Source organism: Coptis chinensis, chromosome 9 (genome assembly GCF_015680905.1).
Source record: "Coptis chinensis isolate HL-2020 chromosome 9, ASM1568090v1, whole genome shotgun sequence".
NCBI lineage: Eukaryota > Viridiplantae > Streptophyta > Magnoliopsida > Ranunculales > Ranunculaceae > Coptis > Coptis chinensis.
In genome coordinates, this window is record NC_141464.1 from 50,856,909 (window position 1) to 50,959,898 (window position 102,990).

Below are 102,990 nucleotides of genomic sequence, written 5' to 3' on the forward strand. Positions count from 1 at the left end.
ACCACACAACCAGAAACCGTTGAAAGCTTGTTCCTTTTACGTCTTATCTGATCCATCAACTTTGCATGGATTACTTTCGGCCATGAGATTCTTCTCATCCCATTCAAATCTTCGATATGTGGAACAAAGGACCAATTGATTCTTGTTGGGTTCGGGAAGAAGATTGTCGTAGTAAAGTATAGGGACATCAACCTCACAAAATCGTCTTCCATCCCAATCTTCTTTACAATACTTGTAATCTCATTCTTTACTCCTAACAATTTGATTTCATTCAATTCTCTCTTCCAAAGTAGATCTTCATAAACTCTAACTTGTTACTCTTTCATATACTTTTTGGATACAACACGATAGTTTTCCCTTTCAAAGGCAACCCAAAAATCAATGCAACGTCTTCCGGGGTAAATCTAACAATCTACCCCGAACACAAAACCCATCATCTACTCCCGAGTATGTCTCCAAAACTGAACAAACATCAATGTTTGCTTTTATTTTAGTCTTAACATTCAACCTATTATCAATAAAGACACTAAAAAGACTTGCAAGCCGTGTATCCATCATTTTTTCCTTATGCACTTCCGTTATGTCGCCTCTAATCAAATCCACAATCTCAACTATTGACTTCAAACTGGGCTTATAACTCAACAACTCACTTTTCACCAAATTTTGTTTACCCTCTCCTCTACCTTTTCTTTGCCTTTTGTTTTTGGGTTTACACTTGTTGAGGTAGTTGTATCCTTACTTCGTTTAGGAAGGCCCAATTTAGATTTAGATTTTCCAACAACATCGACCTTCCCTTGCAGCATAACCTGAAAGAAAATTAATGATTTAGTAGCTTGTTTCAACAAATTCCCACTGCAACATTCATGTTGTAGTGTTTTTTTGACTGTAACATGGATGTTTCAGTGGAAAACATGCCTCAAAACTCAAACAAACATCACCAATTTAAACCTCAAACTACACTCATGTTACATTCGATCCAAACACTCATGTTGAAGTCAGATTTGACATTGCAGTATCCATGTTGCATTGGTAAGTGATAGTGCAAATCAACCCTGGTATATTCGATGCAACACTCATGTTGCAATGAATACATTCAACATGTTTTAACTAATTTATTTCCAATTTTTCATAAAATGAAAATCCTAGTATATCAAAATGGTGAAACTATCAATGAAATTTGGGTTCTAACATTTTTGTCGTTTGGTTGTCCTTTTTTTTGGAGTTGATTTTGTGTTTGCTTGCACATGATCACTTGAATCATTGCTTTGTTCTTCATTACGGTTCTTTATTTTGAAATTTGGGGGAACTAGGGTTTTTTTATCTATTTGTCTAATTTTGATTTCTGTTTAGGGGACAAATTTGTAATATTACATGCAAATGGACCAGGTGGGCTTTTGACACAATTAGAAAAGTCTATCTCTTTTTTCCGTAATTAAATTGGAATATTGGGCTTCAAGCCCATTCTCTGTAAAAAAATATTGAAAGAAATAATATAAAAACTCAAAACATTCATTTATATATGAGTAAATCTACTGTGCGCTGGAGAGAGACTGAGAAATTGAATGTGGGCCACTAGATTAGGCAAAGAGTACTGGTGTATTGCTCCAAAAAGCAACTTCCAAGGGCTCTCATGCCTGCGCATGGGTACACCCTACGCACCCTAGAAGTCATTTTTTTTTTTTTGTTTGGTAAACCTGTTTTAAATGAGATCGAGAACTCTTTGATCTTTGGATTCGAGCCCACTTCTCCGTGGTATCATCACCCAAAGGTTTTACCAACTTTGCTAGTCGACACCTGCGAAGTCCTCTTTATATATTACTAAATTTTATTTATTAGTATAATACTATAATATGTAGTTTTTATAGTATTTAATGTTATAAATAATATAAAAATATAATTTACAACTTAAAATATATGGTTTTATTTAACTTATTATTGAATGACATCATTATTTATATCAATATTTAAAAAGTGACTCGTTCGTGCAGTATTTTTGTATTTTTAATACACTTTTTTTTAATAACACCAATAAAAAATGTGTGTAAATAATGAATTTTTTAAGAACCAAAATGAAAAACCGGAACCGGAAATATCCGTTAGGAACCGATGATTATGGATATGGTTCCACAATTTTAAGAACCGGAACCAAAACAGAAACCGTAACATTAAACAAGAAATGAGGCTCAGCCCCTTGGTTCTTACTCGGTTGAGTATAAACTCCCTCCCATCGACCCATATCACATAACCTCCCTATTATTTAGGTATCGTTAAACAACCTCCCTGTTTTCCAAAAAAGAGATAAAATCTGGTCTATTTTTATTTCCCATTTTATCTTATTTCATTTTTTACCCTTTTGGGATTGAAAATTTCCCGACTATATGTAAATGTATTTTTACATAGTCATATATATATGTAAAACTATATTTGCATAGTCATTGGAATTATAAAAACTTAAATTTACATAATAACTTTTGGGATTGAAAATTTCCTACACCCATTTATATGTAAAATATATGTAAATGTATTTTTATATATATATTATATATATATATATATATATATATATATATATATATATATATATATATATATATATATATATATATATATATAGTTATTGAAAAACTTAAATTTACATAGTAATTTTTGGGATTGAAAATTTTCTGACGACACCAGACAAAATATAAATTTAAATTTTCCTATGAAAAAAAATTTCATATGAAAATTTAAATTTAAATAAATTAAGAAGACTGTGTAATTTTATATTGTCATATGTAAATACAAATTTTACATAGGATGACGTCAGCCCGATTTGTCCTTAATCCAAAATTATAAGTAAAGATTGATGACGTCAGCCGGATTTTCACAGGGATATTTTGGTATGTTTTGGCTTTAATGTTATGTTTTAAATAATAGGGAAGTTTTATGCATTTATTTGCTTGCAGGAGATTTTTGTGCAATTATTTAAGTACTAGGGAGATTAAACCCATTGTTTGTAAAATTAAATGGTTCTTAATTCTTACAACACTAAGAACCGGACCGTTGACACCCCCGTATACAATTATATACAAGAACATAACGTACATTTTGTACAAAAAGTATATCGCCTAATTGACGCTTGGAGGTTATCTTCGTTGCTGAAGTACAGGGAAACACACATGCTGGAGATGCTAAGGCTCAGCTGCTGCACCTAAGCTTTTATTTACTGTTATGTTTTATTAGCAACGGGGAGAGCTGAACCTTACAACTATACAAGAGATATCATCCTCGCTTTTTCTAGAGATGGCTTCCTCTGCCAAATACTTGGCAGCAGATTGAGCATCCATTTTATTTCTGATAGAGTCCACTGCTTCCTGGTTAGACATGACCTAGATAAAAATGAGCAAGAGAGAGCATGAATTCAAGGCTCATTCAGAATACAAAGAGGAGAGAAATAGGAGGATCAAGCAACATAAACGTTATGATCCAATGCAAAAACCAACCTTCCATAACCCGTCACTTGCCATTATTAAAAACTCTGTATCATCTATCATCTCCACTGCTACATCTGGTTCTGAACTTAGATGCATCTTTAAGCCTTTATAACCAAATGCTCTTGCCACTGCCAGCAGTCCATCAACTCTTGGGACATCCCCTGAAAACACAACAATTAATGAAATTACATGATAGAAGTTCAAGTTAGATAGTGTTATTATATATGCCCCTTGAACATTTAGTTGCTTATGCATAATTCCTCTCCACTTCTTTCTGGCTTCCTTTTCATTTATCGGGTAAAATGGTAGGCTTTTATCCCTGATTGCCTAAAACAATTCCTATGTATTCTATTTATTAGAGAAAAACATGTATTTCGTTAGATTGTTCACTCGTTTACAGCTAAAAAGACTCAGCATGAAACCTCGTTGCTGCATATGCAACACTAAGCTAGATGAGGAGCATAACTTATTTTGTTGCTTTTGTGTTTTGATCTTATATGCTTCAGGGATGGATTATTTTAATTCTCTTGCATTGTTCTCTACTTAAACAAACTTCTCAAGAATTTGGGTGATATAGGGTAGACTATTAGTTACCTGGAATGTTTGACACAAAACCACCTCTGCTCTCAATGTTCTGCTGCTCTTTGCTTGGTTCATGATCAACTGATAATTGTTTTGCCATACCATTCTTGCATATAACAGCTCGAGCATCTCCAACATTTGCCACAACCAGTTTTTGACCATCTATCAGTATTGCCGTAACGGCAGTTGAACCTCCTCTTCCCAAATGAACTGCTTTGTCCAGTATTTCTTTATCAGTTGCACGATAAGCTCTCTTGATTGCAGTCTCTGTTTCAGTCCAGAAGTCAGGCTGGTTTGAGCAAGAAAATCAACAGTGAGATCAACTCAGGCATATACTTGAGATTGAGGTCGCCTAACTTATAAATTTGAAGAAAGAAGAAACCAAGAGTAGAATAAAATAACACAAAGCTGCACACAAACAATGATTACCTCAATCAAAATATTATTAAACAGATGCGATTGTAAGTAGTCTGGAACACCATGGCCTAAATGGCCATCAAATATTGCGAATAACCCCAAGTTATACTTATATACTTGCTTAAATCGTGCAACAAGATAATCTTCCATTGGAAAAATTGATTTCCCTTTGATCAAGTGAAAACCATGTGTTACATGCGTGCCTGACATCTTGGACTTGACTCTGCCAGTATTTGATGCAGATGAACCAAAACCAGCTTTTACCTGCGACAAAGGTGTCGAGTCTTTCAACATACTAAATTTAGAGTTTATGACAAACATGAAGTCAGACAGCCAAATTAACAAACAACTGAAGCCAAATTAACAAACATGAAGAGGTAAGAGCATGCCAACCTTTTCACTAGATAGCTTCTTATATTCTTGAAATAGATGCCTAAACTTATACACAATAAAGTAAAACTGAAGGAAAAAGACATGATTCGAAAGGTTGCTCATTTCTGTCGTATTTGGCTCTTCAAAATGATGGTCTGTAGGACAGTGGAACTATAACAAGATGGACAAACCCCATATGATGATACATCTGACAGACAGACAGACAGACAGGTTTTGGTATATAGCTGAAGTTAGGTTACATAGTGTATATACTATTAAGGCTCTAATGGATGGAAGGATAAGCCAACATTATCCAGAAGGACAAAAATCAGATGATGGTACACTCAAATTTCATCTGTTCATTAATAAGTTCTCTAATTATTACAAGAAGCATAAACTTCAATATTCTACTTTTCCAAACCAAGACATTGTATCGTCTCAAAAGTTTGACCAGTTTCACAGGTTATAAAAATGTAAGCAGCCTTATATAATGAAAACATATAAGACCTATATAGCAATGTTGCAATTTTCAGCTGATGATAGGTTATGAGATACTTAGTGTTAGAAATTCAAATGAGGGCCATATATATGAAGAACCTCGGCCTTTGGTATAGTGGCATTCATGTTGAACATGGTTATGAAAATCGTGGTCTTCAAACGTGAGATAAATTGTGGCCAGGCTAGGACAGCATTTAGTTGTGTTTGACACACATCAAAAATAGCAGTTGGTCCATGCACCAAAAACTACAATGACAAAATTGTCTATTTGAATCTTGAGTTGCCCACGAGAAGGAAGTGTATATAATAGGGAATGTTGCCCAAGTTTAAAGATAGTCATTGTCTTCTGAGTGACAGATTATAACTCATAATGCCTCGAAGATTGCATCATTCAAATCACAAGATACCTTCTTCCACGCTATGCTTTCACACTCAAATTAGCTAATCACACCCTGTCCCATAATGAAGAAGAAGAAGAGGAAAGGGAACTCAGTAATTGCCCTTCCATTAAATGAATATCTCTTCAGATATCGTCATTCATATATATACGGTGTTCCAATCAGTACAAAGTGAATACTAAATGTGAGACTACAAACCACCCAAAGTCCTATAGAAACTGTAGCTTCAACTAACAGCAGAGTTACCAAGTGGAGAAATTACCGCAGTACTTTGTAGAACAAAATGGAAGTAACTTTGGGCCAGCCATTACGACTAAAGGGACTGTAATAGGATGTTGACACAATAGTAATCCCTAAGCATGTTGGTTAAGCTCTTTAGTAAGCAAGTGAACTTGTAAATAAACTCTGACACTAGGTTATACTCTTACAGATATAGTTGGCAATATAGGGTTCCTTCATATCCAAACTGTTTATTCTGCAAGTGAACACATTTTCACAAACATGTGTTAGACGCAATTTCCTTTTACCTTCATCATGTTAAAGTCCAGCCTTCTTCTTTCTTTCTAGAGCTGTCTCTACCACTGTTTTCCGAACAACTGCAGTTGATATCCATCTTTGTAAGTGTTGGAACAATCTGAAATGATGTTACTTTAGCTCATCTACACTCTGGAGGTAAATTCTATTCCCAGACATCCTTAAAATACTCGATTCTTCTAGTCTCTCCGATACCAATTCTACTTCCATTGATTCCAAATTCCTCAATACAATATTCACCACCCCCTTCTCCATTTTACCAAAAACAATGGTTTGGGAATTCAGCCATTAAGTATGAGACAAAACCTCAAATGATTAAGAAATAAAGCAGACCCAATTCCTAAAATGGCCAAAAACCAACAGACTAAAAAGACTAAAAGCAAACACACAAAGCACAAACAAGCAGCTCAATTAACCATAGATAGACCAAAGTCTGGACAAAGTAGTTAATTTAAATCATATATAATAATTTAGACAAAAAAAAAGTATGGTACCTTCATCTTATGAAGCATTTCTCTTCTCATGGTGACTAAATTTCCACCTTCACTCTTAGAACCTGGAGGTCACAGAATAACATCACATCCAAAAATCTAAATAAATAAAAGAAAAAAAGCAGCAACACCATCTTACGGATAATCAAAGTGTCATCATGAACTAGTTCGGTAGGTGGTCTAGTGCAAGCCAAACACGCGTTACCAATAGCGGAATGCACCGATGAAGATACTATATATGCTTCTGCTGCCGCTTGGACTACGGTAGGCTGTTGCTGTTGCTGCTGCTGCGATACTTCGTTGTCAGTTGAGGTGGTAGAAACAGAGTCATCGTCTCGAACAGCACTGTAGAAGTAGGTTGTATTTGTCATTCTTCTCAACCTGATTTGGAGCTGAAGATGCAAAGGTCAAACTTCAGGTCTGGGCTGTCTGGGTAAAGTAGAAAATCTTTCTTTCGTTAAACATACTCTGGGTTAAACACACGCATCTGAAATCACTGAAATTTAATATTCAATTCAATAGAGGGAAGAAGATCAGGGCAAAATAGTCATTATTTTGGGTGGATTAAAAGGCACTGGCAAACAGTCAAACACTATTCTCAATTTGCCGGCAAATGAATTTTTTTTCCCACTAGTCGAAATTGCTCTCAGCCTCTCATTCACAGCTGCTCTCAACTCTATCAAGCTCGCTCTCTATCTCTCCCTCACAATTTTTTTCTTTATTTTCAGTTTATATATAGCTGATTTTGGAGGATTTGCTGGAAATCGATATGTTTTTTGTTTAATTTTGTTGATTGCCTGAGGCAAATTATCAGATAAATGCCATTAGGCAATCTTAATTTAACTCAAGCAAAACATGGAAATCTCTTGACTTTGAAGTTGTTTGTTCTGAAAAGTGGTTTGCATGAAGGAGTTCCAATCGGGCAGCCTCATTTCACATAACCAGCCTTAGGAATAACCTTTTTTGCTCGACAACAGAAGACAACAACCACCTCAGAACGGTTGCCTATCCTTCCATTGGTTCTGTGTTTCCTGTTTTTTTTTTCTATTTAGCTAGTGAATCTGTGAGACTGACTTATTGGATATATGGAGAGAATATTATAATGAGATTATTACTATTTAAAAGGTTTTACTGCTAGGGCTTATTTATTTGACAGTTCACAAGAAGCTAAAATGATTGCTAATTAACTTGTACTATTGCACCCTGTTTGCGCCATGCATCAACAAAATAGAAGTTGGAACACTAATGCACTATGCCATTCCCTTTAGCTTGTTCTTGATAGTATGTTCATATATCATGTCACTACGTATCTTCACTGTTGTTGAATTGTTTTGATAATGAGGATGTGCCCAATGTACGTTGAGTGATTAGTAATGCGGTATTATAGTAATTGTTTCGACTGAAAAGGTGGGTTGGTTGTGTTTGGTGAACTGATTCAATTTGATTTTTGAAATTCTTCTTGAGTTCTTGTGTTTGGTTCATTAGTAATGGTTAGTTTTCTTGTTTTCATGTTCCATGTTGTTTGTTTAACTTGTATGACATTGGGTATCTTCATTTTTCTCGATTTCCTATGATAATGAGGCTGTGTTTAGCTTTCTTTGATTAATAATGCTGCATTTTGCACTTTGTTTCAAAAGAAAAGGTGAAGTTGGTTGTGTGTTTAGTTTACTAATTCAAGATATTTTGATTCTTGTGTTGAACCAAAACATTGAGTATCAAGCTAACAAAAACAGGATAACTAACAAAACACTAGTTATAGAATGTAAATTTTACAAGTAAATTAGCTATTTTCTTATTTCCAATATAACTCAACTTTTGAGGCGTTTTAGTTTGGGTGCTGAACAATTGGAATGAAACTGTTTATGATTTATAATTTTGAGGGGTTTCAATGCAAACTATTTTGAGGTTCTAGGAATTATATGGTTTATTATTGTTGAACAATTTATAAATTATCTCTCTCTCTCTCATTATTTTAGGAACTTTGATATATGATTTTGGATATGTGGATATTGGACACACAATTAATAATTCTAGCTTGAGAAGATAAACTCTAGATGTATTGTAGCATTATACATGTGATGTGCGCATGATAATCTATTGTGTCCTTGCATCAATCCCCCCAGCTTGAGAAGAGCTTGTTCTTGAGATTAATTCTTTGTACTTCTGGTATAAAGTAGGATCCATGAGTTGAAATGCAACATTAGAAATCCATGAATTTTCGCAATTACATCCGGCTACTAGAAAACCTGGTTTCACTGGTGGTGGGCGTGGATGAGAAGGTAGGCGGAATAGAGTCAATGGTGCCAAAACAATTTTCTCGCCACCAGAAGTGAAGGTATAAGTGTTCTCACACCCATTATGAGTAACAAGGAGATCATACTGTCAGGGACGACCAAGTAACAAGTGTCATGCATCCATGGGTGCAACAGTACACCAAATATCATCCTTGTATTTAGGACCAATGGAGAAAGAAACTAGACAACGACGAGTAACCTTGACTGTGCACCATCCTGTAACCAAGAAATGGTGTAAGGTTCAGGATGTGGCTCATCCTTGAGTTTCAGCTTGTCCACCATATCTTTAGAAACAATATTATCACTGGAACCGCTGTCAATGATAACATTACACAACATGCCATTCGAAGTGCAGCGTGTACGGAAGATATTATGGTGTAGCCATGACATAGGATCATGCTTAACAACTGGAGTAACTAAAGAACGATGAACAATCAATTGGGGACAACTGGAATCTGCATAAGTCAAAAGCCATCAATCTCAGTGACTTCTTCTTCCGGATGGGTGAGATTTTATTCATCCTGTGTTAAACCCAGGCGTTTGCACTTAGGACATTTATTACAAACGTGTCCAATTTCCTTACACTCATAGCATGTGGTTGGATCCACTCTGGTAGGAGGAGGTTTGGATGACGAAGTAACATGGGTAGAAGTGACACTAGCAGTAGCTGAAGCCTGAATGGGATGAGCGAAGCAAGAGATATCACATATCATAAACATCTTTGAAAGCTCTTCAGCTTTGAGAGCATATTAATGGCATCAGATTTATCATAAACATCTTTGAAAGCTAATGCCTCTCAAAGTGGTTTTTGCAAACCATTCAAATAACGCCCAACTTTTTGATGGACAGATTCAGACAAATAAGCCCGTGTGCACAACAAAAGGAACTTCTCAGTATACTCAGTCACACTTTGAAGCCATTGTTTCAAGTTTTGGAGGCGCATGAATAAATCCTTTCATAGTCATGAGGAATAAATTATTTTTTCAACTCTCGGCGCATCTTATCCCATGTAGTAATCTGGCGGTAGTGTGATTGTGCATGGGTTTGTTGCAATTCATCCCACCAAATGAGTGCATAACTCTTGAGTTTGGTGGCCACCAATTTAACGCACTTAGGATCTTTCATATTCTTATAATCAAAAAAATTCTCAATTTTGTTCAACCAATCCACAAAAGCATCGGGCTTCAATTGTCCATCAAATTCTGGCACATCTAACCATATATCACCCATCTGATTTTTTTTTTCTAAAATTTGCAATAAACGGTTAATGTAAAAATTACAAACGGTATCTTGTAAATTTTGTGGAAGCTCGCGCCTTTGGTTGCGACCATTGTGGTTATCGCACCGCAGTGGATAAGGGCTAGAGGAAGAGTCAAAAGGATCTGGTGGGTCAGGTGCTAACCGAAGGGGTTGTCGACGATTTCCACGTAGTGACATAGGCAGGGAGTCAATGTACTGATCAAGGTCGTATGGTGCACCATTGGTAGCAGAAGGCCCATTCTGTTGGTGGCTATCACGACCATGCCTATTAGTTTGGTGTTCCTTGACTTTATGAACAGGCCCATATGGACGGGTTGGGGTACCTTGGGCCTGAGAAGTAAAAGCCCGTGGTGGGATATCCAATTGAGCATGATGGTTGTGTAACTCCTTCACGAGGAGCTTGCTAGTAATGAACCTGATTTCCAGCAGTGGTGCGAACATTGTCTTCATATCCAAGATCATCTTCATCTCGAACTTTGTGTCTTCTTAGAGTCTGTTGTGAATTTAGATCTGTCGTGCGAAAAGTCGCACCAGGATGGTGGTAAAGTCTCAAAATTTTGAATTGGTTGTTGTTGGAGAAGTCAGGTCTGGTTTCTCCTTGGTGCACTTACAATGGTGGCTGTGATTGTGTGCTTTTGTGGTCTGGATAGCAAGGTTGTCAATAAGGTGAGGCAGATTGCTGTTAGTTTTGATTGGGGGTAACTTCGGCAGGGGTTGTGGGTCACACATCCATGCGTCAATGCGATGGTGGTGTACTCAGGTAAAGAAAAGGCAATAGGAAGGTATGGTGACGAGCTTTGTCGCGAAGAAGTGAGGCTGTCTACATCATAGTTTCGCTCCGATTCAAGAAGGATGGGAGTATGCTGATGATGATGCGGGGTTGACACCTTCAATAGAATTTCGTCTTGTTTTTCTTCAATGTGGGTAACACGAGTCGTCAAAGTAGGTGGTTTCTCCTTGCTCTTTTTGTGATTTACCATTGTGAAAAACCTAAAATCTTAAAGAATCTGATACCAATTTGATGTAAACTTGAAGGCGGAAGCAATCTTCGATGATAAACACCTACGAAAGTTTATGGAAATACCTAAAAACTAGGGTTTGAATAGAAAAATGAATTCTCTTAATTCAATAATAATAATCAAGTCTGAAAATCTTACGGTTTACATCTGCTTATAAAGAGAGCTAGTTGCTAAAAAGAACAAATCCTAATCATAATAGAACCTGGGAAACTAAAATAGAAGCTAGTCTAATTCTAATTAGCTAAGGATTCAAAATAGAAATAGAATGAAAGATAAACTCTAGGTGTAGCATTATGCATGTGTTGTGCACATGATAATATATTGCGTCCTCGCATCAAACCCGAAAGGTGACTAGATTATTACACCAATTGGGAAAGGATTCCTCTTTATCCGTTTCTCAAATGCAGAAGACCTTAACAAGGTTTGGTCTGGAGGATCTCACTTCTTTGATGACACTCCACTTAGGCTTTGCAATGGACTCCACCCTTTAATCCCAAGCAGCATAAACAAACACACTTGATGGGGAAAATGATACTAATCGATCTCCACTAAGACAACTTGAATATGAACACTCTAAACTCTTATGAAAAATCTAAGCTTTCACTACAACCAACAACCACAAACCTAAGCTATCGAATTAACTATCACAAACAAGCAATAATAATTTAAAATAAAACTTACCATAATGAGACACATGATATATATATCGTGGTTCGGCCAATGATGCCTACTTCCTCAAGAGCAAATCCTTTATAAGTGTGGGAATGAAGATTACAATCACTCCTCTTCTCTCCAAACTTACTAGGACTCGGGCCACTGTCACCAAGTACGGTACGGGTTTAAAACGGTGTATTTGAAAAATACTTAGTTCATGTTTTAAATGGAACGACTCGGCAAAAAAATGGAAAAAAAAGCGTAAAAAGACGCAGGGAATAAAAAACGGGTTTAAAACAATAAAACGGGTTTCAAACGTATAATACATAAAAAAAACGGTAAGAAACGATAAAAAAAATTCCATAGATAAGGAGATTGATTTTATATAGGAGTGGAAAAAAGAATAAGCAAAAATAATAATAAGGAATTAAGAAGTTGATCATTTTTGTAAACTTTTTCTTTTAGCCATTTTTTACCATTTGATTTTGATTTTTCCTCTACATATATTTTTTGAAATCCTTGTAAATCCTGTATCGACTTTTTCTTGGTTTATTTGAGAAATTTGTTGTAGAGAATGCAGATTGGTTTCTCGCATATTGTAATCAGCCTTGGTTTTGCTTGATGTATTATTTTCTTGTGTTATCAGGATTTAGGAACCTTCCTGTACTTACTGCCATTGTGGTAGATGTTAAAGATTGGAGTATAATTATGAACTGAGAAGTGAAAAATCTGATGCTAATTTATATCAAGTAGGGATCTGTCGAACAAGTTGCAAGCTCTATATACTCATTTTTACTTGATTTGTAGTAGTAGCAGTTTTGACAAGAAACTTGGCCTGCGAGATATTAACTGCACGATGCTGCAAGGCCATTATATATTTCTATTACTACTTTAACAAAAGTACAAAACACTTCCGATATATCTTAGCATTCCCTAGGATCATATTATGGTAATGTTCAAGTCCTCCAGTCAAACAGGGGTACTACCTCAATCTATGAAACAGGGGTACTAAAGATTCATTAAGAGCATCTTCAACGCAATTACTTGATTCGGAGTGCAAAGTTGAAGTATGAAATTTTTTGCACCAACGCACCACACTCCAAATTATTGTTTTATAATGAAATATATCCTATAGACACAATTCACTTACGGTAAAATGTTATGACTCCTCTTTCCTTGCCACCACCCCATATCTCGTCCATATACCTTACCACTCTTTACCTTTACATCTTTCTACAGATAAAAAAAGAAGCTTATTTCCACTCATTTCTAATCCCAATTTTAGCACAATGATTTTTGGTGTAAATTCATCTCTTCATGAAATTGAAATGGATGAGTCAAATCAAGATCAAACATTACTTGCTCATTTCATTCAAACAAATCACATGATAATTGGGAATTTGAGGTTAATGAAAATGATGAAGGAAGGTTCCAACGGTTCCTTGGTCAGCATCGCAAAATTCGTTGTAGGCAGACTCATATAGTTTTTCAGGCTGCTTTGATAGATCATTTGTGGGAATTGCGTGGGCAAAATTAATTCAGCAATGGTTGCTATGTGCTGCTCTATGCCACTTTCTTATTTTGGTGCAAGTTTGTTTCACTTATTATTTTGTTGTAAGTTATTTTGAACTAAATGTGAAATGGTTTTTTCAACTGAATGTGAAGTATTGCTTTGTTCAGGCTTTCTCTTTAACGGACATGCTTGAAGGCAACTTATATATAGTGTCTTGAACAACCTGTTCCTAGGCAGTTTATATACGACAATGTATAAGATGTGCACGACACTATATAACAGAGAAAGTTTATATACGACAATGTATAAGCTTATATACGACAATGTATAAGTTGTGCACGAAACTATATAACAGAGAAAGTTTATATACGACAATATATACGACAATGTATAAGCTGTGCACGACATTGTATAAGTCTGTCCACAATTGAAGCACACACTTGTAGAGAGTTGAGACCTGAAATTGAAGCTTGAGCATGTGTTTCCTTCTTTGGAGTTACTCCCTCTAGCTTTCTTGTTAACACGAGGCCTGTCCTCTATTTCGGTTACGACATTGAGTGCCAGCTCCATCACTTCATCAGTCACAGCAGTGCAATGACTAACATCATGCCCAATCATTTTCTCCCAGTGATACTTCAGCCTACTTATTCCCCCAGATATCTCAAGTTGACAAAATTTGCATTTGTTCTTCTTTTGTGTTGTTGCTCCCATAATGGATCTCTCTAACCCTTGGCATATCTAAAAATACATTAGAAAAGAATCAAAAGATTACAAATTTGAAAATGTAGTTCCATAAATAACAACAACAACAATTATTGAATGAAGGACTAACAGAAATTTAATGCTTCAATCACTTATTGCAAGGCTATTTCGGGTTATTAATGGGGGCGCAACTGTGCAAGTATATTACTTGATTTACTTTTTGCAATTCATGAGAGAGATAGACAGAATCAGTAAGCAAGGAGCAAGAGAGAGATCTAACCTTGTACTTTGGTAGTTGGCGACTTGGTGGTGAATTGGTGAAAGAGCTCTTCTCGATCGGGTTCTTTTTTTTGGGGCAAAGTTCTCGGGGTTTTTTTTTTGTTTTTTTGTTTTTTTTTCCTGCTGTGCAACTCTATGACTCTGTGAGTAAGTGACCAAACAAAACCAAAGAGAAGAAAGTTTAAAACGCGATCTTTTTGAAATCTCGCGATATATACGGTTTTTACGTTTAAATCGCGTTTCAAACGTTTTAAACACGATATTTTGAAAAACACAGGTTCTAAACGTATACAAGGCGCCTTGGCAATTTAACGGGGTTTAAACGTGTTTTATTCAAAAAAAAATTGTATACCCACTTAGTGACAATTCAAAAAAAAATTGTATACAAAGGCGCCTTGGTGATAGTGACTAAGGCTAAGCAAAAGTGATACCCGAAAGGTGACTGGACTATTACACCAATTGGGAAAGGATTCCTCTTTATCCGCTTCTCCAATGCGGAAGACCTTAACAAGGTTTGGTTTGGAGGATCTCACTTCTTTGATGACACTCCACTTAGGCTTTGCAATGGACTCTAAACTTTAATCCCGAGCACACTCTCTTGTTTGGGTTTGCCTCCCTGGGCTGGGGCAAGAATTCTGGGATCCTGAAATACTAATGTCGATCGCTCGTGGAGTAGGCAAACCCATGCTCATTGATGAGAAGACCCTGAAAAGATAACTTGGCTATTTCGCTAACGTCCTCGTTCATGTTGACCTCTCGAACCCCATCCCTGACCAAGTGTATGTTAGAACTCCTAAGAAAGAATTCTTGCAGGAAGTGGAAGTCGTCAATTTGCCGAAAATGTGCAACCACTGTAAAGTGTAAAGTGGTAGGGCACATCGTTACGGAATGTAGGAAGCTGAGAGGGGTCATGGCAAAGAACGATAAAGGAAAGGCAGTACTAGTGGACACAACTCTAAGAGATCCAGAACTGCATGCACAAGCTAGGAAAAGGAAAAAGAAGACAGCCATTGGGTTCCTAAACATGTGGCAAGTGGAGGAGTGAATTCAGGCAAGGATGCATGATCTATACTGTACATGAGGTAATCACAGAGGAACAAATTGATATCATTAATCAGGTGGCTGTTGAAGCCAATAACCAAGTAGTAGAGATTAATGAACCTTTTGCTAGTTTAGAAATGAACGAGAATGTTGATTCTGATGCTGAGACAAGTGACAACAACGCAAACAATGAAGAGAAATCTGTTAAAGAAACCCAAGTGGAGAGCGAGATCGAGCCCTTAAATGGTATTGAAGGCGAACGAGCTGGGGATGGGTTGACCCCAATGAAGACGTAAAGGCTGAATTTCACAATGCAGATGAGGGTCTCGAAGCCAATAATAATTCTAATGATATTGGTATCGCAGAAAGTGGCAATTTGGTGGTGGATACTGCACAAATGCCTAATCTGGCCAACAATCATTTCTCTGCTCTTAGAACTGAAGAGGAGGAAAACTCTACACCAATCTCAAACATTTTCTAATTTGTCCCAAGCCCATGTTGAAGCTAATATGGTAATTGAGCTTCTTGACAAGTAGAAAACCCCATAAAATCTTTCAAGTTGGGTTGATGCCACTGAACTGGAAGAAGGAGCTTCTGAGCCTGAAGAAGGGCAATGGATACAACAAAAGAGAAAAGGAAGACCAAGACTTACAAAGCATGACAAGCAAGAGAGGCAGAGCAGAACAACCCCGCAACATGTAAAGAGAAGCCCAAATACTGTCATGACCAGGTCAAGGTCTGCAATAAGGCCAACAAGATAGGAACCAAGTTCTATGAATAATAAAAACCACCTTTCTCAATGAGGTGTTTTTTTTGGAATATCAGAGGCATTGTGTAGTGGTAGAATCTGCGATAAAAAAGATCCGATGTAGTGTGACCCGATGCAAACTGTGGTAGTGAAAACCGTGGAGTAGGGGATCAGCAGGGGGATGGGCCCGAGGCAGGATATGCGGATAACTCGTGAGCATAGTATCAGGCCGCGGTCATGCAGGTACACGACAGAAACCCTACACGTGGAAGAAGGGGGAGCGAGGGATGAAACGACCGGTGGACGATTGAGATGGAAGAGAAGTGTGTATAAATAGAATAGTGAGAGAGAGAGAGAAAGGGGGGGGGGGGTGGGGGAAAGAAAAGAAAGAAAGAGGGGCGAGACCTAGGGAAAAAAGGAGATAGAGAGAGAGTGGAAGAAAAGGGATCCAACATTTGGCGCCGTCTGTGGGGAGAGATATAAACAGCTGGAGAAATAGCAACAAGAGTGAAGAGAGGAGTAGGAAGGCCAAGGAAGATGGCGGTTGCAGAAGAGGAGGTGGAGTCAGTGAGGAGTGATAGGGGAGAGCAAGGCGGAGAAGAGACCACCGCGTCGGTTTCAGAGGGAACGAGACTGTTACGAGAGGAAATAGCGAGATTGAGGGAAGAGAATGATGGACTTCGAAGGGAGAAGGAGACCACAGAGGAGTCTGAGAGAGAGGCGACCGAGTCGGAGAAGGAGGAGGAGAGGAGGCCCAACTTGGTGGACAATGTGGGGCTTGGACTCACGAGGGAGCAAGTGAGGGAAATGATTGCCAGTGACCTGAAAGCGAATCTGGGCAAGCTAAGGATATAAGTGGAGCGGCGAACCAGGTGGTGGCGGGGCTGAACTGCAACCCATTGGCTGATGCCATTTGGAAGTCGGAGGTTCCAAAGTGGTTCAACCAGCCTAGATTTGAGAGGTACAACGGGACGGGAGATCCGGCAGATCACATTCACCACTTCCAACAACAGATGCCACTATGGCAAGAACCTCGGTATGATGGGTTGCGATGCATGATGTTCCCCGCAAGCTTAAATGGGGGAGCCTCTGACTGGTATTACCGGTTGTCGTCGAAGAGTATAAACAACTTTCAAGAGTTAGAGCAAGCTTTCGTGGACCACTTCATACACCAGAAAAAGAGGGTAGTAGATATCACGGCTCTGTTCAACGTAAGACAGAGATCTGCGGAGTCAGTGAGAGATTTCTTATGCAGATTCAAGGCGGAGACATTGAAGGTGGAAAACTTGGACGAAAGAACCGCAGTGATCGCGTTTGAAAGGGGTTGCGTCCGGGAACCAGGGTACATGAGTCCGTGGCCAAGAACGAGATCGCGACACTATAAGACTTGTACCCGAGGGTGGAGAAATATATAAGGTACGAGGACACTATGCAGAAAGAGATGAAAAGGCCGGGGAATGTTGTATTGTCATTAGAGAGAAGCAAGGATCGCGGAAGATACGAGGCATCAGACAGGGGAAGCAGTGGGTACCGAGGCTATTCTTCGCGGCCCGAAAGGGGGAGAAACGAAGTTAGGAGGGAGAATAGAGAGAGGAAATCCTACCGGGAAATGGAACATACACTGGTAAACCGGCCGCTGAGTGAAATACTGCCGCCGATTCAGAATTTGCAGGGCTATGAGGGAATACCAGGTAAGCCTTATTGTGCCTACCATCAGATACAGAACCATTAAACGAATGAATGCTACGCGCTTAAGTAGTTAGTACAAAGGATGATAGGAAAGGGGTTGCTGAAGGAGTTTACAGAGGGGAAAGGGAAAAAGGAGCAGGTACCAAACCAGGGAAGGATACTGGGGACAATCAACGTTATTTTCAGTGGAGAGATATTGAGTCACAACGCCCACCGAGATAAGGTAAGACGAACTGCAAGTATACAACAAGTCAATGAAATATCAGGACACTCGCGGCCCATCGCATGGTCCGCGCCTGACAGGGGAAGCATAGTGTTTACTGACGCGGACTTGAAGGCGGACGACTCCCCGCACGAGGACACATTGGTAATCACGGTGGCAATGGGTAATTACATGGTGAAAATGGTACTAATTGATTGTGGCAGCGCTGTGGATTTGTTGTTTAGAGGGACAATGGAGGAGATGAAGATCGATAGGAAACAATTGAGACTATCATAGACAAATCTGTACGGGTTCAACGAAAGCATGACTGAGCCTTTAGGAGAGCTCTTGCTCCCTGTGACAACGGGACCGGTGGTAGTGTTCTCTTGATTAAAGGTGGTGGACGCCAATTTGCAGTACAATGCCATTCTGGGGAGGCGGTGGATTCACGAGATGAAGGCGGTACCATCCACTTACTACCAGGTGATCATATTTTCCACCCCAACAGGGATGTATAAGGTTCGCGGCGATCAGGTGATGGCGAATAATAGTCATCAGGGGACAGTGAAGAGGTTGATCCAAGGAGATGAAGGAGAGACATCGAGTCATAGGAAGAGGCGGGCATAGCAATTACATTGTGCCTCTGCGGAGGGGCAGACAGAGTTGTCAGCGGTACCGAAGACTCTTGATGAGATTGAGCTAGTGAATTTGGGGACAAGGGAGGAAGAGAAGTTTACGTTAATAGGGTCCAGCTTACCTGAAGAGTGGAAGAACAAACTGATATAGTTCCTCTCTGAGAATAAGGATGTATTTGCTTGGACAATTAAGGACATCACTGGATTAGACCCGGGTTTTGCATGTCACCATTTGCACATGAGGGAAGATGTTAAGCCGGTGAGGCAAAAGATGTGAAGTATTAGGCCAAAGTATGCAGAGGGAATTCGCGAGGAGGTCGCAAGGTTAAAAGGAGCTGAAATAATACAAGAAGTGGAGTTCACGGACTGGTTGTCCAACATCATCCCGGTACCGAAAAAGAATGGCAAGGTGCATATGTGCATCGATTTCACAGATGTCAACTCAAAGTGCCCCAAAGATAGTTACCCCATGTCGCAAGTGGATGAGCTAGTGGACCGAACGGCGGGATTCAAAATATTTTCGTTCATGGACGCATCGATGGGGTATAACCAGGTCGTGATGTATGGACCGGATAAGGAGAAACATCCTTCATAGTGGAAGGGGATACATATTGTTATACGAGGATGCCGTTCGGTTTGAAGAATGCCGAGGCCACTTTCCAGCGGCTGGGAGAGAAAATGTTCGAGAGCAAGATCTTAAAGGGAATCAAAATATATATAGATGACATGGTGGAAAAGAGCATGTTAGAGGAAGAACACCTAGAGGGCCTGAGAGAGACATTTAGCATACTGCGGACACACAATTTGAAGCTCAACCCAGAGAAGTGCACATTTAGGGTGACCACAAAGAAGTTTCTGGGATACATTGTGACTCATCGAGGAATAGAGGCCAATCCCGAGCAAATACGAGCACTGGTAGAGATGCCTTCACCGTAGAATATTAAAGAAGTATAGCGGCTAGCTGGAAAAGTCGCGGCATTGAACCGGTTTATTTCTAAGTAGTCAGTACTCCAGACTTCGTTTGGATGACCGAATGTGAGAAAGCGTTTCAAGAACTGAAGGGTTACTTGGGCAAGGCACCTTTGCTGTCGCAGCCAGAATAGGGAGAGAGGTTGTACCTATACCTGGGAGTTACAGAGTACACAGTAAGTTCAGACCTCGTCCGATTGGTTGATAAGGTGGAGAAACCGGTGTACTTCTAGAGTAAAACCTTGTTGGATGCGAAGACTAGATATAGTAGAGTGGAGAAGTACGCTTTGGCATTAATATTCTCGGCATTAAAGTTGAAACCTTACTTTGAAGCACATTCGGTAGTGGTGGTAACATCTGCCCCTCAAGCAAGCGTTGAAGACGGAGAGGTCTGGAAGAATGCTAAAATGGGAGTTGATGCTGAGTTCTTATGAAGTTCAATATTAAATTAAATAAGGACTATGAAAAAAGCACAGGTAGTGGCGGAGTTTTTGGCAGAGTTCCCAGCGGAGGATCCCACTTGGGGGGAGGAGATGATCATGGAGCCTAAACATGAGGGGGAACTGGACTTGTTAGATCCATGGGATAAGAGGAATGGATGGAGAGTGTTTGTGGATGAGTCCACCTTGGACACGTGCAGTGGGATAGGTGTCGTAGTGGTTACTCCAGATAATGACCGAATAGAGTTATCTATGAAGTTGGGGTTCGCGGAAACCAACAATGAATCATAATATGATGCTGTGATAGTAGGATTAGGGATGGCAGAGGATTTGGAAACAGTGTACTCAGACTCAAATTTGGTGGTGTGCTAGGTAAACGGAGGTTTTGTTGCTAGATGTGCACGAATGTTGAGATATTTGGAGATTGTACGCAACAGAGCAGCGAAGTTCAGAAAGATCAGGTTCATACATTTGGGTCGCGGTGAGAACAGACATGCTGACGCCTTGGCTTACGTGGTGGCTGCAATACCGGGGTCAGAAAAAAGAACCATAAGAGTAAGGAGGTTGGAGAAATCGAGTATCGAGAGGGTAGAGAAAATATGCCAGACCGCGGAAGGGGTAGGAGGATGGATGGACCCAACCAAGCACTTTCTGTCCGGAGGGGAGGTGGTTGATAAGAAAGAGAGGAGAAGGTTGGAACAGACTTTGCGGAGGTACACGCTGATAGAAGGGGAGATGTACTGAAAGAATTTTGATGGACAGCTGTTGAGATGCCTAGGGCCGGACCTGGCATAGGAAGTACTGGCAAAATTGCATGCGGGAGATTGTAGGAGTCATTCTGCTGGGAGAACTACATCGCATCAGCTGTTGACGCAAGGTTACTTTTGGGCTCATATGAAAAGGGACGCAGTAGAGTTTGCTAAGAAATGTGAAAAATGTCATATGTTTTCTCAGTTAATATTTGCACCATCAGAGCCGCTGCACAATGTATCAAGTCTATGGTCATTCGCTATGTGGGCCATGAATATTATGGGTCCACTGCCTATGGCCAACGGTAAGAGGAGATTCATGCTAGCCACTACAGATTACTTTACTAAATGGATAGAGGTCGTGGCCTTGCAACAGGTGAAGGAGGAGCAAGTGATTAAGTTTTTATGGGAAAACATTATATGCGTGTTTGGGTTACCCCATTCCATCATAACGGACAATGGAACACAGTTCACGGGGTCAAAGGTGAAAGAGTTTCTGCATGGTTATAATGTGAAACAGGGATTCTCAGCTCCCTACAATCCCGAGGGTAATGGACAGGTCGAGTCCGATCTTCTAACAAGACCATAATGAACAACCTCAAGGGAAAGTTGGAAAATAGGAAAGGGGCATGGGCCGATGAACTGAGTCACGTGCTCTGGGCTTACCACACTACACCGCGAACCTCCACTAGAGAGCCTCTTTTTCATTAGCATATGGCATAAAGGCAGTGATCCCGTCTGAGATGGTGGCATCCACAATGCGCACTAAGGCTGTTGAAGGGGGTTTGAACTAGGGCATACTGTCTAGAGACTTGAACTTGGCTGAGGAAAGGAGGGACGCTGCGCGGGTCAGACTAGAGGAGTACCACAGGCGCCTGCAAAGGCATTATAACAAGAGGTTGAAACTGTGGCAATTCCAAGTAGGAGACTTTGTGCTCCGCAGAGTGACTCCAAGTAGTAAGAAAGTAAATGACGGGAAGCTGGAACCAAATTAGGAGGGATCTTACACGGTAGTGGAGGTCGGAGGGGCTAGCACATACAAGCTGCAGACTGTGGAAGGAAAGTTGATAGAGAGACCTTGGAATGTAAGATTGTTGAAGAGGTTTTATGTTTAAATGTAACACCAGTCTAGAGCAAGAGACTTGGGCCATTTGTACATATATAATACAATGGCACTTTTGAGAAATTGACATGGCTAATTCATAGAGGCGGATCAACCTCGGAGACAAATGGGTGTGGGGGGAGCCCTTCGTGGACTTCACGTCCAAATCAAACTTAAGCAAAGAGAGTTGCCCCAACAGGCTCGTCAACCTTAGGGAGACAGCAGGGGGGGGGAGCCTTTCGCGGACAACACGACCGAATCAAACTTAGAGGCAAGGTGTTGCCCCAACAGGCTCATCAGCCTCATAGAGACAATGGGGGTTCGCAGACAAAGACGTCCGATCAAACTTAGGGGCAAGGTGTTGCCTCCAGCAGGCTCATCAACCTCATAGAGATAGGCTGGGGGGGGGGGGGGACCCTTCGCGGACATCACGTCCGAATCAAACTAGGGGCAAGTTGTTGCCCGGCCAAGCGTCGACCTCAGAGAGCAGCCGAGGGGGAGGAGCCCTTTGCGGACATCACGTCTGAATCAAACTTAGGGGCAAAGTGTTGCCCCAGCAGGCTCATCAAATTCAGGGAGGCAGCGGGTGGGGGAGCCCTTTGCAGACCGAAGGTCCGAATCAAACTTGATGCTAGGTGAGTTGTCACCTACCGGTTCTTCAGCCACCGAGAGGAGGGACCACCGATAATCCCGAGTAGAAGATAAGAAGGGGGTTCTTGCATTATTCATTGGGTTGCATGGGTTGTTGTGTAAGTAAAATACGAGGGCATGAGCAAATAGATTTCAAAGAGCATCAATACTTGATTAATAAAGAAGGCAGTGAAAGAGGTAACAATAGTAATTGAAAGAAAACATCCACAAGGTAAGAGTAATTGAAAGGAGTACAGAAGTTGCACAGATTAACATACATAGTCAGATTAACATAAATGGAATACACAAAAAGTCAAGACAAGAAATTTTCGATCTGATTCTCAAAGTGTTTTTGGGAGCGGCTCCATAGAGGGGGGGGGGGGGACCGCAGCAGAGATCTCATCATTGGTGGGGATGGCTTATGTGGTGTTATTTTCCATGGCGGGTCCCAGCAGTTTGGTTCCACTTGCAGCGTCAGGATTCTCTTCCGTGGACTCTTTAACAGGGGCAGACGACTTCTTGGGCAGGAGGCGACCCTCCTTGAGAAGCCGGTCATGCTCTTCTTGAATCTTCTTGGCCAGCCTCTTATCTGCCAGAGCATTGAAGCGGTTTTGGAGAGTGACCATATCCGCCTTGTGCTGCTCTAAAAGTGCCGCAATACTTTCTTGATGCTGTAGAGCAAGAGCATTTAGAGCAGATTGGTGCCGTTGGAGGAGTGTTGTACGCTGATGACTCAAGCGTTCATTGACCGTATCCATGTATAGCTGGTGGTTGGCTTCCGCAGTCTTCAATTCATCCTGGGCCTGGGTTTTGGCTAGGTCCGCGGCTTCTAGCTCCAGCTGGAGTTGGGCACAAGTGGCTCTTAGGCCATTAGGACCGTTGGATTCCTTCTCTAGAGAATCCACTTTGGCTCAAGCGCTGAAGAGACCGTGGATCATGTAGGAAATGTCAAGGCTCACCTTAAAATAAGAAGGACAACCAGTCAGAAATGAAAGATGAGGGAACAAGGGTGGAGATAAGAGAGGGTACCTTCTCCTAGTTAGTGTATATGGAAGTACAATGAAGATCAAAGGTACCACCTTCTACGTAGGCCATGTCTTTCGGCAGATGGGAACCGTAGAAGAGAGAGGAGACCACAATAGGATTCTCGAGAGCCGAGTCCGTGACATTCACTTTACAGTTGCACACCTTAAAAGTTGGGGCGAACACTACAGGGGCGATATCTCGGTCAGAGGGAAGGGCTGTCTCCTTACCTGGCTGGTGGGTAAGCTCAGAAGAGGCCCCGGGTTCAGCAGCCCGAACTATGGGAGCAGGTTCCTCGAACACAGTGGTCCTCGGTCGCTTACTTGGCGGCCCATCACTTACCGCGGTGGGAGAGACTTCCATCACTTCATCATCATCCTCATCACTGTCAAACAGCTTCATTTTGGTGACATCCATGTCTGCGGAGGAAGAGAGTGGAGGAGTGTATTGATCCTCCCAGGTAGAAATATATCTGTAAGAAGAAAAGGGTTTTGGAGCGGATGAAGGAAGGGGGTCACTGGGTACAAGAGCGGAAGAAGAATGTGAGGAATCGCGGATAGGGCGGCGGCGAGGAGTGTAGAGACGGGAACGTTTCTTGTGAGGAGGTGATGCTCTAGGTCTCCTTTGTTTGGAGGGGGGGGGGGGTGGGACAATAAAAGGGCTCGGAGAAGCCCGCGATGTTGTGAAGGTCAGGCACTTCTAACAATGGGATACCTGTGGATGGGTGGAGATTCAGAAAGGCAGCTTGGGCCGATCCTAGATCGCGGAGCCTTTCAAAGACGAGAGTGGTGACTCCTGAGTATATGCTAGATTTGGAATCCGGCCACCAACCTGCATGAGAGAACATCAACAAAACCGGTAAGGACGTGAGTTAATTGCAATAACAAAATGAGGCTACAACTAGACTCACCACTAGATTGGAAAGCAAGGTGATTAAGTGTCAGTCCGGAGGGGAGGTCCGCGGGCAAGAAATTCCCCGATACATACAGCGGGTAGTGATGCCATAGTTTGTCAGAAGTAGTGATACGAAAGACAAGTAGTGATACGAAGGACAAATAATTTCTTTTTGGGGTGGACACAGAAGGATTAGTATCCCACATTGACGTCCTTGATGCTGGTCTTTATGAAATAGTTGGAGACAATTTTGCGGCATAACAGTGGGGGATCCCCAGATTTATTATAATAGTTCGCGGCATACATCACCCTTCAGAAGTTTCCAATGCATTGGCAAGGAGGGATGTTGAAGTGGTTGCATACTTCGATATCCAACAGGGTGAGGGGAAGCCGCAGCCCGGCGACAATCTAACCGACAGTGACTACAAATGAGTGTAGTGAGTGACAGATGGCACGTGCTCTATGGTGATGTAAGCAGGGATTCCATAGGCTGCCCTAATCACATTCAAATTAGGTTTGCGACTTCGGGGAAGGGGCGGCAGTGGGAGAAGGAGTCGTCCAGACGTGGATGGGACCGCATCAGCAACCATCGGAGGAGGAGAGGCCACCTCCGTAGATTGGGAAGAAGAGGAGTCCTCTGAGTCAGACACCGACATCGAGCGAAGAAGAGGAACTGTTTTGAAAAAAAAGGGGAAGATGCAAACAATTGCTAAAAGAGAGGGATGGATGTAAAGATAAACACTAAATCAAAAGGCAAAGGGAAATGACAAACCTGAATCTGAGTTCCAGCAGAGAAAAGACGAGTCGGAGCAATCACCAAGGGTCTCAGTGGATCGGAAGGTGAGTGAAGGGGAGGAGACGCTGAAGAAGAAGAGAAGAAAAATGAAAGAAAAGCGAAGTGAAATAAGTGAGGAAGAAGGAATGAGCGGGACTTTAAATAGGGGAAGGGTAAAAGGGTAAAATCCTTAGGGTGAGGAAACCGAGGAGTCAATAGGTGATCCAGCGGATGGACGACATGTGGAGGCTCAGAGTTCGAAGGGTCAGTGAAAAAACGCACGTGATGAGTGTTCCTTTCAGCGCACACATACCGATGATTGGTCAGAAAAGGGCGGCTGGGTGCCGCGACGAAGAAGTAGATAGTATTCTCTACCCGGCCTATATAGGGCCGCGAAGTCGAGAAGGGGCATCTGTAGTGGTAGAATCTGCGATAAAAAGGATCTGATGTAGTGTGACTCAATGCAAGCTGTGGTAGTGAAAATCGTGGAGTAGGGGATCGGCATGGGGATGGGACGAGGCAGGATATGCGGAGAACTCGTGAGCACAGTATCAGGCTGCGGTCACGCAGGTACACGGTAGAAACCCTACACGTGGAAGAAAGGGGAGCGAGGGATGACACGACAGGTGGACGATCGAGATGGAAGAGAAGTGTGTATAAATAGAACAGTGAGAGAGAGAGAAGGGGGGGGGGGGGGAGGGACGAAAAAGAAAAGAAAGAGAGAGGGGCGAGACCTAGGGAAAAAAGGAGATAGAGAGAGAGTGGAAGAGAAGGGATCTAACACATTGCTAATGCCAAAAGCCAGAATATGCTCTCCAGCATTCTAAAGAAATGGGATCCCGACTTGGTTGGAATTGCAAAACCCAAAACCAATTCCGTCCCTACAAGTTTTTTTTCAAAACCTTGGGTTTAGTTCAAGTTTCTTAAGCAATAATAATGGAACTGACACTCCCAATCTTTGTGTATTTTGGAAAAATTGTTTTGCAGCCCTTCATCTTATTGGCAGTTCTAAGCAGCAGATTACAATAAAAGTGCAAGGCTGTATCATCTGATTTGTGCATGCAAGCTCGCTTTACATACACAGAAGAAATCTTTGGGCTGAATTAAGCATCATTTTGGGTAACAACCTTCCTATTCTTAAGCTGGAAACGTTTTGTTATCTATCCTGACATCTATCCATTTCAAAAAGCGCCATTGATTTTGTAGCATTCGAAGTTGGTTTTTGTAGGGGAGCAGTATCCTTATTAAGGAATATAGCGCACGCGCGAAGCATAAGCGAACTCAAGACATCGACCTACAAGACCGATCTGTGAGCAGCTCCTTTCATGTAGGTGGTATGCCTAAGCTCGTTCAAGGATGTCTTAGGACGAACAAACTGCTGGAGACAGAACGCCTCAGAGAAAGTCACCACCAGGTGCAATCATTACAAAAATCTTACTCGTACTTCCCACCCCCGGGAAATAGGGACTACCGCACCAACTTCCAATCAGCCCATGACTCATACTAAAACCAGCCCAACACACATTCATAATCTCCACCCTACAAATGTGCAAGAGATACACGTGTCTCTAGGATCAACACTCCCTTAGGCCTATAAATACGACCTGCTTGAACTACGTGAGACCTGATTCTTCTCTCCCCTGAAAAACCAAGAGAAGATACGTAGGCAGCTCGCTCCACAGCGAACTCGGTCTCTCCAAAAAACTTCAACCCATTTCCCTCTTTTAATCACATCTAAAGAAAAACCTAAAAACCCCCTTTACATTGGCGTCGTCTGTGGTCTCGATTACTTGAGAATCCACTTTAACATAACTCAAAAATCAACAATTCTCAAGCCCACGAAGCATGGCAAGCCTCGAAGGTCAAGTTCAAAACCTCGCAAACTAGCTGGGTTTAACAAACGAGAGCATTTCCTTGCTTAGGCAGGAAAATGTTGCTTTACGAGCACAAGTAGATGCTTACCAACATCAACCAGTCGGTAATGTCGCTGAGAACGGCATCAACGAAGTTAATCAACAGATTAATGAATTATCGCAAAGGATCGGCCAGAGTGCGGTAAGAAAGGATGCGACCCAGATTGTTCAAAAAATGCTCAGGACATACCGTGCGTCTCCATTCAGTGCTGAGGTCCTCAATAAACCCTCTCCTCAAGATTTTATCCAGCCACGCTTCCCAATGTATGATGGTAGCACATGCCCCGGTCAGCATGTGGCTCGCTACATCCAAAGTCTGGCGCTTTACAGTTCCCCTGAGTTTGATCACCTTCACTGTCGATTATTTCCAGCCAGCCTCAAGGATGGCGCACTTGATTGGTTCTTCTCACTTGAGCCTGATTCTATCAAAACCTTCGAACAACTTACTGATCTGTTTGCCAGTCAATATGTGCATAACAGATGAAAGAAAGCAGATATTGACTCACTGTTCCAGCTATCATTCCGGGAAGACGAAACCATTCGCCAATTCTTAGGACGGTTCAAGGCCGAGCTGTTATGTATGGAAAGCGGCCTGAAAGAGTCTTTTGCCACACTGGCATTTTCTAACGCCTGTCGAGTGTGTAATACCGACCTCTCCAGATCATTGATGAAAGAACGCCCAGAAACGCTGTCTGAACTGTATGCTCGGGTCGACAAGTATATTAAGTTGCAAGAAAGTTTGAAGTCCAGTGGTTTAGCCGAAGACCAGGAGGTGGCAGCGATCTCTGATCATACCCCGCGTGCCAAAAAGCGATCCAGGTCGCTTGCACCAAAGGCAGCTATCCGACCAGACAACAGCAGAGCGTTCGCTGTCTTGACACGCTCCCCTAGTTACATACTGGACAATATCCAGCGCGCCTCATACTTCCGACTAGATGTGAGGCAACCAATAGATCGACCTGACAAGCCCTACTGCGCATTCCACAAAGCAAAATGCCATGAAACCAATGCGTGCTGGGGGATTAAGCACTATCGTCAGGACTTTGTGGAAGCGGGTCATAATAGTACACTAATATTCCTGACAGAGATTTGCACCATAAACTTATGGCCCGCCGAGTACGCAGTCGATCTTCGCCTTGCCGTCACCACCAAGAGTTTCAAGCTCGCCCTCAAAGCGGAGGGGCGTCCCCAGAGACCGTTTCTGCCACGGCGGCGAAGACAACACTCGTCCGATCGTGACAATGCTAGAACCATTCATATGATTACTTTCCCCGATGATTCTGTGACCTCCTCCAGAGAAAAAAGACATCATGTCGGCGCTCTTCAGGAAGTGTATCATTTCACTTCCCAAGCAGCACATGCTCCGCCGGCTTCAGTCGCGAACTCAGGAGATATTATTTTCACAGAGGCTGACCTCAACAAGGTCTGCCTCCCTCACAACGACGCACTTGTCGTCCACATTAAGATTAGCGACTGGACAGTAAAGCGCATCCTGATCGACCCCGGGAGCTCGTGCGACATTTTATTCTATCACACCGTTCAAGAGATGAGTTTACCCAAATCAGTCCTCATAGATCCGATTGCCCCCCTTTATGGATTCAATGGCTCCAGGGCCGACCCCGTCGATGACATCATACTCCCAGTATCAGTAGGGTCCAAGGAAGACAAAGTCAGCTGCAATACACGCTTCAACGTTCTGGACATCAAGTCGTCTTATAACGCCATACTAGGTCGGCGGTGGATCCATCAAATGCAAGCTGTACCGTCAACATTGCATAAAGTTTTCCGTTTTCCAGGCCCTAGGGGAATGATGGAACTGCGTAGCAATCAGCTGGAAGCATATCATTGTAACCAAATCCTATCAGCAAGTAAGACCGATAGTGTACCAGTCCACATAAGGAACGAACCCACCAGTTATATAATGGCCAAAGACCTGGTTGCCGAGGTTAGAGCCAAAGCATCAAAACAGCACGCTGGGGGGTCCAGCAAAAAGGTTCAGTCGTCTGTTTTAACTCCAGAAGTCACTCCAACCATTGTCGATCCATCAGATCGAAACCCAGAAGTCACATCAGTTGCTGTCAATCTAGTAGTCAAGACCCCATAAGTCACCTCCGTTGTTGTTGTTCCACCAGTTAGCACCTCAAAAGTCGAGCCATCATGTTTCGCGCAACAAATATCAATTCCGGCGGTCACTTCGGATTCTGTTGTCATAACCACAGAGGCCATTCCAGCCCTTGTTGTCGTCGCCACAGATATCGATCCAGCTCCTACGGCCAATTCCACTCTCCCGCAGGCCGATAAAGTATTACCATCTGAGGGAGCATCAACGCCAAAGACAACACCTTAACATGCAGACAAAAAGCGAGTGAACCTAGGAATTGACGATGATCCCAAGTTCGTATATGTAGGGGCTAACCTTGACCCCACACTCAAGGCCCAACTTGTAAACTTTTTGGCCATGAATAAAGATGTTTTCGCTTGGTCGTATATAGATGTACCTGACATAGATCCTAATGTAGCATGTCACAGATTAAATGTAAATCCCAATGCTAAACCAGTTCGCCAACGACCTCGCCGATTATCCCTGCGATTTCAGAAAGCTATCAACGACGAGGTCAACAAACTCAAGCAAGTCGGTTTCATCAGAAAGGTAGACTATCCAGACTGGATCGCCAACATCGTTGCGGTCCCCAAAAAGAATGGAACAGTTCGCCTATGTGTCGATTTCATGAATGTCAATCAAGAAACACCGAAAGATAGTTTTCCCCTACCTCGCATTGACCGACTTGTCGACCAAATCTGTGGTCATGAACTTCTCTCATTCATGGACGCCTACAGCGGATACAACCAAATTCCACTCGCTGAGGAGGATCAAGAGAAGACCTCGTTCATCATCGAGCAAGGAATTTATTGCTACAACGTTCTCCCGTTCGGCCTTAAGAACGCTGGAGCGACATATCAACGTCTGGTAACTGACATGTTCCAAGACATGTTAGGAGATACCATGGAGGTTTACATCGACGACATGGTCGTCAAAAGCAAGAAAGCAGGCGACCACCTCACTTACCTCGAGCAAGCGTTCTCCAGATTACGCCGAACTCGAATGAGGCTGAACCCAGAGAAATGCCTCTTTGGAGCGTCCGGAATGTTTCTAGGATATTAGGTGTCACAACGAGGGATCGAAGCAAATCCAGATCAAATTCGAGCGTTCTTAGACATGCCCGATCCACAGACAAAGAAACAAATACAGAAGCTATCAGGCATGGTCGCTGCACTCAATCGATTCATATCCAGGGAGTCAGACAAGTGCCGACTGTTCTTACAACTCCTCAAAAAAGGCGAGCAGTTCTCATGGAACGATCAATGCCACCAACCATTCACCACTCTCAAAGAGTACCTCACCACGCCTCCATTCTTAGCCAAACCAACAGATGGAGAAACACTGGGGCTCTATCTTGCGGTATCAGACTTCGCCATCAGCTCAGTTCTCTTCAAAGAGGAGAACAACTCAGAAAAACCGATCTATTTTACAAGCAAGGCGCTCACGCCAACGGAAAGGAATTATTCTTTCCTCGAAAGAGCCGTACTTGCTTTGTTGTATTCGGCAAGAAAATTCCGGCCATACTTTCAAGCACATCCGATCAAAGTGCTTACCGACCTCCCCTTGAAGAAAATCTTCCACAAAGAAAACAAGACTACTCGTATGGCAGTATGGGCCGAAGAACTCGGGGAACACCATATGGAGTTTGTACCTCGAACTTCTCAGAAAGGTTAAGTCGTCGCAGATTTCCTAGCAGATTTCCCTGTCGATGACCCAAATTGGGAACCAGAAACGGAGCTCGCAGACACAAAGGAACGTATCAAATCAGTCTGGTCTCTCTTTGTAGATGGCTCTAACAACCTGAGAGGGAGTGGCATCGGGGTCGTCTTAGTGTCACCCGATAGAACTGTGATCGAGAAGTCAGCTCGAATCGACTTCGCAACTTCCAACAACGAGGCGGAGTACGAAGCATTGATCATGGGACCGTGTAAATGGCGCCATTTCGGTGTCACGGGAAACTCAAGTCTTTAGTGACTCGCGAACCGGTCGCTAAGCCGATTGCAAAAGAGTACACTACCCATGAAGGTAATCTTTCGAAATATCTGCAAGTCGTACATCATTTACTGCCTTCTTTTAAGAAAGCTACCATACATCGTTTTTTGCGTGACGAGAACCGTCACGCAGACAGTTTAGCTTACTTGGCCACTCAAACACCGAATTGCGTCCCAAGACAACTACTCATTGAAGTAGTCGACCGACCTGCGTACCAAGTCGAGCACGCCTTAGCAATTAGCGATATATTCCCTCTCTCTGCTAATCAGTTGAGTCAGACATGGATGCAGCCTATCATAGACTACATCCAGCATGGCACGCTCCCTGTAGAACGTACCAAGGCTAAGCAAATCCCACATCAAGCTCGTCGCTATTGTCTATTTCATAACAAGTTATTCAGGAAATCTGCTGGTGGCCCACACTTGCGGTGCATTACTCCAGAGCAGGGTCAATTGATTTTTGCGGAAATCCATGAAGGAGAATGTGGAAACCATGCCGGAGGTCGCTCTTTAGCCCACAAAGCAATTTCACAAGGATACTTTTGGCCCCGTATGCAGATCGATGCCAAAGCATACGTCCTCAAGTGTATCAAATGCCAAACATTCGGCCACAACATCATCCAGCCCGCTCATGAGCTAATCAGTATAGCGAGCCCATGGCCATTTCACATGTGGGGCATGGACAATATGGACCATTCATTCCACAGAAAAGTACTTGTTTTCGATTCGTCTTAGCTGCAACCGACTATTTCACTAAGTGGGTCGAAGCCATTCCTTTAGCGCATGTCAAAGAATCACATGTCAGAAACTTCATCTGGACTCACATCATCACCAGATTTGGTTTACCACATACACTAGTGATGGGCAACGGTCCCCAATTCAAAGGCAGAACAGTTAAAGAATTTCTAGCAAAGTGGAAGATCGTTCATGCATTTTCTACTCCACAATACGCTCAGAGTAATGGTTAAGCAGAAGCCAGCAACAAAGCAATTTTAGAAAATCTGAAGAAAAAGATTGAAAATAACAAGAGCCAATGTCCAAACCAGTTGGAGAACATCTTGTGGGCTCATCGCACCACAGCTCGGTCCAGTACAGGCGAATCTCCATTCTCCTTGTGTTATAGCACAAAAGCCGTAATTCCCACCGAGTTAACAGTCACCATGACTCGGTCAGAGCTCGTAGAGACGGGACACAATGACTCCGTTTTAGCACGAGAGGTCGACATGCTAGATGAACTGCGTGACTTAGCCGCCATCAGAGTCGCTTCTTATCAGTAAACTCTGAAGAACTCTTATAATAAACACGTGCATCCTAGATCTTTCCACCCTTGCGATCTAGTGCTAAAGAAGACACAAGACGACTCCAAATTAGCACCTACATGGGAAGGCCCATACATCGTGGAACGCGTTGTAGGCAATGGAGCATACTGGATAAAAACCCAAGAGGGGAAATTGTTGCCTCGCCCTTGGAATACTTATCTGCTGAAAAAGTTTTATCAGTAAAACCACTGATGTTGTATGTTTTATTTTAGTATAAACTCAAGATTAAATTCCTTATGTTGCATATTACAATCTACTCCATTTACTTGCATTGAAAAGTCATACAATTCACACCGGAAGAACGACCAGTACACTTACATGCTCCAACATTCTCCGCGAGCCATACGCTGTAATAAGCTAGAACGCTCTCCGTAAGCAGACAACTCTCTGGAACTTACAGGCTCCACAGCCTCTCCAAGTCTTGTTAAGTCGAGGACCTATACTTCTAGGATCGACCAAACGAGAACGCTCTCGGAGCGCATACTCGGAGCTTACAGCTCAACAGACCTCTCCAAGTCTTGTTAAGTCGAGGACCTATACTTCTAGGATTGACCAAACGAGAACGCTCTCCGTGAGCGACGATAGCTCTCACGGAGCTTACAGGGCTCCACAAAATCTCCAAGTCTTGTTAAGTCGAGGACCTATACTTCTAGGTTCGACCAAACGAGAACGCTCTCTGTGAGCAGACAGCTCTCTGGAGCTTACAGGCTCTACAGCCTCTCCAAGTCTTGTTAAGTGGAGGACCTATACTTCTAGGATCGACCAAACGAGAACGCTTTCCGTGAGCAGACAGCTCTCTAGAGCTTACAGGCTCCACAACCTCTCCAAGTCTTGTTAAGTCGAGGACCTATACTTCTAGGATCGACCAAACGAGAACGCCCTCCGTGAGTAGACAGCTCTCTGGAACTTACAAGCTCCACAGCCTCTCCAAGTCTTGCCAAGTCGAAGACCTATATTTCTAGGTTCGACCACACGACAACGCTCTCCGTGAGAAGCCAGCTCCCTGGAGCTTACGTTCTCCAATGAGCATTACGCTTCTATAAGCCAACACGCTCTGCCTGAGCAAAACACTCTCCCGAGTTTTACTTCTAAGCTCAGATCAATGCACCTAGTGGAGAACTTTTAATTCTAGACGCAGATTGACTGGAATGCTACCAACATTTCTTCTCTTATAACATGATGAACAAGGAAGAAAGCGCTAATCATAGGCCAAACATGTCTCTAATCTAAGTCTTAAGCTCCTCAGTTATTTCAAGCCAAATGCATAAAAAGCAAGATGCTAACTACAAGTAATTAAGAAGAAATATACATCCTGAACACAAACAGTAGCAATGCTTGGCCAACGCCACAACAACTACATCCACCGATCTGCTGGGACTACCCAGGAAATCCAGATCAGTGTCTATTACCAATTAAACAAAACATCGAACTGCCACTTTTGTGGAAACCAGTTCTCTGTACCAAAATAGTGAACTGCTCAGGCAAGCCTGAAGACACAGCTCTATTGTTAACTCTCATATAAGAGAGGAGAATGTAAACAACACTTACAATGTTTAAACTGAAATAGACAACGGTAGATTCCATCATCAAATATCAGTCAAGACGTGCTTATCTTCTGGGGCAGCGCTAGTTGAAGTAGTGTGCCGCGCAGATCTCAGCATCACGCGCATACCTTGTCCCTGCTCCTCGCCTTCAGTCGCTTTCTTCAGGACGTGGTACTTCTCGTCCAAAGCGGCATATGCGACACAGGCCTTGGTATACGCCTTCTGTGCTTTGCGCGCTACCTTTTGACATTTTTTAGCATATGCAGTCACCTCAGCTAATTCCCTCTCTAGATCAGTCATATCAATTACCAATGCAACATTCTCGGCAGCAGCATTCTGATACTTGTTGGTCATCACTTCTAGCCTCCTCTTGTCAACCCCCCACGCAGCTCGCATATATCCCAGCTCGACGTGAGGGTTGCCATTCGTCTCAATGTTTTGCACAGCATCCTTTAGTTTATCATATCCTGCAAGGAACTGCACATACAAGATTAAAGATCTAAATTGCACTGGAAATAGACACAACAACGTAGCGCATCATAAGCTCACCAAACAAGCGGCCATATCCATCGTCCCCAACAGCGTCTCCATGTCCTCATCTTTCACCTCCACCTTGTCACCATCCAACACGATCCCCTTCAGAACGCTAGTCGCTATGGGTGCTGAGTGGAAGCTACAGTCCGAGCTTTTCACCATACGCTTCTTCCCCGTCTTCCCCAGATAGTAGAATTCACTCCCCACATCCCCACATCGCAGGGACAAATTCTCACCAGCGACTTGGCGACTTTTTGCCTCAGTCGCCGCTCGCACAGATGACGATCGATTAATGCCTACCACCGCGGGCGACCTATACACAATGCCACCAGCCGGACGACCAGCTCTCCTAGGACGCTTGTTGCTTTTGGCTCCTACAGGAACAGCCTTCCTCTTACCACGATCGCCATGAACACGAGGATCGAACTCTATCTCCTCCATTATCAGAGGTGAAGTTTCTCTCATGTTTCCTTCTCCTCTCACATAGGGGAGACACCTTGCCATGATCAAACCTACGATTAGCACCAATACAGCATGAGTTAAAACTATACACCAACTCCTTCTCAGGAAGATAGCATTCAAAAATGAAAACAAATGTACCTGTAGAAGCAGTGACGAAGGCAGTGTACAGAGACAAGGTAGAGAGGAGCTAAGACAAGAAGCCGAGCAAATACCTCTGGAATTCTACGAACAGTCTACTTATTATGAAACGTCTTTTCCCTAAGCACTTCATAATTACCTTGAGACGCCAAACGCCACCTGCCTGCCATCATTATGTTCCTTGAACCGCTCGCTTTCCTACACGTGTCACGCACATGAGGAAACACTGCCGTTTGCGGCAATGAATAGCTTACAGTACGTCCTATCCGATATACACGATCATAGCGATCTGATAACATCATTACGAGTGACACCTATAGCTGAAGACAATTTAACGACAAGACGCTCAGACAAGCCTACAAGTTACTCGTCGGTCAATTATCACCGCAGTGCATCCGACAGGCATAGTTATAGCAGTATCACCGTTCATACAGCTAATCAAGCAGACGACACACACGACGGGGAAACAAGAAATAAACATAACACGTAAACAAGAGAACGGCATGTTCGGACAAACCCCAACCACAGTTCGTTCTTTAGTCGAGTTGCTGAGCCTACTCATGAAATCCAACCCGGCTAACCAATATTCATCATCACATGGTTCCCCCAAACCAGTACGGGGTACCAGATCATTCAAAGCAATAGCATATAAAAACAAGAAAGGCGAACTGCCTAGGTTACCCCAGGAAACTAGCTTTATTGTATCACAACTTACAAGCAAACAGATGAACAAGACGAATTACATTATTATGCATCTTCAAAGTATGACAACTAACTCTCCAAACGCCAGTGACTCAATTTCCAGCATCCCTCCCGTCAACCACAAATGCACACTCCATCCAAATCCAAACTCATAAGCACATCGACACAACAGCTTCAAATAAGGTACCACGCCGAATGATCACCGGGTTAAGTGCGACACTACCGACATCTCCCCGCACTCGCTTTCCACAGCTGGTGCGAGACGACATCGTGCATGTTCCTCCTTCAAAGCTGCTATAGTCCGGCCTCCGCTCAACAAAGTCAGATCCGTAACGCCATAGGCCTTAGTAGCGGTCCGAAAGTAACTTTCTTTGTAAGGTAAGGCATACTGCTCTTCAAATTTACCAATTTCCACACACCGCCAGACGCTCTCTTCAAATTCCTCAGAAGTTTTGCCTCGTGATCTTCCTCGCTTCGATATCTTTCAAAGATTTTGCCGTGAGTCGAGCTTGGGTTCAATATTTCTGGTGTCCTTGGCGTACATGATCCTTCCTGAACATGGTGGTTAAACTCTACGGCAGTAACTATACTGTGGTCGGGCTATGAGTATGTGTAAAGACATGCTTAAAACTAAAGAATGTTATCCAAATGCATTTTAGTAATTGCACTGTAGTCGGGCAACAAGTGGGTTTTTCTTTAGAAGCTAAGCGTTTTACTGTGAGGTTACTTATTTTTCTGTGAGCTGTATCTTCGGGAAATTCAGGTGTGTCTATGGCATCTTTGACTGAGCTCTCATTCAACTAGCTTGGCTTCATTAGTGCAATGATTTCAAATATCTCATTCACTTACAGGAGTACATACTCAAAGAAAGCCATGGTTATCTCCCATATGATTTTTATTGTTTTATGTTTTCTATTACTTAATTAGACTTTACTTGCTCTCATTTTATTTGCTGATACTTACTTTGTCGCAGACTGATATGGATAGCACCAATCTGTATGCTTACATTTCCATCATTGCTCTTATTGTCTGTATTCCACTGGCTATCATTGTGAGTATCCTCAGTCAATTCTCCGTGTCAGATTTTTTCATATGCTAACGAATTAGACATATGCCTATACATATTTGATGCGATCTAATTTATCATTCTAATTAAGTGTTAGCTTTTCTTCATAAGTCTTGCAATTAATGTGTACTTATACCTACTACAAATGATATTTCCTAAGTCAAATGTAAAAGAATGTCTTCCTCTTATATAACGGAAATATTTTTCCGGATCGAATATTCTTGTTGCCTTTGATGTTACAGTTGGAGGGACCTCAACTGATGAAACATGGCATTTGTGATGCAATAGCCAAAGTTGGTATGACCAAGTTCATTTCGGATCTTTTTTGGGTTGGAATGTTTTACCACGTTTACAATCAGGTATTTTTCTTACTATCGTTAGAGTATACTGCAACGCGATTGTAAAAAGAACTGATAACAGTGTGGTAATACTGGCAGCCTCTTTTTAAGGGATAGGACAGATATTTTACTTGGACATTTAAGTTTCCATTTAGAAAGCAACCATGACAAACATATACATATCTCCGTACCGAAAGATGATATTACTCATTCCATCTTCTAGAAGACAAAACTATCTTCTGTCGTAGTAGTCACATGATTCATAATGTTGTATTATCTGCTTCGAATGAAATGAATGATGATCTCGAGAGAGTGGCACCTCTTACTCACGCAATTGGCAATGTATTGAAACGCGTGTTTGTGATAGGTTTCCCAATTGTTGTCTTTGGTAAGCGTCACTTTTCTCTTGCTTTGTTTTCCGGTTTCGGTTATGCTCGTTCCCCAGATATTCTTCAATCTTCAGAAATGAGGTGCCGAACAGGCCAACACTAAACTTCGTACAGGCAACAAGATTTCGACACACACAGGCATTGGAACAGCCATTGCAATTGCTGGAGTAGCAATCTACTCATACCTCATGGCCAAGATAGAAGAAGAGCAACGGGTAAGTCTTGACACTTGTTTGTTGTTTCAACAATCTGATCCTACTCAAGTGGACAGAAGGATTTGGACACCTGCAATAGATGGAGAATTCACAGTGGCAGCAGCTCATGAGCAAGTAAGAAAGAAGAATGCCAAACCCGGCTGGGCGTCATTTCTTTGGAAAGCCCTTGTGCACCCAAGAACAACGGCAATTGGCTGGAAAAGTTTGCAGGAGGTAATGCATACCCATGATAGCTTAGTGAAAAGGAAATTTCATGTTGCATCGAGGTGTTGTCTATGCAAAGAGCACGCGGAGACTCGGGAGCACCTTCTTTATCATTGCAAGTATGCTAAAGACAGTTGGAACTTGTTAAATTCTATGTTAGTGGTGATGTTAGGAAAGTTGTAACATTGATATATTAGAGAAACCAAGAATAAGAACAGAGAAGACTAGAGATTGATTAGGTTGGAGTTTAGAGTCTGAGAGAGAGTTTGTTCTCTATCCAGAGTTACATACTTATACTAACCTAAAATATGATAATAGCAACTACTAGATATGGATGTCCACACTTATAGAAACATGGGACTTTCCATATTGGACATATACTAATACTAATATATTCTAATACTCCCCCTGTTCGTAATTACATAAACTATGCAAATTACAACTTGGATTACAAAAAAACAAAAGATAATAATACTGCTCCTCCTTTTGCATAGAACTGTCTTTAGTTGAAGAACTCGAACGACTGTTGAGACATTCTGGAGGTGAAATTGTCGGTGTAGGCAATGGCCTAACTCGAATCTTGAAAGGTGTACCCACAAATACAACCGAAATCATAACACCGATTTAGTGGCGCTACCGCTTGGATACTACTTACTCCATTGGTTTTATTATTTTGTCATAATATAAAATGAAAACAATAACACTGACTTGATGTGTGCTTCTTGGCTACTACTATCAATATCACTGTTAATGTTAACAAAATACTATTATGGGTACTCCTGAAACATACTTGCAGTTGAGGCTTGATCGCTACCGAAACATAATTGCGTTGAGGTTGATTTGCTACCGAATCTTGAAGATGAATAGTGGAGATGTCATATTGAAGACTGAATAGTGGATATGCCTTGTCATGAAAAGTTCGTCAAGGCTTGCTGGAATATGGAGACATGAGTACTCTTCCTCATACGTCTCCATATTCTCTTTCCCTCATATACTAATGAATGTCTTCATATCTCCCTATTCTCCCTCTCAAGTTGGAATATACAAGTCTGTTGAAACATACAAAGGCTTGTCTATTCCAACTTGAACTTAAAACTGAGAAAACTAAATACCAACTTGTACAACCAACCAATGCCCACTTCAAAAAACTATACCTCATACTCCAATTCACAAAAAAAAATCTAACAGAACATGCATCAAACAATACTCACTATAGAGAATGAAGGGTGGGTCGCGCATTTTTATGACTGCGAACTTCGGGAACAGTGGAAGATGGAAAGAATAATTCCTCGTGAGATAAAGGTCATGTGCCCCTATAATACTTCAAACAAACAACTTGATCATGTTCTAAAAACGAGATGTAAGACTGACATCGCATTCAACCGGCGGAAACTAGAAACCCAAACATCCATAATGGCATACAAACAATAATACCCCTCCAATCCTGGATGAGAGTGCAAACTACTTTCCAAAGGCTTGATACTTCAAAAATCTCGAAAACTTATGTGTGGAGGCATGGAGCAGGCGCCGTCAAGGCCAAAACTCCGGGGATCTGAGAGAGATTGTGCCCCTTATCTTATCAATACTAAGACAGAGAGATTGCGGAAGACGTAGATTGCAGAAACGAAACAATACTAAGAAACCAATACTGAGAAACTTCGGATCTCTCTCCTAGCATTCTTCAAACAAACTTTAAACACTAACAGAATCTTTAAAACTTACTTTAACATGACGATGAATAGTACCGTGAACAGTATCGGTGAATAGTACTCGTGAACAGTGCCGGTGAACAATACCGTGAACAGTAAACTCGCCAGAGAAAAAATTGAAACTTGAATTGAGATATAAAAACTTCTTTTTGTGAGAAATCCTTCTTCTTCTTGAAACTTGACTTGAATACTATACTAAAAAACTTAAATAAACTTGATTTTGTTTCTTGGTGAGGGATTCCTCTCCTAGCATACCACTGAACCTCGCTCTGATACCATGTTGAATTCTATGTTAGTGGTGATGCTAGGAGAGTTGTAACATTGATATATCAGAGAAACCAAGAATAAGAACAGAGAAGACTAGAGATTGATTAGGGTTGGAGTTTAGAGTCTGAGAGAGAGTTTGTTCTCTATCCAGAGTTACATACTTATACTAACCTAAAATATGATAATAGCAACTACTAGATATGGATGTCCACACTTATAGAAACATGGGACTTTCCATATTGGACATATACTAATACTAACATATTCTAATAGAACTTTCTCACTAACAAGTTTAACATTGGGCAAGTTTGTGGCGCCAATGACATCCTCATGCTATGTAAAAACAAGAGTCCATTGATAAGGGATCTTTGGTCTGCAGCAGCGATCACTTGTCTGGTGGAAGTTTGGAAGACTAGAAATAAGATCGTGTACAACAAGGGTCAGGCTAATCTCTCCTACACTATCAAGCGCATTACTCAAGCGGTGAAGCACGCATACAATTTGTCCAGAAGTAACATCAACAGTATTGTATCTGACCTCGCCACACTCCATTCATTTGTTCTGCAAATTAACGAGGCATAGAAGAGCGCCCCAAATTTTAGAGTGCTACTGGGCTCTCCCCTCTGAAAACACTCTAAAAATTAACACGGATGGTGCTTGTAGAGGTAACCCAGGCTTGGCTGGTTGGGGTTCTATTTTTCGCGACAACATGGGTCTTGTGGTGGGAACACTTATAGGAGGTCTTGGAGTTTTGACAAACTACATTGCTGAGTCTGTTGCTATAGTGGAGAGCATAAGGAGAGCAATTGACATGGGCTGGACTAATATTTGGGTGGAATCAGACTCCTCCGCAGCAGTCAAGGCTTTTCAAAGTGGCAAAGTTGATTGGTCAATCAAAGCTAAATGGAACAAGGTTAAGCAACAGGCTAATTGGATTAATGTAACATGCACGTGGTGGGAGTTGAATTTTAGCGCGGATTGTTGTGCTAAGAAAGGCGTGCTGCTACCAAATGGAATTCAACAATGGTGGGGGTTGCAAACCGGACTTTCTACCCTGATGTAACTTACTTTAGATTTACGCACTGAGGAGGTCTAGAAGAGTCTATTTGGACAGTTCTTCCTCCAACTTTTTTTCTTCTTTGTAATATTTTGCTCTTAATTATTACAATTACCCTGAGATTTGGTGCCAACAAGATTGAGTTATTTCTTATAAATTGTGTGTTGAAGAATGCTATGGCATTGCACAGGATGACTACTCATTCATCAAAAATGTTCGCAGAAGCCCGAGAAAAGCAAGTGCTGCTTTGGAATTATCTATCTACGGCTCGTAAAGGTTCAAAATGTTTCTCAAGACATCTTTTAAAGTGCATGGCGCACAATGTAGGTTAAGCCTACTAAAATATAAAGATGCCTTTCTCTCTTTCTTAATTCAGTCGTTTAAGTTTCGTTTGAAAATGGTATTGCATTGCTACGTTCTGTGTTTGGTCACCACGTATTCATAAATTCCAAACAGCTGTGTTTGATCACTTTTCTTGGAAAAACTTGATTGGTGATAATATCATCTGAGCCAGAGAGATTTATAGTACACCTAGTTCATGAAAATTGTGTGAGATGTTTTCTGACATCCGTTTGACAAATAGAATATCATTTTAATCGTACTTCGCCATTTTGCTGTGTAGGCAGTAGGTTCTTAGGATTTTCATTAATTTCTTAGAATCCACGGCGCGACTAAAATACATAATCTGACCAGCTAGACTGACGTGTTACTATCAATTTATCATGAATAAATTGTGACAATTTCGGTTAATTTAATTTTCGGAACTTATATTTCTTGATTTAGTGGGTCAAACACTCAAACCGAGTCTTTTGGATATCTTCCGATAATTGCAACTTGCAAGTCTTGAAGTGTCTGACGCTGCAAAGGACTAGACTTGATGGACCTGCCGTATTCAACAGAAATGAACTTCCGCTACTACCATACAAAAAGCATAGTCTAGCTAGTGGTGGTTTATTTCTTCCGCACAAACTGAGCTACAAGTCTTACGATCAGCAACAAAGTTCTTTGATGTACCTGACCCACACACTGAATAATGCCACAATCAGTGATGTTCCAGCACTATATATAAAGCATGAACTTCACGTCTATCACGTAGCCAAGACAGTGAAACTCACAACCCCATCATCCAAGTTCATGGCTTCGTATCACATGAAACTGCTGGTCTCTTTTCTTGTCTTATTAGTTTTACTGTTGTTTTCTTCTTTCAATGTAAACTCTTCTTCTACTAGTCCCAGTGAAGAAGCCCATGCACTTCTCAATTGGAAAGATAGCCTTCATGGTCAGGCCACTTCTGCACTATCTTCATGGGTACTCCCTCCTAGTCATGTCAATTCTTCTCATCACTGCCGCGACTGGTTCGGCATTTCTTGCAAGGCGGGAAAGGTTGTGGACATTAACCTATCAAACACAAGTTTGGCAGGTAGCTTCAAAGCTTCCCCTTCTCAAGCCTTCCAAATCTTAATGGTTTGAACCTCAGTTTCAATTCACTGTATGGAGCCATTCCAGTCCAAATTACTGAACTTTCCAAACTCAATTACATCGACTTTTACAACAATAATTTCTCTGGAGAAATACCATCCGAAATGGGCCAATTAACAAGTCTCCAAAGGCTTGATTTCGCGCAAAACCATCTTTTTGGCTCCATTCCTTCTAGTTTGTGTGATTTGAGAAACTTAAACTATCTATCCCTCTTTTCAAATCAATTTTCAAGTTCAATTCCGCTAGAAATAGGAAACTTGAAATCTCTTGTGGAACTAGATCTTAGTACAAATCATCTTAGCGGTTCAATCCCTTCTTCATTCGGTAGCTTACAAAACTTAACCATATTGTACCTCTATAAGAACGAACTTTCTGGCTCCATTCCTTCAGAAATTGGAAACTTGAAATCTCTTGTGGAATTAGAATTTTGTACAAATCATCTCAGCGGTTCAATCCCTTCTTCATTCGGTGGACAACTTCAAATTTTCACTGCAAGTTCCAATAATCTAATTGGTCCCATCCCCAACTTGAAAAATTATCTAAGATTGTTTCGACTTCGACTAGATGGAAACCAACTCACGGGAGACATATCAAATTCATTTGGCATACATCCAAGTCTTGATTTCATTGATTTGAGTAACAACAACTTGTACGGCAATCTTTCAAGTAATTGGAGCAAATGCAAAAATTTAACAAGTTTTAAAATAACTAACAACAAACTCACTGGTACCATACCTCGTGAGTTTGGAAGCTTGACTCATCTAGGAATGTTTGATCTCTCATCAAACCATCTCACAGGAGAGATTCCAAAAGAAATAGGGAACTTGGCTTCGTTAGTGAACCTCAACTTGAGTGATAACCATCTATATGGCAATTTGCCTTCCGAGATTGGAAGCCTAAGTCGTCTAGAGAAACTAGATTTGTCCACCAACAATCTGAGTGGACCAATACCAAAAAAGATTGGCGATTGCTCCAGCTTGTATCATATGAAGTTGCGTAAAAATAAATTCAATGGAAGCATACCATCTGAATTAGGCAATCTGGCTCACATTCAAGAGTTGCTCGACCTGAGCCAGAATACGTTTTCTGGTTCTATTCCACCTTCCTTTGCTCAAATGCTTAACTTGGAGAACTTGAATTTGTCGCACAATATGTTCTCTGGTTCCATTCCAAATTCATTGGCAAGAATGCTAAGTTTGACTTCTATTGATATATCCTACAATGCATTAGAAGGTCCGGTTCCTGATTCCAAAGCTTTCCGCGAGGCTTCAGCCGAAGCATTTGTTAACAACAAAGGCTTGTGCGGTCACGCAAAAGCTTTGTCACCTTGCAGATCTTCTGAAATAAGCAAAGGTGTAAAAGGAAGAGTTAAACTAATCAAGATCATCATTCCTTGTCTTGTGGGATCGTTATCTCTTTTGATTGTAATCGTTGGAATTTGTTCCGTGTTTTATAAGAAAAAAAGTGTTGAAGAGGAAGTGACAAGAGCAACATGTAACAATTTATTTAGTATTTGGAATTACAATGGGAGAATAGTATATGAAGACATTATTGAAGCAACAGAGGGGTTTAACGAGAAGTACTGCATTGGGGTAGGAGGATATGGAAGCGTCTACAAAGCCGTTTTGTCAACTGGACAAGTAGTGGTCAGAAGAAAATTCACCGCGGGATGATGAAGTGGTCAATTTAAGATCATTTCAAACTGAGGTACATGCATTAACAGAACTGAGACATCGAAGCATTGTGAAACTTTACGGATTTTGTTCACATGTTCGACACTCTTTTTTGGTATATGAGTATCTGGAAAGGGGGAGCTTAGCCCAACTTTTGAGCAATGTAAAGGAAGCAATTGGTTTAGATTGGAAGAAGAGGATAGACATCATCAAAAGTGTAGCTAATGCCTTGTCTTACATGCATGGTCGCACACCACCATTGATTCATCGAGACATTTCGAGCAAGAATGTTTTGTTGAATTCAGAATATGATGCTTGTGTTGCTGATTTTGGTATTGCTCGAGATTTAATGCCCGATTCTTCCAATTGGACGGCACCAGCCGGAACGTATGGTTATTTGGCCCCAGGTAAATCTTTCCTTCTCTTTTGTTCACTATTTACATTCGATTCGTAGGTGAATTTATGGTTTTCTATCTAACATGCGATTTAGTTTCTTTTAAAATATCTGACCACATTTAAATAAATTTTTTTCATGTAGAGTTGGCTTTCACAATGAGGTTGACTGCAAAATGTGATGTGTATAGCTTTGGAGTGTTAGCATTTGAAGTGATAATGGGAAATCATCCTGGTGAATTTTTATCATCTCTTGCTACATCATCTTCTACAAGTGGATCAAATATTTTGTTGATGGATATATTGGACAAACGTCTTCAACCTCCTACTACGGAGCTCGTCAAGGAAGTATTAGTAAGCGCAAAAGTGGCCATTACATGCGTAAATGTTAGTCCTGAATCTCGACCCACAATGGACTGTGTTGCTCATAAACTAGAAAATTTGAAGCTATCTCTTGTGGAGTCGCTCCACATGATAACTGTTGGACAATTGCTTTGTGAAGAAGTCTGAAACTATTTGAAGTACTTACTACAATTATATTTCTTGTTACTGCTCAAAGTGGGGATTGTCTTTGGTTCAATAGTCATGTTTGTTTAGTTTTTGAATTGTCTACTATTACACTAATACTATCTTTCTGTGATGAAATAATAAAATCCCATGTGTTCTTCGTTTAAGGGAAGATTTTTGGAACCAGGATATTCGTATTGCTGCATTCTTTGTATTTTTGGGCGACAAGGGTGTGTTGCGCACTAGTCCCAGTGTTCTAGATTTCAATCTTCAAATACAAAACTTGCCACAACATGGTGAAATTGGCCTGTACAAAAATAGATGATTATAGTAAAAGATATTGGAGTCTCTTGCTTGCTCATGTTTGAAGAACATTTTAGTAATTACATGGTGGTTTCCTATGGAAATTATTTATTATCATGTGAATCAAAGCACCATGTGTAAGTGTGTAAAATTCCTTTATCCATTACCTGACCAAAATGGTTTGATTGATAGTATTAATTGTACTTCTTATGTGCAGCTGTCTACATATCTAGTTCTTTCATCGAATGACCTAGAATCAAGTCAAATGTAGTTATATAGAGATTTAACTTGTAGAAGTTTCCATGGTGGTAATGACCTTTGATTCCCCGTTGGTAGCCTATTAAATGACGATGACGACATTAAGTGCTTCGTTGATGAGGTGATCAACCTTTGGTGTTCCATGTATAACTCATGCCTTTTGGGTTGCCTGGTTGCTACGATCCAATAGGTTTGCATATATTAATTAATCAATGACAATGACACGTGTCAAGAATATATTGGTGATAAATATATGCACCTTATACCAAGTACATTGTTTCTTTCTTTTTCACTTTAACATTTGCTATGTGTAATGCTACACTGCTACCACAAAAGTTGACCACTATACGACTTTTTCAACTCCATTGATTGCATAAAATAGGATCACTTGATTATCTATATAATCTTCTTCTAAGGTATTTAATGTCCAATTGTTAAATTTAAATAAAAGGCAAAGTTAATGCAGTAGTTTACTAAAATGGATCTTAATTGGGCAGCTAAACGAAGACATGTTCATATCTTGGCATAAATTAATAACTAAGTCTAAGATACATAGAAACCCGTTGCACCTCTTATGTGAAGCTTAGTATAAATCAGATCTTATGTTCATATTAAGGTGCAAAAGCTTTGTCACCTTGTAGATCTTCTGAAATAAGCAAAGGTGTAAAGAGATGAGTTAAACTAATCAAGATCACCATTCTTTGTCTTGTGGGATTGTTCTCTCTTTTGATTGTAATCGTTGGAACTTGTTCCATGTTTTATAAGAAAAAAAAGAGTTGAAGAGGAAGTGACAAGAGCAACATGTAACAATTTATTTTGTATTTGGAATTATAATGGGAGTATAGTATATGAAGACGTTATTGAAGCAACGGATGGGTTTAACGGGAAGTACTGGATTGGAGTGGGAGGGGATATGGAAGCGTCTACAAAGCGGTTTTGTCAACTGGACAAGTAGTTGCTGTAAAGAAAATTAACTCAGCACAGGATGGTGAAGTGGTCAATTTAAGATCATTTCAAACTGAGGTACACGCATTAACAGAATTGAGACATCGAAGCATTGTGAAACTTTATGGATTTTGTTCACATGTTCAACACTCTTTTTTTGGTATATGAGTATTTGGAAAGGGGGAGCTTAGCCCAACTTTTGAGCAATGTAGAAGAAGCAACTAGTTTGGATTGGAAGAAGAGGGTAGACATCATGAAAAGTGTAGCTAATGCTTTGTCTTACATCCATGGTTGCACACTGCCATTGATTCATCGAGACATTTCGAGCAAGAATGTTTTGTTGAATTCAGAATATGATGCTTGTGTTGCTGATTTTGGTATTGCTCGAGATTTAATACCCGATTCTTCCAATTGGACTGCACCAGCTGGAACGTATGGTTATTTGGCCCCAGGTAAATCTTTCTTTTTCTCTTGTTCACTATTTACATTCAATTTGTAGGTGAATTTATGGTTTTCTAACATGCGATTTAGTCTTTTTAAAAATATCTTACCTCATTTAAATAAATTTTTTTCATGTAGAGTTGGCTTCCACAATGAGGTTGACTGCAAAATGTGATGTGTATAACTTTGGAGTGTCAGCACTTGAAGTGGCAATGGGAAATCATCAAGGTGAATTTTTATCATCTCTTGCTACATCATCTTCTACAAGTGGATCAAATGCTTTGTTGATGGATATATTAGACAAACGTCTTCAACCTCCCACTACAGAGCTCGTTAAGGATGGATTGGTAAACGCAAAACTGGCATTTTCATGCGTAAATGTTAGTTCTGAATCTCGACCCACAATGGACTGTGTTTCTCGTAAACTAGAAAGTTTGAAGCTATCTCTTGTGGAGCCATTCCACATAATAACTCTTGGACAATTGCTTGGTGAAGAAGTCTGAAACTATTTGAAGTACTTACTACAATTATATTTCTTGTTACTGCTCAAAGTGGGGATTGTCTTTGGTTCAATAGTCATGTTTGTTTAGTTTTTGAATTGTCTACTATTACACTAATACTATCTTTCTGTGATGAAATAATAAAATCCCACGTGTTCTCCATTTAGGGAAGATTTTTGGAACCAGGATATTCGTATTGCTGCATTCTTTGTATTTTTGGGCGACAAGGGTTTGTTGTGTGCTAATCCCCGTGTTCTAGATTTCAATTTTCAAATGCAAAACTTGCCACAACATGGTGAAATCGGCCTGTACAAAAATAGATGATTATAGTAAAAGATATTGGAGTCTCTTGCTTGCTCATGTTTGAAGAACATTTTAGTAATTACATGGTGGTTTCCTATGGGAATTATTTATTATCATGTGAATCAAAGCACCATGCATAAATGCTTAAAATTTGTTTATCGTTTACCTTACCAAAATGGTTTGATTGATAGTATTGACTGTACTTCTTATGTGCAGTTGCCTACATATCTAGTTCTTTCATCGAACGTACTAGAATCAAGTCAAATGTAGTTATATAGAGATTGAACTCGTAGAAGTTTCCATGGTGGTAGAGAATTTAAAAGATGTATCTTCCTCTTGCCCTTGTTATACCACTTGTCCTTTGTAGCCCCTCCCTTGGATGACCTTTGCTGCCCCATTGGCAGCCTATTAAATGACATTAAGTGCTCCGTTGATGAGGTGATTGACCTTTGGTGCTCCATGTATAACTCATGCCTTTTGGGTTGCCTCATTGCTACGATCCAATAGGTTTGCATACGTTAATTAATCAACGACAATGACACGTGTCAAGAATATATTTGTGATAAATATATATGCCTTATACCATGTACATTGTTTCTTACTTTTTCACTTTAACATTTGCCAGTGCTACACTGCTACCACAAAAGTTGACCACTATACAACTTTTTTCAACTCCATTGATTGCATAAAATAGGATCACTTGATTGTCTATCTGATCTTCTTCTAAAGTATTTAATGTCCAATTGTTAACTTTAAATAAAAGAAAAAGTTTATGTAGTAGTTTACTAAAATGGATCTTAATTGGGCAACTAGGCGAAGACATGTTCATATCTTGGCATAAATTAATAACAAAGTCTAAGAAACATAGAAACCTGTTGCACCTCTTATGTGAAGCTTAGTATAAATCAGAATCCCGGTCTTACTATGCATATTGTCACTTAATTCATCTTGTATATCGTGTGTGTGTGTTTTTTTGGGGTGGTAAACGGAACCTACTCCATATATTTTGTATTGTAGGTACTTAACATCCCCATAATAAAATAAAATATTGATTTTTTATATATCTCAACTATAATAGCAATCACTCCATTAAAGATTAAATGGTTGATATAGTCTAGAAAACAAAACAACAACACCACCTATATATACCTTTTGGGTATTGTACATTGTTACTACGACATTTTTTTTTTTTTTTTTTTTTTGCACACAAGTATGGTATATTATATAGAATAGAAGAATGTTACAGAGTGTAGGGAGGATCCCTTTACAACATTAGAACCTTCAGGTGAACCTAAACTAAGTTCTATGAGGACATTCTATAACTCTTACAAACTCAGGCCTACTACTACTCCATAGCGACACATCTTTGGGCAAGGGTGATCCTTTTTTCGCTATTGCAGCTATATCAAAATTTTCTTCTAGGAATACATGTGTAATCCTAACCTCCTGAAGCCTGTTGGTTGCCCTGACCCATCTTTGCCTCAGTTGCCAAGGTACCTTATTGTATAGACCCGATTATAAAAAGGATGCCAGGTTAGCGGACGTCATATGGGAGTCAGAGTAAAATGATAGAGTAGGAGCACAGGAAGCGAGCCAGGGAAAGGACCAGGTTAGCGGGACACCAAGTGGGACGCATCTGAGTAATATAAATTGGGAAGTATGCGATCCTAGCCGGAAAACCCTAGAGGGCGGACGTGCCAAATGTACGGCAGGAAGGGGATCGGTCGGATGGGAGGACAGCTGGATGGCCAGGAAGTGAGAAGAAACGAGTATAAAAGGAAAGAGATGGGAAGGGAAAAAGGGGGAGAGGCTGGATAGTAAGAAAAAGAGGAGTGTTGAGAGTTCATTATTGAAGGGCGATTGAACAATGAGTTTTGAGGTCAATACATTTGGCGCCGTCTGTGGGGACAGAACAAAGGCAAGGTAGAGATGGCACCGAAGAAACAAGTAGGCAGACCAAAGAGAGTGGCAGTGCAGGAACCGACACCAGAGGCGGTGATTGATGAAGAAGGAGGCAGGAGAGAGGATCTGGAGACAGAAGAGACACGGCTTATAAGGGAAGAGATCGGGCGGCTAAGAGAGGAGAATGATGGGTTGAGAAGAGAAAAGGAAAGAGAAGAGGAAGATAGGGGCGGGGAGGCAGACGATAGCTCTGAGGAGGAAGAAGAGGAGCCGAACCTCATGGAGAATCAAGTGGCCGGCTTGACAATCGAACAGGTGCAAGAGATGATAGACAAAGGCAGAGAAGCGAACCAGTAGAAGGGGAAAAGTCGCGGAGGAGCGGCCAGCCAAGTGGTGGCGGGGCTGAATCGCAACCCTTTGGCAGACGGCATTTGGGCTTCGGAGGTCCCAAAGTGCTTTAGTCAGCCTTGATTCGAGAGGTACGATGGGAAAAGGGACCCAGCGGACCATATCCATCACTTCAGGCAACAGATGCTGCTATGGCAGGAGCCGCGATATGATGGATTGCGATGCATGATGTTCCCGGACAGTTTGAAAGGCGGGGCGTCGGATTGGTACTACCGGTTGCCGGCGGGGAGCATAAGAAATTTCCAAGAGTTGGAACAGGCCTTTGTAGATCATTTCATACACCAGAAGAAGCGTTCGGTAGATATCGCGGCTTTATTCAACGTGAGATAGAGGTCGGCCGAGACAGTAAGAGAATATCTATGTTGGTTCAAGGCCGAGACATTGAAGGTCGAGAATTTGGATGAAAGGACCGTAGTTATCGCATTTGAGCGAGGGTTGCGTCCAGGGATGGGATTGCACCAGTCGGTCACAAAGAATGAGATTGCAACATTGCACGAACTATATCCGCGGGTAGAGAAATACATCAGGTATGAGGACACTTTACCGAAGAGATCAGGGAAAGTTGTTTTGTCTTTGGAGAAAGATAGGGAGCAGCGCAAGGAAGGGGCCTTGAGAAGGGAAAGCGGGGGGTACTGCGATTACCCCTCGAGGGTTGAAAGAGTACGGGAAGGGATTCGACGGGAGAATAGAGAAAGGAAGCCATACCGGGAGACAGAGGTGACGCCATTGAATAGACCGTTGCGAGAAATATTGCCTTTGATTAAAAACTTGTGGGGGTATGAAGGACCGCAAAATACACCTATAGAGCTGCCGGATAAGCCTTTCTGCGCATATCACCAGATGCGGAACCATGAGACTGATGACTGTTACGCTTTGAAGTGGATGGTTTAGAGATTGGTGGAGAAGGGCCAGATGAAGGAGTTTGTGAGGGAGGCACATAATGATGAGTGATTGCCGTGACAAGATCAGTTATTGGGGACTATACATGTGATCTTCAGTGGAGAGGTACTAAGTCATAATGCACGCAGAGACAGGGTAAGACGGACCGCGAGCATCCAACAGATCAATGACAGGACTGATATGACACGACCAAAAGGGGGGTCAGCCGAAGACAAAGACACGATCACCTTCAGCAAGGCAGATTTAGGGGCAGTGGACTCCCCCCATGAGGACGCGTTGGTTATCACGGTGGCAATGGGCAATTACCTAGTGAAGAGAGTGTTAGTGGATTGTGGCAGTACGGTGGATCTGTTGTTCAAAGGAGCTTTGAAAGAAATGGGAACGGATCTGAGGCAACTGAGGCCTCCGCGTACTAATTTATACGGGTTCAATGGAAGTATGACGGAACCTTTGGAGGAGCTCTTGTTGCCGGTAACAATGGGACCGGTGACAGTATTCGCACGGTTCATGGTGGTAGATTCTGCTTCGCAATACAACGCTATATTGGGGAGGAGATGGATTCATGAGATGAAGGTTGTCCCATCTACGTACTATCAAGTGATACGGTTCCCTACTCCAACGGGCACGTATGAAGTCCGCGGTGATCAGGTGACGACCAAGAACAGTCATAGGGGAACTGTGAAACGATTGGTACACGGAACAGAAGAGGAAAGTTCCCACCCAAGGAAAAGGCAAGCATAGCAATTACAGAGTGACTCCACAGAGAGTAAGTTGGAACCTGCGGAGGGTACAAAGACGCTGGACGAAATTAAAGTGGTGAATATAGGGGATGGGGAGGAAGAAAGGTTCACGTCAGTAGGGTCCAATCTGCCGGATGACTGGAAGAGTAAGTTAATACAGTTTTTGTCGGAGAATAGGGATGTGTTTGCTTAGACAATTGAGGACGTTATGGGATTAGACCTAGAGTTTGCATGCCATAGGTTGCACATGAGATAAGATGCCAAGCCGGTGAGGCAGAGGATGCGGAGCATAAGACCGAAGTATGCAGATGACATCCGCGAGGAGGTATTGCAGTTGAAGGGAGCTGGCATAATACGGGAGACGGAGTTCACCGAGTGGCTGTCCAATATAGTCGCGGTACCTAAAAAGAATGGCAAGGTACGTATGTGCGTCGATTTCACGGATGTGAATAGAGAGTGCCCAAAAGACAGTTACCCCATGCCACGGGTAGATGAGTTGGTGGACAAGACTGCGGGATATAAGGTGTTCTCATTCATGGACGCGTCTATGGGGTACAACCAGGTTGCGATGTATGGGCCAGATCAGGAGAAAATAACATTTGTGGTAGAAGGCGGCACGTATTGCTATACAAGGATGCCGTTCGGGTTGAAGAATATAGGAGCCACGTTCCAGAGATTAGGGGAGAAGATGTTTGAGAGCAAGATTCGAAAAGGGATTGAGATATACATAGATGATATGGTGGAGAAAAGCATGTCGGAGGAGGAGCAAACAAGAGACATTCAGCATACTACGGAAGTATAATTTGAAGCTGAATCCAGAGAAGTGTACTTTTGGAGTGACCACGGGCAAGTTTTTGGGCTACATCGTGACTCATCTAGGAATAGAGGCCAACCCTGAGCAGATAAGAGCCTTGATAGAAATGTCATCCCCACAGAATGTAAAGGAGGTGCAGCGGCTGGCAGGAAGGGTGGCGGCGTTGAATAGGTTCATTTCCAAATCATCCGACAAATGCAGGCCGCTGTACCGACTGTTGAGGAGTACCCCGGATTTCTTATGGACCGCGGAGTGTGAAGAGGCATTTTAGGAGTTGAAGGGGTACTTGGGCAAGACACCTTTATTATCCCGGCCAGAAGAGGGGGAGAAGTTGTACCTGTATTTGGGGGCCTCCGAGTACGCGGTAAGCTAGGTATTGGTCCGCCTCATGGACAGGGTGGAGAAACCGGTGTATTTTCAAAGTAAAACATTGCTGGACGTAGAGACGCAGTATAGGAGGATTGAGAAGTGTGGCACTAATTTTCTCGGCACTGAAGCTGAAGCCTTACTTCGAATCTCACTCCGTCGTAGTGGTCACGAACCTACCCCTCAAACAGGCATTAAGGACCGAGAGTTCTGGGAGAATGTTGAAATGGGCAGTGATGCTTAGCGTATGAGATCTGATATCGAGGTAAGGACCCATGGAAAAGCAAGCGATGGCATAATAATTTCTCGCAGAGTTTCCCGCTAAGGATCCCAATTGGGGAGAAGAGATGGTTATAGAAGCAGAGAGAGATGTGGAGCCCAATGTGCTGGACCCTTGGGATAAGAGAAATGGATGGAGGGTGTTCGCGGATGGATCGGCCACTGATGAAAGCAGCGGCATAGGGGTGGTGTTGGTTACACCCGATAACCATAGACTAGAGCTAACTACAAAGTTGGGTTTCGCGGCATCCAGCAATGAAGTGGAGTATGAGGCAGTGATAGCGGGATTGAGGATGGCCGAGGATCTGGGGGTCAAAGAACTGATAGTATACTCAGATTCGAATCTCGTGGTTTGCCAAGTTAATGGTGGGTCGCAGCTCGATGTCCGAGAATGGCAAAGTATTTGAAGGTGGTGCGCGAGAGATCTAGTAAGTTCGAGAAGGTTCAATTTGTTCACCTGGGCCGCAGAGAGAATAGGCATGCAGACGCGCTGGCGTATGTGGCGGCCGCGATGCCGGGGTTAGAGGAAAGAACGATACGGGTAGGAAGACTGGACAAGCCTAGTACAGAAGAGGTGGTAGAGGTGTATCAGGTTACGGAGGAGGAAAAGTGTTGGATGGATCTCATTAGAGACTTCTTAAGGGGAAGGGAGGTGACAGATAAGAAAGAAAAGAGAAGATTGGAACAGACGTCCCGGAGGTACGTCCTAGTGGAAGGTGAATTATACCGAAAAAACTTCAACGGGCCCTTGTTAAAGTGTCTGGGGCCACGATCGGCGACAGAGGTGTTGGGAGAATTGCACGAAGGTGATTGTGGGAGCCATTCGGCGGGGAGGACCACCGTGGACCGGTTGTTGACGCAGGGGTACTTCTGGCCCCATATGAAAAAAGACGCGGTGGATTTCGCCTAGAAGTGCGACAAGTGTCAAAGGTTCTCACAAAGGATATTCGCACCCGCGGAACCCCTGCATAATGTGTCGAGCCCATGGCCATTTGCCATGTGGGCTATGAATATTGTGGGACTGCTACCCATGGCAAGCGGCAAGAGGAGATACATGCTGGCAGCCACAGACTACTTTACTAAATGGATTGAGGCCATCCCTTTGCAGCAAGTCAAGGAAGCGCAGGTGATTAAGTTTCTATGGGAGAACATCATATGTCTGTTTGGGCTGTCATATGCTATCATCGCAGATAATGGGACATAGTTCACTGGAGCTAAAGTGGCAGCATTTCTGTAGGCCTACAAAGTGAAGCAAGGATTCTCAGCCCCCTACAATCCAACAGGGAACGGACAGGCGGAATCTTCCAACAAAACGATAATGAATAATCTGAAAAGAAAATTGGAGGATAAGAAGGGCGCGTGGGCCGATGAGCTAAACCATGTGCTCTGGGCTTACTGAACCACTCTGCGGACGAGCACCAAGGAGACACCGTTTGCCTTGGCATACGGAGTGGAGGTCATGATTCCTTCGAAGATGATCGCGGCTATAATGAGAACTAAGGCTGTGGAGGATGGGTCGAATTGGCGTATATTGGCGGGGGACTTGAACCTGATAGAAGAGAAAAGGGACTCAGCTCGCATCCGACTGGAGGAACATCACAGAAGGTTATAGAGACAGTACAACAAAAAGGTCAAACCACGGCGTTTCGAGATAGGGGAGTTCGTTGGTGCTACGTCGGGTGACCCCAAGTACAAAAGACGAGAAGGATGGGAAGCTGGGCCCTAACTGGGAGGGGGTCGTACACCGTGGTAGAGTCGGGACGGTCAGGAACTTACAAATTGCAGACCATGAAGGGTAAACAGGTAGAGAAGCCATGGAATGTTAGACTGTTAAAAAAGTTTTACAATTGAATGTAAGAAAATCCCGAGCAATGTAAGGAGGTCCAAAATAGAGGACGACAGCTGTATGTAAATGTATAAAACCACAGCACTTTTGTGAATGGAATTGCGTTTGTCACTTGCAATGTTTTAGGGAAAAGTACAAACTGTGTACCAGTGGAGAGATGCATGTGGCAATAGAGTTCCCCAACAGGTGTAAGAGCATGAGCGAGATTAGAGATGATAGAGACACGTGGGGCAATAGAGTGCTCCTAACAGGTGTAAGAGCTTGATGGGTCGCGGAGTGGGATGAGCCATCCGCGAGTCAGGAATGCAGGAGACACAGGGGGTAGCAAATTGCTCCCAACATGGTGAGACGTGGAGTGGGATGAGCCCTCTGCGGAATAGAGATGTCAGAGACACGTGGGGCAATACAGTGTTCCCAACAGGTGTAAGAGCTTGATGAGGCACGGAGTGGGATGAGCCTTCCGCGGAATAGAGATGCCAGAGACACATGTGGCAATAGAGTGCTCCCAACAGGTGTAAGAGCCTGATGAGTCGTGGAGTGGGATGAGCCCTCCGCGGAATAGAGATGCCAGAGACACATGGGGCAATAGAGTGCTCCTAACAGGTGTAAGGGCCTGATGAGTCGCGGAGTGGGATGAGCCTTCCAGGGAATAGAGATGTCAGAGACACATGGGACAATAGAGTGCTCCCAACAGGTGTAAGAGCTTAATGAGTCGCGGAGTGGGATGAACCCTCCACGGAATAGAGATGTCAGAGACACATGAGGCTATAAAGTGCTCCCAACATGTGTAAGAGCCTGATGAGTCGCGGAGTGGGATGAGCCCTCTGCGGAATAGAGATGTCAGAGACATGTGGGGCAATATAGTGCTCCCCACAGGTGTAAGAACCTGATGAGGCGCGGAGTGGGATGAGCCCTCCGCGGAATAGAGATATTAGAGACACGGGAGCAAAGAGAGCGTCCCCGGCCTATTTCAGAGCATCGCAGGAGAAAAGGCAGCGGAGGGGTTGAGCCCTTCGCTGACGCTAGAGAGGAAGAGAGCTTGGAGAAGAATCTAAAAGGAAGCAGAGATCTAGATAAAGAGAAAAATGGTGGATCAAACTGATAAGGAGCCTCAAATGATATAGAGACAATAGTATAACATACAAAATACAAAATATCAAGGTAAAGGGGAAGTATGACCAATCACAAGACTGGGAAAGCAAAAATATCTTATTACAACACAAGGGACATCAAATCATTTTGTCAACAGATTCATTAACAGGCAACACATCGGAGGGAGGTTGATCATGGGCAGGAATGACTTCTTCGGAGATTTCTGCGGTAAGAGCTGCGGCAGCTTCCAAGGTGGTACATTCCTCCGACTCCAACTGCGCAGAAAGGACCTCTAGAGCTGGCAACACGTCCCCAGGGGCCTCAGAGGTGTCGATCGCTGGATTGGCAGGCTTTTCCGGGAGAAGGCAACCTTCTTGGATGAGCTTATCCATTGCTTCTTGGAGTTTCTTGGCCACCCTCTTGTCGGCCAGAAGCTTGAAGCGGTCGTGGAGAAATGTTCATGTCGGACAGGTTCTTTTGCGACTCCGCAGCACAGGCCTCCTGATGCTTCTGTTTGAGTGCCTCCAAGGCGTCCCGATGTTGTTGGGCCATGGATTCCAAGTTGAGCTGATGGTGCTGGAGAAGGGAATCTCGTTGCTGGCTTAGACGGTCATTGACTTGGTCCATGTACCTTTGATGAGATCTCTCCGCGATCTGGAGCTCGTCTTGAGCCTTGAGTTTGGCTAAGTTGGCAGTCGCTAACTCGGATTGAAGGCCCGTATAGGCCGCTCTCAAGCCCAAGGGGCCGTCTAGCTCCTTCTCCAAAGCAATCAACTTGTTTTTGGCGCTGAGCAGACCGCGGATCATAAAAGAGATATCCAAGCTGACCTGAGACCTAAAGAAGAAGGTTTAAAAAAAAAAAAAAAACACACCTTTTCCCAGTTAGTGTACAACGAAGTACGGTGTGAATCGAATGTGCCTCCATCTACATACGCAATGTCCTGGGGCAAGTGAGAGTTATAAAACAGGGAGGAGGCAACCGCGGTATTGTCCAGAGTAGAGTCGTCACTATTGACTCGGCGGTTGCGCACCTTGAAGACCGGGCAAAATTCTTCTGCGGTGGAAAAGGCGAATGCTGGGACATCTGTGGGTGCGGATGCGGAGGCGGGTTCCTTGCCGGCACGATGGATGGGGGGTGGTGAAACATCCTGGGACCGAGTGGGAGGGTTGGATGCAATGTCACCCGAGGCAGGGGCTTGATGCGTGGGGAGGTCGGGCTCTACAGAGCCGGCTGACCGCGACTTCTTAAAGGGTGGCTGTTCAGGGGACGTCTACACGACAGAGGGAGAAACTTCAATGACTGCTTCATCATAAGAATCGCTGTCAAACAGCTTTTGCGTGTGAACATCCATGTCGTCTATAGGAGAGTTGTGGTATTGATCGTCCCAGTCAGAGATAGAGCGGAGCGAGGGGACACCTTTAGGAGCAGAGTAGGTGGGAGAGCCTTGAGATTGGCGGGAGACAGATAGAGGGGTAGCGGACCTGGTTCATTTGCATGTGGTGCGTCGGGATGAGGCCTTTGCCAGGGGGAGGCTCGGGGTTTGCGTTCTTTTGGAGGAGGAGGGCGGTAAAAAGGAGCTGATAAACCGCCTAGGTGGTATAGGTCGGGAACTTGCAGTAGGGGGGTCGCAGTGGAAGGATGAATACCCAGGTGTGCGGCTTGGTCAGGTCCAAGACTGCGGAGTCTTTGGAAGATAGGACTTGAAATACCATAGTAGATTTGGGACTTTGAATCTGACCGCCACCCTGTACAAGGAAGAGAAATCACAGTTAGGAAAGAATGAGATAATACATCTAGAAAGGAGGGGAAAACCGAGATGCGCACCGCGTGATCTGAAGGCGAGATGGTTAAGAGTTAAATCATCAGGGAGGTCCGTGGATAGGAATGGTCCCGACACGTACAACGGGTAGTGGTGCCATACTTTATCGGAGGAGGTGATATGAAGTAAGAAATTCTTCTTGCGAGGACGCACACAGAAAGACTGGTACCCTACCCCAACGTCTTTGGTACTTTTTTTGATATAGTATTGAGAAAATATGTTGCGGCTAGTGATCTTGGGATCACCGGACTTATTATAGGAGTTTGCAGCGTACATAATTCTCCAAAAATTTCCTATGCCTTGGCAGGGAGGAATGTGGAAATGATTACATACCTCGACGTCTAACAAAGTGAGGGGTAGCCGCAAGCCGGCTACAATTTGGCCCACTGTGACTACAAGGTACCCCAGACGTCGGGGAACCAGATGAGGGTAATGGGTGATAGCAGGCACGTGCTCTAGAACTATGTCGGCCGGAATACCGTAGGCATCCCTAATTGCGGCCAAATTAGGTCTACGAGATCGGGAAGGGGGTGGCAATAAGGAGGCCAGACGGCCAGAGGTTGAAGGGACCGCAGTAGGAACCGGAGGGGGCGGCGACGCTACCCCACCGGATTGGGAGGAAGAGGGGTCAGTAGATTCAGAAACTGACATCGAGGAAAGATGAACAGGCTCGAGAAGTTGAGTATTTCAAATAAAAATGAAAATTAAAGAGATTCAGGCATAGAGAAACTTACCAAGGAAAGCTAGTGGGGAAGTGTGTTGTCCAGGTAGAATGCTCAAGGAAGAAAAAGCTCACAGAGGAAGGAAAGAGAGGGTAGCCACGAACTGGAGGTTGGCCGGAGGGGAGAGCGAGAGCAAGGGGGAAAAGAAAGGACTGAGAGGAAATGGGAGAGAAAGAAGAAGGAGAGGGGATTATATAGGGGAGGGGTAAAAACATATTTTTGAGGGGGCAGAAAAACCGAAGGGACTGAGGGTAGAAGAGTAATTGCAGGGAATGAGAAAACCGAGGCGACAAGACAGCGAGCCAGCCTGAAAGAGACACGTGGTAGCACGAAGTACGAGAGGCGGCGGAAAACGCGCATGATGAGTACATTCACTCTCTCACGCAATCCCAGGAGTGAGATGAAAAGGTGCACGGATAATGAGGAAAAGTGGGTTATCGACCTTGGGTCCAAAATTAGAACCGCGCAATCGAGAAGGGGCATTTGTATAGACCCGATTATGAAAAGGATGCCAGGTCAGCAGACGTCATATGGGAGTCAGAGTAAAATGATAGAGCAGGAGCACAGGAACCGAGCCAGTGAAAGGACCAGGTCAGCGGGACACCGAGTGGGACGCATCTGAGTAATATAAACTGGGAAGTATGCGATCTTAGCCTGAAAACCCTAGAGTGCGGACGTGTCAAGTGTACGGTAGGAAGGGGATCGGTCGGATGGGAGGACAGCTGGACGGCCAGGAAGTGAGAAGAAATGAGTATAAAAGGAAGGAGATGGGAAGGGAAAAAGGGGGAGAGGCTGGATAGTAAGAAAAAGAGGAGTTTTGAGAGTCCATTATTGAAGGGCGATTGAACAGTGAGTTTTGAGGTCAATACACTTATCCTCTTTAAAAGAACAAATAGCTGCGGAAGAGTCAACTTCTATCCATATTTTCATCCATCCATGTCGTGCTGCAATCTTAACTACAAGTACAATGGCCACACTATCTGCTTCAAAGTTAGTAACAACTCCATGCCCTTGAGCAAGCACCCCTACAATTCCATTTGCACTGTTTCTACTGATCACACCAGCACAACTAATATAAGAAATGTCTAGTTTTTGCAAAATGTTACTATACCAGCCCCAAATAGAAATATGTTTTGTCCTCAAAGTATGAAGAGTTAAGGAAAGATATTATAATATAAACATGAGCAAAAATGGCAGTACACCTGTATTTTGTTATTCATGATGAAAATATACCACCCCCAAATAAGTTTAGAGCGTGGGTTATTTGATATAAAACGAGAAGTACATGGGTTATTTTAACTAGAGAGTTACGTAATTATTATGCTATGAAATTTTTGGGTTTCTGTATTTTTGAAAACATATAAGTAATACAAAAGAAAAAAATGGAAATGATGTATTTGTATTACCTTCTACTCATATACCAAATTCCACATAAGAAAGAATTAAAACAAGCAATTAAAATTGTATTAACCGTCATACACGTAAGTGCTGAAAGGCAAAACAAAACAAAACAAACAAAATAAAAATAAAAATAAAGCTAAAACATCTAACTATATGGACACTAGGGAATTACCTAGTCACAATCCGTGCGTGCTATCTAACGTCGAGGCTGTCTCGAGCTACCCTCTCCTGGCTCTCAGCAGACTTTCTGGGATATGTACTCATGAATAATCACATCTCATAACTCATTAAGAGTTCGAGTGGTGCGTTCCTGAAAAGCATTCTGGTCCTCTCTAGAAGCGTGTTGCTCGTCCTGCATGATAAGGACATGCTGGTGCAGGCGTCGCCGACCATTGTACATGAATGCAATTGCATCTAGCGGGCACGTGAACTGAGAAATCACTCCAGGAGTGAAGTAGTCTACCGGAGGTGGTGGCGGGAGGTCCTCTGTTGCATGCTTTGTGGCACGTTCTTCAATTCTTCTATTGGCGACCAGTTCGTTTCGACTGTGTGAGCTGGTCCCAAAGAAATGTAACAATACATAATCCATTGTTTTGGGTCTGTAAGATCCAAAGAATGTGGAGAATCGACTTACCTATATCCGAAGGCTTCGTCGTTCCCACAAAGTTGTGGGTTATTATCCACGTAGCTACTGCTAGTTGGTTCTTCCTCAAGGAGCTCTCCTTCGCGCATGTAGAACCAGTGGAGTACTGCCCCTCGATAATCGTAGCGGTCATCAGGTTGAACACCGAACCGTGGAACTCTTGACTTTCTGGAATCTCGCACCTTGCAGGAATACCTATTGCTTTTCCAACCACTGCTCTGTTGAACTCAAACAATCCTTCTCCCACCTCAACGGTCGCGCTAGCCTTGTTATCACGAGCTCAGCCGCGATAAAAGGTTTGAATGAGAGAGGCGGAGTATCGGGCTATAGAGTCTAGCATAAGAGGTTTCCAACCTCTCCTTAAGATCTGCGCCTTATAGAAGACATTATAAGAGCCTACATCGAAGAGAGAGGAAAAGCTCATCTCGGGTACTATCGTTCGATCGGCAGCCATGAGTGGAGATTTTGTTAAATTGAAGGTTAGGTTGAGAATGGATGAAGATTTGCTGCAAGGTGACGGAAGGAATTTGAATTTGGAGAAAATCAAGGGGCGGGCACGGGTTTGGTTTACGCAGGCACGCCTGGTTTGGGTTTTTGTGGAGGAAGAAGAAGTAAATCGAGCGGTCGCATGGTTAGGTTTAATATCCGCGTACGACCGTTGGATGTTAGGTTTTTAGGGTTTTGAAAATTTTGGCCCAAGCCCAAATGAATATCCAAAATACCCAAGATGTCATTTCCTGTCTCATAACTCGTAAAACGCGAATCCCCGCTTTGTTACCGGTCAGGATTGGACACCCGAGCCGTCTAAACGACTACTACAAAAAATCCTATCCAACGGTATATCACATGCTTCTACCGAGGTCGTATGACACAAAAGATGATGGAGAATGCCTTGAGATGCGTAGATGACATAAGCTTAAACATGACGGAACTCTAAAGAAATATAATGTGTTAAATTGGAAAGCAAGTGTGTACGAATGGTGTGATTATACAAAAAGAATGTTACGAGGGAAAAGGAAGGAAGATCTTTATTTTGTATTTACAAACTGAAAGATAAAGACTAATTAATTTTTTTGAGAATGAATTTTTGAAAACTGTAAAAAGTTGGGTCGTTTTAAGTTAAATTCCCAAGACTTGTTGAAGTTTTTGAAAACTTTGAGTCAATCCCAACCAGATGGTTGGATTACTTTATTCAGCTGCGCTCGGTGGGCAGGTGGATGGCACATGAAAACCTTGAAAATTAAATTTTCACTATGAGGTTGAAGACAGAGACAAGTTGGTGTTTGACAGTTCGAGCACTAGCCTTCTCTCATAGCGCGTCTCTTACGTGTGTATGAACTCTTACCCAAACCAGGAATGGTTTTTTGGTATATGTGTCCATATCTTCAGTTGCAGTTCTTTAGGAAGTGCTTGTACACAATCATTGAAACTAATCCATCTACTCTTACTAGGTGGAGGGTTGTTGTTCTTAACAGAAGACATTTTTTGGAAATCGTAAGAGTTTTGAAAAAGAGAGGTTAAGAAGGGGAAAGATTTTAAGATTGAAAAGAGGGGGAATTTTTTGAAAGTTTGTACAAAGTTGAGTTTTTTAACGTCAGATTCTCGAGACAAATATAGAGAGGTGGAGGCAAATGATAGAATTAAGCAGAGAATAGTATCACTTTAGGTTACACTATTTGTTTAATTCGCGTTTGGAGACGCCTCGATTTTTTTTTTTTTTTTTTTTTAAGTTGGTTTTCCCAAGCAAAATATATCTCTAACCATATAGAGGTTTTGACAAGAAGATAAAATTATATGTGAATCCGGTATCATTTTTGGTTACTCTGAGGCGTATAATTTTCATTTTTATATCCTCTAGTTTTATAAAACTATGTAGAGATGTTTTAAGATACTCGTACTCAAAAGTCGTGATTCTTAACTCTAATTTTGAAAAAAAAAACCATAACAGGTAATCTCAGGCAACTTTCATGTCGGTTATGGGGCGAACCCAATCTAAACAGACAGAGTTTCAGCTACGTGAGTTGGGGGATTTCTTGCATAAGACAATAAATGTCCTGACTTGTGCGAATAGCGCGGTGATATAGGTGACTGTTTTGGCAATAAACTGTTTCAACACAACGAGAGCAATGGTAAAGAACGCACTAAGAAACAGAGGAATTTGATGTTGGGGGAGATGAAACTGAACCAAGATAATGGCTGCCTACGTACCCAAGATCTATTCTCTAGGGATCAAGTTTCCACGTAATTCCTTATGAAAAATAATTTGGTATTTATATAGGTAGAGTAGAGAGTCCTTGTAGCTCAAGTAATCTTGTAGCTTGAGTAATTATGATAGACTATAACTCTCATCTGATAATTATCTCTTTGATAAGAAATGAATCTGGACATAAATCAGTGTACATTAGTGGCAAACTATGTGGCTAAAGTTCAGCCTTAAACACATGAGTTAATGGCCCTGTACATTGATCCATGGTATTGCAAATTTTTGCTCGGAGAATTTTTCGTAGAAAGATCAGCACAATGCCTTAGAAAAAATAATGAAACTAACGAAAATTTTTGCTCGGAAATTTTTTCGTAAAAAGATCGGCACAATGCTTTAGAAAAAATAACGAAGCTGTCAAAAAATTTCGCTCGGCAAGTTTCTCGTAGAAGGATTGGCACAATGCCTTAGAAAAAATAGTGAAACTGACGAAAATTGTCGCGCGGAAAATTTTCGTAGAAAGATCGGCACAATGCCTTAGAAAAAATAATGAAGCTGACGAAAATTTTCGCTCGGAAAATTTTTCGTAGAAAGATCGGCACAATGCCTTAGAAAAAAAGAATGACTGTGGAAAATAGTTAACCAAAAGCGCTAAGCGAAGCGAATGCAGATTTCGAATAAGAAAATGAAGATTTAATCGAACAACCGTAAGACAATTGACAAAGACAATTGATTAGATAATTATGTAAATGTAATACTATAGAGCTAAAACTTCTTTTGATGAAAAATAAAAATAAAAATGGGTTTGTTATTGAATATTGTTGTTGTGTCAGATAACATACCTGCGGAAAACTAACAATGTTGTAGATTTATGCAGTTGAAATGAAATAGAACGAAACGCCCCCACGTAGAGAAAAACGCCCCCAATGTGTACTTAATTTTGCAAAATTAGGCTAAGCAAGCATAAAAGCGTTCAAACTTAGGCTGACGAAGCTAAACGTGGTAATCACGTCAGATTTTGTCGAAACGATAGTAATGGACTAAGCGAGCGTAAAAGCGTTCAAACTTAAACTGACGAAGTTAAATGTGGTAACTTTGCCAGATTTTGTTATAGTGATAGTAACGAACTAAGCGAGCGTAAAAGCGTTCAAACTTAAACTGACGAAGTTAAACGCAGTAACTTCGTCAGATTTTGTCGTGGCGATAATAATGACTAAGCGAGCATAAAAAACGTTCAAACTTAGACTGACAAAGCTAAATGTGGTAACTTCGTCAGATTTTTTCGTAATAATAGTAATGAACTAAGCGAGCGTAAAAGCGTTCAAACTTAAACTGACGAAGCTAAATGTGGTAACTTCGTCAGATTTTTTCGTAATGAGAGTAACGAACTAAGCGAGTGTAAAACGTTCAAACTTAGACTGACGAAAAGATGACTATAAAAGTGATGTGTCTTGACCCTTCGCTTCTAACGGCAGCGGAGAGATAAGCCAATGAATCTGCATGACGTATGTCATTTCGGGGTCTTTGAGTGATAGAGATGCTATCAAATTGTCGAGCAAGACTATGTATCAAACTAAGATAAGCCGCCATACGCTCATCTCTTGCTTTCAAAAGGCCCACCAAACTGATTGGCAACAAGGCGAGAATCCATGTATAACTGGAGCTTTCGCGCCCCCAATGTCAAAGCTGTTCTCAAGGCACAAATGACAGCCTCATACTCGGCTTCGTTATTTGAAGCGGCGAAGCCAAGTCGCACAGATTTCCCAATCTTTTCTCTGCCGGGTTTAACAAAAAATGCATCCAATTCCAGACCCAGATTAACTATGGGAGCCATCTGAGTAAACAATCCATAGGTCAATGGGATTAGGAATTGCGTTTTCATGTTGGTCTTCGTCGCCCCCAGTTATTGGCGGCAGAATGTCTTCTATAGATTCTTCTTGGCGCGAAGAATCGTCAATAGAAGAATCATCAATCGGAAAATCAGCTATCAAAGAAGCCAGAGCATGTCCTTTTTCAGTAGTACGACTTTCAAAGACAATGCTATATGCACTAAGATAACTTTCCCATTCGGCTAATCTACTTGATTCCTGTGCATTACGAAAGATCTTGCGTAAGGGATTTTCAGTATAATTCTGACCAACCTCCCTTAGAAGTATGGTTTCAATCGGCGAGCGACATGAACCAATGCAAGTGCAATTTTTTCCATCTTTGAATAACGAGACTCAGCTTCGGTTAAAGTCTTACTGATAAAAAAGTCGGGTCTACCATCATCAATGAAAAGAACATCACTAACAACTTGAGTTGTAGCTGCCAGGTATATGCCACTAGGTTGACCCGTTGAAGGATTTGTCAATATAGGAGGACTGACCAAGTATTTCTCCAGTTGTTGCAATGCCATCTCACAATCAACGTTTCAAGTTGCCACCCCCTTTAAAGTCTAGAAGAAGGGAAGACAACGATCAGAATATTTAGAAATAAATCTATGAAGAGCGGCAAGCCGACCAGTAAGTCGTTGAATTTCTTTCTTATTTTTTGGTGATGACATATCAATAACGGCGCGTATCTGATCAGGATTAGCCTCAATACCTCTACGAGTTGAGGTATCCCAGAAATTTTCCAGAAGAGAGGCCAAAAGAATATTTTGCGGGATTGAGTATCATGTTATACTTGTTAAGCCTATCAAAAACAAGTTGAAGATCGGAAAGATGATCACCAGTAAGCTTCGATTTAATGACTATATCATCGATATAAGCCTCCATTATTATCCCCAGTAGATCGGAAAAAATTGTATTGACAAGCTTTTGGTAGGTTGCACCGGCATTTTTCAGACCAAAAGGTATAACAGTGTAGCAGAAAATGCCTTGGTCGGTAATGAAGGCGGTGAACTCTTAGTCATCCACATTCAAAGAGATCTGGTAGTACCCTGAAGAAGCATCCATGAAAGATAGGCGTTGGAATCCCGAAGTCGCATCCACCAGTTCGGAAATTTGTGGCAACGGATACGGATGAATCAGACAAGCTTCCTTAAGGTTCGTTAAGGTTCAGATGAACTTTACGATGAGTGGGAAGTTACATCAAAGGGACTTCGTGTTAAGTGGGGAGAAATCCATTTTATCCAGAAGATTTAAACAGACAGACGCCCCCGGTCGAGCCTATGTGGAAGATGACACCTGCCATTACCTCTTACAAAAGTTAGAAATTTTAGGCGATACACACGTTCGGATATGACTAGAGATTGTTTTTTTCTTTGCGTGTAACCAGCCTATCTAGGTCGGTAGTTTGTCTGGGATTGTGGTCTTCCCTCTAGTTGATTATGTGACACCTTCCTTCCTTATTAGATCAGACCTGTCTAGGACAACGATTTTCCTCAGGTCAACGAGGTCGGCCTTCCCTATTAGGTCAGTCTCATTTGGGATATTGGTATTCCTTATATTTTCTTCTATGACGCCTTCTTTCCCTGCCTGGTTGAACCTGTCTGGGATGGCAGTTTTTCTCAAATCTGCGAGGTCGGCCTTCCCTGTCAGGTCGGTCCAGTCTAGGATGAAGGTTTTCCTTATACTTTCTCCCGTGACGCCTTCTTTCCCTCTCTGGTTGAACCTGTCTAGGATGGCGATTTTCCTCAAATCTGCGAGGTTGGCCTTCCTTGTCAGGTCGGTCCAATCTGGGATGAAGGTTTTCCTTATACTTTCCTCCGTGATGCCTTCTTTCGGAGGCGTTTGTATCGCCGTTTGCGGTAGCGGCGGCAGCGGTGCTGCTGCAGTTGGATGTTGAGAATTGATCCTACCACTTGGAGCAACTTGATTGTTCAACGGTTCTTGCATTGCCTGTCTTGAATTTTGAAGGTTGCGATTCCTATTGGCAGGAGGAATATGTTGTTTGTTCGGTCTGCTTCTTGTGCTTACCATCTTGATTGTTTTATGTGATAATGGATTCAAAAAACCCACAGACGGCGCCAATTATGTTTCGGCAATAAACTGCTTCAACACAACGAGAGCAATGGTAAATAATGCACTAAGAAACAGAGGAATTTGATGTTGGGGGAGATGAAACTGAACCAAGATAATGGCTCCCTATGTACCCAAGATCTATTCTCTAGGGATCAAGTTTCCACGTAGTTCCTTATGAAAAATAATTTGGTATTTATATAGGTAGAGTAGAGAGTCCTTGTAGCTCAAGTAATCTTGTAGCTTGAGTAATTATGATAGACTATAACTCTCATCTGATAATTATCTCTTTGATAAGAAATGAATCTGGACATAAATCAGTGTACATTAGTGACAAACCATGTGGCTAAGGTTCAACCTTAGACACATGAGTTAATGACCCTGTACATTGATCCATGGTATTGCAAATTGGGCTTTAACCTTGTCGATTAAATGAATAAAATAGACCCCTAATAATGGACGTTTGCCACGTATGTGGGGGTCGATACAGTGACCCTTAATAAGCAAAAATGATCTCAAACCGCCCCTAGATTGCATTTTTCTAGGGGTCCGTGTAGGATCCATTGGTCGTTTTGTTTTTGGAAAATCACATAACTATTGGTGTATTGAGAATCTTTCATTAATAGAATGGAGAAAACAAATGTTTTGAAAAAGAAATGTAAAATAAAGAAAAGGAAAATTGTATACTCGCTCCATATGGTCACACTTACTCAAACGACGAGTAAAAAATGTTTTTCAAAGATATGCGAGATATACATGGACTAAGGCTCTAACACTTACAACTATACACTCCAAATGGAGGGTCCAATTACCTTAATGATGTATTCCTTTTAAGAAAAAGATAGAATGGAAGGGAAAGGAAAGGAATACATCATGGAAAAGAGGATTTAATCCTCGTAGATAAGATTACTCATGAAAGAAGTTTTACTGCTCCAGCTTCATCACTTGTTGCTTTAAAAGCTGTGTCTGTTGGTTTAGGATTTGGAATTGCTTATCCTGGGAACACTCATTTCTAGGTTTTGTCTTGGGCTAACAAATTTAGAGATTGTTGCATGGATGCTAGGATTTGAGTTTGTTATTGCATTACCGATAATATTATCTCGGTTGGCTTATTTGTTTGGACATTAATTGGTGGTGTAACTGGAACTAGATCTCTTTGGTTGTTGATTAGTGTATTTTGGTAGTTCTGGTTAAAATGGGATGGAACCAATGCTCTGTTCTGATTGTTATAGGTATTTTGTCCTTGTCTAAATGTATTTGGTGGCTTGATGTGGTTAGTGAAACCTGGAGGTGGTTGGGTTTATGGATTATTAGTCCATGCGAAATTAGGGTGCTGCCTCCATGGTGCATTTGGTATATTGGTGGAAGTGATGATATGTTGGTGGGCAAGAGACAATTGGTATCTATATGATTTAGGCTTAAACAGAAATTTCATGGTGAGTTATTTATGTTCATGACAGGGTGAAGAGTTTGGTTTTTTTGTTTGGTTGTGAGGGCATCTATCTTTCTTATGAGGGATTCAATTAATGTTTTGATTTTTGGGTCGGTTTTCACCTCCAAAATACCACTAGCCTTAGATGTACTGGGTTGGGTTGTTTTAGAATTGTTTATGTCTCCCCAATGGGTACTCTTTTCAGCTTGATTTTCAAGAAAGGTTAAAGCTTCGATTGCACCTCTATCCAAAAAATTGTCATTACTCATGATGTCGAGGGTTACTTTATGTTATTGGAGAAGACCTTTGAAGAAACATTGAACAAGAGTGTATTTTTCTAGTTTATGGTGAGGACATGAATGGAGTAGGTCAGATAATCTATCCCATGTTTCAGAGAATGTCTCACTCGGACTTTGTTTGAAGAATTGTATCTTATTTCTTATCTCTTATGTTTTCTTCGGTGGAAAGTACTTCTTCATGAAAGAGAATATAACCTCTTCCCATGTATCGAAAGAATCGGGCTTCTGAGAAAAAAGTCATGCATGACTTTTACCAGCTAGAGTGAAAGAAAACACTCGTAACTTCACTTGATCAGCTGTGACGCCCAGATGGTGGACAGTATTACGTACTTCATGTATCCGGCATAGATGTTTGTACGGTAACTCGTGTTCAAACCCATGGAAGATGGGTAAGAGATTGAACACGTTCGGTGGAATGCGAAAATCGCTCGTGAGCAGTGTGAGTCGTGTACAAGATGGAGGTCCATCTTGTAACTGTGTATAGAAGTTAGAGAGAGGCTCTTCAGCTTGCATGACTTCATCAGCCATCTTAGAAGATGGAGGACTAGAAATAGGAGATTGTCTAGGACGACGTGCTCTCCTATGTGAGTAAGTTTTATGCTCGCCATAAACTAATAGTTTAAATAGTTGAGGATCAATCCATAAAAACATGATATGATAAAATATTTACCCCCAAATAGAATGAAATGATGCATTTGGAGTGTAAGATGCAACATGCATGATAAGAGAAAGCATATGTAACCTATCATGAAACTTATGCAATAACCCGTCATAGTTAAATTGTCCAAAAGAGTGAGAGGTTGATGGTAGATATCCTTCATGAGGCTCAAATGATGGGGAATAGGACATACCAAGTTTCTCAACTATTGAAATGATGGACTCTTGCGTTTGTATATTAGGCAAAGTCTCTTTACTAGGAGGATTGAAAAAATTATGAAGTATTTCGGAGGCGATTGGTGCAAGTGCGAAATTGAGGTTTCTTTGAAATAAAGGAGAGACGAATGGCTAGCTTGGTGATGTTAGATGGGTGAATCACATACTATCAAGAACTCAAAAGACTCTTCATCTAGCTTGGGCGTATCTACAGAATTATGGTTCATTTCAGAAATTGTAAGGATGCCACAAATCTTTTCCATTATTAAGTCTTGAACGGCCAAAGTAAATTGAGATCCTCGTTCTACCATAGATTTTATATCCTCTTTTTCGGGCACTTTATTTTCTTTTTCCTCGCTTCCTATATCTTCATGAATTTTCTCAATATCATTGTCCAAGTTTGTCGAGTTAATTTCCAACATAGGTTTTTGAGTTTCTTATATCGGAGTTTTCTCATTTATGGGTGATGATGCATTAAGGCATGCGAGAGAAACTGTGACTTCATGCATATAGTCATCGTCATAATAGATGGAATTCTCATGATAGTCAGGTAGAGGTTGATGGGGATTTGATTGGTCATGAATATCGGTGTCAGAGAAGGTATCATTTGAATTGGATTGGAGAAAACACAAGGTTTGTGTCATTTCCTGAATTGTTTTTTATTGTTCAGTCATTATGTGGTAGAGTTAGTCTGTGATAGATGGTGGAATGGAATATGAATTTGGTATGGACTGAGATATGTATGGTGATAGACCGTTAATGAAACTGTAATCTGATTGACTAGGTGGAGATATGAATGGTGGTTGACTATTTGTGGTGGAATTCCATGAATTGTCGGCATGACTAGAAAACTCTTGAGTACATGTATTGGGTATTAGGAAAGTTTGAAAATTGAGGTTCGAAATCGTAAGGATTTCCTGTAGTAGACTCGAATTCGGTATATGATGGACAATGAGATAACCAGTGATAATGACTACCACAAAAAAAACAAGGTTCTAGATTTGCATTGTAATTCCATAACGGTTGCGATGCATATTGATAATCCATGGATGCTCAAACAAAGATGATGCACAAACATCAGAAATTCATTTGTGCATTTTAGAGTTTTGAGAATGTTTGCTTGGTCTATAGATTATTATGTCATGTTCAAACGAACAGTTGGGCATGAAACTAGGTGGGATCTACTACACGACTTAGAAGAGTAGGCAATCACTTCACCAAGTGGTGTGCTACCAAGAAACTCACTCATGGTGAATCTGGGGGAGGGGAGTGAGGAAGGTAGTTGGTCCACCGGAATATGGTAACTGATTACTCTAAATCCTCATGACTATATTTTTGTCCTTTTTCTGGAGGAGCGTGACTATTTTTGGCTTTTGTTGGTTGATTTTTTTTTTTTTTATTTGTTTGGTTGGGCCTCAAGTAACAAGCAACGTCCGGTTTATCTACATTGGGTAATGACTTCCCAATTGTTGTTATATGGCTCGGGTTTATTAGCCTTATGTGTGTTAAAGTAAATACAGTGTGGAAGTTAAACACGAAGTCACACAAGCATACTTTTGTAAACACCAAGTATCCTCTGACTGGGAGTTGTGAGGAGGTTGAGAGTTTACCTCTCAAGCTGTGCTTACACGCTGCTTGAGGTGTAGTCGGCGTTGGTTGGCGCGTGATCTGAGAATCAAGCCCAACCATTCGAGCGTTTTGTTCGGTTACAAATTTTGACTATCTAAACCCACAAGTCGGGTTGAAAATGTGGCACAACCAATAATTTACAACTTTGCTTTCATGGGCTTAATTTGCACAATGTAAAGTAAAAAACTAACTACTTAACTATATAACTACTTAACAAGATTAATGAAAAGAACAATGTCAATGATTAGAAATTTAATCTTCAAGTTAATTTGAGATGCGTGAGCGTATTTTTGCACTACTCGCCTCACACATCCAAATATTCCAAATAGATCAAACTTCTAACACTTGGTAAGTTATTAAACTTCAACCAAAAGACAAAGGACTTTTCACTTTAGGCACAAGGTTGGTATTATCCTAAACCTTATCCTAGTTATCCTAAACCTTATCTAAGTTGATATTATTCTATTTTTTTTTTTTTTGTATTTTTGAAAAATAATAATGGTAAAGTAAAAACATGATATTATCCTAAAAATCTAGCATTTATTAATTAATGATAATAAACCTTTTTTTTTTTTTTTTTTTTTGTGTTTTAGAAGTTTGTTTGGAATTGGTGAGTTTGTTTGTGAAGTTTCTATCCTAAATCTTAAGATGGGAGGAATGATTGATGAGTGAAAACAACTTTTTTAACTTTTACTATTCATATTTTTCTTCTATTCCTAATGAGTGTTGAAAGACTAGTGTTGAGAGATTAAAAGTATTGAAAACATGAAGTTGTGGGATTAAAACATGAAGAATGAAGAAGAAAAGGTGATGACTTTATCACTGTCAGTACCCTCCACTCTCAACCACTCGTGGCAGACCACGTGTCCAGACTACATACAAGCAGGTCGTGCATACGACCTAAGGTCAGGTCGTCTAAACGACCTAGGAAACGTAACCACTGCAATCTAGTCAACAACATACATCATTAATGAGAGATCATTACTTTGTAACGGAAGGAGTAAAAGCAATCATCAAGACAACGCAAAATGGGGATCTATGCCTATAAAAGGAGGTGTCTTCTCCATTCTTAAAGGAGACCAATTCTCCATCTTCTCGATCATCTATCTCCATCTCACCTCCAATCAACCAATCAAAAGCTCAAACTACGTCCGACTTGATTCGAGTTCACTAAAGAACTCGATACGTAGGCAGCTCGACATAACCGAGTTCAGTCGAACAAATACTACCTCTACATTGGCGCCATCTGTGGATCAAATTTCTTGGAAATTCATTTACTATACTCAACTCTATCAATCTTTCTTTTTGAAGATTCCAATTTCCAAGCTCATGAAGCGTGGCAATCAAAAAGAAAAGCTACCAAAATTCATAGAATTACAACGACGATTGGAGGTCAACCCAAACTACGAAGCATGTTGATTGTCAATTTTCCGAACAAACTATTGTATGGAAAACAGTGGATGGATTCTTAATACATTTCTTGATCAACCAGATAAGTACTTGTTTTCTAGCTTATGAATATCTTGAAAAGTTTAAAGTCTAAGCGAATTGGAATTGCGTATATCTGTTAAATCTTGGTTTCTACTCCATACTGCTATGATTTAATATTCCCATGTTCAAATTTATTCTAGCACTGGTAGGCCTTATTTGGTCACCATGAACAAAGCTTTATTGGGTAGAACACCAAATTCTAAGCAGTGATTACGTTTATTATAATATGGAGATTAATATGACCTGCTCATGATATACGACCTGCTCATGATATACTCTATATCCAAAATATATATATATATATATATATATATATATATATATATATATATATATATATATATATATATATATATATATAGGTGGATTTATTATCACACACCATATATACTGTTACATTACCCATCCCACTCACTTGTTTGACCTTGAATTTAGTTCAAGTCACATATCTATTTTATACCATGATGATGTCAACACTTATTAAGATGTCATGCGAACTCAAGCCAGCTCAACATGATCTCGCTAAACATCGGTTCGATTCGAGCGCAAAAACCAAAATTCGATCTTCTGCAGGCCATAATACTTTAAACAGTGAACTACCAGCCATGACAATGCTCAACTTGGTCTACTAACATAGCTCGAGGTCGACCATCACTTATGTTTTATCAGATTCATATAATGATTTCCAGAACTTGTTGCCCTTCCATTTGTTTTATATATGCACTTGCCCTTCAATTTTTTTATATATGCACTTGCATATATGCAATATTTCAACTCTATATTCTCAGACTATTAGTGGACAGCAAGCGAAAGCAGACGCAAAGAAGGCAGTGATCACTCGATTCATTTCGAAGTCGATACTTCTCAACAACAACTTGAACTCAATGTCTAGTGTGTCTGATACCATTAGCGTCACTACCAATTGGCAACTATCTCCAAACTGGGGTTAGCTACAGCCATCTACTCACATCTCTTAAATTACCATTTATTATGTTCTAATTCCATTTTGGTAGTAAGTTCGATCTAGTGCAGGTCAATCAAGCTCCTAGCCACAATCACCTCCGAACTGGGGCTAATCATTGCCATCTAAACATGTTAATCAAGCTCCAAAACTGGGGGTAGCTACAGTCACGCCAATTCAAAGCTAACTATCAGCAATAGTGGGCCCAAAAGGCTAGCTATCAACAATAATGCCCCCAAAAGTCGTACAAATCGACTTAACACCTATGCAAAGCTTAAGTCCGATTAAAATTGCAATTGCCATTCAAAGACCAATTATCAGTCAAATTCAATCAAAGGTCTCCCAAATGGACCACAAATCAACTTAACACCTACATAAGGATAAGTTCGATTCAACTGTAATTGCCACTCAAAGGCTAATTATCAGTCAAATCCAATCAAAGGTCCCCTGGAAGGACCACAAATCAACTTAACACCTTCATAAAGGTAAGTTCGATTCAACACTAATTACTGCTCAAAGGCTAATTATCAGTCAAATCCAATCTACAAACTATGATTTATGAGTATAACGTAGCACATCAACTCAATCACAGGTGCCACCAAGAGGCCCACTATGAACTACGTACTATGAATTGCGATCTGCGCACTACGATCTATGCACCACAATATACGAACTACGACATAGGACCCACCACATCAACTCACAACAAAGCTCTAAGCAACAAACGACATCCAGCCAACAAACACAAAAAATTCAATTCGCAACAATCTCCATTTTCAACTAAGTAATACATACGGTCTCCTTTATTATCTTTCTTTACACCACTATTCTACAAACAGTGATATAAAGAAAGGGGGCTATGTCAGTACCATTTACTCTCAACCACTCGTGGCAGACCACGTGTCCAGACTACAAGCATGTCGTGCATACGACCTAAGGTCAGGTCGTCCAAACGACCTAGAAAACGTAGCCGTTGCACGCTAGTCAACAACATCATTAATGAGAGATCATTACTTCGTAACGAAAATAGTAAAAACAATCATCAATACATCGCAAATGGGGGATCTACGCCTATAAAAGGAGGTGTCTTCTCCATTCTCAAAGGAGGCCAATTCTTCATCTTCTCGATCATCTATCTCCATCTCCCCTCTAATAAACTAATCTAAAGCTCGAACTACGTCCGACTTGATTCGAGTTCACTAAAGAACTCGATACGTAGGCAGCTTGACATAACTGAGTTCAGTCGAACAAATACTATCTCTACAATCACTAAGTAACACTCATTGATGACTTCAATGAGTGCAACTTGTGTTCTTGGCAGTGAATGACAAGAGTATAGAGACAAGTGCTTGGAATAAGATATTGAAAACAACAAATATTGAAAACAAGATTGAATGTAATGAAATGAAATATTGAAAACAAGAAAACAATAAAACAATAAAACAAGATAGATTGAAAAAAGGAAATAACAATATAAGAAAATAAAATACAATAAAATAAATCTACCTAAGAAAGCATGATAAATTGATCTAAATTTTTGGGTTTTCAAACCAAAAATTGGACAATGTTTTCTCTCTCTACTTTTTGCTTTTATACTCCTACTTTTACAATGACTGATTTGCCCTATCCCTCTACAATCAAGACACCTCACTATGTTGCTTTTAATTTTTCTTTATGTTTTTGCTTTTGCTTTTTCTCTATCTTCTTGAGCAAGCTAGGTCTTCTGAGTTAATGACATGACTTTTAGTCCTCTGGGTTTGAGTCTTTTGACCTTTGACTTTGATTTTAACTTTAACTTTTGACTTTTTTTGCAGTTTTTTATAGCAACTTGAGTATAACACCCCGTTTATTTTCTTTATATTTTCCCCTATTTGTTAGGGTTTAAAAAGTAATAATAATATTTAAAAAAAAAAGAAAAAGATAAAATATGATAAGATAAAAACGTAGGAGAGTTAGAGGGGTTTGGTTACAACCGAACCTTCTCTCTTTATTAGTATTTTTCTGGTTTTTGAAATACAAGAGAAAAACAGAGAGAGATGTACAAGAGAAAAAGAGAGTTTTACTCAAAGAGGAAAAGGGAGTTTCTTGCTGGGGGATTTGCTGGCAACAGGAGCGTATCACGAGTGAGTATATCTAGTTCCAAAATTTAATTTTTGATTTAATTCCATAGCTAGCTACTTCTAGGTCATAAGAATGAGAATGGATTTCTTCCAATATCAAAAGAGTGTGCAAGGGAAACACTCCATAACACATTTACATTTGATATCGACTTAACTATTAGTCGATCATGTAACTCAACGAGTGAAGATCTTACGATGGATAACATGCGATATTGCTAGTGTAACTATGCAACAGGGATTTGAATGGAGTTCTGAAGAACAGAACATCATAGCTAGCAACGAGGTTTGGGATCAAGCCATAGCACGTGATCCGAGTATGCATGGGAAAGTATAGAAATAGAATTTATCCAAGGTACAATGACATTTTATATGTGTTTGGATAACAATGGTTGTTAAGGTCTATTGCACTTTGACTTTATTTTATGGTTGTTTGAAAAGACATACTATTACTATTAATGTTGAGTTGTATTGTCTTTAATTTTTTTTTATTTTGTATTTTGTATTTTATTTTTTATTTTTATTTTTTTTATACTTCATTGAGTTTGAAAACAAAAAAATATATATTTCCAAAAATTTGAAATATTATTTGTCATGGGAAAAAAACTATGTAAACAAGCACTGGCAAAACTAACAAATCCCATATCTTCTCACTAAAAAGTTTTACAAACAAACATTGGCAAACTGAAATTTTCCCACTACAAATTAGCATGGCAAAGCTCTAGTGGGAAAACACTGGCAAATATAATATTTTCCCACTAGAGGTTTGCCAGTAAACAAACACAGCCTTAAATTAAAAAAGTTAAGGGCAAATCGTCACAAAAAAAAAATATTATAGTACTATTGCAGTATTGTAGGTGGGAGCCGGAATTTTTAAAGTAGTTAAGACATGTTACAAGATAACTTTAAGTAAACTATAGACAAATTTGTTTCCTACAATTACATTAGGGGCCCTATGTGCAGTTTTCAAAACGAGGCTTAAGTAAAAGCAAGAAAACAACTAAAAAATGTAGTTCTTCGTATGTTTTTTTAGTTTAAGTTTGAGGTTGGTTAGTACATATGTTTAAATCCTTCTTTACCATAAGATAGAGATTGTTTAATGGTTGTAATCTTAAATTCCACATAACTAGCCCAAGTTCAACTCTTTATGTTGTTTATTTTGCATGATTTTCATTGTAAAAGTGGACCAAATTGAAAATGTCGATGATGGTGGTAGGGTTGTTCAAGTGGTATGAGATCCAAAGATGGCTTGCTACTAAGGTGGTCGGATTGTGATACTCTAGATTGGAGTTTAGTCCTGCATCAATTACGAAGCCGTATAGGACCCTAGTTAAAAAAAAGTTAATAAACTTTCTTGGGTTTCTACATTTTTAGTGCAAATCTTCATAAATGTTTTAATTACCCACCCTGAAGGACTTTTGTATGTGGTATATTGCATTATAAGCTTTCCACGTCCTCCATCTGTGAATCCTACCTACATTAATATCCATTCTCCCAGGATGCTCATAGTGAGCCACGTCAGCAAAATTTTCAAAAAAGTCCTCACTTAACAAATAATTAGTTGGTTGATTACCAAGTTAACCTTATTATTGGTGTGTATAGTAATTTATAAAAGAACCTTTTGGTCTTTTCAATTGTGTCTAAAATAAAAAAGTAAACACACGATGATTTTCCTATTCGCAGTTAGAAATACAAAACCCAATAAACAATCACAAAACTAAATTAATAAACACCACCTCCTCTTAAAAAACAAACAGATCCATCCTCTTATGGAAGTATAGAAATCCCCTAGTAGATATGAAGTATGATGTGATACTGTTTCGACCCCCACATATGTGGCAAACGTCCATTATTAGGGGTCTATTTTATTCATTTAATCGACAGGGCTAAAGCCCAATTTGCAATACCATGGATCAATGTACAGGGCCATTAAATCATGTGTCTAAGGTTGAACCTTAGCCACATGGTTTGTCACTAATGTACACTGATTTATGTCCAGATTCATTTCTTATCAAAGAGATAATTATCAGATGAGAGTTATAGTCTATCATAATTACTTAAGCTACAAGATTACTTGAGCTACAAGGACTCTCTACTCTACCTATATAAATACCAAATTATTTTTCATAAGGAACTACGTGGAAACTTGATCCCTAGAGAATAGATCTTGGGTACGTAGGCAGCCATTATCTTGGTTCAGTTTCATCTCCCCCAACATCAAATTCCTCTGTTTCTTAGTGCGTTCTTTACCATTGCTCTCATTGTGCTGAAGCAGTTTATTGCCGAAACATAATTGACGCCGTCTATGGGTTTTTTGAATCCATTATCACGTAAAACAATCAAGATGGTAAGCACAAGAAGCAGACCGAACAGACAACAAATTCCTCCTGCAAATAGGAATCGCAACCCTCGAAATTCAAGTTAGGCAATGCAAGAACCGTTGAACAATTGAGTTGCTCCTAGTGGTAGGATCAATTCTCAACATCCAACTGCAGCAGCACCGCTACCGCAAACGGCGATACAAATGCCTCCAAAATAAGGCATCACGGAAGAAAGTATAAGGAAAACCTTCATCCCAGACTGGACCGACCTGACAGGGAAGGCCGACCTCGCAGATTTGAGGAAAATCGCCATCCTAGACAGGTTCGACCAGACAGGGAAAGAAGGCGTCACGGAAGAAAGTATAAGAAAAACCTTCATCCTAGACTGGACCGACCTGACAGGGAAGGCCGACCTCGTATATTTGAGAAAAATTGCCATCCCAGACAGGTCCGACCAGGCAGGGAAAGAAGGCGTCACAGAAGAAAATATAAGGAATACCAATATCCCAAATGAGACTGACCTGACAGGGAAGGCCGACCTCGTTGACCTGAGGAAAATCATCGTCCTAGACAGGTCTGATCCAATAAGGAAGGAAGGTGCCACAGAATCAACTAGAGGGAAGACCACAATCCCAGACAAACTACCGACCTAGACAGGCTGGTTACATGCAAAGAAAAAGACAATCTCCAGTCGGACCCGAACGTGTGTATCGCCTAAAATATTTAACTCTTGTACGAGGTAATGGCAGGTGTCATCTTCCACATAGGCTCGACCAGGGGCGTCTGTCTGTTTAAATCTTTTAGATAAAATAAATTTCACCCCACTTAACACAAAGTCCCTTTGATGTAACTTCCCACTCATCGTAAAGTTCATTTGAACCTTAACGAACCTTAACGAAGCTTGTCCGATTCATCCGTATCCGTTGCCACGAATTTCCAAACTGGTGGATGCCACTTCGGGCTTCCAACGCCTATCTTTCATGGATGCTTCTTCAGGGTACTACCAGATCTCTTTGAATGTGGATGACCAAGAGTTTACCGCCTTCATTACCGACCAAGGCATTTTCTGCTACACTGTTATACCTTTTGGTCTGAAAAATGCCAGTGCAACCTACCAAAAGCTTGTCAATACAATTTTTTCCGATCTGCTGGGGATAATAATGGAGGCTTATATCGATGATAAAGTTGTTAAATCGAAGCTTATTGGTGATCATCTTTTCGATCTTCAACTTTTTTTTGATAGGCTTAACAAGTATAACATGAGACTCAATCCCGCCAAATGTTCTTTTGGCCTCTCTTCTAGAAAAATTTTGGGATACCTCATGACTCGTAGAGGTATTGAGGCTAATCCTGATCAGATACGCGCCGTTATTGATATGCCATCACCAAAAAATAAGAAGGAAATTCAACGACTTACTGGTTGGCTTGCTGCTCTTCATAGATTTATTTCTAAATATTCCGATCGTTGTCATCCCTTCTTCCAGACTTTAAAGGGGGCGGCAACTTGGAACGTTGATTGTGAGATGGCATTGCAACAACTGGAGAAATACTTGGTCAGTCCTCTTATACTGACAAGTCCTTCAACGGGTCAACCTAGTGGCATATACCTGTCAGCTACAACTCAAGCTGTTAGTGCTGTTCTTTTCATTGATGATGGTAGACCCGTCTTTTTTATCAGTAAGACTTTAACCGAAGCTTAGTCTCGTTATTCAAAGATGGAAAAAATTGCACTTGCATTGGTTCATGTCGCTCGCCGATTGAAACCATACTTCTAGGGGAGGTTGGTCAAAATTATACTGAAAATCCCTTACGCAAGATCTTTCGTAATGCACAGGAATCAAGTAGATTAGCCGAATGTGAAAGTTATCTTAGTGCATATAGCATTGTCTTTGAAAGTCGTACTACTGAAAAAGGACATGCTCTGGCTTCTTTGATAGCTAATTTTCAGATTGATGATTCTCCTATTGATGATTCCTTGTGCCAGGAAGAATCTATGAAAGACATTCTGCCGCCAATAACTTGGGGCGACGAAGACCAACATGAAAACGCAATTCCTAATCCCATTGACCTATGGATTGTTTACTCAGATGGCTCCCATAGTAAATCTGGGTCTGGAATTGGATGCATTTTTTGTTAAACCCGGCAGAGAAAAGATTGGGAAATCTGTGCGACTTGGCTTCGTCACTTCAAATAATGAAGCCGAGTATGAGGCTGCCATTTGTGCCTTGAGAACAACTTTGACACTGGGGGCGCAAAAGCTCTAGTTATACACGGATTCTCGCCTTGTTGCCAATCAATTTGGTGGGTCTTTTGAAAGCAAGAGATGAGCGTATGGCGGCTTATCTTAGTTTGATACGTAGTCTTGCTTGACAATTTGATAGCATCTTTATCACTCAAAGACCCCGAAATGACATACGTCATGCAGATTCATTGGCTTATCTCTCCGCCGCCGTTAGAAGTGAAGGGTCAAGACACATCACTTTTGCAGTCATCTTTTCGTCAGTCTAAGTTTGAACGTTTTACGCTCACTTAGTTCGTTACTCTCATTACGAAAAAATCTGACGAAGTTACCACATTTAGCTTCGTCAGTTTAAGTTTGAACGCTTTTACGCTCGCTTAGTTCATTACTATCATTACGAAAAAATCTGACGAAGTTACCACATTTAGCTTTGTCAGTCTCAGTTTGAACGTTTTTTACGCTCGCTTAGTCATTACTATCGCTATGACAAAATCTGACGAAGTTACTACGTTTAACTTCGTCAGTCTAAGTTTGAACGCTTTTACGCTCGCTTAGTTCGTTACTATCACTATAACAAAATCTGGCAAAGTTATCACGTTTAGCTTCGTCAGTTTAAGTTTGAACGCTTTTACGCTCGCTTAGTCCATTACTATCGTTCCGACAAAATCTGACGAGGTTACTACGTTTAGCTTTGTCAGCCTAAGTTTGAACGCTTTTATGCTTGCTTAGCCTAATTTTGCAAAATTAAGTATGCATTGGGGGCGTTTTTCTCTACGTTGGGGCGTCTCGTTCTATTTCATTTCAACTGCATAAATCTACAACATTGTCAGTTTTCCGCAGGTATGTTATCTGACACAACAACAATATTCAATAACAAACCCATTTTTATTTTTATTTTTCATCAAAAGAAGTTTTAGCTCTATAGTATTACATTTACACAATTATCTAATCAATTGTCTTACGGTTGTTCAATTAAATCTTCATTTTCTTCTTCAAAATCTGCATTCGCTTCGCTTAGCGCTTTCGGTTAACTATTTTCCGCAGTCATTCTTTTTTCTAAGGCATTGTGCCGATCTTTCTACGAAAAATTTTCCGAGCGAAAATTTTCGTCAGCTTCATTATTTTTTCTAAGGCATTGTGCCGATCTTTTTACGAAAATTTTCCGCGTGACAATTTTCGTCAGTTTCACTATTTTTTCTAAGGCATTGTCCCAATCCTTCTACGAGAAACTTGTCAAGCGAAATTTTTTGACAGCTTCATTATTTTTTCTAAGGCATTGTGCCGATCTTTTTACGAAAAAATTTCCGAGCGAAAATTTTCGTCAGTTTCATTATTTTTTCTAAGGCATTGTGCCGATCTTTCTACGAAAAATTCTCCAAGCGAAAATTTGCAATACCATGGGTCAATGTACAGGGTCATTAACTCATGTGTCTAAGGCTGAACCTTAGCCACATGGTTTGTCACTAATGTACACTTATTTATGTCCAGATTCATTTCTTATCAAAGAGATAGTTATCAGATGAGAGTTATAGTCTATCATAATTACTCAAGCTACAAGATTACTTGAGCTACAAGGACTCTCTACTCTACCTATATAAATACCAAATTATTTTTCATCAAGAACTATGTGGAAACTTGATCCCTAGAGAATAGATCTTGGGTACGTAGGCAGCCATTATCTTGGTTCAGTTTCATCTCCCCCAACATCAAATTCCTCTGTTTCTTAGTGCGTTCTTTACCATTGCTCTCGTTGTGTTGAAGTAGTTTATTGCCGAAACAGATACATTCACGAATGTTACATTGATCTTATGTAATGTACTTTGTTTTATTATGGTTCCCTCATCTTGAAGTCTTATTACACCGGTAAAAGAGTCCTGGGATATGGAAGCAGATGAGAAACTTGAGTATGCTGCCAAAAGGAAAGAGTAGGTCAATTCGTATTTCAAAGCTGGAAAGTACAATCGTGAAGGATTGAGATACAATATGGTCAGTTTTTTCTGCTGCAAAACTTTTTAGTTCAATACCTTTTGAACCCGTTTCTGCATAATACCTCTGAGGAATCAAAAATAAAGAATCGACCAAGTCAAGGACAATTGATGATTCTATTTTTCCATCGATACAGTAGACAATAGTACCACACTTGCCAATGATATTTTTCACTGAATTTTTTAATTGGACCACAATCAGGCTGCAAAATATGTCGAGTTTGATAGCACATTCAATGTGGAGCAAAAGAAGCTGGGAAAGTTTTTTACAGTAACTTGCAATCTTAACCATGCCCTCTGCCAACTTAAGTTAAAGGAATTTACAGAAGCTGCTAAACTGTGCACAAAGGTATTTGTCACTGCAATCACATATACTCTCGCTTTGGATGACAGAGATTTCATTCATGATCTGACAACTTAACATTTAACTTCACATACGTTAAGGTTATGTCAGTCAATCTTATTTTTGATTATTTAGTAATATATATCAACTTGCTATTTCAATCCAGGTGCTGAAGCTTGATCCTTGCAATGTGAAGGCGCTTTACCGGAGAGCACACTCATACCTAGAGTTAATTGATCTAGATCAGGCTGAGCTAGACTTGAAAAAGGCACTTGCTATCTATTCTAATAATGAGTCTGTTCCTGATACTGATAAAAGATAAATTTGATAGTCTACCTACGAAATGAACGATGAACTCAAAACGTAAGTAAACTAAAACTAACTAATCTTATGTGCCTAGTTTTTTATCAAAGTTTCTACTCTCAATCCTATGAGATATAGTGGAGTAGAGTGATTCGTTCCACTCCTAGTCCTTCCGCATGCTGTGTTCTCAAGTGTAAGTACTCTAACTCTAAAGTCTAATGAGAGATTTACGAACAAGGCAACTAGACTACGATGCAACTACCCACAAATGCAACTAGTCGACTATGGGAATAACTAAGGGAATGCTACGTTGATTCGATGATAAGGAGTTAGAGGGGGATTGATTCCACCTTAACTCGACTTAATCCTATTAACGACAAATCATCGTTATCCAAATTGAACTGCTTCGCAGAACAATTGGTTCTTCCTAATCCCTAATTACACATGACATTTCTACCAATTAATAACTAGCATGTGAACGATTAAACCCATTCTCATGGTGAACTAAACGTTTCTAGAGTGGAAAGGAAATTACGACGAATCTACGTTAATCGGAATCAAGCCTTCATCAAGGCTTCTCAACCCCCTCTAATGGAGGTTTAGCCGAGAATCATTACGCAATCATTTCCGATTAAATTAAAACTAAACATGATATAATGAATTGAAATTTACTAATCTAAATTAAACAATAATTAAATCTAATTTAATGACTAAAAATTGAATGACAAGCAATAAATGAAATCAGATCTAACACAAATGTAAATGACTAGAATCGAAATTGATAGAAATACTACTTTATTGATCTAATCAAAATGAAGAACAAGATTCAAAGGTTTAATCTAATACAATAATTGGATTTTTAAACTACACTTAATCAAAAACAATTAAATAAAACTAGATCTAGAAGCTATTCTAATGGCTACTTTCTATTCTAAGCTACCTTTATTTTCTAACCTAAAAATCTACCACTAACAAAGAGCTAAGCTTTTGTTTTTTATACATTCAGATCCAAAAATCGTGCATGGGCTTGGAGCCATGTTTTGGGCCAGAGAATCAGGCCCAAAACCCAATTCTTTCAGTCCAAAAAGGCCTCTTCAGCTGCAGTTGGCCTCACCAGACTTTTCGTCCACTTCTGCTCCTCTGATTGGATCAAGGCTTAGACCATTGGAAAGGTCTTTCCTAGCCGGTCGTTTTGACATAAGGTAGGCCCTATTCCGAGGTCTGAGTCCAAAGATATGGCCTTCGGAAGTTCTGCTGACTTTATGTGCTGTTTCTGCCTTCGTCAACTTTTCAGCTTTTGACCGGGCTTTTAGAAAGGCTTTGTCTTCTTGAAACTTGGCATTTAATCATGGAACTCCTTAGTGACCGACCTCTGCTTCTTTATCTCGCTAAAGTGGCACATTTCTGCACATAATGGACTTTGAAGCCTGAAATGCATAAAAACACGTAATCAGTGTTAACTCTTAATTATTACTCACATAATTGGTCTAAAGGTATGACTGTTAAAGGGTTAAAACTACAGTTTTGGGCTCTTATCAGATACTACTGTTGAAAGCGTCATTTTATTTCAAATATTATATCTATATATTTTCTCAAAATTCACATATTTTTCCATTATAAATGTGAGCAGGGAAGTGATGCAACTGCTACAATGAGTAAAGAATACACAGTCTTACTACGATAAGAAGGAGAAAAAGTTATTTTTTGATATGGTTAGGAAGTTGAAGATATAGATTGGCGTTATCGTAAATTTCAAACATATTCTAGGCAAGAACTACCTAAATTTAGGAACTTACTTAGAGCTATGGTGGTGATGATAGGTTTGGTGGAAGGCGAGACGAGCCTTATAGATCAAGTAGTGGAAATGGGCATGATGATAGGTTTGGTGAAAGGCGAGTAAAGCCTTATAGATCGCCACCTGGAGGGTATGGTGGAGGGGTTTATAGATGATTTTGGTGGGTATGGAACAAGGCCACCTCCGAGATTGGGGTCTTACGTGGATGTGATTGAAGCCGGCCGTGGTGGTGGTGGTGATGATGAGAGGAAGAAAGGGACGGTGACGCCAAGAGAGATGAAGATGGAGAGTGTTTTAGAGAGGATAAGTTAGTTTCAGCGGTTACTAAACGATAGATTGTCGCCTTTCCATCATAGTACTGATTACTGAGTATCAACATCGATCTCCCAAGCTTGAAATCAGCTGTGTTTCACCTTCAATCAACTGCTGTTCAGGTACACAATGTTTAACAATTGTATTTTAGTTTTTAAACATCAATGTTTGATCATCAGTTGGTTTTTAATTTTTTATATTTGTTTATATTTTTAATTATCAAGTCCTTAGTAGTATGAGACTCTGAGGCAAAGGGATACACTTTTGCTCCTCCAATCCTTGGCTACAAAGTCTTAATAGAGGCCTCACAAATGTGTAACGTGGGTACACATTATCAGTAAGAAGTGCTTGAATGTACACGTGTTTTACTTCAATCTGCTTTTGTATTCTAGGAGAATTCAATAATAATAATGAATGGAGCGTCTAGAGATTTCTAGGGTACACATGAAGCTTCTTGAGGTTTGTTGAGAGATGAGTATATTAGTCTTATTTATATTACAAAATAGCTCATTCTTTCTTCATTGATGCATACCATCATCAATTTGTTGTCGGCGCATTTATATGAATACAATGAATCATCGATATGTTGTACATACTATGCTTTATATTTTTACTATAAAGTTCAGCTTGATAGATTGCACGCATAGTTCAACTATGTCTTCTTTCTGCGTCTTTGTCTGATATTGGATTCTGGCTCTTCATTGATTTTTCATTTGTGTTTTTCTCAGAAAAATGCAATTCACATGGTAGTTCTTTTAGTTATCGGGTTTCATTTAGTTTATATATAATCTTTATTTCCTTTGATTATATGCAATTGTTTTAATTTATTATGTGTTTCATGGTTCATGGTTCTAAAGTAGTTAGTGATTACTTTTTCGTTCCATACTGATTAACTTTCCCACACCTAAAGAGAAAGCTAACTTTGTGGTGTGTCACATTGGTGGAAATATAGGCCTAATTTCCGCTAATGTAACTTCTATTTCTCATCAAAATAGTATTATATTATCTGACTTCAATTTACTATGTAAGATATTTGCAAGTCAGTAACGGGCAGTTGAATGCTTATCATTTTCTGGAGCTCTTAGACGTTGTAGTAGCTTTTGGTTGTCCCTCCTAATAATTAATAATATAGATTTTTGCTTTCTATGAAAGTTTGATTTTTTTTTTTCCTTTTCTTTAGTCGTATTAATGGCTATTTTTTTTATGTGATCAGATGGTTTTAATTGTGAGTTTGACTGTTTGAGGAGTTGTCTCATAGAATGGTTCAATTAGTTTTGAGCAGGCACTTTGTTACCTATGCTAGGGATGTCGGTCAATATATATAACAATGAAAAATGTGATAATCTGTTTACTCTTGTATTTAAAGTTTCTAATATTGTTTTCATCAATAATTTCAGCAGCTATAGAAGCTTAAAAATTTGAAGAACCAAAGACACTCGCTTGGAGGCTCTAGAAAAGTTGTACGGTGATTTGAAACAAGACCATTACGAGCCAACGACAAGCAAAGTGAGTCCAACGTATCCTGCTTAACAAATATTATGGTTGTGATTTATATGATATATGCAATTAGAATTACCACTAAATATATTTATTTGCATTTGGCAATATATTAGATATTCCATTCAAGGTTTAGGCCAGACATATTGGTAACAACATAATTTGGCATAGATACAAAACCGACATGTACACAATATGCATGTTTGTTATATATATAAGCACATAGCTTAGATTTTTTGTATAGACTTTTGAATTGGTGTGGTATATTGACCTTCTTTTGGCATTGCAGGACGAGTGGTAGAACAAACTCTAGGGATGCAAAGATCAGTGGTTAATCACATGGCCACTTTCAAGGTCCACAACAGATATGTTCATGGTGCACAACGAATTGTAACTATTTATGGTCGTACAAGTACCAAACAATGAAGGATCACCGCAGAAAACAATTATATTATGTGGTATACCATAGAGAGTGATTAGACTATGCAGATAGTTTTTTTGTATGAAAAAGCAAAAAAAAAAAATGTACACTTGAACGAGTTTTTGGAGTATGTGAGAGTTTAGGACTACTAATGAGATCATTTAGTTATGTAAATGTATTGCTCTTTATGTGAAATGTGAAAGAGAAATATAAAGTTGAACGTGCGGAATTTTATCGTATTTTTGTGTCTATTGATATTTTTGTGTATCTACTTATCTACTGATATGTTCAATGGCAATGACAGTTCATTTTTGTGTTTTCAATTATCATCTTCTCTTTACTTCTTCAAGCTTTTTAGTCTTCTTTTAACTTTATGTTCTTTTCAAGGCAAGTTAGAAGTTTGCAACTACTCTTTAACAACAAATATCTCCTCTTTCACCAAGTTGCAAGCATCACAACCCTTACCTTATCTTTTGTTTCATGGCTGGGATTGCATCACACATTCAATAGGTAAGGTTCTTTGGCTAGCTATGAATAAATAATAGGAAAATAAAAGACCATTGATCGATATAAGACCATGTTAAGTTCTTAGTGATGTCTACGTCTTAAAAGTTATCACTCATGTAATTTCCGTTCACTGAGAAACTTTGAATACAATGGTTTGCTAACATTGTTAAATAACATGTGAGAACTTTCTTACTCTTAAAATTGTTTTTCAATAACATTCATTTTTCTCCATTGTTATGTTAACAAGTTTGAGATTAATTTGAAAGGAATCGAACTTATAATCTTCAATTAATTATATTTGTAATTTCATAATGTTACTGTTTCGGCAAAAGCTAACGCTTAGGAACTATATATATATATATATATATATATATATATATATATATATATATATATATATATATATATATATATACACGGTTTGTCTAGGGTGCCACTCTTATAGTGACACTCTTATCTCACTCTTCTCTTGAACAGTCCGATCTCGCCCTCAAGATCTGAAGATCTGATTTACTGATAAAACCAATATTTCAAAATTTCGGTGTATTTCAAATTCAAAAAAAAAACGAAAATAACAAAAAACACGAAATTGGGTTCTCTCTCTCTCGGCTTCTTCTTCTCTGGGGGTATCATTTGGCAATTCGGCTTCTTCTTCTCTGACAGGTATCATTTGACAATTCAACTACCAGTTCCATCAATTCAAATTTAAACTTCTTTTGACTATCTTTGTGGATAGAATTGATAGATATGTAATTACTATAGTGCACTTTTGGTTATGGTGCTTGCCTATTGGAACGTTTTAATTGACACTTGGATTGTCATTATACCTTAATTGGATTTTGATTTAATTTAGGTTGCTATGATTATAGTTATGATTGATACCCTTGTTTAAAGACGGCGACAATTTTGGTGGTGAACTCTATCGAGTTTTGAACTCTTTTCGAGTTCGGTGAACTCGTCGTATTCTTCATGCCGTATTCTGTCGAGTTTTGAACTCTGTCAGAGTTCGGTGAACTCTATCAGGGTTTTGAACTCTTTCAGAGTTCGGTGAACTCTGTCAGAGTTTTGAACTCTGTCGTATTCTTCATGCCGTGATCTCGCCGGGAGTTTTGAACTCGTCGGGAGTTGGTGAACTCTATCAAAGTTTTGAACTTTTTCAGAGTTTTGAACTATGTCAGAGTTTTGAACTCTGTCAGAGTTCGGTGAAGTAGCATATTCGGTGAACTCTGTCAGAGTTCGGTGAACTCTATCAGAGTTTTGAACTCTGTCAAAGTTCGGTGAAGTAGCATATTCGGTGAACTCTATTAGAGTTCGGTGAACTAGCATATTCGGTGAACTCTGTCAGAGTTTTGAACTCTGTCAGTTATATATATATATATACGGTTTGTCTAGGGTGCCACTCTTATAGTGACACTCTTATCTCACTCTTCTCTTGAACAGTCCGATCTCGCCCTCAAGATCTGAAGATCTAATTTACTGATAAAACCGATATTTCAAAATTTCGGTGTATTTCAAATTCAAAAAAAAAACGAAAATAACAAAAAACACGAAATTGGGTTCTCTCTCTCTCTCGGCTTCTTCTTCTCTGGGGGTATCATTTGGCAATTCGGCTTCTTCTTCTCTGACAGGTACCATTTGACAATTCAACTACCAGTTGCATCAATTCAAATTTAAACTTCTTTTGACTATCTTTGTGGATAAAATTGATAGATATGTAATTACTATAGTGCACTTTTGGTTATGGTGCTTGCCTATTGGAACGTTTTAATTGACACTTGGATTGTCATTATACCTTAATTGGATTTTGATTTAATTTAGGTTGCTATAATTATAGTTATGATTGATACCCTTGTTTAAAGACGGCGACAATTTCGGTGAACTCTGTCAGAGTTCGGTGAACTAGCATATTCGGTGAACTCTGTCAGAGTTCGGTGAACTCTGTCGTATTCTTCATGCCGTATTCTGGCAGAGTTTTGAACTCTATCAGAGTTCGGTGAACTCTATCAGAGTTTTGAACTCTTTCAGAGTTCGGTGAACTCTGTCAGAGTTTTGAACTCTGTTGTATTCTTCATGCCGTATTCTGTCAGAGTTTTGAACTCTGTCAGAGTTCGGTGAAGTAGCATATTCGGTGAACTCTGTCAGAGTTTTGAACTCTGTCAAAGTTCGGTGAAGTAGCATATTCGGTGAACTCTGTCAGAGTTCGGTGAACTAGCATATTCGGTGAACTCTATCAGAGTTTTGAACTCTTTCAGAGTTCGGTGAACTCTATTAGAGTTTTGAACTCTGTCGTATTCTTCATGTCGTATTCTGTCAAAGTTTTGAACTCTTTCAGAGTTCGGTGAACTCTGTCAGAGTTTTGAACTCTGTCAGAGTTCGGTGAACTCTATCAGAGTTTTGAACTCTTTCAGAGTTTTGAACTCTTTCAGAGTTCGGTGAATTAGCATATTCGGTGAACTCTGTCAGAGTTCGGTGAACTCTGTCAGAGTTTTGATGTTTAAGTTATTTACATTGTTTATGTACATTGGGATTTTTGATTGTTTAAGTTATTTATATTTTTAATTTTTTCGATTTATAGAAATGGAGACAGAGACATCAATCAATATAGAAGAAGACGTAGTTGGGTCTTCGTCTACTAAAGCCCCTGTTCAAGGCACGCAAACATTAGCTGCTCCTTATATAGGAATGACTTTTACAAGTGTTGACGAGGCAAAGACTTATTACAAAGAGTATGGTCAACAAGAGGGATTTGAGACTCGTGTTTGGACGACTTCCAAGCAACAAAATCAGGTGGATTTTGTTAGTGGTTGTTTACTGGTTTGCTCACGTGAAGGGGTTAACAAGAGAGATGAAGTCCGATCAAGAAATACATAAACTATCCGGTGTGGTTGCCAAGTGATAAGAGCCCAAAACTGTAGTTTTAACCCTGTAACAATCATACTTTTAGACCAATTATGTGAGTAATAATTAAGAGTTAATATTGATTACGTGTTTTTATGCATTTCAGGCTTCAAAGTCCATTATGTGCAGAAATATGCCACTTTAGCGAGATAAAGGAGCAAAGGTCGGTTGCTAAGGTGTTCTGTGATTAAAGGCCAAGATTGAAGAAGACAAAGCCTTTCTAAAGCCCGGTCAAAAGCTGAAAAGTCGACGAAAGGGCGTAAAACAAAGACACAAAGTCAATGAGAACTTCCAAGGCAGATCTTTGGACTCAGACCTTGGAATTGGGCCTACCTTATGTCAAAACGATCGGCTCGGAAAGCGCTTTCCAATGGTCTAAGCCTTGACCCAATCAGAGGAGCAGAAATGGACGAAAAGTCTGTTGAAGCCAACTGCAGCTGAAGAGGGCCTTTTGGACTGAAAGAATTGGGTTTTGGGCCTGATTCTCTGGCACAAAACATGGCTCCAAGCCCATGTACGATTTTTGAATCTGAAAGTATAAAAACCAAAGATTAGCTCTTTATTAATGGTAGCTAGTTAGACCTAAAACTATAGATAATTATAGATCTAGTTTTCATGTAATAAAATTAAGTTTAGTTTAATTTCAATTATTGTTTTAGATTAAACTCTTAGAATCATTATTCTTCATTAGGTTGATAAATAAAATAGCTAGTTTGTCAATTTCGGTTCTTGTCATATACAATTGTTTAGATCTAATTTCCCTTATTGCGTAGATAGCTAGACTTAGATTAGTTAGATTATTAATTTAGTATTTGAATCATTGTTTTATTATTCATTAGATTAATAAAATAGTGTTCTCCATAAGTTAGTTTTATTTCCATTAATTGTTTAGTTTCAATTTGTAGATTCAAGTAATTGTCATTATTAGTTTAATTCAATTATTGCATTAGTAGTTTTGAATTGGGTTTAAACAAGCAAAGTTTCAATCTTTATATCATGTCTTGTTTGAATTCCATTGGGAATGATAGCGTGATGATTCTCGGCTAAACCTCCATTTAGGGGGTTGAGAAGCCTTGATGAAAGCTTGATTCGATTATCGTAGAGGTTAAATTAGTAATTTCCTTTCCACTCTAGAAACGATTAGTTCACCATGAGAATGGGTTTAATCATTCACATACTAGTTATGAATTGGTAGAAATGTCATGTGTAATTAGGGATTAGGAGTAACCATACCGTTTCGCAGGATTCAATTCGGATTACTGACGATTCGCCGTTTGTAGGATTAAGTCGAAGTTAAGGTGGAATCAATCCCCTCTAACTCCTTATCATAGAATCAACGTAACATTCACATAGTTGTTCTAATAGTCGACTAGTTGCATCTTGTGGGTAGTTGCATCGTAGTCTAGTTGCCACTTCGTAAATCTCTCATTAGACTTTAGAGTTAAGAATACTTATACGTAGAGAACACAACATGCAGAAGGACTAGGAGTAGAACGAATAACTCTACTCCACTATATCTCATAGGATTGAGAGTAGAATCTTTGATAAAATATAGGCACATAAGATAGTTTTAGTTTACTTACGTTTTGAGTTTCATCGTTCATTTCGTAGGTAAACTATTCAATTTTATGATTTATCACCAAGCTAGAATTTGTATTAAGAAAAGAATGCATGAAGAGATATATGAGGTCAGCGTTGCTCATAATGACCATAGTCACGGTCTGGTGACCCCATCGAAGAGAATTTGCATGAAAACTAACAAACATATGCCCGGCGTGAAGTGCTTGACCGAGATATTTAGTGATAACAGTTTATCTGTTGGGAAAGTGGCATCTGTTTTCCATGGAGAGGAAGTTGAGTTTACACAGAAAGATTGTTGGAACCATTATTATGGTTTGACCAGAAATATGCCTAAAGAAGGTGATGCAACTGCCGTGCTACATTATTTTATGCAGAAAAGTGCCGAGGATCCCCGGTTCTACTACGCTATTGATTTAGATGAAAATGGGACTGCGGTGAACTTTTCTGGGTTCATGGGAGGTCTCGATTCCAGTATGACTATTTCGGGGATGTTGTGTCTTTTGATACCACATATCGTACCAACGCATATTCCATGCCTTTTGCCCCTTTTACTGGAGTCAACCATCATTACCAGTTGATTCAATTTGGTTACGCATTGTTGCTTGATGAGACAGAAGATACATTCATATGGCTATTTAAGGCCTGGCTTGCAGCCATGGGTGGTCGTGCGCCAACTGCAATCATCACCGACGGGATAGAGCGATGATCGCAGCCATTGCCAAAGTGTTTCCTAGTACTCGTCATCATTCATTGTCTTTGGCATATTATGCAGAAATTCAAGAGAAGATGTCATTTACCAAATTTGAGACATTGGTAAGCGAGTTGAAGAACACTATTTCTTTTTGTATAGGATTGTTGATTTTGAGAGAAGATGGTGTACAATCATTGAGAAGTATGAGTTGTCCGAAAATCCTTGGTTGACGAAAAATATATTCAATCGCGGGGAAATGGGCTCCTTGTTATCGGTGGCACCTTTTTTTTTGGTATGCTAACCGGGTCGAAGTGAATCGATGAATGCTCATTATGACCGGTTTGTCAATTCGGACGACTATGCTTATGCAGTTTGTACATGGTAATGAGAAGTCTTTGGCTTTGCTTGCTAGGAAAGAAAGAGATTTCGATTACGCGACCGAAAGCATAGTTCACTTAATTGTGCCCTAACGATGCTTTCCTCCTTATGCATGCCGCGAAGGTCTATAACGATCTCAATATTCAATAAATTTAAATATCAACTAGAAAAGGCAAAGATGGAGTACAAAATTGATGGGGAACAGATTGAGAGGTATGGAACGGAAGCTACATGGTGAAATGGAGAGAGACCGGTGAAGAATTCTGTTTGGAGAGTGAGTTTTGATAGAGGAACCTTAGAGGGAGATCACTGAATGCAAGTACTTTCAGTTTATGGGTTTGCTTTGTGGTCATATCTTAAAGGTTTTTTTATCGCCTCTGAGATTGAAGAGATTCCAAACCATTTTAGATTGACGTGGTGGATGCAAAAGGCTAACACTTATAGAGCGGAGTTTGATACTGGATTTGTGGTCGGGAATGTCTCAAATGAACCTTTGAGAGTGGCTCATTCTATCAAGGTTGCTTCTCAAGTGGCTTACGATGCGTCGCATACTTTTGAGGGTTATTCATATTTTATTGAAAAGATTGGTGAAATGGCTATTGAAATTTCAAAGCTTAATGAGACTTCCTACAAAGGAGACGCAGAAGTTGCAAAGCCTCCAGTTGCAAAGCCTTCGATACCTTCGGTTAATACATCACAGGTTTTTTTATTTGAATGTTTAATTTGATATAAATTTAGTGTTTAATTCGGTGTTTAATTTGATATAAATATTTATTTTAATTCGGTCTTTATTTCAGCTATTGATTTTGAATCCTAACATTTCTCAAACAAAAGGGAGGGGGAAGAAGAAAGCGGATAGATGGAAATCCCCCAAAGAGATAGCCCTAAACAATTCAGGAAGAAAGTGTCATAGATGTGGACAGATTGCTAACCATGACTCGAGAAATTGTCCGGAGAAAAATAATACGTAATCTGTCGATTGTAAGTATAGCTTTATTCAAAACTCTTTGATTCTAAATGTTCACTAGTTCTAATGATATTTTATCTGCGCGTCATGGACTTCATTGATGTCTGGACTTGTTAAGAGTGGTTTAGATATGGCAGCCTTGTTAGAGTTTTATCAAGTGTTGTTAAGTTGAACTATGTCGAGGGTTGTGTTCTATTGCATCATTATGTCCATTGGATAGTATCTAATGTTGCCTGCTAGGCTCTAGATAGGAAACATCATAATGATAGACTGGTGCTTTTTTTGATAGCTTCTTTCTCCCTTTTTATTTTCAAAGTTCAATATTGCTGGTTTAGGTTACTTTTGGGGAGTTTAATTAGACTGAGTTCTAATCTCATTGATGTTGTAGAAAAGAGAAGTATGGCTCAAGGAGAAATGGAGAATCTGGAGGCAAAGCTTTGCTTTAGGTAAAAATACTGCCTACTCATCTGTTCGTTTCCAGCCCCTCGACTTTGCATCAGTCGATCTTCAGTCTTTTCATCATTATCTGCGGTTATGTTTCTGACTGCTACAGTTCCACAAGATGCCACAGTATCACTGCCACCTTGATTATGCACCATTCGAAGAAAGTGCGTCAAAATTGAGTTATTAGCTACAACGGGAGAAATTGTCGTGGAAAGAGCGAGAGAAGAAGCAGAAGTGTTGAAAGAAGGTGGAGAAGTTGAAGAGAGCTGAAACTTGGAGTGAAAGGCTTGAACAAGCAAAAGCTAGGTGCAGGCAGGCTATACTTGTTGCTAATTCATTCTGATGTGCTTAAATGTTGTAATACATAACAATAATATTTGGGATTGCATAAAGCATTTTGATGTGCTTATTATAAATGTTACTGTTGTTACACAAGCGCGCCCACTTGCAATTTTGTTCCGTAAGTTGATATGATGTATTGATGCAGATACTATACCACCAATATAATGCCAACGTTTGTCAACAACAAATTTACCTCAACTCATATGATCATCAATCAACATCAACAAAATTTAGCTCAACTGATAAATTGCCAAAACACGAAACTTCTGTTTTTTTGCCTCTTGACCGGTGTGGCCAAGGGGCAAAAAAACAGACACGTCATTTTTTTATGCAAGTTCAAATCCAAACGATATGGCCGCACCGTTTGGAGTTAGTCCCAAATGGTGTGGCCATGCCGTTTGGGACTAAGTCCAAACGGTGCGGCCATATCGCTTTGGATTTGAACTTGGATCAAAAATGGCGTGTCTGTTGGACTTAGTCCCAAACGGTGTGGCCACACCGTTTGGTACTAAGTCCCAAACGGTAGTACCCGTTTGGTACTAAGTCCAAAGCGGGCTAAATGTGGCCATGCCGTTTGGGACAAAGTCCAAACAGACACGCCATTTTTTGCAAGTTCAAATCCAAACGATATGGCCACACCGTTTGGACTTAGTCCCGAATGGCATGGCCACACCGTTTGGGACTAGTACAAACGGTGCGGCCATATCGTTTGGATTTGAACTTGCATCAAAAAAATGGCGTGTCTGTTTGGACTTTGTCCCAAATGGCATGGCCACACCGTTTGGACTTAGTCCCAAACGGTGTGGCCATGCCATTTGGGACTAAGTTCAAACAGTCGCGACCATGCCGTTTGGGACAAAGTCAAACAGACACGCATTTTTTTTCAAGTTCAAATCCAACGATATGGCGCACCGTTTGGACTTAGTCTCAAACGGTGTGGCCATGCCGTTTGGGAGTAAGTCCAAACGGTGCGCCATATCGCTTTGGATTTGAACTTGCATAAAAAATGGCGTGTCTGTTTGGACTTTGTCCCAAACGGCATGGCCACACCGTTTGGACTTAGTCCCAAACGGCATGGCCACCGTTTGGGACTAAGTCAACGGTATGCCATGCCGTTTGGGACAAAGTCCAAACAGACACGCCATTTTTTTTATCCAAGTTCAAATCCAAACGATATGGCCGCACCGTTTGGACTTAGTCTCAAACGGTGTGGCCATGCCGTTTGGGACTAAGTCCAAACGGTGTGGCCATATCGTTTGGATTTGAACTTGCAAAAAATGGCGCGGTTTGTTTGGACTTTGTCCCAAACGGCATGGCCACACCGTTTGGACTTAGTCCCCAACGGCATGGTTACCGTTTGGGACTAAAGTCAAACGGGTAACCATGCCGTTTGGGACAAAGTCCAAACAGACACACCATTTTTATGCAAGTTCAAATCCAAACGATATGGCCGCACCGTTTGGACTTAGTCTCAAACAGTGTGGCCATGCCGTTTGGGACTAAGTCCAAACGGTGTGGCCATATCGTTTGGATTTGAACTTGCAAAAAAAATGGCGTGTCTGTTTGGACTTTGTCCCAAACGGCATGGCCACACCGTTTGGACTTAGTCCCAAATGGTGTGACCACACCGTTCAAGAGGCAAAAAAACAGATCTTTTGTGTTTTGGCAAAAACATTGCGTACTGCATTAGATTTTTGTGTTTTGGCAAATAACATTGGGATTTTTGTTGATAACATTGGGATTTTTGTGTTCTGCATTAGATTATTAATAGAGATACTTCGCTGTGACAAATTAAAATGCGCAAGTTGTCGGAGAGCACAAGAAGAGCCATTGAATGGATATAAACTGAGATCTAAGCAAAGCACATACGCACAACCCTGGTAAGTAGTATAACTGTTTACTCCACTGACAGCAGACGTCCTATTAAAATCAATGCCTGCTAATAGTAGAAACATAACCAAAGGCCATTCTTTGGCATGCCGTTTTACTAGATCTTGCACCAAAAAACCCTAGGATCTTAGGTGAACATAAAAAGAATGACAAGTCCAAAGCAAGATCACTATCATTTCATATTTCAACAATGTGACACCATGTGAAATACATTGTCTGAATTACTGAACATAAAGCTAAGTTGCTACATATCAACAACTTGCACTTACAAAAGAGTCCTAACATAACATTTTTTTACTACAAAGAGATTTCCAATCTAACTTTCTCGACTTTAGTTGTATATCTAACTCTTTGTTCTTTATCTCCTTCCCGCAAAACAAAAAAAAATTGAATAAACAGTCGGTCGAGGGCAAAGTTAAATCAAACCGCTTTATTAAGGTCCGACAGAAAAACTAACCTCTCCACTTGCTTCCTCATGTTCACCATCTTCCGCCACCACCATTTGCCTAATTACCCCCAATAAAAACACATGAATCAGTATAAATACTACCACATATGTCAAATCCAACACCAAATCTAGAAACCTCATTGATTGGAAAACTATTGAACTTAAGTCATGATCAACTCTCAAAAGAACAAAGAAAGACAAATGCCAATAAACACTCCCCCGCGATCATCTCAACTAACACAAACTGAAAAGTAAAGGAAAACCCGCGATCATCTCAAATGCTAATAAACACTCCTCGTGATCATCTCAACTAACACAAACTAAAAGTAAAAAGCAAAACCCGTGATCATCTCAAATGCTAATAAACACTCCCCAAGATCATCTCAACTAACACAAACTGAAAAGTAAAGCAAAACCCGCGATCATCTCAAATCCCAATAAACACTCCCCGCGATCATCTCAACTAACACAAACTGAAAAGTAAAGCAAAACCCACCAAAAACAAACACAAATTCCAACTAAAATGATCTCCTAACTCTTTCTTTAGCTCCAAGACACACAAGACACTTACAACTCTCACCGCTAAAGAATCGAGTTAAGAAAGAAAGAATCTTGGAATCAATACCCTCATTTCCAAGACAATAACTCTATAAGATCAGGCGGTAACAATGCATGAGCATTTTTATCTACCAGACAAAAAACAAAACCACCCTCACTTCCTACTTCCCCACTTAAAACTCTAAAAAAATAATACAAGAACTGATAAACACTATTGAGAACTAATAAACCATTGAGAACTGACAAACAAACCATTTCCATTTCCAACACTCGTCCCAACACAAGATAAAAGGAGGTAAACTAACCAAACTAGCCACTAAAACCCTAAACTTACCAAACTCAACATACCTAAATCCTATGCTCCTTCACGATATCGTCCGCCAATGAACTTGCACTGGGTCAAATTGTATGCCTCCATGAACTCGTTCTGTGCATCGTCTGGAATCGCAGTCCCACCCAATTACAGGCCTTGATTGAGCAAGTGAGAAATTTCATCGATGACGGGGTGCTGTCAAAATTAAAACGAAAAACTAAATTAGTATATACATTTACATTTATAAAATACCAAAACAAAACAAAACAAAAATTAACGTTGTAAGATATTAACTCACCAGATTATGATATGGAAGACTCTGTAGGGAGTAGTGACTAAGATGATCAGGGTTTATCATTCGAATATGACTATTGTTTTCGTACCAACTCATGTATCTACTAACACACTCCCATGGATAAGACGGAATAGGTCCTCGTTGTTCAAGTTGAATCAAGTGATTCTGCCATTTACTCTAGTAGGAAGACGCAATATTAAATTTCACATCATACCTGCGTCCGGAAGTAGTTCGCGTCGACGTCTTTGGTCTTGGGGGATCTGAGGGTACAAACTGCATATGACCCAACTGACGCACAACCCTCGAAATATTGTACTGCTCGACATTATCAAGAAAGCATATAAATCCCTCGAAAAATGCTATTTCACCCACCGACCGTGTAGCTCAGACTTCAACATAGGGATACCATTCAACCTGTCAAATAGCATATGATCGAGGAAATTAATCATTAACCACATACTAATAATATCAATTAATAAATAAAACTATTTACATACAAAAATGTTTACATCGGTACAAGTCATATTATCAATTGTGGCTCGGGTATGCTTCAATGCAGCTGTTGTGCTAGCATAAAAAGACTGAGTAACTGAGTACCTATGAGCACGAGACATGCTTGGTTGGAAATTAACCGGCCTAAATAAACAGGCTAATTAAATCCTATTTTATTTATTCTAATACTCGCAAGCGCACGAGGTCTATCGTAATAGGTGCTAAGAATCCAGGTCGATCCCATTGGGATTCTTTGTTTAGAAACAATTGAATACTAAAATATTACTTATCCTAATTCGAACAATATTTGTTGATTTGAATTGATTACTACTAAAACTATTTTACTTAACTACAGTCTAAAACGGAACTAAACTAAATAATTGGGTTTCTGTTACGTGGAGGGAATACTAGGACTATGACTCCGTCTTAAACCGTTATTTGTATTTGTATGATTGGATCCTCTATTTCAGTTTTTATACGAGCGGCATTGGCAATGAGTATTGACTGCCGTCTCGATGATATGAACGTGGTAACTCTTAATCGATAAGTATCTTCTAACGGTTCAGCACTAAGGTCAGGGTCACATAAATATTCGTCTTCTTACAGCACGAATAGTACACAACCTGGACTTAAACAGTAAAAACGTGTTTAACTAATAACAAAAGTGACCAAACAATATCGCATGCATCACATACCATATGAAAGACTAAACCTTTTGTTAATTAATCATGAACAGTGAAGAATTTATAGAAAAATAAAGCATACTAAAAATCAGATAACCAATCCCAAACACAAACAACCTGTTCTAGACTTCGTCTGTCCTAGCTTGGAACTTAGTTACACATTATATATATAACAGTGAAAGTAAAAGTAAAAGAACCCATAAAACAAAACCGAAATCCTGCCGTAAAGGTTTCCCTTCTTTTCCACTTCCTCTGCGTCCAACGGTTTCGGCCCACACTCAAAGTCTCGGCCTCTCCCGTTTCTCGGTTCCGGTCTCGGCTTGACCTCCATTCTCACGGTTTTCATTTCGCCTCCCTTTTCAGCCCAGCGCTCCCTTCACTGCTGTCCTCTCTCCTTATTCACCAGAATCCCCTTGAAAAGGAAACTCCTTTGGTTTCGGTATGGGATCGACAGTTTTTGGTTGTCTTTTGAAAGTTCTATTTTGGTGGAGATTTGTAACCGAGAGATTCGGTACGAATTTTAATTGGAATCTTATATGCTGTCGTGGGTTTTGATTTTGGTTTATTAGTTAGTTCGATTATGGAAGTTTGAATTGCTTTGAATGGAAGGTTTCCTAGTTCTGTTCGTGAGAATGGGAAAGGAAGTCTAAAGTAATGATCAGGTGGTCAAAGGACTATAATGGGATGAGGTTTAAATGTTTAATGGGCTTTGGTGTATATGGGCTGGTCTATTTAAGTGCTAAGAATTGGCTTGGTGCACATGGTCCGGTCTTTAGCTCATGGGATTTTATAGTTGGGTACACTAATTCCTTCAAACTGACTTTAGCCCGCATGGTCCGAACTCAAGAATTCCAAACCACCAGTAACAACACAAGCTCCAAAGCTAGTAAGCTATAACCCATAGCCATGCCCCAATGCGAACAACATATATATTTCGCACCTCTAGACCAACGTACACACTGATATCTTCGATTCTTTTCAATATCGACAATATTAATCAAGTTATTCTAATTCCTGCAAAATCACTGAAAATACACTAACTTAATCAAACAAATAAAATAAACGGACTAACTGATATAAAATTGGGCGTAAATAATGTAACATTTACGTGCTTATCAATGCTCAAATGATAGTCCTCATTTGGGTATGGCCTGAACACTGGGAAGTACTCATAAATCCATGCCTACATTAATATAGACACCCAGTTAATATTGTAATAGATAGATAAAATTGACATTGAAAAGAAAAACAAAAAAACTAATACCTGTAGGAAAGTGAAATAGCCTGAAACACCCTTCACCTTGGCACTTGTGGCAGTCCCAAGACCCAGACAAGTAAGCCCCGATGGGTTGCACCCCACGTAGTCTCGATCTCGGCAAATTTCGAAGCGGTCTCGGATAACAAACGGGAATTTGCAGTTCGGGCGTGTCGGTGAAGGCGGTACATCCAAAGAAAAATAACAGATAAGTTCTCACAGCAAACTGCACCTCTTTTTGGGTTGACGCCTTCTTCACAACAACCCCATTTTCATCCGCGTAAATCTTCATCTGTTACCTTCCCAAAGAAATCGCTTCATTAAGAAATCCATCCTAACTTTGGAAGTGAACTTATTGGATTTCATCTCCCAAGATCTATCTTATCCATGGGTATGCCAAGATCTTTGTGGAGGAGTTTTTTATCTGTTCCAAGGTCAAATCGGTGTCCCCCAACGCTTTGCCTGCCTCGATCGGAACTCCTAAAAGTTGGGAAACATCATCCAACGTGATTGTCATCTCGCCCCACGGCATATGAAACGTGTTGGTCTCTCGGATGCCACCTCTCCACAAACGAGAGACCAACACACGGGATCGATGCTCAGATACACCTAAGACGAGCACATAAGCCTGGTCCTTTGAAGCTCCACGTGAAAAGTAGAGCAGTCGAACACTCTCCGATGATATCCCATTGTACCAACTTGTTTAGGTGCCCATGGCACTTCAACACCCCTCGCTCCGCCTAAAATAACAAAAACTTAGTATTAATGTATGCACAAGTTTCGTAATACAAAATTTAAATACTAATAGACACTATATGATAATATTACCTGCCCCCTCCCAAACATCGCGAGCCCGCGGTAACCTTTGCATAGTCATACAACAGATGTGACACACAAGGGCCACCCCCATAAACACTTTTCTTGAACTCAAAGTCATTGTTAGACTTTCTCACAATATTCACTGGAGGTACAGGTACATGGACTTCCTCGTCATCCTCCTCCTCCTCCGCGTCCTCTTCCTCCTCGTCAGTCTCCTCTTCTGCATCATCAACACCCTCTTCTTCACTATCATCATGACTTAGAACTACACTCTTTCCACGATCCATATTTACGTCATCGTCATCTACATCTACATCTACATCTACATCTACATCTACATCTACATCTACATCTACATCACTTTAACCGCCCCTTTCTTCTCTTTTGATTTCCTAACTCTACACCACTTACAACATTACTGGGATCATCCGCTTTCTGATCCCCTCTACGAACTAATGCCGAAGTGGTTGCTCTCCTTCTTCTCTTTTTCTCAGGCTCCTCATCGCGACCCGAACTACTACTCCCCCCACCTAACAACTTCTTAGCACCCGTGAAAACACTTTTTGCTGCATTCTTCACATTCACATTCTTTGTTCGAGGCATTGCTACAAAATAAATAGGAGTTAAAAATAAGACATTCAACTAATTCAAATTGTTGCAATACCAACGTGAAAAAACAAAGAACGAAATAAGGCGGTGTGCATGCCAATCTATATCTAAGGTGTGCATGCTATCTAGGCAAACTATACTCCTCTATTAAATCCCCCCTCCACACACTAACAAAAAAAACCCAATCTAATTCAAGCATGCGAAATCGACTAGGAAAACTTTGCGAGAACGACTCATGTAAAACTTTAAAGCCGTCATGGAGATAATGAATATCGAAAAAAGAAACACATTTGTAAAACAAAAATAGTCGACGCGGCATAAGAGAAAGACAATATAAGAGCTGAAGCTCGATGGGGAAAATGAAAGGGCCATAATCTCACGAGTGGAGGAACGAAGAAAGACCAACATCAAAGGGGAACAACTGTCGATACTCGATCTTAAGTCTCTAACTCAAAAACTAATGAATATGAACTGAGTGTAGAAGCTATTAAAGTCACAGTTGTATACATAGCACATCAAGATCAAGAAGTCAGAGAAAACTGTAGAGTCGAATGCATCTACTTTGCACATATATATATATAGTAGGAGGCA

The 102,990-nt window shown here is 40.6% G+C and overlaps 4 protein-coding genes and 2 pseudogenes across 8 annotated transcripts; 5 read left to right on the forward strand and 1 right to left on the reverse strand.

Moving 5' to 3' along the window:
* Positions 1–2,949: 2,949 nt before the first annotated feature.
* LOC147476534 (putative protein phosphatase 2C 58) lies at positions 2,950–7,729 on the reverse strand. Of its 2 annotated transcripts, XM_086582695.1 has the most exons (7): positions 7,637–7,729; positions 6,905–7,252; positions 6,769–6,830; positions 4,485–4,736; positions 4,068–4,344; positions 3,483–3,634; positions 2,950–3,368 (listed from the first exon to the last, which is right to left on the reverse strand). In XM_086582695.1, the coding sequence occupies exons 2-7, from the start codon at positions 7,134–7,136 to the stop codon at positions 3,219–3,221; spliced, it is 1,125 nt and encodes a 374-aa protein (XP_086438821.1). In that variant the 5' UTR covers positions 7,137–7,252; positions 7,637–7,729; the 3' UTR covers positions 2,950–3,218. The 2 variants fall into 2 exon arrangements, with proteins under 2 accessions (XP_086438821.1, XP_086438822.1); XM_086582696.1 differs by lacking the exons at positions 4,485–4,736; positions 7,637–7,729 and having other exon boundaries at positions 6,905–7,273.
* An 18,337-nt stretch (positions 7,730–26,066) lies between these two features.
* On the forward strand, positions 26,067–41,489 carry LOC147476535 (triose phosphate/phosphate translocator, chloroplastic-like). 4 transcript variants are annotated; one of them, XR_015208985.1, is made up of 7 exons: positions 26,067–26,270; positions 26,371–26,502; positions 37,061–37,138; positions 37,396–37,512; positions 37,937–38,095; positions 38,175–38,442; positions 40,549–41,489. XR_015208985.1 is itself a non-coding variant. In XM_086584320.1 (4 exons), the coding sequence occupies exons 1-4, from the start codon at positions 36,910–36,912 to the stop codon at positions 37,958–37,960; spliced, it is 273 nt and encodes a 90-aa protein (XP_086440446.1). In that variant the 5' UTR covers positions 36,763–36,909; the 3' UTR covers positions 37,961–38,109. The 4 variants fall into 4 exon arrangements, 1 of the variants encoding a protein (XP_086440446.1); XR_015208986.1 differs by having other exon boundaries at positions 26,067–26,230; XR_015208987.1 differs by lacking the exons at positions 26,067–26,270; positions 38,175–38,442; positions 40,549–41,489 and adding an exon at positions 36,851–36,963 and having other exon boundaries at positions 26,395–26,502; positions 37,937–38,073.
* Positions 41,490–42,390: 901 nt separating this feature from the next.
* On the forward strand, positions 42,391–45,530 carry LOC147476536 (uncharacterized). The gene is given in 3 exon segments (XM_086584848.1): positions 42,391–44,468; positions 44,470–44,891; positions 45,023–45,530. Coding segments are annotated over 3 exon segments (2,340 nt in total). The 5' UTR covers positions 42,391–42,915; the 3' UTR covers positions 45,388–45,530.
* Positions 45,531–46,037: 507 nt separating this feature from the next.
* On the forward strand, positions 46,038–47,834 carry LOC147476537 (MDIS1-interacting receptor like kinase 2 pseudogene; annotated as a pseudogene).
* Positions 47,835–51,524: 3,690 nt separating this feature from the next.
* Positions 51,525–52,085, forward strand: LOC147476538 (uncharacterized). The gene has a single exon (XM_086585758.1). It carries the CDS (start codon positions 51,525–51,527, stop codon positions 52,083–52,085), a length of 561 nt encoding a protein of 186 aa, XP_086441884.1.
* A 9,473-nt stretch (positions 52,086–61,558) lies between these two features.
* LOC147476539 (peptidyl-prolyl cis-trans isomerase FKBP65 pseudogene) lies at positions 61,559–83,223 on the forward strand (annotated as a pseudogene).
* Positions 83,224–102,990: the final 19,767 nt, after the last annotated feature.

Excerpts from the sequence above, each read along its gene's own strand:
- LOC147476534 (XM_086582695.1), bottom strand. The coding sequence starts at position 7,136 with ATGACAAATACAACCTACTTCTACAGTGCTGTTCGAGACGATGACTCT. Across the intron at positions 3,635-4,067 it reads TTTTGTGTCAAACATTCCAG|GGGATGTCCCAAGAGTTGAT; the intron begins GTAACTAATAGT and ends TTGTGTTTTCAG. Across the intron at positions 3,369-3,482 it reads CAAGTGACGGGTTATGGAAG|GTCATGTCTAACCAGGAAGC; the intron begins GTTGGTTTTTGC and ends ATTTTTATCTAG.
- LOC147476535 (XM_086584320.1), top strand. The coding sequence starts at position 36,910 with ATGATTTCAAATATCTCATTCACTTACAGGAGTACATACTCAAAGAAA. Across the intron at positions 37,139-37,395 it reads GTATTCCACTGGCTATCATT|TTGGAGGGACCTCAACTGAT; the intron begins GTGAGTATCCTC and ends TTGATGTTACAG. Across the intron at positions 37,513-37,936 it reads TTTACCACGTTTACAATCAG|ATATTCTTCAATCTTCAGAA; the intron begins GTATTTTTCTTA and ends CTCGTTCCCCAG.
- LOC147476538 (XM_086585758.1), top strand. The coding sequence starts at position 51,525 with ATGACACGACCAAAAGGGGGGTCAGCCGAAGACAAAGACACGATCACC.